The sequence below is a fragment of the Vulpes lagopus genome, chromosome 1, assembly GCF_018345385.1.
Source record: "Vulpes lagopus strain Blue_001 chromosome 1, ASM1834538v1, whole genome shotgun sequence".
NCBI classification, from domain to species: domain Eukaryota; kingdom Metazoa; phylum Chordata; class Mammalia; order Carnivora; family Canidae; genus Vulpes; species Vulpes lagopus.
Genome location: NC_054824.1, coordinates 165921405 through 166038661, shown reverse-complemented (window position 1 = coordinate 166038661; position 117257 = coordinate 165921405). Strand labels below are relative to the sequence as shown.

General features: G+C 46.6%; 1 protein-coding gene across 4 annotated transcripts; it reads right to left on the bottom strand.

The window, feature by feature from the left end:
- Nucleotides 1-37733: 37733 nt before the first annotated feature.
- Nucleotides 37734-115851, bottom strand: FAM163A (family with sequence similarity 163 member A). Of its 4 annotated transcripts, XM_041731596.1 has the most exons (6): nucleotides 115686-115851; nucleotides 45760-45842; nucleotides 43406-43439; nucleotides 42578-42599; nucleotides 41521-41635; nucleotides 37734-40948 (listed from the first exon to the last, which is right to left on the bottom strand). In XM_041731596.1, exons 5-6 carry the CDS (start codon nucleotides 41611-41613, stop codon nucleotides 40550-40552), a joined length of 492 nt encoding a protein of 163 aa, XP_041587530.1. In that variant the 5' UTR covers nucleotides 41614-41635; nucleotides 42578-42599; nucleotides 43406-43439; nucleotides 45760-45842; nucleotides 115686-115851; the 3' UTR covers nucleotides 37734-40549. The 4 variants fall into 4 exon arrangements, with proteins under 4 accessions (XP_041587530.1, XP_041587592.1, XP_041587400.1 ...); XM_041731658.1 differs by lacking the exon at nucleotides 43406-43439 and having other exon boundaries at nucleotides 115679-115851; XM_041731466.1 differs by lacking the exon at nucleotides 43406-43439.
- Nucleotides 115852-117257: the final 1406 nt, after the last annotated feature.

Below are 117257 nucleotides of genomic sequence, written 5' to 3'. Positions count from 1 at the left end.
CTGCTTCACCATCTGCCTATGTCTCTGCCTCCCTCTTTGTGTCTCTTATGAATAAATAAAATCTTTTAAAAATAATAAATAATAAATAAGTTTAGTCTTAGTGAACTTGGTCTGATTATTTACACAGTGCAGCAAGAGTAGCAATTGATCATATAGGTTTTTTAAAAGCTTCTATAACTGGAACTTTTCATAAGGATACTTCAGATTGAACTTGTAACAGCATCTTGAGGCTAAAGAGCCAAATAAATAGTTGCCAGAGTCTCCCTTTAATAACTACATATTTTGGTTGCTTTCTCTCTTCTCAAAGTCTCCAAAATATCCTCCCTTTCTTGTACCTGCCAGGAAATGAACTTCTTTACCTTCCTGGTAAGGCTGCTATAAGCAAAATAACAACTACTTTCTCAGGGACATTTTTGGCTCCATAGAGTCAACTTTAGTTTCCTAAATTTGTCCGGTCATATTTGAGTCCATGTGTGTTTCATTCATATAGTCTAGTCCAAGTCTTGGTAATATAACCAAAATTTCCAGCTGTGTCCTGTTACAAGGACAACAGACTCTTACCATACTTATGCAAATAAATATACCACCATGAAAATATAAGAATACTTACTGAGGATTTCCAAATTCTGGTAGGGAGAAAAAAAATTGATGCTTCAATTTTGCTCACAAAAGGGTATCAAATTGCTCACCAAATTGCTATAAATCAGTTAACTTAAGAAGTTTCCTTCAGTCTAAGAAAAAATAAAAGTCAGCAATCGTTCAAACAAAAAGTCATAAAAATTATAATTATCCTCCTCAGTTCATTCAGTCCCAAGTAATTCATTCTTATTTTGCTTCATCCCGTTTTTCCATTACTTCTGGAAATTTTTACTTCATTTCAGTTTTGTGACCTTCAAGTTATAAGAAACCTGTATTCTTGAGTCTTTTTCATGAATCTCCTTGAAGATGAAACATTTCTGCAGGAACCCTTTTGCAAAATCACCTGAGTAAAAGTCTGTGGATGATGTAAGATTTTTAAATGACCTGGTTAAAAATCTGATTCAAGTTCATTACAATGCAGTTGACAAGGAAATTTGGTTATTTCTGTTCCACAAACTCTTCAAGATAATAAGGAGATTTACAGGTGATAACATAGCAGGACATATCAGACTTTTAAGAATTTCATACAATTTCTAGAGCATTTATTTCAACAACATACATCTACACAAATATAATCAAAGGAGGTTTAGCATGACTTCTTTGACAATGCTTCCTATTTGATTTAACGTATCCAATAAGCCTAATTAGTTTAATATCTCTCTTTTATGAGGAGAAAAAATTCAAATGGGATCCTCTGGAAGACCCCAAAGTGTGTGGTAAAAAGACTTCATTTTATTTATTTCTTTTTTTTAAGCCTTCATTTTAGAATCTGATTTGGGAAAGTGTATCAGAAAATATCAGAAGGTTTGAACTTTTGATTAAATCAGATCACAGATCATTATGAAACAATACTTCATTATCTACTTAGACAAAGTGACAATAAATCATTTGAAAGGCAAGGAGTACAGGAGGTTACATAGCTGTGAGCAATACTTAAGTCTCTTAATATTAAGATGACTGGGGGGCACTGGGTGGCTTAGTTAAGCTTCTGCCTTTGGCTCAGGTCAGGATCTCAGGGTCCTGGGATGGAGCCCCACATGGGGCTCCCCCACATCCTGCTCAGCTCAGCAGGGAGTCTGCTTCTTCCTCTCCCTCTGCCCCTCCTCCCCACTCCTGTGGGTATGCTCTTGCACTCTCTTAAATAAATAAATAAATAAATAAATAAATAAATAAATACATAAATACTAAGTATTTACCCCAAAGATACAAATGTAGTGATCCAAAGAGGGCACCTGCGCCCCAATGTTTATAGCAGCAAAGTCCACAATAGCCAAACTGTGGCAAGAACCAAGATGTCCATTGATGGATGGATTGATAAAGAAATGTGTGTGTGTGTGTAAATATATATATATATAATATCACATTTATATATATATGATATACATATGATATACACACACACACACACACACACACACACACACACATACTATGAGATATTACCTAGCCATCAGAAAGGATGAAATCTTACCATTTACATTGACATGAATGGAACTGGAAGGTTATTATGCTGAGTGAAATAAGCTAATCAGAGGAAGATAATTATCACATGGTTTCACTTATATGAAAAATACAAGAAACAGCACAGAGGATCATAGGGGAAGGGAGGGAAAAAGAGAATGGGAAAAAATCAGAGAGGGAGAAAAACCCTGGGAAACTCTTAACCCTAGGAAAGAAACTGAGGGTTGCTGGAGGGGAGATTAGAAGGGGGATGGGGTAACTGGGTGACAGGCATTAAGGAGGGCACAGGATGTGATGAGCACTGGGTGTTATATGCAACTGATGAATCACTAACCTCTACATCTGAAACTAATGATGTTCTATATGTTGGCTAACTAAATTTAAATAAAAATAAGTAAAATATATTTTTAAAATATTAAGATGAATAGGTTTTTTCAGTAATCAAAGACCTGATGATAAAGAGATCATGAAGCGCAGGAGATTATTTTGATACAAATTCCTTGTTTTCTAGGCAGGTAACATTAAAAGGTAACACGGCTTTTACAATCTGTTATCAAAAGCAGACCAGTAGTTCATGAAAACTTTGTCTTTTTACCAAAGAGAAAACCCAATTTTAATTTTGCAGTATACTTTTGTTAACAAAATTCATCTACTTAATTAACTTTATTCCAGTCTTAGCCAGTCCCGACCAAACATAAAATTCCTTTTCAAAGATTTCATTTCCCATAAGTCTTTTACAACTTTCTTTTTTACATTCAGACTTGCCCTATATTTCCTCTTTTTTCCAGCCTCTCTTTAGGACAAAAGTATTTCCTTTTCCTTAAACAAAAACACACTTCTGTTCTTCATACCTTTTTTAACCAAAAGCATACTTCCTAATTTTCTTGCATACAGGAATGTTTCCCTTCTTGTTTCTACTAGCTTTGTTTAAACACACACACACACACACACACACACACACACACACACACACACACACGAAACATAGGCCCAGAATGGTGTCCCTTAGACAAAGTTTCCAAACCAGGGCTTAATACATAATCTAATTGCAGAAGCAGCCTTCCCCAGAAATGTAGTCTTACCATGGCAGTCAGGAGTCTTTCAGTAAGAATGGGTCCACCACCTGAGTCCTCTCCATCCTCCAGAGAAAAAATGAGGTGATCTCCATAAGATACCTTGCTTCTCCCTTTGGAAAGCAGCCTTACCTGGAACAATCCTTTCCATATATAAATAATTTTCTTGCCCCCACCCTCACTCTATAAAAACCTTCCATTTTGTATAACACCTTGGGGTATCACTCTACCTACTAGATGGGCTGTTACTCAATTCATAAATCATTTAATAAAGCCAGGTATATCTTCAAATTTACTTGATGGAATTATGTTATTGAACGGCTTTAACCACATAATTAGAATTCTTAAGCCACAGAAATTTTAATTTCTAGTGAAATCTAATAAGCAACGGTGGGCCGTCCAGGTGGCTCAGCAGTTTAGCACCGCCTTCTGCCCAAGGCATGATCCTGGAGTTCTGGGATCGAGTCCCACGTCGTGCTCCCTGTATGGAGCCTGCTTCCCCCTCTGCCTGTGTGTCTTTCTCTTCTCTCTCTCTCTCTCTCTCTCTCTCACACACAAATAAAAAATTAAAAAAAAAAAAAAAAGCAATGGTGAGCCACTACCATTGGTCTGTTACACCAGCATTTTTAAAATAAACTTAGGAATACGTTTTGTAATTTCTAAAAACATATGCGTCTTTGTTTTTGTTTTGTTTTTAAAGATCTTATTTATTTATTTATTTATTTATTTATTTATTTATTCATGAGAGACAGAGAGAGGCAGAGACATAGGCAGAGGGAGAAGCAGGCTCCAGGCAGGGAGCCTGATGTGGGACTCAATCCCAGGACCAGGCCCTGAGCAAAAGGCAGATACTCAACCCCTCCCAGGCATTCTAACATATGCCTCTTTGAAACCAAAATGTTCAGTTAACAAATGCTTAACTATCTACCCTAAGAAAATCTGGTTAATTTGATTGATTTGTGAGATTATTTTGTAGAAGTTGACCCATCACCAATAAGCAGGGACTGGAGCAAACGAGCAAGAATTCTCACAATTGCACAGAAGGGATCAAGACTGAACAAAAGTAACCTCCACGACTACACATTCTGAGATCTCCTCTGACCTACTCATCATGCTTACATGGTCATTTAGTGAACATGTGTCCCATGAAGAGCCAAGACTCCCGAATGCGCATGCTTTGAAAGGAGGCCCCCTCCCTTTTTCCCTACATCCCATCAGCCTACTCCATTCAACTGGAGTCTTTTCTGACGTCCTGACCCATTATCTTTATATACACCCAACACCAACGCTTCGAGGAAGCAGATTTGAGAAGTTTTGTCCCATCTCTTTGCTTGGTACCTGCAACAAAACTTTTTTCTCAGTCGCAAAACCACAAAACTGGTGCTGTGATGGCAACAGACCCTTCTCCAGGGACAAAATTGGTCACCAGGAAGAGGCTTTAAGTCCTCTCTGGATGTTTGCCCATTGGCTTGTCACCCCTTCACTGGACCAGAGGAATTCCCAGATGGGTCCAGAGATCCCCTGCACCCCACTCCTTCTGGCAGTGCCAACCTTTGGCACTTCAGTTTCATTTTTGTGATGGAGAAACAGTACTGAACCTGACTAGGAGTAAATATTTTGGTGAGCGCTTTGTGTGCTGTGTCTGTGATGGGTTTTCCCCCTCTTTATTTGTGCCCTTCCCTTGGGGGCCTTGGTTAACTTCAAAAGGAAGTCTTGGTCAGAACCCAAGAATCAGGGAAGACTTAGGGTCTCTGCTCATAGAAATTCTCTTGCTTCTTGGGTTCTTGGTCATATGTATTTACTTCTGCTAATGTTGTATAGAGTAATATCTTGGTTAAGATAAAGGAAGTAAATTAAAGCCTAGGCACAGGGAATACTAATTTGATCCCTTCATGCAGCTCCATGGGATGTACACCTAAAAACTGGGCAATTTTTAGTTGTGACCCCATGAAAGAAAAGAAGATGATATTTTTCTGCAATATTGCTTGACCACAGTACTCTTTAGACTCAGGAGAAAAATGGCGTATGAATGGATCCTTGAGTTATAATGTCATCTTGCAACTACATTTGTTTTGTAGAGAAAACAAGAAGAGAAATGGAATGAAATACTCTTGTTTAGTTTTTTGTGTGTTGCTATACTAAAATAAGGCTGTGCAAAAGAAATACGAAATTTCAGTTCATCAAGAAGCGACATTTTAGTTCAACAATTTAGTTCAACTGTTTTACTGACTCTAGTGAAAAGGAGAATTTATTGTTGATACATGCACACACTCTTACTGCTCCTCCAACTCCATACAGGGGGTCCTGCTGCTCCTCCACTGCCTTAGCCCCAGCCTCCGTCTCAGGATCCAGCTCCTCACATTTTCTAGGGTCAAAAATAAGAATGGTCTCTCCCTCCCACACCCAGCAGTGTACTCAATAAACAAGGAAGTCATCCCATCTCAGATAGGGCAATTTGCTTTAAGGCAGGTCCTTATTGGAGGTGTGGACATTTTGGGGCAATCAACCAGGTTTGATTTGTATCTACTCTCTGTTTCATCCCTGGACTTGTTTAACTGGAAAAATATGAGATGACCCTATAAAAGCGGAGAATTTTTTGGCCTCTATTTTTACTATCCATAATCTCACTTGGGCAAATATTCAAACCCTCCCACCCTCCTCACATCGGAGGAAAGTGGGGTGATCTCAGAAAAGACTCAGGCTGAAGCTGATACTTGAGGAAGCCCCTAATAATCCATTGAGAGCCATTGCCGCCTTGGCCATACCAACAACCGACTCTAGATGGAGCCCTAAAGACGTGGGAGATAGAACATTATAGCCTGCATATTTAAATGACTAAAGGAGGGAATCCCAAAACAAAGAAGCACAAATAAGGTTCAAGAGGTAAAGTAAAAACCTAATGAAGGTCTTCCAAAATTTTTGGAAGTTGTTTTTAAGGCCTATAGGCAATACATGGACATAGACCCAAAGGTCCCCCAAGGATTTAAAAATGATAAATATGATCTTTATTGGTCAAAGTGCTCCAGATATTCAAAAGAAATTGCAAAAAGTAGAGGGAGCCCTGGGCATGTCTGTGTCTCATTTGGTTGAAATTGCCTTAAAAGTTTTCAAGGGCAGGGGATCCCTGGGTGGCTCAGTGGTTTAGCACCTGCCTTCGGCCCAGGGCGTGATCCTGGAGTCCCAGGATTGAGTCCTACATTGGGCTCCCTGCATGGAGCCTGCTTCCCTCTGCCTGTGTCTCTGCCTCTCTCTCTCTCTCTCTTTCTCTCTCTCTCTCTCTCTGTGTGTGTGTGTGTGTGTGTGTGTGTGTGTGTGTGTCTCATGAATAAATAAATAAAATCTAAAAAAAAAAAAAAGTTTTCAAGAGCAGAGATGCCCTTGAAGTTGAAGAAAAGATGCTCTTTTCTTGAACTTGTTCAAGAAAGAAAAGAACAGAAGATGAAACAACAGGCTACTTTGGCTGGCGGCTGCTCCAGCCTCAGGATCACCTCACTCTCAGCCACAAGGAAGAGTTCCATCTAACTCTTGGGGGACACCCCACAGTGGACCTCACCAATGTGCCTATTGCAAGCAGGATGGACACTGGAAAAAAAGAACACCCTCGCCTAAACCAAGCCATAGAAAAAGGAGAGCAGCCAGCAGTTCAACAGATGCCAGAGATCACTGATAGTTATCAGGAGTGAGCCTTGGCGCTCCTTTGGACCTCCTCCCCACATGGAGCCCCATGTGGCCATGTCAGTGGGAATCAAACTTATGGATGTTTTTTTTTCCTTTTTTTAGAGAGAGGTAGAGAGGGGGGTAAAAGGGAATAGAGGGAATCTTAAGCAGGCTCCATGCCCAGAGCAGAGCACAAAGCAGGGTTCAATCTCATAACCCTGAGATCATGACCTGAGCCAAAAATCAAGAGTCAGTTGCTTAACTGACTGAGCCATCCAGGTGCCCCAAACTCCTGGACTTTTTGATTGATTGTGGGTCTAGCTATTTGGTACTAAACATTTGGCTTTCCAAATTGTCTAAACAGTGTTAGTGACTGGAGTTTGGGGGAAAACCTTGGAAAAGTCATTTTTCCAACCCCTAGACTGTCAAATGGGAAAAATACATCTGAAACAGAGCTTTTTTTTATATTTGCCTGAAAGTCCCATTCCACTGCTGGTCTATGCTCATGGAGCCATCTGGAAATAAAGAGAACTATTTATTGACCAGATTAAATACTAGAGTAACTCTTGCACCCAAATGGTAATCTACGTATTACCTGATCAGATTTACCCCCTCCAAGCAGTACTGTTGCAACAGACTATGAAGACTCTGGCTGAGATCCCAGAAGAGATTGGGCAAATGGGAGGCTGAGATGAGCAAAGATGGCAGTACTTATACATATTAAAGTCTGTTCCCAGTCAAATGTCTCAGACTTAAAAGAGTACCCATTGAAGAAGCATCTAGACAAGGTCTTCAACCCTTATTGGCTGTGTTCCTTGAATATTGACCTCTTCTGCCCTTGCTGTTCTCCATATAATACCTCCAGTTTTGCCAATATGAAAGCCAGACACACGAGAATACTGCTTTGTCCAAGACTTAAGGGCAAGTAAGCAGATTGTAGAAGACATCCATCTAGTAGTGCCCAGTCCCTGCTTACCACTCTGTCCAGAGATCTTAGTTGGTTCAGTTTCAGACCTTCAAGATGCATTTCTTTTTGCAATCCTATGAGCCCCGATCCCTAAGATTTGTTCACTTTTGAATGGGAAGATGCCAATACCAGAGTCAAGGAACAGTATTGCTCAAGTGTTCCTCCCCTGGGGCTTCAAGAAGTCTCCTACTATCTTTGGTAAAAGCTTGGCCAAGAATTTGAGAGACCTTCAGTTGGAAGAAGGAGCTTTCCTCCAATATGTAGATGATATTCTGATAGGTACTAAGCCTAAAGAAACTTCAGATCATAACACAATCTTGACTCTAAACCTCCTAGCCAAGCAAGGCTACAGGTCTAAGAAAAAAAAAAAAAAAGCCCAAATTTCCAGCCATCCATCAGATAGCTGGGTTTTGAACTGTCACAGGGACAAAGGAGACTTTCCTCACAAGAGGAAAACACTAGTGAAGGCAGCAGTGTCCACCACTAGAAGACAGTTACATAGATTCTTGGGCATCTGCCATATCCAGATCTCCAGCTCTGGATTAATAGCCGAACCCCTTCATGAGGCTCTCAAAGGAGGAGATGGGGAATCCCTCAACTGGATTGGTAAATGCCATAAGACTTTCCAAGTAATCAAAGAAAAGTTATTCATAGCTCCTGCTCCAGTTCTTCTAGATATTAGAAAACCATTTGATTTGTTTCTTCATGAGAGACAAGGAATTAGTTCTGGGGTTCTAACCCAGAATCTGGGCAACATCAGGAGACCAGCTGCCTACTTTTCAAAACAATTGAATGCAGTGATTAAGGGATGGCTATCTACTTGAGAGCTGTGGCTGTCACCTGTGATCTACTGCAAGAAAAAAGAGAAGTTCACACTGGGGCAGTCTACCACAGTGTGCACACCCCACCATGTGCATCCCTTCTGAGAACAGAAAAGGGGTTATCCGCTCACATCAAGAAGACTGGGCAAGTATCAGGCCATCCTATTAGACAACCCAAATGTTACATGAAAGGCAGTTTCAACTTTAAATCATACCACACTGCTTCCAGCCAGTACAGAGGAACCTATACATGACTGTATACAAATAATTGAACACGTTTATTCCAGTTGCCCTGACCTGATGGATGTGCTATTAGAACAGCCAGACCTCAAGGATGGTCATTGATGAGAGCAGCTTCATGGATCAAGGACAATGTAAGGCTGATTATGCCATAGTGATTCACCAAGAGATACTGGAAGCAGACACCCTTCCACCAGGTATCTCCGCAGAGAAAGCAAAATTTAACAAGTGCTCTTCATCTAAGTAAGAATAAAAATGACTATTTTTACTGACTCCAAATATGCTTTTTCAGTGGTCCATGCTCATGGAGCCATCAGGAAATAAAGAGGACTATTAACCGCAGGGAAAAAGGAGATTAAACATGCCAACGAAATCCTAGATTTGTTAGAAGCTGTTATGGAACCAAAAGTGGCCATTGTCCATTGTCCCAGTCATCATTTTGCCTGACTGCCTGAGGCAACAATCGAATAGATCAAGCCACAGATTGGCAGCTAGAACAAAGTTGCCTAAATTTTCAATGATGGCTTTAATCTCACACATAAACTTGACAAAATGTCACCCAAAATATTTCCCTTGATGATTTAGGAAGAGCTAATGAATGGGAATTTTGTTAGAGTCCCGACTGTTCTCAAGATGTTAATTATAAATATACCCCAAAAGGGTGGATTTATAATAAGCAGGGGAAAGTCCTCATCCCTGAACATCTTATGGAAGATGTCAAAAGTCACATTTATCAGATGGCCTATTACAGGAGAGATGCTAAAACTCCAGTGGATTCAAAAATTCACCATAGGACCAAACACACAGAGAACTACTCAAAAATAATTAAAAATATGTATGTGCTAAAAACAAACCAAAGATGAAGCCACCTTAAATAATACAAGGGGTGATCTAAAGGCACTGGACCGGGAGAAGACTGGCAGATTGGCAGATTGAGTTCACTATGATGCCAAGAGCAACTGGAAACTTCCAGTATTTATTAGTGTTTATAGACACTTTTACTGACTGGGTAGAAACCTTTCCTTGCTGATCTCAAAAAGCTTCTGAGGTTGTTAAAGCCCTCGTAAAGGAAATATTTCCCAGGTTTGGGCTACCCATATCTATTCAAAGTGACAATGGAAGAGGTTTTACAGCAAAAATAACCCAAAAATGGCAGATGCCTTGAATATTCATTGGAAACTACACACTCCTTGGTGACCACAGCCTACTGGCAAGACAGAGAAAAATGAATCATTAAAAATACCTCAGGTAAAATTTGTCAGGAAACTAATTTAACTTGAGATAAGACCTTCCTAATTGCCCTGCTCTGAGTAAGGATGGCCCCTAGAAGGAGGCTCCAATGGAATCCCTATGAAATATTATATAAGAGACCCTTAAAAGAGAGAGAGAGAGACCCTTCCTGTAATTTGAGCATGATATGAGCTCACCCGAAGGAACTCACATTAAACAACTGAACACCATAAGGTATATAATCTTTGAGAGCTCTCAAACTACTATTATATGAGTTTGCTTCTAGCAGGTTATTGTATCCTACAGATGTTTCTCTCTACCACTCATTTCCTGGAAATTGGGTCCTATTAAAATCCTAAAGAAACAAGCACCTGGGAGATTAACTCCATTCCCAGGGGTGGGACCATACAAAGTCTTACTGGTAATGAACTATTCTGTTAAAAGATGTCAAGCCATGGATCTATCACTCTCAAATAAAGGTAGGTCCCTGGGGATCATCAGACCCACCGTACGCCATCTGTTGGTATGCCACAGGGAGTGGAAACAATGCCATAGAAAAACCTACCAATCCAGATGATCCAAATCTTACCTGGTTTCATACCTCAGATACTAATTTCTCCAAGTAGATCACTGAGACTTTGATAGACCTCCAACTACTGTTTAGAAGGCAGGTCCCAAAGGAACAGAAATATAAGTAATGAATAATTTGCATGCTATTCTCATTACTTTGATTTAATTACTTTGGGTGCTCACATTAAAGTACGAACAGGGATCCCTGGGTGGCGCAGTGGTTTGGTGCCTGCCTTTGGCCCAGGGCGCAATCCTGGAGACCCGGGATCGAATCCCACGTCGGGCTTCCGGTGTATGGAGCCTGCTTCTCCCTCTGCCTGTGTCTCTGCCTCTCTTGCTCTGTCTGTGTGGCTATCATAAATAAAAATTTAAAAAAAATAAAATAAAAAAATAAAGTACAAACATACGACTCTTTTCCTTCTTTGTCATATTTCCCTGTTGATTCTAACCCTCCCACCACCAAGGCTGGGAAGATAATTCTATGATTAGGATTGCCCAGATTTTAGCTAATTCAAGAAATCTCTAAAGATGTTGGGCTTGTCACCTAAAACCTTATTTGGTTCATTATCATAGAGACTTCATGTTAATGCCAGTGACCAAATTTTTTAATTTTCCCAACTTCACCTTGATATATGTCTGGAACACCCCCCCCCCCACCAAAAAAAAAAAAAAAACCTATGCTATATGCTGGGGAATAATGTAAAGGCAAAAAGAGTTATAATCTTATTCATTATTAATATATATTATAATATTAATATAATTTATATAATTAATTATAAATATATAATTAATTTATAAAATTAATTTGCAAATGGGCAAAAGAAACTCACTTGTTTACTAAGATTTGGGTTATCTATGCTTTGCATTTCATTAACTGGGGACCTAATAATCAAATGTGCCTTCTGATGTTGCTCCTAAACAATCAAACATAGAATATTTTGGTCATACAGAACATACAGGTTAAGGTAAGTACCAGAAAGTATTTCCAACAAAATGCAAAATTGTTTCATTCCTCAAGCTCCTTTCCAGCAAGAAGTAGCCAGAGCACTTGTCACCCCCATCACTCAAAATTGAGAAATGATCAAATAATAGGGACTGAAACCACCCTGCCGAGTTAACAAATGCTTAGTAGTTTTACTCAGGCTAACCTAGTTGATTTATGAGATCGTTTTGTAGAAGTTGACTGACCACCAAAAGCAGAGACTAGAGCATTCCAGAAAGAATTCTTGTAGTTGCACAGAAGGGATCAAGAATGAAGGAAAGTGATCTCTGAGATCACCCCGAGATCTCCCCCCACCTTAGGGGGGATACACTCCCATTTTATGATCGTGTGTTCCATGAAGAGACAGGACTCCTGAACGCGGAAGCTCAGAAAGGATGCCTTCCCTTTTCCCTACATCTAATCAGTGTATTCCATTCAACCTACATACTTTGTGATATCCCTGACCCTTTATGCTTAAATACACCCAACCCCAACCCTTTGAGGAGGTGGATTTGAGAAATTTCCTGCCATCTCCTTATTTGGTGCTCTTGAATTAAACCTTTTTACTGCTGCAAAACTGGTATCAATGTTTGGCTTTCTGCACATCCAGCAATGGACTCTTAATCTAGTAACATCTTCAGAATACAATCTTTCAATAAGGCACCAGCGTGTTTACCAACAGACACAAATTTTATCCTAAGTTTCTCCGTAATAGAGAAATCAAAAGTGGATAAAGCTATATGTTTAGTAATTAGTATTTCATTATTTTATTTGGAAATTATCTAGATAGTCAATGAATTTAACTTAAGTCATCACCTAGCAAAACTTTAAAGTTTAGGAGATCAAAAAAATTTTGGAGCTTTTAAGTACATATACTATAAAATATAACTGTTGCTCAAAAGGTTATCTACAAACTCTTATTCTACTTATATCTAAAACATTTGCTCCCAACAATTAAGTTTAGATCACCCACCAACACTTCATGAGACATTAAACAAAATTAGTTACTTTCTAAGTCAGTTTTGTTGACAAATTTTGTAACAGGGTTAACCTGAAGTTATTTAATTTTAGGAAAATAGTGTTATACTTAATGCCTATAACTCTAAAGATGTATTTTAAACAAATAACCTTAAATTAGCTAATAGATTATTTTTCCCAGATCCTGTGAACCTGAAATATGTTTGGATTAGGTTTCTTTTTTATTTTGGAGAACTTTTATGAATATGTAATTATATAAGCACTTAATTTTCTTTAAGCCAATGAAATAGAGCTGCTTTTATAAATTAATTATGGCAATACCATTTGGAAGTACAAAAATACCATATCTCTAGTATACATAGATACAAATACATATAAATAATCACAGAGATCTTATAGTTTCTGTTTTAAAACAATATACGGGCAGCCGTGGTGGCTCAGCGGTTTAGCGCCGCCTTCAGCCCGGGGTGTGATCCTGGTGACCTGGGATGGAGTCCCACGTCGGGCTCCCTGCATGGAGCCTGCTTCTCCGTCTGCCTGTGTCTGTCTCTCTCTCTGTGTTTGTCATGAACAAATAAATAAAATCTTTTACAAAAATTAAAAAATAAAACAATATACACTAGTCAATAAATAACAGTTGGAATAAATTAAGTTTACTGGCTCAGATGGCTAAAGTATTTTATTATTTCTAGAGAAGAGTTTTAAGAAATTTTATTTGTCTCTGGAAGTAATCTTAAGGAGGCTGTGCTAGAGTTTGGGCACAAGAGCTCTTTTAGCTATTTTTATTTTAAAAAGCTTCTTTCCCTTTTTGTGTTCTTAAGTCACAGGTGGTTGTGGGCTGTGTTTACATCTCAAAGGTGTGATAAAATTTATAACTTTAAGAGAAAGAGAATGAAAGGGTTGTTTTTAGTTTAGGTGTAATTATTATTTACCTTTTTAAAGTACAGGCAATTTGTTCTAATATCCTGCTGTTTCCTAATATCTACAAATATTTTTATTTTTTTAAAGATTTTTTTTTTTTATTCATGAGATACAGAGAGAGAGAGGGGCCGGTGGGCAGAGGGAGAAGCAGGCTCCATGCAGGGAGCCTGACATGGGACTGGATCCAAGGTCTCCAGGATCACACCCTGGGCTGAAGGTGGCGCTAAACCGCTGAGCCACCCAGGCTGCCCTCCAAAATTTTGAGAGGAATAGGCAAGGTTTGGGGAGTTGGTAAAGATAGATGGGTTTGAACTTGTTTCTAGAGTTACATGTCTGGTTTTATAGAGATCTTTAAGACAGAACTGGTTGTTTCTAATTCCCCATAAAACTGGACTACAGCTTGAATATTAAGGGATTGCCCTGTCTTTTTTTTTTTTTTTTTTTTTAAGATTTGTTTTATTTATGAGAGAGAACTTTTGTTAGATTCACTTCTTGGCTTTCAATATTTACATGAGTAATACATATACTTTGAACCCAGAGACTGGGTCAGAGTGCTCTTTATAAGTCAGGATAGGGAAAGGGAAGTTAAAATAGGCAGACTTTTGAGAAGGGGATTTTGAGAAGGGGGACTTATATTGGATGTGGACAATAATTTTTGTCTGAAGTCTAATTTCTGTTCTTTCATTTTGTCAAGGGAGTCCAAGGCCAGCTGTTACACTAATAAGACATTTGAGAATGCTCATAAAGAGTGAGATTTTTTTCTCTCAAATACAGCCAACCTAAAGGAGCCATCATCATCTGGCCGTGATGAGTAGGATCATAATGATCTCAATAGTGACTCAAGCCAATATGCCTTTCTACGGAATGGCCCAGAGGCAACTTTCCAGGCTTAGCCTTTGGCTACAAGAGACATCCCTCGAGAGGGCCTAGATGAGACAGCCCCCATGGCCCACAAATGTACTCTCCAAAATAGCCTAAGAAAACAAAAGCCTTTGTTGTACAGGTAGTAAAAATGATGTAGTGAAAACCATGTCTCTAGTCTCCCACAAAATGTGAGATGCCTCCAGGCAGTCATGCTAATCCATGACACCAGGCGGGCACTACTGCAGTGAGACTTTTCCAGCACTAATGAGCAATAAAGGTTAAGATGACAAAGGTCCCTAATTGGCAGTGACCTCAATCTCCTCCGAGTGCTGGCAGGGCCAAAGAGAGTACTGCTTGTAACTGTGTGTCTCTGAACCCCCAGTCAATTCAACTGGCCACCAAGTTGTACCAGGAGGCCAGGGAAGCCACCCTCCATATGGCAGAGACCAGAGAGACTATCATCACTGGTCACGAAGTAAAAGTTTTAGGACATTAAACAAGATGAAAGGAAAAACCTCTTCTGGCTTTTACATAGGGGCCCACTGCGAAGTTTGTCTAAACGGACGGACACTGGTGCGATGAGAACTGTGTACGTACCAGTCTGTGAGGTTGGTTCGAGCAACAGGCTGATAAGGCCAATGCCTGTGTTCCTTCTCTACAATAATTCCCTTAATGGCAAATGACACAGAAGACAAAGGCAAACAGTGACCATCTCTTGGAGGAAATGGGTCAAAAAGAAATTTACCAAATTTACCAGAGATGCTAAGCCCAAGCAACTAGTTCCACAAATATTTTCTCCTGCTAATCTACCTTTAGAAAGAGATAAAAAGGACGCCCTTCATTCTCATTCCATTAGACCCTGCGGTTAGAGAGCCAGGTGTGGACTCTCACATTATGTCAGCTCTTCACCATCTGTCCCAGGATCTCAGCCGCAGCAGTGTCCAGCCAGGGAAGTTCATCCTGCTGACTCTGCCAGCTGCTGGGGAGGAAAAATACTCTTCCATCCTTCACGATTCTTCCAGCTGATCTAAGAACTAAATTGACATGAGAGTAATGGGAGAAAAAAAAAAAAAGTTTAACTGTCCATAGAGGCCCAACATCAGAACTGAGACCCAAAAAGAATGACCAAGGCAGCCAGCTTTTATGCTTTTTAGGCAAAGAAACAATAAGCCAGTGGGTAATAGTAAAAAAGAAAACTTATGTTTGGTGGCTTCAGTCAGTAAGGAATCCTAAAAAGAATTTGGTCTGAGGCAATAGAGCATTAAAAGTAACAAAGTTTGTTTGCACAGCCTTGTCGGCTCTGAGTTCCCTATCTCTGGCGATAAGGGTGTCTCTTCATATCCTGGCGCCGGAAAGGTATCCCAACCCTTCATATGGGCAATTTATTTCCTGTTTTCAGGAGATAACATGGGGGTCTGTGTGTTCTCCTTGCACTGGCTGTTTCTTAATTTTTTTTTTTTAAGATTTTATTTATTTATTCATGAGAGACACAGAGAGAGAGAGAGGCAGAGACATAGAGAGATAAGCAGGCTCCATGAAGAGAGCCTGATGTGGGACTCGATCCCAGGTCTCCAGGATCACATCCTAGGCCGAAGGCAGACACCCAACTGCTGAGCCACCCAGGGATCCCATTTTTTTACCTTAGGTAACTTTAATTCAAAATACTGAAAATGCCAAAATGACATATTTGGGGGCAGATTGCCATTGGCCCCCACATGCACTTTTGTGTAGGTTAAGGCTTGGTAAATGCAGATACCGTGAACCCCCAAGAGATCACTATGAGAACTGGATTCTCCAGATATGGCTCAGTTTGGGTTCCTGATTTTCCAGATCTTCAGAGACCCACAAGTGTGCAGTACCTATATGGTCAGCCAGCCTTGGGCTACCTGGGTACTCCAGGACCATGCACCTCATATGCATCCCCAACCAAATGCACAGTCTCCAGCATGGAGGGAGCCCAACCCCCCAAAACCGTTGTGAGGTGGCAGCTTTAAACTGGCCACACTCAGTTCCCATTTGGACTCACTGCCTGATGACGTGTGGGGTTAACCAGTAATCAAGGTTCCCAGGGGTCTGTTAATGAAAGTTATACCAGCCAATCCACCAAAACCAGCCCTGGCAAGGCAGCCCAGATTCTTTCAGCTCTGCTTTCATGGGGAATATGTGCATTTGTGGAGGTTAATGCTTGGAATTAGATGCCAAATATTCCCAAGAGCCCCACATCCTGTGACCCATTGCCCTATTACAGATCCCTGGCTACCCAGACTTACATGGTTTGCATGTGTCAGGTACAGACCCATAAGCCAGCCTTGGGAAGTCCCAGCCCTCCAAGCCTAAGGAACTCGAGTCACCCTCCAACACATGCCTAATCTCTGGCATGGAAGGTCATGGTTGGAACTGGTGTTGGGTCATGGTGGTAGTTCCTCTTGGTTCCAAACTTGGCTGAGGTTCAGGCCTTTATTTGGGGTCCTCTGTTGCTGGCTTCTGTCCTCACTCATTTCTGAGGCGGGAATTCCACCTTTACTCACTTCAAGTGGAAAATTCAAGTTTCAGATTCTTGGCAAGTGCTCAATAATTCTACTAAGGGGACTTCTCATAATTAGCACCCCCACGGGAACTCCTGCAGGATTTGTGCTTATGGAATAATACAGCCCTTCTTACTATAGATATTTGCCCCATTACTCCTATTATTTGTATTACTCACATTTCCTGAGATGATCTAAGACTTCATTGGCCCAAATGGGTCACTTCTGGTATCCCAACATTAATTTACTTACATGCATGTTTGGAAAAGGGTTGTAAAACCAAACAAAATGAGTGGGAAGCTTACTTTGATTGGCATTGGAGGCCTCAAAAAGAAACACTGAAAGTTTATTTCTCTTCAGGAAATTAACTCCAAACTTTTGGATCTAATTTGGATCTTTCTGAGAAGCTCTCAAAATTAGAAAAATCAGCCTATGCCTCTTCTATCTCCATCCTCAGAGTACACAATTTGGGTCCTCTTTGTTCACTCCTTCCTTCTTGGTTTCTTCAGCTCCAATGCATTTATTGGGTCAAGATTTTCTTGAAGCCCATCAGGCACACATCTCTTTTTCCCAAAAGTGGGAAATATTTTAAAATACAGAACCATCAAATACCAACCTTTAAGAGAATCTAGACACCCTAATATCTATCCCTAACTAGAACTCATCTTGCATTCTATTCCCAGTATGATTTGGTCAAAAAATGCCACCCATGCATTTATTCTGTACTGCCCATTAGAATCCAGATTGACAAAAGAAAGCTTCTGCCCAACATCAAAAGATTCCCCTTAAGTTCTGAGGCAATCCAAGGAATTTAACCTAAAATTGAAGATTATTCACACACGAAAAATTAATTGTTCCCTGTACTAGTAACTGTAATACTCTCATCCTCCCAGTCCACAGGTCACATGGAAGGAGATGGAGATTTGTTCTGGATCTCAGGGCAAGTAATACTATTGTATTTTCTAAACAGGGCAAAATATCAGAAAATTTATTACCAAATGTAGGTTTAGCCACTTCTGGTTTCTTATTATAGAGAAACTAAAGATATGTGGGTTTCTTAGTAAGCATGTTTTATGGCACATTGAGAAAACATGTTTCTAGAAATTATGAAATGTATTTATAAATTTGCCAGTCCACAATTATTTACTTCTTAGTTTTCACTGGAAATTAAGGATTCTAAAGACTTAGAATTCTAATTAATATATGTAAACATAAAACTACTAAAAGCAATTAGGATGAGAGAAAACAACTGTATATGAAAAGTATGCAAAGAAATAGGATGTGTGCTTTCTGTTCTGTAGTAAATCTGGTTATTTCAGAAAGGGAAAGAACAAGGAACACACAAAAGTAGATACAGAATGTTGTAGAAAATTTGTAGAAAAGGAATTTTATGTTGCATGGTCAAGGTGGCTAAGATTGAATGTATTTATAGGTTTTTAAACATGAACTCAATAGGGCACCTAGGTGGTTCAACTGATTAAGCATCTGCCTTTGGCTCAGGTCATGATCCCAGAGGTCCTGGGATCAAGCCCCATGTCAGGCTCCCTGCTCAGCCTTCAGCCTTCTCCTTCTCCTTCTCTCTTCTCCCTTTCTCTCTGCCCCTCACTCCTGCTCTTGCTCGCTCTCTCTCTCTCAAAAAAATAAATAAAATGTTTTTTAAAAACTGAGCTCAATAGTGTACTGATTCCCAACTAGAACCTGGTTTTTCTCTCTGTTAAAATTTTCTTAGAAATTGGCCTGTTCTTGATTTTTAAAAGTTGTGAACAGGAGCACCTGAGTGGCTCATTAAGTTAAGTGTCTGACTCTTGATTTGGGCTTAAGTCATGGTCTCAGGCTCAGGATATGGAGCCCTGTGTTGGGCTCTACGCTCATCAGGGAATCTGCTTTAGATTCTTTCCCCTTCCTTCTATCTCTGCCCTCTGCCCCACTCCCCACTTCTTCTCTCTCTCTCTTAAAAAAATAAAAATTGCAAACAAAATTCCATTACCTTTAGTGTAATCTGCCTGGGAAACAATGACTGTGGGTTTTTGTCTTTTTGTCTTTATCATATCTTTTATTACTTAGCAAAACTGCATCTTCTCTATTCAATCTATGTAATCTTCTGTGTTTATACGTGAAATCTTTTTTGTCACTTTAAGTAGACAATTAGGTATTTTCATAATTTTCTGCAATCCTATTTAGCCAAGCGTTTGAAACGTTTGATTTTTTTAACACACTTCCCCAAATCAAATTCTAAATAAAGTCTTTTTGACCTGAAAGAAATCATGGGATTTTTTTTCCCCAGAGGGTCCCTGAAACATTCCAAAGGATCTATAAAACTAATTAGGCTTACTTGATATGATAAATTACATGGGAAGACTTGTTAAATAAGAATACTAAACTTTATGTTGTATTTACATAGGCATAGGTTAATGTAGGTGTTCCAAAAATTGTAGGACATTCCTAAAATTCTGATATAAGTTCAATGAAAATCTGTTCTCCTTGTAGCAGGATGCCCAATGCACCTAGCCGCTGCTTCCTTTGGTCCACTGCTGATAAACGGAGATATACTTCAAGTTTTCAAGAGCCTAATTCAAAACCATAGAGAATAAACATATTGTAGTAGAATAGCCTTTCCACACCATGTTCGTAGGAGACAAAGACATCAACCATTACAGCCTACAACCCAGAGACATGGTTTATTGGAAAAGATAGCTCCTCAAAGATTCCCTTCAGCCTCATGGGAAGGACCATACCAGGTATTGCTAACTAATCTCTACACTGCTAACTTAGAAACCATTGGCTCATGGATTCATTTCTCATTTTAGGAAGACTCCAACATCCAACTGAACTATTAAACCAACCAAAGAACTCAAACTGACTATATCCCAGAAAAAAAGCAGATGAGTCTGCTTTCCCAGGAGTCAGGAGGAGGCCAGTACAATAATTTTTACATAACTGCCAAACGCTTAGTGGAAACTACAAAACTCAGATCTTTGGACTATTGTTCTTTTGTGTAGGAATACTTATGGATTTTTTTGTTGTTTTATACTCAGTAGGATTTCTTCACTGGTGATAGCCAAATCTCAAAGGTTCCTGTACACCTACTATTGTTCCCTGTCTTTACGTTTATCAACACTGAATTTTTTTATCCTAATAGTTTTTCTCCCTGCTCTATCTTCTCCCACACATGGAAGGAAAATGTGATTGTTCAAATGTCTCAGTCCCTAGCTTTATATGGGGATCTATTCAACTGTTGGATCTGCCTTCATAACCCAGTTTTTGTTAAAAAAAAAAATTGCAATAAATAATGACCTAATAGTGGTGCCAGTCTCTAACTTTTCAAACGTTCCTAACTTTACTGTAACTTTGGACACAAAGCTTTGTGCTCTAGCTACTGAGCCCAAGTTTTCAGTCCCAAACTCCCATTCTATGCTTCCCCTTGAAAGAAGTACTATACAACAAACTACCCACTTTTTTTCCCCTAAAAAGACCATTCAACTCCTGGAAGGTGTGTTTTCAGGCTCTTACTTTTATCTGAAATATAAATGCAGAGATCTATCTTTCCTGAAAAGAACTTGCCACTTTGTGACACTTTCTCATCCAACCATCTTCCCTTGGCCAGCCCTCCCCAAGCTCGCCAACTTAATGAAACTTGTGGGGAACTTCCTACCACTGATCCCAAGCTTGAACTCACTCCTCTTCATTGCCTGTCATTGAATCCAGAAATGCTGGCTTGCTCTGTTCATAAAGCCTATATTTTTGTGGATATGATCACTAATCTTGGGCCTATGAATGTTCTAACATCTGGGGAGACCTTGGTGGCACATGTTTTTGGGGACCATTTAACATCCCCTTTTAACTACTCTTAAAATGATTTCCTTAATCTCACTCAAGAAGAAAAAAGGGTCTCATCTCTAATAGATGATTGTCCTGATAAGGGCCCTTCCAAATATGAAGATGACAGGTGTGGCCATAGCCAAGGCTGTGACCTTCCTGCCAGATATTTCAGATCAGATACCTTAGAGTCATAGGTTCGTGGCTTGGAGTAGGAAGAGCAGACTTGGAAGTTATGATGAAAAGTCTTACCAGAATTCTTACCAGAGTCGCTCAAACCACTGTCAGAGCCATCACAGCCCAGAAAAGATTCTTAGATTCCCTAGCTTGGGTAGTCCTTCACAATAGGATGGCTTTGGATTATTTATTTGCAGCCTGAGAAGGAGACTGCACCACACCTAACACCTCTTGCTGTACTTGGGTACAGCACACCTCACACCTCACAATAAGTAGTATTAGAAACCATCAGTTGCTCAAACTAGCCAAACTTTTAAAGGCCTTTGAGCTTCACCCCAGGAGGTTTAAGTTTTCTGATATTTTTAGCTGGATTATTTAAATTTGTGCCCTACAATTTTCATTTTTTTATTTTTTATTTTTTAGTTTTATTTATTTATGATAGTCACAGAGAGAGAGAGAGAGAGAGGCAGAGACACAGGCAGAGGGATAAGCAGGCTCCATGCACTGGGAGCCCGACGTGGATTCGATCCCGGGTCTCCAGGATCGCGCCCTGGGCCAAAGGCAGGCGCCAAACCGCTGCGCCACCCAGGGATCCCAGTGCCCTACAATTTTCAAATTGCTTATCCTGCATATTTCCTATTGCTGCACTGCTACTCAAAGTGTCAATGATAGTGGCTCAAAGACTCAAAACCATTCATCAGATCTATCCTTTGACTAAGAGAAATGAGAACCTAATTGATGTCTAGACCTCATTTCTTCAAAACTCCTCATTACTCAAACGTGGCCATAAGACTCTTACTTAGCACCTTATTGAATATACTAAATATCAGCCACCCATGAAATGTGTCCCCTCCCAAGAGATATGATGGACCAAGAGCAGGCTATCAACCACTTCAGCAATGAACGGGAACTCCACCATCATGAAATGGATCACTGATGCTTTCCTGCCAGAAAGATCTCCATCAAAAGGGGGAAATGTGGAAAAAGAAATCCAACATGAAGTAAGCATTAAGGGAGTCACTAAAAAGGAGAGCCTATGCCCGTCTCCTGTTCAATTCTAAGAACACCATGAACTTTTGACTTTTGTCAATTGCAACTGGACCACTTCCGGGAATGTGCCCTTCTACTTTGGGCTGAGACAGAGATAATGTAACATCTGCTAGCTCAATAGCTAATCCTGTATTAGTCAGTTTAACTCCACCAGCACCAATCATAATTCTTTCAAAACAAGTTATGAAACCTCATGGTTTCTGCCTTTATAAGCCTGCACTCCTGGGCTCACAGTTTATAATCCACATGTTGGTCAACTCTATCTCTCAAGACTGCAAACCGTAAGGCCCCAAATAAACACTTTGGGTTTTACAGCCTTCAGGGTAGAGATAGCCCACACACCCAAAATCTTCCAAGGCTTCTTAAATTGGCCATTTTCAGTTTCCATTTGGGCTGACTGCCTGAGAGAATCCCAAGCTTTTCCAGCAGCCCATGCTCCCAAGGTTTGCTTAAGAGAGGATAGCCCAGCAATCTCACCCAGCAATCTCACCCAGCACTGCCCTGGCAAGGCAGGTCAGATTCCTCTGGCTCTGCCTTCAGGGCGAATATGTGTGTATGTGTAGGTTAAGGCTTAGAATTAAAAAGATGCCAGATACCCCCAGGAGCTCCCTCCTGTGACCAGCCTCAGCTGACATCATCCTTTCTCAAGATCCTGGCTGCCTTGACCTGCCCTTCCCCCACCCCAACCCGTGCATACACAGTCCAAATCCTGTTAGCAGGGTGTGGGCTGCAAGGAGCACTTCGGAACCATTGAAATGTGGAATGTGGCAGGACCCCAATCACCAGAACGGCCTCAGGGTGTTGAGAGCCCACACCATGAAAATATTTCTGCATCTCCACTTGAAACTGGGGATTGCCAATCCCTCATTGGATTGGGTGCCTGGTGGTGTCCCAGGCTTCGCCAGCAATCAAGGCTTCCAAATGTCTCTTATCGGAGGGTCCCTTGACCATCCTGCGTGGCCCACCCTGGCTAGACAGTTCTGGGTTCCCTCCAGGTCTGCCCTGGGGGAGAACATGCACATTTGTGTAGGTTAGTGCTCAGAAATTAGCCAGGTGCCCTGTGCCACCAACAGCCCGCCCCCTGGGGCCCTGGCTTCTCCGGACGTGTGCCCTACTGCAGGTCCCTGACTATGCTGAGCTGCGCAGCTCATGCATGCAGAGTACGTACCATGTCTTCCACTAAGTATAGCTGGGGCCTGGACTGGACCTCCCACACTGGATCTCCTGGGTGGAGGGATCCTACTCCCGAAAATCTTTCTGAGGTGGCAGCTTTAAACAGGTGACAGTCCACATGAGGACTGGCTGCCTGCTGGCCTTTGGCTTCTCTACCCACTGAGGCTCCCAAGTGTCTCTGACTGAAGGACCCCCTGGCCAGTCTGCCAGGCTGCATGGATGCTGGCAACGCCCTGTAGTTTCTTCCTAGTCTTCGGGGTGAAGATGGGCATCTGCAGCACTTGAGACCCCAAAGCACCCACCCTGTGACCGGGCCTCTCTCTACCCTGTCCTGTTCCCGGTCTCATGCACCTCCCTATGCACCTTGCGCGCATGCAGCCCACACCTCGTCAGCCCCCCCATGGTTTGCGGGAGCACTCCAGGCCTGTGGAGCTATGGAAGCCCCCCCCCCCCGGAATGGCCTCAGGGTGAAGGAAGCTCACACCCTGGCAAAATACTTCTGAGGTGGCAAATTTAACTGGTGATAGTCAGTCCCCATGTGGACAGGCTGCCCGAGGGGATCCCGAGGTTCTCCAGCAATCAGGGCTCCCAGGGCCTCTTGCAGGAAGGTACCAAAGCAGTCCGGCACCCTCCAGCTCCACCTTTGGGGGAATATGGACATTTGTGTAGGTAAGGGCTTGGGCTAGGCAGATGCTCTGTACCGCAGAGCCCACTCCCCTGAGCCCGCCTATCCAGACACCTGTCCTGTCCCAGGTCCCCGTGACCCTTACCTGCCGGCTTGGACACGTGCAGTATGCACACTGTCAGCCCACCCAGGGCTGCTGGGGTCCTCCAGGCCTGTGGAGCTGAAGTGGGTTTGGAACCACCTGCATAGCCTTCTGGCTAGAGGGATCCAATTCCCGAAAGTCTTTCTGAGGTGGCAGCTTTAAACTGGCAACAGTCTACATTTGCACTGGTTACATTTTGGGGTGCTCAGCATCTCCAGAAATCAAGACTCCCAGGTGTGTCTTATTGGCTTGGCCCAGCCAGTCCTCCGGGTCACATGTTGGTAAGGGGCCTCTGCAATTACTCCCAGGTCAGCCTTGGGAGAATACGCACATTTGCATGGGATTGGGCTTGAAATGAGGCAGATGCGGGGCCTTCCCATCGCCTGTTCCTACAGCTGCCTTTTCCCAAGTTCCTGGCTCCTTTGACCTGCACTTGTTGGCACATGAGCAGTCTATACTCTGTCAGCCAGCCTTTGGCTGCTGATGCATTTCAGGACTTTGGGGCTCAGGCTGGTCCCCAAAACCTGCAGAGCCTCCAAGGTAGAGATTGCCCACTCCCCCCGAAAATCTTTCTGATTTCAGTCCCCAGTGGGCTCCCTGGTGAGACCCCAAGCTTCTCCAGCAAGCAAGACTCCCAGGTGTCTGTTACGAAGGGTACTTTTGAGACAGGGAAAAAGGGACCCCACGAAAGAAAAAACTTTTTCCCCCCTTTGCTTTTTTTTCCCTGCTTCTCTTCTTACTGGGACCTGCACCCCCACCCTACACAGGCTTCAGTGCATGTCTTCCTTGTATGGAACTAAGAGTTAATCATATCTTTGGAGTCTTCCAGCACAACAGACAATTTCTAAACCACTGGCCCTAGACATCTTGACGCCAGGACCCCTGGCTTCAAGGGATAAGTGACTTACGATAGACACCTGGACTTTGTCCTGGTCCAAACCAGTTCCCGGATGCCTGAGAGGCCATGCACAGCAGACCCCAAAGATGAAATTCATGCTCCTTTCCTTTCTGAGTCTCCTGGACTTTCTGTATTGGCTCTCTTCATATCTTCAGTAAACTCTGCTTTCACCCTCCACTGGCTCACATTTGACTTCCCTCCCATGGGACACCGCCCCCACCCCTTCCTTGCCACTCAGTGTCTTTGGACTCAGCCTGCTGGCATCATTTTGACCATGCCATGTGTCCCACACTGGCAACGTAGCCACGTTTTCTACAGCTCTATCTTCAGGCGAATAGTCTCATTTATATAGGAAAGGCCTGCAACTAGGCAGGTACCAGGTACCCCTGGAGTCCTGGCTTTTGTGAACTGCCCTGTCCCAGGACCCTGGCTAGCCTGAGCTATACAGCCTGCTGATGTGCAATATGCACCAGTAAGCTGGCCTTGGGCAGACCCAGTCCTGCAAACCCACATGACAGGCTGGGCACCCTGTGTAGTCTTTGGCATCTAGGGATCCCACCTTCTGAAAACTGCTCTGAGACAGCAGCTGCAAAGAGTGGCAATCAGCCCCCATGAGAGCAGAACACCTGCTGGACCTCTGCCACAATCAAGGCTCTCAGGTGTGTCCTATGGAAGGCTACCCAGGCCAGCCCTTCCATTGAGCCCTGATGAGGCACTCCAGATTCTTCCTCTCTGCCTTCCACAGGAATATGCACATTTGTGTAGGTGAAGTTTTGGAATTCTCTCCTGGGAGCTCACCTCCCCAGACACTTGCCCTGTTTCGGCCCCCTGGCTCCCCTGAGCTGCATGGCAGTATGTACCCCATCACCTGCCTTTGAGCAGTTGGGGGCCCTCCAGGACTGTGGAGGTAGGGCCTAGCCCCACCACAGGCACTGCCTACAGAATGGGGGTGAGCCCATCCACTGATGATTGCTCTGAGTCATCAGAAATGGACAACAGGGGACACCTAGGTGGCTCAGTGGTTGAGCGGCTGCCTTTGGCTCCACAGGGAGCCTGCTTCTCCCTCTGCCTAGTCTGCAGAACACCTGCATTCTCCGCCTCTCTCTGTATCTCTCATGAATAAATAAATAAAATCTTAAATTAAAAAAAGAAATGGGCAACAGTCAGTCCCCAGTGGACCGGCTACCAGATGGGGTCCTCGGCTTCTGGTCCAACCAAGGCTCCCAGGGGTCTCTTACTGGAGGATACCACAACCAGCTTGCCCAGTTTAGCCCAATCTGTAAACCAACCAGTATCCTCTAATCTTTAATCCATAGAAATATAAGCTCGTCAGTGCCCTTCCTCCCAGTATTACCTGCAGTGTCTATTTTAGCTTGTTTGGGTTTCTTTAAAAATCCATAGATCAGTTCCTGCGCTGGGAAATGATCTCCCACTTTTTCTCATCGTTGCTCAGAAACAAAATTTATCCACAGCTAAGGAACACTTAACTATAAAGCACATTTTGCATTTAAGAAGCAGTGGCTTGAGTCACACCACAACAGGGCAGAGCTACCGAGAAGATGTAAGGCTTGCCGCCATTGGCCCACAGCATTTGCAGCCCTCCTTCTCCCTGCCCCCAAACTGCCCCAACATTATCAACACAAAGCTCCAGGCAGCTGCTCACAGTTGATCAGATTAGAAGCGATTTAAGTTTATTTCCCATCCCCCTGTCATAAAAGAAAGAAGCAACACACTGACTTCCAAACACAAGTGCAGTTTGCTTTTTTTTCTGCTTAAAGTAGAAATGGACTTTGCCAATATTAGTGTCAAATTTCTTGGCATTCCCCCTTCTGCCTTATGCAACCATGATTGCGTTTGCATTTTTTTCTTTCTTTCTTTTTCTTTTTTTAGATTTTCTGGTGGTTTATTTTGCAGCATTATATTTACAGTATAAACTAACGATTTATAATAATAAATGTCTGCTCCACATGAGCTTTGACTATCGTTTAAATATTCTAATGACTTTTGACTATTATTTAAACTGACCTATGAAATAAACGAACACCTGCATTCACATACGCATACATCTACTTTGGCTACTGCACCCAATTACCAGGACCACAGGTGGGCATTATTTAAGAAAACCAGTAAATCACATCTGTTTCTTATGGATGTTGAAGAAGGTGCCTTATTCCGTGGGTTGTCTTGTTTTACCAAAAAGAAATCTTTTTTTTCTCAGTCGACTGATTCTTGATTAGTTCCAAAAAGAGCAAGCTTTCTAGAAGTGGCACATGTCATTAATGGTAGGACAGGAAGGGGCGCCTGGGTGCCTCAGTGGTTGGGTGTCTGCCTTCAGCTCAGGGAGTGATCCCGGCCTGGGTCCTGGGATCAAGTCCCACATCAGGCTCCCCGCATGGATCCCACTTCTCCCTCTGCCCGTGTCTCTGCCCCTCTCTCTGTGTGTCTGTCATGAATAATAAAATCTTGGAAGAAAATGATAGGACAGGAAAATGCCCTCCTTCAGCACTAAGTGCAAGAGTCAAAGAATCCTGTGAGGCTCAGGTGGCCCTTGTGGCCACCAGGGAGGTGCCACAGCACAGCCACATGCCTAGAATTTGCTGGGCTCCTCATCCATCATTCTTCCGGTACTACTCCTCATTCATGGGGCTTTCTTGGGTAGGAGAGACACAGAGGTTATAAATAGGGCCCCAGGGATTGCTCCTGACCTGGGGTGTGCTGGCTGGGAATGTGTTCATCTTAAGTGTGGATACCATTCAGTTGTGTGTCCAGAGGGGGAGAGGCCAGAGTGTGTTAAGAATGTCTGCCTTAAACCAACAAAGGGTAGTGGAAGGGGGGGATGGGGTGACTGGGTGATGGGCACTGAGGAGGGCACTTGATGGGATGAGCACTAGGTGTTATACTATACGTTGGCAAATTGAACTTCAATTTTAAAAAAAGAAGACTGTCTGCCTTAGAATGTTGTCAAACCAGAATTAACGAGCAGAGTAGCCATCTCTGCCCCTCACCCACCCTTCTCCCAGCTTTCTGGCAGCACCATCTCTACCCAACTGAAAACAACAGATCTGTTGACATAATTTGTAGAATAGTCTTCCACCAAATCTGAATTTAATTTCAAAAATCTCAAAGAATATAAAAAATAGTGACAGGGAATAAAGGGGAAAGGAGAAAAAATGAGTGGGAAATATCAGAAAGGGAGACAGAACATGAGAGACTCCTAACTCTGGGAAAGGAACTAGGGGTGGTAGAAAGGGAGGTGGGCGGGGGTGGGGGGGGTGGGGGTGACTGGGTGATGGGCACTGAGGGGGGCACTTGATGGGATGAGCACTGGGTGTTATGCTATATGTTGGCAAACTGAACACCAATAAAAAATAAATTTATTAAAAAATCTTTTTTTAAATCTCAAAGATTCACTCCTGCAGTTTAGAAAAACAGGAACTCTCAGGAGTCGGCATGTCTTAAAACGGGAGCTTTCGTTGAAATGGGCTACGAAGGATGAGATGAACGAGCCCGGAGGCAGAGCACCTGGGACGTGCTGATGGTCATTCCCAACCTCTGCGATAGGTTTGCGGCAACGTGATTTTTATTTATTTATTTTTTTATTTATTTATTTTGTGTGTGTGTGTGTGTGTGAGATTTTTTTTTAATACCTAAACTCACCACTAGAGGATGCCACATAACTTCCCCGAAAACACTGGAACAGAAGGAGGCCTCCATATTGTGAAAACTGAATGAGGAGGAAGAGATGTGATGCACCTAAGGTGGAAATTGTAATTTTAAATAGTATATAATATGGATGATGTCAAGTCTGAAGTTGCAATCAAGGTCATGGAATGGGTGATACAGAAGCTGACAAAGACTTTTTTTTTTTTTTTGGACAAAGACTCTTGACCAAACCTCCAGCATCCCCCAGAGGATGTCCCATCACCTCAGCCTGCCTTCAGCAAAGATCCCAGTGAGTGGGTTCAACCAGAACCCCCTCATCCCCGAGTGTTTTGTATCCACTGCCCTCCACCCTGCACCTTTCTATGGAGTCCTCTCCACCCCATTTGTAGTCAGAGTTGAGGCCTACCTCCCTCCTGCACTGTAAAATCCCACCGCAGTTGGTCCCTATGCCTAGCACGAGGGTCCTGAACAAGGTCTGCTTTAGCATCCTTAATGAGCCTCACTGCACATTTTATCATTTTCCTTTTAAGATTTTATTTATTTATTCATGAGAGACACACAGAGAGGCAGAGACACAGGCAGAAGGAGAGGCAGGCTTCCTGCGGGGATCCCAAAGCAGGACTCGATCCCAAGACCCTGAGGTCACAACCTGAGCCAAAGGCAGGTGCTCAACCACTGAGCCACCCAGGTGCCCCAACATTTTATTCTTTAACAAAGGAGTTTCATCATACTATGCTAAAAAAAGGATATTAGCTACTGAGTGACCCTTAACTCCTTTGTGAAAAGGAAACAGTGGGCAGATCCTGTTTTGTATCGGTGGTGGACACTCCTTACCGAGAAATCCAGCCACTCGTATACGATTTTAGGACCTGCTGAGGCCCCCATACCCACAAACACTAAAAACAAGACACTTGTACAGTGTCTTTTTGGACCGGTAACCCAACACTTCCTAGGATCCCTAGTTTTCTATATCAATGCAAATCTATATTTGAGATGAAGCATTCATGTGGTAATGTCTTTCATTACCATGAGGTGCCATTTTAGGTTCTCACTTTGAGTTCACATCCCTCTAACCCTCTGTCACTCTGAGCATGTAACAAAAACAGACAAAATATTTCAAGGGAACTTTAAAAACACGGAGCCAGGGCCCCTGGATGGTTGAACATCTACCTTTGGCTCAGGTCATGATCCTGGGGTGCTGGGATCCAGTCCTGCGTCGGGCTCCCTGCAGGGAATCTGCTTCCCCCTCTGCCTGCGTCTCTGTGTCTCTCATGAATAAATATATAAATACTTTTCAAAAAAATTATGAACAAGTGAAAACACAGGGCCAGGCTCAAAAAAAAAAAAAAAAGAAGCATCTTTGGGGCACGTGGGTGGCTCAGTTGGTTAGGCATCCCACCCTGGTTTTGCCTCAGGTCATGGTCTCAGGGTCATAACGTGGGGCTCCGTGCTCAACAGGGAGTTTGCTTGAGATTCTCTCCCTCTCCTCCTGCCCCTCCGCACCCCCCTCATGCTCACTCTCTCTCTCAAATAAATAAATAAATCTTTTTTTTTTTTTTAAGAAGCATCTTTGAGGATCAGAAACAGAATAAAAACAAAGCGGTGAGGGGGGCCAAAGCCACATGGATGCTGCATCCAGTCAGGCAGGGGCTGCTGGTGCTTGGAACAAGAGAGCCCCCAGTGAGGCAGGCGAGTTTGGTTACATAAGCAAGACAGCTTGTTGGCAAGCCCTGTCGAAGTGGTATTGCTACCTGCAAAAATATTCAGTAATTATTTTGTTTCCAGCAGCCTTTTTTTAAAAAATCTGGTGTGAAAGCCTCCCGTAAGCATGCTACAAGCCAGTTTCATAATCTCTTATATGTCATGTAGCTTGTCTTTGGATGAACAAGGTGATTGTGAACCTGCGCCACCATCTTTCTGCTTCTAGATAGTAATTTTGTTACATGATGTGGGGCTGTAATGACTCACCAGACACATTACTCAACAGTGTGAACGCACGTCATGTGCTTCTGGTTACTGAATCCCCATGGTGGTTCCATCATCAGGGATAATTGCATGCCACTTTATCACTTTTCCATTCTCTATTTTTCTTCAATCAGATTTTCACCATATTGCTTCCTGACTGAGATCCAGAGATTTCTCAGAAAGCAGGAAAGACAGAAGCATAGATGAGTTCATGAATCTACCACGCCGTGAAAACCATTAATGGTTGTTTTCAAATGTCCCTTTGTACATGATGCTGAATATTATTTGATCATGGAAGTTAGCATTTATATTGCACTTCTTTTCTTCAGACTGTGTTCTTTATTATATCTGATTCATAGATGTGCTTACACATAATTTTGGAATTATTTCCTTCCCATGAAATTTTGACATCCTATTTTTAATGCAGCCTTGCAAGCTGTGAAGAATTTCTAATAGGACTTTTAAAAAATACATGGCCTAAATAGAAATAAATATCTAAAAATTAAATGTGGTTTTAAATAATAGTACCCCAAATAATCATAGGAAGATTAGAATCAGGATATCTAATCTCTTAGCTGCTTTATTTATATTTTTTCAGCTTTATTGAGATAATTAACAAAATTGTATATATTTTAGGTGCATAAGGTGATGATTTGATATATGTATACCGTGAAATGATTACCACACCTAGGTTAATTAACGTATTCATCACCTTCTTTTTATGAGAACGCTTAAGGTCTACTCTCAGCAAATTTCAAGTATGCAATACAGTGTTATTAACTCCAGTCACCATGCTGTACATTAAATCCCCAGAACTTATTCATCTTATAACTGCAAGTGTGTGTCCTTGACCAACATATCTTTATTATTATTTATATTTTAATAAGTGTTGTTTGTCTCAAAAAGAAGATATTATTTTCACAAAAATTTAAGACTCATATCAACTGTCAATTTATTTCCCTATTAAGTTTTTTCGAGTACATAGTAATTTTCTGTACATTAAATTAGCAGCTTTCATAATGACCAGTTATTGTAACATTTTACTCTCGTGATACTAATTATTTACTAAATTAAATGATTGATAGATTTTCAAATCTATAACATAAGGTGATTTTTGTTTTTTTTTTTTTTTTTTTTTTTTTTTTTTTTTTAATTTATGATAGTCACAGAGAGAGAGAGAGAGGCAGAGACACAGGCGGAGGGAGAAGCAGGCTCCATGCACCGGGAGCCCGACGTGGGACTCGATCCCGGGTCTCCAGGATCGCGCCCTGGGCCAAAGGCAGGCGCCAAACCGCTGCGCCACCCAGGGATCCCACATAAGGTGATTTTTATTCCAAGTTACACTATAGAGTTTTGGGGTTTTTTTTATATTTTATTTATTGAGATGCCTAGGTGGCTCAGTGGTGGAGTGTCTGCCTTTGGCCCAGGACATGATCCTGGAGTCCCAAAATCGAGTCCCGAATCGGGCTCCCTGCATGGAGCCTGCTTCTCCCTCTGCCTGTGTCTCTGCCTCTCTCTCTCTCTCTCTCTCTCTCTTTCTCTCTGTGTGTGTCTCATGAATAAATAAATAGAATCTGAAAGAAAGAAAGAAAGAAAAGAAAGAAAGAAAGAGAGAGAGAGAGCAAGAAAGAAAGAAAGAAGAAAGAAAGAAAGAAAGAAAGAAAGAAAGAAAGAAAGAAAGAAAAGAAAGAAGAAAGAAAGAAAAAGCTGGGCATTTTTGTTTCCTTTCAGGCAGTTTCTATGGAGTGCATTGAGGTGGGAATAGATGTGATGGCTTCTGACAGATTTCTAGGCCTAGGACTCCATGAGCCTAATAGCCAGAATCAAGTCTGAGAGCCTCTCTTCTTTCTTTTCTTGTCTCTTTAATTATTATTATCTATGTCTGCTTTCTCAAGGCTCTAGCCTTTCACCTAGCACACCCTCTCATATCTGCTCCCATCTCTGGTTGAATTTCCATCTGTCTTCGCTGCCTACAATTCACCTTTATATTAATGGTTTCTTGCCCCTAGTAACCTAGAACTCATCTGGTATGGACCAAATGCCCAAGTCCCCCCGAAATCCATATGTTGAAATTCAAGCCCCCTATGTGATGGTTTTAGAGCATAGGGCCTTTAGGACATAGGTCATAGGACATAGGTCTCATAGGTCATGAGAGTGGAGTCTTCATAAATGGGATAGTTTCTTTATACAGAGACTCTGGAGAGCCCTCTTGTTCCTTCCCACCATGTGAGGACACAGTGAGGGGATGGCTGTCTACGAATTGGGAAGCAGGCTTCTCGCCAGACACCAAATCTCCTGGTGTATTGACCTTGGACTTCCTGGCCTCTAGAACTGTGAAAAATAAATGTTGTTATTGAAGCCACACGGCCTGTGGTAATTTGTTATAGCTGTCTGAATTGACTTAGACACCCTGCTTGGCCATCTCTTCCTCTCTCTAAGCCAAGGACCGAATCTGGCAGGAAGAAGCCCTGGGGCTAGAATCAACATCCTAATATAATTATGCCATACCTGGCAGGCTGACGAACCCAGTGTCTCTGCTCCTGCTGCTCTGAGGACACCAGACTCTCTCTCCTGCCATGTGTCTTGGTCCAAGGCAAGCAAATACCTGGAAGGATTCTATCTTTAGAAATGTGTGTCCCTTATCTGTCCTAGGGTATAAACCCCTTACGGGCAGTGGTGCACTTTTCATTTATAATCCTCTAACACCTAGAACAAAGTTTAGCACCCGGTGTAGAGTTTCCCAACAAATGTTAGTTGAATAAACAGTTCTGCCTACGTTAGCCCTACCCACATCTTTTTTTTTTTCAAAATCTGTCCGCTTTTGGCCTTCCCACATATTTCAGCTCACAAGCACTTCAGTTCACCCCTGGAGTAGGAGTTGGGTTGCATGGTTGAAGCTCTGGGCTCAGCCACAGAGGGAACCACAGAGGGATGGGTTTGAGCCACTTAACTGGATATATGTAACTTAACACAATATACAGATCCCTGAAATTTGTCAAATTTCTGGCAATCAAATTATTTTGTCTTTACTGAAATGTTCTGACTTCGTTGGGTTGGACTTGGTGTCAGTTCTCAAGCTCTTTGGGAGCTTTCCGAGTGTAATTGGAAACCAGCCCCTGGACTCAGAGGGCAGGGAGAGATGGAAGGAGGAGGCAGTCACTGCAGGCCAGGAGGTGGCAGGTATAATAAGCAGAGAACTTACATACAAGGCTTATCATGGGGTGGGGTGTAGGGTGTATACAGAGCCCTTAACTGAGTCCAGTCACGCATACTATCCAGAGGGTCTCAACACCACATTGCCATCTCAAGGCTCTGTCCTTGGGGCAGCCTCTGAGAGCTGGAAAAGCAGGTGGAACCCACATTCCAAGAACAGAGAAGGGGGTGAGGAGCCTCTGAGTGCCACAGTCAGCTCATGGGTCAACAGGCAGTCATAGTCTCTCAATGACCTCCTCAATGCTTGAATAACCACTAAGTTCTTTATACTTTGGCTTCAAGTTTCTTTGCCTAGAAGCTGCTAAGTAAAGGAATTGCAGAGAAAAGAGGACATGAAATACTAAAATAAAATGAAGCGGTCACATCGTCAAAAACCCTCATTTTACAGATGGGGGATCTAAGGCACTCAGTGACCATCCATCAAAGGCCATGTGGTTGTCACTGCAAAACTGAGGCCAGAACCAAGATCTAGACCACAACCTCCCTAAATCCCTGCCATCGCCATGTGCTTCCATATATATAAAGCCCAGTATTCCATCTTCTCAAATGTTGCAAGGAAGAAAGGGCCATTCTTTCCTCCCTGAGCTCAAATTTTTCTAAGTCCTCATAGATTTATGGTATTGTTCTATTTCATTCTCTCCCCTTCTGAATACAACTGTCTTTTAAAAAAAAATATTAAGAATTGTCTAAGAAAGGGTGAAATGGATCCTCCTTCCATCAGCAGACTTTGGCTGGCCACCAGCCATGCGCCCAGCACCATGCCGGGTGCCGAGGCTCACGCAGTGGTGAATCTAGCCTTCCGCGAACATTCTGCTCCTGAGGAGATAAAGGGCATGCCAAATATCAGTGCTCCAGCCTGGAATGCCACGGAGGGGTAGAGACAGGCCATTTTGGTTATCCAGAAAAAGGGATACATTCCTGCCAGGGTTGGCAGAGATCACTGCAAGGGTTCAAAAACGTTGTGGAAATATTTCTTGGAAAAGGTTTGAAGGGCAGGTGAAATTTGCACTGGTGGAGGTGCATGTGCAGGCAGAGGTTGTCACGGAAAAGTCATTTCAGGTGGGATTGACAGGATCTAAAAATTCCTGGTGTTTTTGTTGTCGTTTTACCTTTCCTTGTGCTGGAGACAGAGAGCACCCGTGCTGGGGGAGGTGTGCACGCAGAGGGAAAGGAAGAGGATCCCAAGCAGGCTCCTCGCTGAGCAGGAGCCCGCCACCAAGCAGCTCCATCTCATGACCCTGAAATCACGACTTAAGCCAAAATCAAGAATTTGATGTTTAACCAACTGAGCCCCCCGGCACCCCCCCATGGGAACCCTTTTCCGATCCTGATGCACAGGCATTTATGTTGAATCCCAGGGAGCTCATAACCCCCATGTGCATTCAAACAGATCAGGCTGGCTGAGTCCCCAGGGGGAGTGTGGCGATGCTAGTGTGCACCGGGTTTGCCCTCCTTCCCTGCCCCCTTCCCTCCCCTCTCTCTGGCTAGCGGTGCCCCTGCTGTGGCAGTGTGAGAAGCACGGAGGGACAGGTGGCTGCTCAGCGGAGCAGGCCCTGCACAGCCAAGTCTGCTGCCCAGAGGGCTACCAGGGCTGCCCTAGTGCACGGCTTCCACCCAGGGAGCTGGGAGTCGTCTGCCCGAGGCCTCTGCCATCCATCCAGTTGGCTGGCACAGCCCAGGCCCTGAGCATGCTGGCAGCCAAGGAAGGAGGCCAGGCCTCCAATCTTCCCACGGCCACCACGGGGCTCCACTCACCTAGCCCTGCACCTTCCGGCCGCTTCATTCTCTCCACTGTCCAAATCCTCTTCCTTTTCATCCTAAAATGTGCTCCCTGCACAGGCCTCCCCAACCATTCCCCCAAGACAGCCCGCAAAGCTACACTCCAACACACTTATCTTTGGAGCTTCCTTGAAGATGAGTCTTGCTTAGAAGAGTCCATCGTGGAAGAAGGGGAGTGAGGATCCCTCATCACCCTGCCCTGCTACTGGTTTGCTCAGCCCCAAACTGTCGGCAGGACAAGCAGGGGCCCCTCCCTGAAAGCTTTGTTTTTGTTCAAAGATAAAACATAGCTGTTAGAAATAATTCAAACATGAGTGGTCACGGAGTTTCTGTTTGAGGAGACAGAAAGCTTTAGAGATAGTGGACCAAGCTTGTGAAGGTGATTAATGCCACTGAATGGTACACCTCAAAATGGTTAAAATTGTAAATGTTATGTCATATATATTTTACCACCACAAAAAAAAATTGCAAAAAAAATTATATGATATGAACCTCTGCAGGCTGCCAATTGCTTGCAGTCTCGACGATGCCTGGAACAGAAGGGGGCCTGGCAAGGGAGGAGGGGCTTCAGAAAGGCTCAGGGGAGAGGAGAGATAAGATAAAGGAGCCCAGAGGAGCCTTCCACCCTGAGGCCTGAGCAACCTCAGCTCAGGGCCCTGCTGCCTCCGGAATTCAGATTTGGGTCCACCTATAGAACCTACTAATGACAATGGTGACCCTGTGTGCTCACTTAGTTTTCATGGCAAGGGAATAAGGTCAGTGTTATGATTTCAGTTTTATAGATGAGGACCAGAAAGTTGCCTAAAGCCACACAGTTAGTGGCCGAGCTGGGGCTCAGCATCAAGTCTGATACCAAACTCCCCCCTCTAACCACCATTATGTGATTGGCGCACCTGCTGGGATGACAGATCACAGGGAGAAAGGAGCTCTTCCTTCCTGATAGCCGCTTACCCAGAATGACACAGCCCTGACTGGGGGTGGTCTGGAGGGTGCTGTGGGTGGGTACCCTGAGACACCTGGGAAGGAAGGCCCAGAAGCCTGAGGTGCAGGAGCATGTATTAGAAGCTAGGGTGCTACTGGTTTCTCCACAGAGGGAGACAGTAGGCCGTGGAGGGAGGGCCAGTGGGGCTGGGGGCCTCAGGTGGAGGTGGCCAAACAGGGAGGAGAGAGGAGCAGCCCGGACCAGGCTGGGGAAGGAGGAGGAGGTGCTGGCTGTCGTTGTCGCTGTTGTCTGGGACATGCCTAGGCCGGTGCCCGAGGTTCAGGGGTACGGGCCATTTCCACTCTGAGTACAGGGCTGGGGGCAGCTACTGGTTATGCTTTTTCTTGCTGCTGTGCCGCCAGCAGACCCCGGCCTTAGATACTTACGGTTTGGTCCTCCTTTCCTGGAAATGATCGGGACCTCTGAGCAGCACTTGTAAACTTGAGTACAGAAACTGGGGAGGACATGGCTTGAAGCTGGGTGAGTGTGCTGATGACAGAGATTCGCCTCAGGGTTTCTGTTCCCAGAGGACATCGAGGGACAGAGCTGTGGCCAGCGGCCACCAGGGCTAAGGGTGCAGTTGGGCCCTATGGTGCTACCAGAGGGCCTCCAGGGGCAGAGCGTCTGAGGTCCGGGGCGAAGGCTGCCCACTGCCCACCCAGTTGTAGTCAGGGCTCACCGTGGCCCTGAGATGGACCGAGGGGGGTCTCCCTCTCTCTCGGACACACCCAGGCCCCCCCCCCCCCCCCCCGCCCAGATCCACCCTCATCCTCATCCTCCCCAGATGCTCCCTTTCACACACATTCCATTCCTCTCCTGGTTCGGCAGTCTCTGCCAGGGTCTGAACCGAGGACCTGGTCCTAAAACTGTCTCCTCTTCTGTCCCCTCCCAGCATGTAAGTGCTGGTGGTGTCACACTCTGCTAGGGTCTCCCCAGGCTTCAGAGGATTAGTGAGTTAACCCAGAACTATAGGTGGGGACCCCACAGGCCTGGAAAGTGGGGGTTGGGAGCAGGGCTGACGCCTGGACTGCTCTCCGATGGGGCTCCCCGTGGTGGGCTGGGCCACTTCCAGCGGAGGCTGCAGCTACTACACTTCACATCCCCCTTCCCAACAAACAACACGTCCTCCCTGGGGGTGAGGCAACAGGTGGGACAGCAGGCAACATGGCAGATGGACCTGTTAGTTGGAAGCAGGAGGGGAGAAGAAGCTGGTAGGTGTTGGTGTTGAAAACAGACATTCTGGGAAATAAAAAAGAGCATTCGCTCCTCAATCCATGCCCCACTGCCCCCACTCTGGGTGAATAACAGAGGATTCAGTGGGATTTCTATTTCAAATTCCTCATTTATTTTGACATTCACTTGGTTGTGATTCCAAGTTATCAAAGATGCAGGACAGGACATCGGTTAGCAGGAGCAGTGAAGTGGAGGTGGAGACGAGATGGCGGAGAGGACAGGGTGTTCCCAGCCTCTCCTCTTCCTCCTGTTAGGGTGCAATTTGAAAAGTGTCCAGAGTGTCCCACAGTACAGACTCCACAGCTAAAAAGTGCAGCGCAGTTGAATGGGTGAGCTCCCTCTTCCGTAGGTAAGGCCCTCACAGCGACAGGGAGGCGGACAGGCAATCTGGAGACTGTGCCCAACACACCATGGGGGTGTGTAGGGGAGAGCCATGGCCCATCATCTCTCCATTGCCCCAAACCCAGATTTCGATGTGTAGATTGACAAGATCTAGGCTAGGAAAGCTACAGGAGGAGAGGGGACTAAGATGCTTTTCGCTAAGGGACCCCAATAGATCAGAGCAAGAAAGAAGCAGGTGATAGTTGACTGGGCCGTCTTGATTTCTGCAAAGGCAGAAGGAACAAGGACATTATGTCTTGGTGAGGAACAACAGCCTTTGGTGCTGTGGTGGATTGGCTGTGGAATTCCCGGGCAGCAAGGCACTGGGGCTGTTCATCAGGAGGCCGCGTGGCTGCCAGACCCAGCAGCTCATGTCTAGGGGGTGCGCTTGGCCCAATAAGGACTGATGATGGGATGGGGGATGCTAAAGTTGCTGTCCTAAACTGGTCTCCCTGGATCAGGAGACAGATCTCATTACCCCCTGCCTGGAGCTGCCTCCTGGTACGAGGAAATGCTACCATTTGAGATCACCCAGGAGGAGAACCAGTGTTTGCTTTTCACTGACAATAAAAATTATTTTGCCTGCTAAACCTGTATTTCACGGTGGTCATTCAGCCCTCAACACACATTCCTGCACGCTGGATCAGGCAATTGGCAAGTGCATCTAGCCCCTGCCAGGATTGGGGCAAGGAAAAGGAGCACGGCTGGCAAATATTTTCAGGAAGTCCTGGCTGTGTGGAGCACTAATGGTCTCCTAGGGTCTGTCTGGGCAGGTGGCAGGTCTCATTTGCCTGGAGAAAATGGGGTCTCAGAGAAGTTAAATGACCAGTCCTAGAGCTAATGAGTGACCTCAGTGTGACCAGACCCCAGGTCCTCTGATTCTTAACCCGGTGTGCCCTGATCACACATGAGATGTGAGGTGACAAGTGCCCAATGAAACGAGGTGTGGTGAATTCTCTCCCTCCTCCCCTCTCTGCCGGCTGCACCTGGCCCTTCTCCAACGCGAAGTCATGATTTCAGCGCAGGGGCTAGCGCTTTCCCTGCCCGCCATCTGCAGAGGCTGTGACCCAGAAGTGGTGGGGGGTGGGCATGCCGTCAGAAAGGGGAGCAGCCACCCCTTACTGTAGAAGCAACTAGAAAATTCATCAGGTGCATTCCCTCAAATGGCATCAGGCCACAGCGGAGTTCTAAGTGGGAAGTGAGGGCTGGGCTCGGGCAATTAACAGGCCCTCGCTGGAGCCTGGGGGTTTGGGGGGTACAGTGGAGGGAGGGCAGCAAGCATGGAATCCAGGAGTGGGGGCTGCTGACCCCGGTGGAATGAAGTTGTCCAGCTCTGTGAGGACATGGCTGGCTGCCCGAGTGGGACGCCGGGCCTCTAAAGGGGCGTACATGGCTTCAGTGCTAGAGCATCGACCCCTGGGAGACTGCAGGCTTTCCCGTACCAGCCGGCTGGTTGCCATGGGACGAGCCACCTTAATCACCTCTCACTCATGCTGTCTGAAGGTTGGGTTTTCCTTTCTAGTTGATACATCAGAGACTCTTCCACTCTGCAGCTCCCAAAGCTGGCAAAGCCCCTGGTGTGTGATGCGTGTGGGTGGTGACAGGTGTGTGCACCCCTGAGAACACACACCCCCTCACAGCACTGTTCCCACACGCGCCGCTCAGGGTGGCAGACCGGGGCCCCAGAGACCATGAGCAAGGAGATCTTGTTTGCTGAGCTGCTCAAACTCAGTAACATAACTTGAACCAGGTTCTCTAGCAGAGGCAGCTGGTCCCAGAAGCAGAGAAAGAGGATTTGGGGGGGAGACAAGGCTGGGCATCACTTTTCAGTGCATTCCCCACAAATAACCTTATGTCACTGCCTCCCAGGTCCACTCACTGTGTCCCACGAGGAAGGGGAATGTAGTGTTTTCTAGAATCAACATCCCCATGGGAGCAGCTACAGGGACTGCTGTCCCCGTGATAACCAAATACCAAGCTGGATCATGAACTGGGATTCGTTCTAGCAAGCAGGTCCCCAAGAGGTCCCCTTGACACCTTCCTCTCCCTTCTCAGGCTCTGCAGTGCCTTGCTTCTCACCTCTCCCCTCGCCCTAGGTCTCTATCCTTCTTCCATCCCCCAAGGAGTCTGGGGGCCTCCAGCACCTTTGCTTAGCTTTCCCTGATGCCCCTCCTCTCACAGGCCGGCGACACTGGGGCGCTGGGGTGGGGGGCAAGGGAACCAAGACGACTTGCAGTGGCAGGGCTGGAGCCTGCGGAGGAACGTCCCAGCCCAGAAACAGGTGCCGCTGCCCGGGCATCCTGCCAGCGCCCCCGCACTCGGGCCACGGGGCCGGGCCCTGCTCTGGTTCTCCACGCACTCGGCAGCTTGAACTCCCCTGTGGGGCAAGAAAAGCCAAAACAAACAAACAAACGCAAAACCCCAAATCCTGGCAGTCCTTGTGGGCTGTTGGACGGTCACCTGCTGCCTGCACTGCTCCTGTCGGGACAGCAGCATTGGTCTGTGGAGGGGCCGGGGGAGGGGGTCACACGTCTGTACTAATAGCCCTTGGATTGGTGAAGGCCTCGCGCCCAGAGCCCGGCCACGTCACCGGGTAACTCTGGGGCGCTGCCAACTTGAAGGGTGGCGGTCCCCCTTCCTTGTAGTAGGTAGGAGCGAAGGGGAGCCTCTCGCCTCCACCCCCGTTGGGTACCATGTCAGCCGTCCGTATGTAAAAGGGGGAGCTGTACGGGGAGCAGGTGGTGCAGTGGGCGGCCGCCACCCCGCACGGCTGGCCGCAGGGCTCGCTGGTGAGAGGCGCCAGGCCAACGCGGCCGTCCGGGGCTTGGGAGCTGCAGGCATTACAGGTGGGGTGTGCGGGCAGGTCGTGCTCCTCCTCCTCCTCGTCTGCATCTTCGGCTCTGCTCTTCTTGCAGCAGTAATACTGAGGGGAGAGTGCGGAGGGATGCCTGAGGGCTGGATGCTGCCCTTTGAGTGTGCAAAGGCACCTGCGCCCCTGCCCCGCTGCAGAGAGCTATTTCGGGTCGGGACTACACCTTCACACCAGACACCCATGTCCCACCACTATTCCACCAGTATTCCCAGCCCTCCCAGACCAATACCTTCCCCTTTCCCTCGCCTCACTTCCTAGTGCATCGTCTCCGGGCTGTGGTTGACAGCAGCAGGGCAGCAGAGAGGAGGGACACACAGTCCTATTGAGGACAGGTGTGGGGCCGCTGGGAGCAGCTTTCCTAGCCTCCCCAGAGGGGGTGCCCTTCCCACCACTCCTGAAATCTTAGATATGTCGGAGACACAACACGATAACCCGATGTCTTCCCAGCACACCCTCTTGGGGTACCCCAAAGTGTGCAGAGTGTGGGAGATGCATGGCTCCCTTCTGGTCACCCCCAACTCCCTCACATTCCAAGGCTTCGAGTGTTGTCCCCCTCGAAGTGGGCCTCCAGTTTCTGCCCCTAGAAGGGGGAGGTGGTTTGCTGGTGGCCTCTGGGGACTGACCTGGAGCCTACAGTAGCACAGGACCGCGATGATGCAGAGGAGGATGACCGTAGCTAGGATTCCGCCAGTGATGACAACTGTTCCCGCTGTCATCCGCCCGATGCCCCATCAAACTCTGCAAAGATGCATGCAGAGAGGTGAGGGGCAGCCACACCGGGCAGGCCTGGGGCAGGGAGGCCTCCTGGAACTTTCTACATGCTCGGAGGCAGGGAGGACCTGAGAGCCGCTGGAAGAGCAGGGCCAGGGGCCCTGAGACACAGGGGCTTCCTGAAGACAGAGGGTAGCTGAGGCCTGGGCCAGCCTACCCCGGAGGGAAAAGAGGAAGCAGAGCCCTAACAGAAGGCGGAACTCTGTTCTCGGCTTCTGTTGGGTTTGGAAGGTTCTTGCTGTCTTTCTCAAACTCTCCTCTCGGCCCCCCCCACCCCGCCCTCACCCCGAGGCTCCAAGACACAAAGACAGCAGCTTCTTTTCCCAGGGGCTTCGTCTGTGGCATAGCTCTAAGCTCTCCCGACTTGTGGGTTACTCCTCAAAACACCTTTTGGGAGAGTCATTAATTATCTCTGTCTCACACATGATGAACTCAGGCTTTGATCGGCTGGGCTGAGATCCTACGAAGCCTGGTTCACCCCAAAGGCCATGCTCTTGGCTGCCCGCCAGGGCACAAACAGCCTTGATCAGGGGGCGGGGACGGGGTCTGAATCTTAAAAGTTCCACCTGGTTCTATCCTGGCTCAAACCCACACTCCTACTGGGGGCATCCCTGCTCTCTTTCCAGCTCTTGTGGAAAACTAGGGCAAGGTGAGGCCGCAGGGAGTGGGTGACAGGCAGCGTCCTGGCTCCTGGAAGGTGGTGGCAAGACTGGAGGATGGGTCCTGCTCACGGGGGTAAGGTTCTGGACGTGCGGTCGTGTGGCCCCAGGCAGGCTCCCTTCCAGGCACTGAATGGGGACTTCCCAGCCCCCCGGGGCACATGGGGACCAAGGCTGGATGGGCCAGGGCAGCAGGGTGGGTGGGGGGACTTGGCTTCTTGAGGAAGGAAGCACGACGATAAGCACTTACGTTCAGGAAAGGGAACGGTGACCTGAAAGACAAAAAAGGGGACAGGGATGTGGGAAGAAGAGTGTTACCCCTGAGAAAGAATTGGATTACTCCCTAAGCCCCACCTTACCACCCCCAGTTTGCCTTCCCCACTGTGAGCTCTGTCGCTGCCGCTGATAAGCCCCACCCCACCCGAGGGTCTCCAGCTGTGCCTTGCGCTGTGCCCGACAGACATTGCACCCGAGTGTCCCTCTGGGGTGTCCCTCTAAGGCATCACTCTCTTTCCAAATGGGCACCCCCCACCTCTCTGTAATTGCTTCCCCCAGAGCCACTGAGGGGTCCAGCAGGCTATTCATTACTCGAAAGGCAAGTGTGACTGGACCACAGCCTCTGTCCACTTTGGAAGTTGTGCACCCTGTGTTCACCCGGTGGAAGGGGCACCTTCAGCCACATACCATCTGCTCCTCACCATCATCGTGCCCCCACCCAGCATGCTTTGCCTTGCCCCACTTGCCTGCATGCTCCCCACCGATTTTTCTTCCCTCCTCATCTGGCACTGCCCCCCACATGAATCCTCTGTCCACCAGGCAGTCCCAGTTCTTTTTTTTTTTTTTTAATTTTATTTATGTATTTGACAGAGAGAGAGCACAAGCAAGGGCAGTGGCTTAAGGAGAGGGAGAGGCAGATTCCCCACTGAGCGGGGAGCCCAATGGAGGGCTCGATCCCCAGACCCCGAGATCATGACCTGAGCCAAAGGCAGACACTTAATTGACTGAGCCACCCAGGCACCCCGGCAGGCCCAGTTCTTAAGAAGCTTAGAGTCTAGTGATGAAAAGACACTTAACATACCTTATGATATGGCGTAAGACACACAGACCAGGGGCTGTGGGGACACAGAGGAAGAAGTAACTAACTAGTTGGGGAAGGTTCCCTGGAAGATGTTATGCTTGAGCTGGGTCCTAGAAGCTGAGTGGGGGTGTGCCCTGTAGGCAAGTAGGCAAGTGGAGAGGCCAGGTGTGTGAAAGACCATGAGGCATCCAGGAACTGTAAGGAATCTGGAAAGGCCGGGTAGGGTAGGCACCAAGTGGGGAGGCTGTAAGCCAGGTCAGGACTGGCATTTAACTCTCTTGGAGGCCACAGGGGTTCCTGAGGGGCTGCTGCTAGCAGAGTGCATGAGCCCGCTCTCTCCACCTGTTTAGATCCTGCTCACCCTCCAGTGCTCAGAGAGACCTCCCTGACTCCCCCCGTCACGGAGCACTCTCTCTCTGGATTCCCACTGCAAGGCCTTTCCGTAGGCCACTTTCCAGACCTCATCTTTGCAGGATGCTTGTCAACTTTGACGTGGGAACACCTTGACTCCTCCAGTACATGAGAAGTCCTCTGGGATCAGGCGTTGGGTCCTACAGGACTTCCTACCCCTGCGGCGTCATACAGAGCGCTAGCTGCAAGGGGTGCTGGAGGACAGGGGAGTGATCCCGCGGGTCCTTCGCAGGCCTCACAGTTAGGACTCGGACCTACCACCAGGGGGCAGCAGGCTGTATCACTCAGCTCCCATCCCATTGGTCGACCATCCTGGCTCAAGTCCAATTTGACCGACTTTGCCCAGATGTAGGGTGGGCCTTGCTTGATTCCCTGGGGATTTGTGAGGGGTCTGGCTGGGGAGGAGGGTGGAGCTGAACCTCAGCCTTGGGAGAATTTATGTGCCCTCATGACAACCTGACTCCACTCTCCCCTGCTTGCCTGGCCTGCTCACCACAGAGGGTTGTTTGAGAGACAGAGAGGCCTGTGGAGTGACCTCAAGTTGAAGGCAGCAGTGACTCACTACCTGCAAGTCTTGGCCTCGCCCCCTGAGATGTTAGCCTGTTTTAGGATACAGGGAATTATGAAGCTATATAAGAACAGAACCCTCCCTCCTCCTGACCTCTCTGCCTGGCCTCCCCTCTTTGAGTACTATGAAACCGTGCAGCAGAGATGGCCTGGAAATGGGGGAGCAGGGCAGTGCAGGCAGAGGCACAGATCTGAAGGCCCAGCTGAGGCCCAACTGTGCCATTTAGCAGCCACCCCATCTTGGAAACTGACCTCCTTTTGCACTTGGAAAAGATTAACAAAAAACTCAGCTTATAAGTACACTTGTGAGGAAAAAGTGAGGCTCATATATGCAAGGGCCCCTTAGAAACTCCTAAAAGATCCTTTAAACACAGTCATTCGAGGGGAAAAGGAAGGCCCAGACATTCTGTTTGTGGGCTTCAATCTGACCTTATAATCATAAACCGAGAAGGCACGTGTAAAGGGCCTGCAAGAGGCCAGCCAGGTCCTAGCTGCTTGCCCTAAAAGAGACCCCATTCTAATGGTACAATTTAGCATTTAAACTATATCCAGCGGCTCTGATTATTGCAGGTGGGTTCATTTTCTCTTTGCAACCAGATGCAAACGATCACAATGACTGCCTGAATCTAAACAGCACTCTACCTTCTACAACGTGCTTCCATTTACATCCCCTCCTGTGATGGGCAGGCTCAAAGATGGCCCCACATGAGCCCTGCCTTGCGTGCTCCCCTTCCCTCGAGGGTGGATGCCATCCGTGACTTACTTCTAATCAACAGAACACAGCAAAGATGATGGGATGTCACTTCTGTGAATAGATTAGATAACATTCTGACTACTTGCTGGCTAGCCAACTCCTTCCCTTGCTGGTTTGGATGCGGCAAGTTGCCATGTTGGAAAATCCATGTGGCAAGGAACAGGGGGGTGGCCCCTGGCCCCCAGTCCAATGATCTAAATAGAACTGGACAATCACAGAAGTGAGAGTGGAAGTGAGTCCTTCCCCATTTGAGCTTCGAGATGAAGAAGCCCCAAGGCGCCTTGAATGCAGCCTGATGACAGACTCTTATAGCTAGTGTCTGAGTCAGGACCCAAGGGCCAGTGCCATGGAGTTTCCATCATGCCCAACTGCCTTCTGATGAGCTTCCTACGGACAGGAGAAAGAGGTTCCCTCCCAGGGCCTAGCAGATGGGTTCAGTGGCAGCCAAGTCAGGGATCAAGGGCAGCCAAAGAAGTCAAACCTATTGCCAACTAAAGACTCCCAGGCCTGCCCTCTGTGACCAGAACTTTTTGGACCTCACTCCCCACCAACAGCCCCTCCCCGCCCAGGGACCAGACACCTTCTCCTGCGGGGAGAGGGTCAGCCTACACCTCACACTTACGTGAGATAGCGAAGGCTCGGTCACGCAGGCTGTGCCTGAGCAGACAGAGGTTGGGGGTGCGTCATGGCCAAGGGCATCAATTCCTGCCAGAGAAGAGAGGGGAAGGTTAGTGAGAGCTTGAAGGGGAGGCCAAGAGGCCAGACAGACCCCAAGACTATGAGGGGAAATCCCCCACAGGGCCTGTTTGTTGACAGGAACCTGAGGACAGCCCTGTAAGGCCACATCCTATCCTGTCTTTGTTTCCTTCCCTTGGTGCCAGTGGCCAGAACCCGCTGCCCAACATGGTAGCAGGACAGTGGGCAAGAGCCTCTGCCAATTCTGGGAAGTGAGGCTCAGTGTGGACCCAGGAGCCCAGCTCCCTCTCTCCCACTCCTCTGGAGAGTTCTGGCCAGTTCCCTGGCAAACGTGTTCCTGTTGCCTGCCTGGTTGATCCTTTTTTCTATGGCATCACACACCTCCTCCCCATTCCCTTCCCCATTCTTCCCTGGGCCTGTCCATATTCCCAGTACCCAGAGCCCACATTCCTTTCCCTTATGCCAAAATCCCAACTTCCCTCAGGACAGTGTGCCCACAGGACAGTGGTGTGAGTGAGTTCACACCCATGTGGTGAGGGAAGAGGGGGGAGGCAGGATCTTCCCAGGATATTTAAGAATCCAGTGTACGCTAATTACTGAGGGCGAAAATGAAATTCATTAAATATCCACTCAGCATTATTCCCAGGAGAGTCTGGACTCTAAACTGGGAAGAAGAGAATGGGGAGAGGAAGGATGCTCTCTGGTGATGCTTAGTTCTGCTCATAGTCCTGAGGGGGGGAAGGCCCCACTGGGTGTCTTTGTATGGGGGAGGGAACACAACCAATAACTGGATGCAAGGAGCCAGCTTCCCCACGGAGGCGCTGAGGCCTCTGGGCTGTCTGCACAGCCAGAAGCTAGAGGTCAAAGGGCAGACATTAGTGTACCTCAAGACCTGATTTTCATCTGAGTTCAGCAGGTCTCAGGAGCAGACCTCTGAGACAAGTTGAGAAGGCAGATGTTCACCTACAGAGTCAGCACAGCCCCGCCTTCACCTCCCCTCCAGATCTAGGCCTTCATGCCCGGGGTGTTCTGGGCACTTGGGCCTCCTTCTCTCAAAGATGCTCTCACTCTCGTTAAAATGGAAGTCATACAGAACATGAGAGACACCTAACTCTGGGAAACGAACAAGGGGTGGTAGAAAGGGGGGGCGGGCAGGGGGTTGGGGTGACGGGGTGATGGGTACTGAGGGGGGCACTTGACAGGATGAGCACTGGGTATTATGCTATATGTTGGCACATTGAACTCCAATAAAAAAAATATACAAAAAAAAAATGGAAGTCATTAGTGGCTAGGAGTCAGTGTGGGACTCTGCTTAAGTCTTGACTGTGATGCCAACTGATAGAAACCAGAGGAGCGAAGGGAGTTTGGGACAGATCCCTCTTCCCCAGCCCTGTGCAGGGGAATATAGAGGGGGACGTCAAAAAGTCTGTTTCAGGATCTAGGGAATTTTCCTCCACTTTGAAAAATACAGATGGGTCATAAATTTGGTGAAGGTTTGGTATGGAGGGTTTCCTTGGCAAGAATCGTTGCTGAGCCACGAACCCCTTACTCCCACCCCCAGGAGGAGGGACTGGCAGGGGCTGGCTGTCCTGTGTCCTGTCCAGTAGGCCTAACTGGAGGCATGAGAAGAGCCTTGTCCCCTAGGCTGGAGCTGGAAATTCAGACACCCAAGGGCTGAGCAAGGAGTCACAAGAGCTGCCTGGGACAGAGCCAGTATGTTTTCCTGGGGTACAGGAGCTGGTGGAGAGAGGGGGCCAGCAGGGAACCTCAAAAGAGCCCACAAAATAACATCCACAAAAGCAAAAGCCCCTTTGAAGCTTCCCCTGCTCCCTAACCAGTAAGAATTCCCCAGTTCAATCTGGCAGCTAGTGAAACAGCAGCTCTTGGGGGTGGTGGGAGGAAGGTGAGAGTTGGGGAAGTACAGACAGCAAAGGGACTTGGCCCACTGCCAAAGGTGCTTCCAGGCTGAAGCAGATCCCAAACAGCGCAATAACACGGTCGATTATTCAATTATTCCAATTTCCAAATTGAGACTGCAGCTATAGGTGAGAGGTACCACAGACTATCACCTGAGAGTGGGTGACAGGAAATGGGACTGGCCCAAGTCTTTGTCTAGGGGCAGGGGAGATTCCTTCCACTGAATACACTTTAAAGGGATGCTCAAAAGAAAAAAAAAGAAAAAGAAACTTGTCTGTTGAGCACAAATCATGCAATATGCTTATTTGACCTACTGGTTACTTATTAAAAAAAATGGTCCGTGGAAATGGAAGGACTCTAAGAGATCTGGCCCAGTATTTATTTTCTAGATAAAGAAACCAAGTTCAGAGAGGACAAGTGACTGGCTTAACCACACACACAGCAAGATAGAGACAGAGCAGCAGAGGCACCGGGTGTGGAGCCTGCTGGCCTCGGGCCAGGCCCCTGCCATCAGGCTGCTGTCTCTCCTGCACTTACTTCAGTAGGAGCCAAGGTGTCTCCTGAAGTAGAGCCTTTCAAATTATCTTGACAGTAACAATCACCTGAGTCCCGTGTTTTTGTTTTTGTTTTTTTTTAAAAAAAACAGACCCCAGGGGCACCTGGGTGGCTCAGTCGGTTAAGTGTCTACCTTCAGCTCAGATCAAGATCCAGGGGTCCTGGGATCGAGCCCTAAGCAGGTAGCCTGTTTCTTCCTCTTCTCCCCATTTATACTCTCTTGCTATCTCTCTCTCTCTCTCTCAGATAATTACAGAAAATAAAAAATAATAATAAAAAAGAGACTCCAGACCCTCCAAGGCAGCATCTCCAGAGGAGGGGCCCAGGAATCTGCGTTTCTAACAGGTTTGAGTCTTCCCATCTGGCCCCTTTTAGGAGATGATGTAGGAATGAAAGTCTTTGGGAGGATTTCAGGCTGCAGGCAGCAGGGGAGGTAGGTGACCTTGCAGAGCCGGTGGCATCATCCGCAGCCCATAAGACAGGCTCTGGATTCGGTGTCCTTGGGGCAAGTGTGCCAGAAGGCAGGGGGGAGAGGGGAGTGCAGGGGACTACAGGTTCGTGGCAACCCCCGGTGCGGTGGAGCCAACAAAGGGTCAGTGAGGGGGGATCTCAAAGGCCATTGGGCCCGTGGAGGCTGGTGAGGGAATGAAAGGCCACCCTGATAGGATGTCTTGGGAAGTGAGGGTCCCGGCTCCGCACAAGGCCAGGGGTCTGTGCCGTCCCCGAAGGGCCCCTGACCTCAGTGACTTCAGCTCCCGGAGACGGGGTCCCCTCCTGGCTGCCTGAGCCCCGGCGGCCACAGCAAGGCAGCCACAGCTGGCAGCAGTACATGTAATCAACGCCCGGCTGCCCCCTGCTCCCCGCTCAGCCCCTTAGGAGCACAAGTTAATTGAGTGGGGCCTAAGCACCGCTGATCTCAATTTCTTCCGAGGCAATTAAGCCTTCTCCAATCAGGGGATCCCTGGGTGGCTCAGCTGTTTAGCTCCTGCCTTCAGCCCAGGGCATGATCCTGGAGTCCCTGGATCGAGTCCCACATCAGGCTCCCTGCATGGAGCCTGTTTCTGCCTCTCTCTCTCTAATGAATAAATAAATAAAATATTTTTTAAAAAAGCCTTCTCCAATCATTTATTAACTCATGAAATTGACACAGCAGGTTGGTGGCCCCGGAGAAAGGGAACAGGTTCTCTTCCCTGTTGCGGGTCTTCCTAGACTGAGTCCTAGGCTTCCATTGTGCTGGTGGCCGTCACCAGGCCCAGACCCCCAGGGGGAGGGTGGGAGGAAGGTGGCCAGATCGGTGCCTCTGTCCCCAGCGGGCAAACACAGCAGCAGAGACGGGTGTGCTGCTTGAGAAGAGGTCTCCTCGGGGTACGAGGAATCCTTGCAAATCGTCAAGGGAAAAAAGGGAAACTTGATGTCCTACCAGGAGAGTGAAGCGATCACCCAAAGTCGCGATTTAACTGAGGAATACGAACCGTCCCCGTGGCAAGCTCTTATTTCACCCTGGTGGCACCGGCAAGAATCGGAAAGCTGGCTCGTGCCCAGGGTCGGAGCAGCCACCAAGGGAGAGACCTAGGGCCACCACGTCATATCAAGTCCGCACACAGCCCACAAGGTCTGCTCCTGAGTCTACGTCCCCCAAACTTCTCAACGCGTCCATAAGGGGTCATGCGTGAAAGATGTTCATTGCTGTGTTGTTCACAGTGGCGGGGAACTGGAAGCGAGCCCAGTGATCATCACTGGGGACGGGAGAGGTCAAGTCAGCTAGATGCCACCTCACAGGGTAATGCAACTGTTGAAAGCACGGGACCGGAGAGACCAGAGAAACAGCGGGAAATCTTAGCACAGCGCTAAGTGAAAAACAAACAGAAAGGCAAAAACAGAGCGAGCTGTATAAAACTGCCTACATAGATTTAAAATGCAAGCATACAGATCACCAGTTCACATTTTCAAGAATACATACCAGAAAAATGGGTCACATTATAGGTTAGAATGGCTGCCCTATGGGAGGAGGAGAACGGGATGGGGAGCAGCGCAGAGAAAAGCGTAGAAAGCCAGAGAGAGGCCTAGCACAGACCCACGGTAAGCAATAATGTGCTACGATCTGCGGAGTATGATTAACTTCCCCTTCTGCACCCGAGGTCCAATTTGAACAAAGAGAAAATAAAGCAAGGGGCTTTCACCACCTCCAGGAAGCCTTCCATGATGCACCTGATGTTGCACATTTTTGTTTAGCCTTCCTTTCTGTCCCCAGGTAACTACTGTTCATACACTGCTGTCCCGTGGATGTCCTCTGCCTCCTTCATTAGATTACAGACCATCCGAGGGCACAGACTGGGACTCCTGTGTCTTCATAAAGCTCCACTCCAGCTGCCAGGTGTTCCGCGCGTTCTAGACACAGGAATGACCAGCTCTCACGGGGAAGTTGCTTTGTGCGCAGAGTGCAATCCCACCACACAGCCTTGCACTCTGGGCTCATCTGCTGAGAAAGAGGGAGGAGCACTAGGCTAGGAGTACCAAGATTTGGGCTTACGTTCTATCTTCTATGCTCCCTTGGGTGACTTTGGACAATTAATAATCTTCTTGAGGTTCATCTGCAAAATGAAGGTAAATGACACACCTTTCTTTACATGGTAAGGATTATGGGAAGGGGGATGTAATTTTCAATTATGCTGCCTTTTGGGGAGAATGGGTGTTGTTCCAAGGACTCAGGGTCCCCACATCCTTCTGTGCCACAAGCTAAAGAGATGGCCCTTTCTTCTCACTTGTCCCTTGATGATATGGTCATGCCAAGATTTGGGACTAGACCTGGTAAGAGCTGGACCACTCGACACAACAGTATGAGAAGAATTTAATGGGGTGTATGGTAGCAGGTGGACCAGAGAGGGTGGGATGAGAAAGAAAGGGGATCTAGAAAAATTGGCTGAGGCTGGGGGGTCTTGGCCAGTTAAAAATCCCAGAAGTTAGCAAAAAGAGCTTTTAAGACCTGGGAGGTCTCTAAGTTTTTTGTGTGGTCCTCTCAAACTGTTGGTAATTCACAAATGTGATATTTTTCTCATTTGTGGCAAGCGGATGAAGAGGCTAAACTCATGCCTGGGTGTATACTGGTGGAACGCAAATGACACAAGAACTAATTCTGCAGACGGGGGTTTGAGCAGGTCCTACCTAGATCCCTAAAACACAACACCCCAGCTCAGATAGGAGTTACGCATCAGGTAACTCACGTGAAAATACTTTGTCATTCCTCTTCCATTCTGCCCCTGACCTGCCTCTCAGATAAAATGTGTCCTAAGGTTCCTGATCATGACCTCGACTAGCATTCTGGCTGGGACCTTTGTGTCTCAACATGATACTCATGGAAAAACCTATGTCATTCCCCTCATTTATTCTTCAGCCGATAGTTGTTGAGCACAGTGGCTGGCATTGAGCTCCACTTTGGGAATACAAAAGTGAGGCAGAGCACCTCATGAAGCTCACGGGGGGGCGGGGGGACGCCTGGGTGGTTCAGTGGTTGAGCATCTGCCTTCAGCTCAGGGGGTGATTCCAAGGTCCTGGGATTGAGTCTTGCATTGGGTTCCCCTCTTCCTATGTCTCTGCCTGTGTCTCTCATGAATAAATAAACAAAATCTGAAGAGGAAGAGGAAAAGGAAGAAGAAGAAGAAGAAGAAGAAGAAGAAGAAGAAGAAGAAGAAGAAGAAGAAGAAGAAGAAGAAGAAGAAGCTGCTCAGGGAGTTGGGGAGAAGCAGGTCCCAGGACCCTCAGAGGGGCTCACTCTGCAGTCCCTGTCAGACTACTACAGGCTTGAGCCTGCAAATCCCCCGGAGCAGGGAGCCCTGCTTGTTCAGGGTTTGGGGTTATCAGTAAATGTTTGCTGCAGATTAATAGCAAAGTTGGTGGGGGTGGGGGGGGCGCTGCTCTGCAGGGAGATGCAGATTGGCCCATCCCTGTGCCACCCCAGCTCTTCTGGGATCCCCACATTCCACGCTCTTTCCCAGCCTGACCATTTGCAGGAGGGAAGGCAGCACCATGGCCTGTGTCGTGGGAAGGGACTGGCTTTTCCTTTCCATGAGGTGCGTCATTCTGCACCACGGGCTCAGATTTCTCTCCATCTGTATTTGATGTCTACTGTTGTTTGGAAGGTGTTCGGAGATCCCCAGGCAGCAGGCTTCCAGCCCGATGACTGCAAAGCAGGCTTGTTAGGGAAGGCAGAGGTGTCCATGGGGCTTATTTCTCCTCTCTAGCAAGATGTCAGTGGGCTGGAAGAGAGCCACATGAGAACCCAGGCCATGCAATGGAGGGAGAGCTGGATTTTTGAGGCCAGATGGCAACAAGGAGGGCCCGGCCTTGGAGCTGAAAAGGCAGCCAGAGGGAGCTAGCCTGCGAAGGACTGGTCAGGGACCCAGGTGTCAAAGCCGGGGAAGAGGGCGGGAGGCTGGCTCGAGCTTTCCCAGGGTGCCAGGCGTTGAAGGAGGGATAAAATTATACCGAGGGAAATTTAGACCAAATCCAAGATAAATCGCACAGGACATAAGCAAGTGTAACAGTGAAACTGTTGACTCGCATGGCTCGGGGAGGCCTGGGAGCATTCCAGGGCTGCACCAGTGGGGTCTGACTGGGCCGGACTGAGGGCAGGAGGAGGCTGGGACATCCCGGGGGGGTGGGGGGGTGGACAACGAGGCAGCCTGTGGGCTTGGAGACCTTAAGACATGCAGCAGAATTTATTCAGTATCTTTAATCATTTCTGAGAAAACATTCTAAAACAGGCAAGAGAGGCAGGAGGAGGACTGTCAGAGGCATCCAGGAGCAGCTGATCAGGTGCGGGAGGCGGCAGGCCTTTGTTGGGGTGCTGGGGGTACAGTGCCCCATGGAGGCCCTGGGAGCCGAAAACCGAGGGCTTCGGCAGGGGCAGGCCCAGCACAGACACGGCAGGGTCTGAGAGGGCGGCGGAACCTGCAAGGAAGGCCTGCGACTAGCTGGGAACAGAACCGTCCCCACCCTGACTCGGTGAGCAGGAATAAGCCGCTCTCATCCAGACGTGTCTCATCCTCAAGGCCACAGCACACCATGGCTCTATGTTCTGGGTCTAGCATTTCTCAACTAATTTGGGGGTGTCTTTGTGAAGGACCAAGTTAAGCTCTTCTAAAAACTGACCTGCTTAACTATGGGAGTCCACGTAAAAGGAGGAAAACGAAGGAAACAGCATCTGTATCTGGATGAATCATATTTCCATCTGATTGACATACTCTGATTTTTCTTGTGATGGTTCTTTCAGCTAAATCTTTATCCCTTTGCACCTTGTAGATGGGATTGGGGAGGCTTTTACAGATGCTCTACTGCAGCTTCTAACTCTTTCCCCAGAGGCAGAGATTAAGGACATTTCATCCACTGGCACCCAAGGGCTGAGGCAGGGGTGGGGTGGGGACTGTATGTGGTCAGCTTACCCATCGGGGAAGCCTCTAGAACAGGCTGATCCAGAGAAGCCAGGAAACAGGTTAAGAAAATTAGGAAGAGCAACTTTACACTTCTGTGTAATAGGAAAATATGTTAACGTAGGATGTTTTTGGGCTCTCTCCTGCTCTGCTTGCTGCTAACCTGTCTACCAGCTCATCTCCTGGAGTGCGCAGATTTGGGGTAAAAGAGAGGCTGGAAGGTCCCATGCTGTTGGCATTTATGTGAGCTAGAAAGCTCAGAATACTGACTGAATACACTTGGACAATGAGAGGAGAGGAGGAGAAATCCAAGAGCCAGGATGAAAAGCATTTGAAAGGCATTCTGGAAGGATGGAGAGAAGAGGAGGCTCAAGGTGGCTGCCATGTGCTTGAGATACTGGGAGAGATGGAGATGAGGAAAGAAGATATTTTAAGGTTTTTTATATATTATGAATACAATTTCTCCCACTGGGATCTTCCCAAAATGTGCAATCAAGATTTAAATTGCTTTCCAAATATGCTTTTTTTTTTCCATTCTGGATTTGAATTTCCTGGAATGAGACTCCTTGAAGAGACTGATACAATGGGGTAACTTTTTCTTTTGTGGGTTATCATCATAAAGGAATATAACTTGTCTAAACAAAAATAATCAGTAGCAATTTAGTTAAATGAGTGCCACTTTAGGTAAAGTCAGAAAGCATGTATAAACCCAAAATTATGGGGATCCCTGGGTGGCTCAGCAGTTTAGCACCTGCCTTCGTCCCAGGGCGTGATCCTGGAGACCCGGGATTGACTCCTGCATCAGGCTCCCTGCATGGAGCCTGCTTCTCCCTCCCTCTGCCTGTGTATCTGCCTCTCTCTGTCTGTGTGTCTCTCATGAATAAATAAATAAAATCTTTTAAAAAAAAAAAGTGTAAGCTTGCACATGCATGTGTGTGTGTGCAAGTGCACATGCTTGTTTCTGTAGAGGCAGAATGTAGCCTTCCTCAGATATCAGAGAGCTCTGTGACTTCAGAGAGGTTAAGGACCACTGAGTGAGATGATGTATAGAAAGGATGTAAAAGAGGAACGGCATGGCTAAGGAGATGGCAGTTCTAAAAATAAAAACAAAAATAGAAAGGAAAGAAGGAAGGAAAGAAGGAAGAGGAGAGAGGGAGGGAAAGAGGGAGGTTGGGAGGGAAAGAGGGAGGAAGGGAGGGAGACTCGTGTCTGGGGACCTGCAGGTAGAGGAAGAAGAATCATTAAATTTAAATCAGCTATGTGCGGTCAAGACAGAAGTCCTTTCCACAAGCAAATATAAGCCAAATGGAGGAGAAAATAAAAAGACACAAAGAAGTCAGGAATTTGGTAGGAAACATGGATGACAAACAACTCCTCAACATGTTCCCAGCAGGTAACCCCTCTGGGACAAGCCCACTGACCCGTGGCCAAGGCAGCAGCACACATCTGGCTCTCTGATTCTCTTTAACCCCCAAAGGGGACATTTTCAAAAGACCTCCTCCTATGTGAATGACCACTTCTTAATTTCATACATTTTTCTACTTATTATTTTGTGCTTTTTAAAATCAATTTCTTTGAAAATTACCAATTAGGCAAGTTAATACTGACAGTGTCATAAATACTATAAAGGTTTTTCTACTATGGACTCCATCTCCATGCAAAAGTTTAAAATTTTTAGGGAGCTAAATCTTTTATCACTTTTTCTTTCCTACTTTGCTTAGAAAGTTTTCTTGCACACAAGTTTATGTAAGGGGTTTCTCATGTTTTAAATCTAATTCTTCATCCAGCATGGATCTGGTTTTATACTCTAACGGTTTCAGCTTCAGTATTTTTTTTTTTTTTAGATAGAGAATCAATTTGCTATTGAGCCTAATTTTCTTAGAATTAAATTATCATCTTTCCACGCATATTACATACATATTAATTTCAGATTTATTTATATATAGATCTATCTGTGAATCTGCTTTTCAGTTCTACTTACCTATTTACCTACAATTATTAATAAACCCTACTGTCTTTATTAAGTTGTCTCATAATAAATTTTAATAGCTGGTAAGACTATATTTCAACTTTTTACTGAAATGCAATATACACAGGATGCCTGGGTGGCTCAGCAGTTGGGCATCTGCCTTTGGCTCAGGGTGTGATCCCGGGATCTGGGATCGAGTCCCACATCGGGCTTCCTGTGGGGAGCCTGCTTCTCCTTCTGCCTATGTCTCTGCCTCTCTCTTGTGTGTCTCTCATGAATAAGTAAATAAATATTTTAAAAAATAATCTTAAAAAAAAGAAATGCAATATACAGAAAGTATACTAATAATAAACAAGCATCTTGATGAATCTTCCCACACTGAACACACCCATTGTACCCTGCATCCTAGAAGGCTCCCCTGGAGCTTTGGCTTATGGATCTGCTTAAACCCCAGCAGAGCTCTGCTGGATGACATGTGAGTACAGACTTTTCCATGGCCACTAGCTCCTCTTCTGTTAGCTCTTAGGCTACAGCTTCTTACTTGATGACTCAAGGCCTCATAATAGGAAGCCAAGGTAGGGAAAATTGTTGTGGTGGGACTATGATGAGAAAAGAAATGTGGGCTCTAGATCTAGGGCTTTTCCACCAGGAGGGCACTAAACCATGTCATCTGTAAGTGAGCAAAAGGGAAAAGCTCCTGGAACCTGTACCCTCACTGTGTCTTATCAACAGCAGGAAGAGCTAGCCCATTCCCCTTTCAGACTCTGCTATCCAGGCTAGTGCAATGGGGAGGATCTGGACACAGTCCCCTTGAGAGGGCTATGGGCCCCCTTCGCCCTTACAGAGAGCTGCCAGGGGAAGACAGCCAGCCCCAAAGCAGAGCTGCTCTGGGTAACAATGTAAAATGAGTTCTCTCTTGTGGACATGGGAATCTTTATGGGTGATGCCATGTTTAGAAAAACATTTTTCCTTCTTAATTTGGAGTTTAGACTGAACCGTCTCTGAGAACGATTTGACGTCGGAAGGTATTTGGTATGAGTGTGTGTGTGCATCCCAGGTCGAATCAACACTAACCCTCCGGAGAACTGCAGTAGGCATCTCTACCACCGCACCGCCTGAGGAGAGACAGACAGAGAGCGGACAGACAGGGAGGGCCAAAGCCCAACTCTGACTGCCCCGCCCCAAGTGCCCAGTGGAATTACACTGACTAGCTCAGACTCTGTGAAGCAAACTGCTGGAATACTGTGTCCTTGCATTGCCACGGAGGGACAGGGGTACAGACCCTAAGATCACACCCTGTGAGTCACGGACTGAAGAATGGTCCCCTCTCAGAAAGAGAGACAGAGGAGGAAAAAGTGGGAAAGAATGTACTTTCTGTCCATTTAGATAACAGTATCAGACTGGCCAGACTCAGTAGCCATTTCAATTTCCTCCTCCTTGCAGAAGCCTCACTGCTAATTATTCCCAACTTGCCAATCAAATCTGTTACACACTCAAGCCTTGGGGAGGTTCAGAGGGATGAGCCACTAATGGTGAGGGTGCCTTCTTCTCCACCGCAGTTTCACGGAAGCTAATGTAGCAGAGGCAGCACAGTGTGAGAAGGCCAGCGACCCCAGAGTCCTGGGGGAAGAGCCACCGAAGTGGAACAGCTGAGAATGGCAGCGAGAGGAAGAGAAGGAGCATACCATGAGGAGATGCTGATGCTAGTGGCTGCCTTGTGGCTGGATGTGGCCAACTTTCTTATTTTCTTAAATATTCTGGAGGAGGTGTGGGGGTGGGGGGAGAAGGGAGAGGGAGAAAGACAACATTTGGCTAACAGATAAAAGAAGATGAGCTGAAAGTTGCCTGTCTGTAACTGTCACCCGTTCAAGCTGGTTGGCCCCCAATGGCCATTTATGATAGATTTGTCTCTCTTCAAAAGACAGCTTTCTCAACATCTCAAGACGCAATGGCATGCAAGGCCCTTCATGCTCAGTTAGCTGCTGGGACAGAGAAATCTCCAAATCTGGGACCTGGCCTTCCACATGGTAACATAGGGACCTGGGGTCCTCCCATTTAGTGACTCTGCCTGTAGCCATCCAGACAGAGGAAGAGTGGGGGATCACTGCAGGAAGGGTTTGGTGGGCCAGACGGGGAAGTGGTGCACATCACTCCTACTCACATCCCATCATCAGGCCATGCCAAACCACATGGCAGGCTGGGAGGCATAAAGGGGCTATGTGCCCAGGAGGAAGGAGGAGCACAGTCCCTAACTTCCAGTCCATCCTTATTTCCTGGCATTATCTCTGTACTTTTGCTCCAATAATGCTACGTGTCATTTCCTAGGTAAGACATTCTTTCTCATATCTCTCCATCCTTATTATGAACATCCTTACTGTTCCACCTTGTTAGGCCACCTTCTCCACTCTGCTCTATATGGCAAATTTCTATTACCCCTTTAGGGATCAGCTCAAGAAGCCCCTCCCACCCCTCTTAGGCATTCCTTGACTCCTCTAGGCAGATGTAAGTACTTCCTCTTCTCTACATTATAGAAAGCTCCTTTGTAGCACTGGCATGATTTATAATTCATAATTTATCATTGTTTTTAATTATCAAAAAACCTGCCTCCTTTGCTAAACTGTCATCCCAGTGCAAGCTGGAATAATGTTTCTATCTCTGTACCTGCTTAGCAGAGTGCCTAGAACAAAGAGGACTCAGTAAACACCCAGTGATTGAATGAATGAATGAATTGAAGAATCTCTCTTCCTGCTTTTCTTTTTCTTCAGGCTAAATGTTCTCATTTCCTTCTACTTTTCCCCAAGCAGCATGGCTTCCAGTTTTTCATCATCCTTGTCTCCATCTTTAGAATGAGCTCCAATTTGTCTACATCCATCAGAAGATGCGGAGCCACAGATCTGAGCAGGGCACTCTGGGTTTGAATTTATTGGGGCTGATTCACTGAGCTGACTTTGCCCCTTTGCTTGATAGTAAAATCTATAGCAGATTGGGGGGTAGGGCCCCAGCTATGGTCATAGACCCTTCTTTCCTCTTGGAATACTTCCCTGCAGCCACACACATCTACTATTCACCCAGGAACCATCCATTCTAACAGAACATTTTCAAGACCTTAGAGGAGGGATGTGAAGTTTGGATGTGTAAGGTATTGCTGGGTTATATGGGACTCTGAAAATTATGCCAGATGCTTCTATGTCCACAGATAGGGACAATCACTTTACAGCAGATTTTCTTTCTTAGTAGGGGAATCACTCGAGTAGACTCTTTTTGTCACATAAATACAAATGACTGGTGTGATGGATGGAGCACAACATCTATTCCATCCTCCTTCTTGCTTGTCTCATTGAAAGCCCAAGGCTGGAATGCTAAAAGTGACACTTTCCAGACTCCCTTGTATCTAGGGTTCTGGACATGATTTAAGTGTGGCCAGTCAGATGCACTGGCATGAGATTTGGGAAGTGGAAGTAAAGCAGAAGCTGCTTTTCTGCTGCCCTGCTGGCAAATGGGGTTCTTGACATGGAGTTTTCTGGAGCAGGGTTGTCAGAGGTCTCAGTGTCTCTCGACAGGCAGCACTAGTGGCATCCATTTTTTGTAATGCTGAATCTGTGTGGCTCTGGAGCCAACAGCTGTGGTGGCAGCTTCTGGATCTCTGGATTACAGCTAAGGCTGTGTGCAGCTATAGCCAGCAACTACTGTCTCAGCTTCATGATCCCTCAGCTTCCTGACATGGTGCTATTGTTTCAAGAGTCACCTGTAGGGGCTCAGCCTAGATCCTGCACCTGAGATCTTCCAATGATTTATAAGCATTTAATACCCTGAATTAAATACACCTGTCTTGAAATAGCTGAAATTAAATAAACAAAAATAAAGACAACTAGAAGAAGAAAAATAATTTAAAAAAACAGGTAGAAAAAAACAAAAACAAAGACAAAAAAAAAAGAAAAAGAAAAAAACAGGTAGAGTGACTTCTGTTTTTTGCAACCCAAACAACGAGCAGACATCCACTGACCACCAGGAGAGGTAACCCAAACCATTTGTGGCTTGATGAAAACTGTACCTCTCTTCTTGAGATCAGAGCTGAAAACTTAGGGAATGAGTTTGTATAAGGGTCCCAAGATTCTTCTGAAAGAGCAAAAGCCAAGACTTTAACTCCTTCTCCCCAAGATTTAAAGTTAGGGAATCCTGTAGAATGGCCCTGATCAAGATCTGCTGGAAATAAAGAACTGCAGGGGTGGGGGTGGGGGATGGGGTGGCAGTAGGCATCTGTGGAGGATTCAGGCTTAACAGTTGGGGGGGATTGCTGGTTCTAACATGTCACCTGGCTCAGGCCAGAAGCCTTTCCTTATCCAGCTGCCTTAGCATAATATGGGGCCTTGAGGAACCATGGCTGGATGGGACCCAAGAAATACTTAACTTGGGACCATGGCCTGTTCAGGGACCACCAAGAAGTGGACACATATGTCCACTGGACAATCCAGAACTAGCATTAAATAGTACATTATGTAGCATCAATCAATGAAGTAGACTCACCAGGATTTCTAGTTTCTTTCTTGCTCTTGTGCCTACAAACAGGAGTAGCCTTCCTCTGGGTTGAGTAAGACCCTTAAGGTTTGGAGGAAGAAGGTAAGAGAGTACTCAAGAGGCAGATATGGAACTTTCAGCCAATAAGAACATTTAAGGGTTGAGCAATTAATTAGAGAAATGGGTGGATCATTCACATTATGGGCACAGAAGAAAAACCTAACTACATTCCAAATTCAAACTTATGTATGAAAGAACTCAGAATAATATTAATGAAAGGTAAATAAGTTGGAAAAGTAACTATGGTAATGTGAAAGCATACTTTGATGATAAAGGAATATATTAAGATCAAATGGGTAAATGACCAAAGCACAGAAATGGGCAGTTTACAAAGGATGAAGTGAATTAATAGCCATATGTAGTAAAAGGATAAAGTGAATTAGTCCAATCTCACTAATAGTCAAAGAAGTGCAAATTGTGACTTATTTCTTCCTTCTACTAAATTGGGGGAAATTTTAATACCTAGTGCTGATTAGATTGGAGTTTAATACTCTATATTGCTGGATGAAAATTTATAAAACTCCATGAGAAAATATGTGGCAGTATTTATTTTAGAAATGTACATAACAAAGGCTTCTAGCTCTAAACAGCTGAGCAAAATCTATATTTATCTTTCCTACCTCCCAACATCTCATTGAAATAATAGAAGGCATATGAAAAAATAACCTTGGGACACCTGGGTAGCTCAGCGTTTGGGCAGCTGCCTTTGGCTCAGGTAGTGATCCCAGGATCCAGGATCTAGTCCCGCAGCGGGCTCCTGCGAAGAGCCTGCTTCTCCCTCTGCCTATGTCTCTGCCTCTCTCTGTGTCTCTCATGAATAAATAAATATTTTTTTAAAAATAAAATAACCTTAACAGCAGCACTGGGAAACCAGGATGGTGTGCCTCCAATTGGGAATTTCTGGATGAGATAAAGCTGATGGGAGCAGATTGATAGTGAACCCCAATAACCCATGACCCCCTATCAGATGGCAAAAAGGACATCCAAACCAAGTGGTTTTCCTACCAAAGCTCTGGACATAATCCCAATATCAGAGGCATTGGACCTTGGGAAAGAAAATGGCCTTAGACCTCAAAGTTGAGTCTTCAGACAAACTAGCTGAGCCGACCTCTCCCCCTACTGCCTGAACTGATGAACTCGGGCATTCACCTGTGGGATAAAGCTCAAGTTTAAGGCTTTCTGAAGGAGTTATTTCACCACAAGAAACTCCTAGAATGGACACTAAAGTTAAACAAAGCAGTACCCCAGTGATCAGGAGAGATGGACAGCTCCCAAACCCAAAAGTCAATGAACTTATTGTTCATCTTCCTAGTAATCAGGGAATGTAAGTTGAAACAATAATGAGGTAGCACTATTTGCCCATCTGATTGGCTAAAATGTGAAAGGCCCCATGTTGTTGAAGGGGTTGGAGGGTATTGGCCCTTACATGCTCTTGTTGGTGGGATATAAACTAGCAGAGCCAATTTGAGGGCAATTTGGGAATATGTGCCAAAATTTGAAAGCTACATACACTGTGTCCCAACCAATTCTACTTCTAAGGAGCCCATCCCATAAAAATGCATATGTGTACAAATACAGGTACAAGTACATTCCCTGTAGTATACTTTGTAACTGCAAAAATTTGATAAATAGCTATCAGTAGAGGAAAAGTGAAATGGATTAAAGTTTTCCCAGGGAGTTGTTAAAGAGAATTAGGTAGAGTAAGATTCTATTTGCATTAAAAGTTGGGTGTATGAGGGCATCTGGGTGGCTCAGTCGGTTAAGCATCTGCCTTTGGCTCAGGTCCTGATCCCAGGGTCCTGGGATGGAGCCCCATGTTGGGCTCCCTGCTCAGTGGGGAGTCTGCTTCTCCCTCTGTCCTTCCTCCAGCTCGTGCTCTCTCTCCTGCTCACTCTCTTTCAAATAAAAAAACAAAATCCTTTTTAAAAAAAAGTTGGTGTTTAAGATTAACACCTAAAAATGTTCATATTGTTTGACACAACATTCCAATTTCTGGAAATATATCCAGAAGGAAATGATCCAAAATAAAGAAAAAGCTAGAATCAGAGAAAAAGTTAACTGTAGTGTAATTTATAATTGAGGAAAAAATTGGAAATATGCTAAATAGTGACAAGGAAGTTACTTACTTATACATAACACTCAAGGAAATCTTGTGTAGTTAATTGAGTTATAATTATGAACACTTTATCCTAACATGGAAAAGCATTTAAGAGGACAAACTTGGGCATAAATTCATGTAAAATATGATCACAACCAGGCAAAACATAGAACATAAATGAAGAAAAGAATGGACTATACAGTATTGGGCTGGGGGCAGAAGTGATGTGTAGGTATTGTAGATTATTTTTTCTGTTTATTTTTCATTACTTTCTGTAATGCCATTTTATAATAAAGCCTTATGAATTCTTTTTTTTGTTCTATAAATCCTCTTTAGATTAATTCTTATTGTTTCTCAGTAATTCTAGTCATTCTGATGACCCTCTTCCTTACCCCCTTCCTACCTCTTCTCACGTGCATGCTTCTCTTGGAAATTGCAGGATGATGTCTGTGGTTACACATTTCCATACTGGGTATGGGAGGAAGAAGCCCAGGCCTTGGAGTTAGAGGGCTCAGGTTAGGTTCCTGGTCAGTGGAACTTTAGATAAATTACTGAAGTTCTTGAATTCCCATTTTCCATTTCCTTAGGTAAAGCTTTTCCTACTTACATGGTTACACCATTTTGTAAATATCCCTCTTTAGCATTTCTTTGTTACCCTGAGTTCACCTTCATGTAATATCTGTCTGAATTCCTTTCCAGATATAAACTCCTTTGATGCAGGGACCTGTCTTATTTATCTTGTTTCTCCCACAGCATCTCGCAAAGGGCTCTGTGCATCATGGGCACTCATAAATCAAAGTCTCACATATGAAAGAACCATATAAGCCCTTCACAAAAGCAAGGGATTACTGTTCTTTAATTAAAATTTTTGCAGAATATGCTTTTTATTACAAATTATTCAATTTAGGGATACCTGGGTGGCTCAGCGGTTTAGTGCCTGCATTTGGCCCAGGCCATGATCCTGGAGTCCCGGGATCGAGTCCCACATCAGGTCCCTGCATGGAGCCTGCTTCCCCCTCTGCTTATGTCTCTGCCTCTCTCTCTTTCTGTATCTCTCATGAATAAATAAAATCTTTCAAAAAAATTATTCAATTTATTTAAATTAAAAAAAAATTTTTACCCATTTCTCCCTCTCCTCATCACTCATCTCTGGCAACTATAATCTGTTTTCCATTATCTAAATGCTTGTTTTAGAGAGTTTGCTCGTTAAGGTTTCACATATGAGATAGTATTTGTCTTTCTCTGTCTTGTTTCACTTAGCATCATACCCTCAAGGTCCATGTTGTTGCAAATGACAAGATTTTATTCTTTTTATGGCTAAATAATGTTTCCTTAAATATATACACGATTTCTTCACGCATTCATCCATAAATGGACACTTAGGTGGTTTCCATATCTTGGCTATTGTAAATAGGTGGAGTGTACATGGGGGTGCTGATATCTTTTCAAGTTAGTTGAAAATTAACTAACTTGAAATTTCATCAGATTAACACCTAGAAGTGGAATTGCTGGATCACATGGTAGTTCTATTTTTAACCTTTTGAGGATCCACTGCACTCTCTTCATAGTGGCTGCACCAGTTTACATTCCCACCAACAGTGCACAAGGGTTCCCTTTTCTCCACATCTTCACCAACACTTGCTATTTTTTGTCTTATTTGTAACAGCCATTCTAATAAGTGTGAGACGATATCTCATTGTGTTTTTGATCTGCATCACCCTGATGATTAATGGTATTGCGCATCTTTCATATACCTATTGGCCATATGTATGTATTTTTCTTTAGAAAAATGTCCATTTGGATGCTCTGCCCATTGGATCATCTTTTTGCTATTGAGTTGTATGAGTTCTTTACATATTTTGGAAATTAGCCCCTGATCAGATATAGGATTTTAAATGTTTTCTCCCATTCAGTAGGTTGCCTTCTCATTTTGTTGATGGTTTCCTCTGCTGTCAATAAGCTTTTTAATTTGATATAGTCCCGTGTGTTTACTTTTGCTTTTGTTATTTGTGCTTTTGGTGTCATATTAAAAAAAATCATTGCCAAGACCTACATCAAAGATCTTACTGTCTATGCTTTCTTCTAGGAGTTTGATGGTTTCAGGTCTTAAGTTCAAGTCTTTAATCCACTCTGAGTTAATTTTTGTGTATGGTATAAGACAGTGGTCCAGTTTCATACTTTTGTGTATGGCTACCCAGTTCTCCCAAAACCATTTATTGAAGAGATTCTTCTGTCCCTATTGTGTATTCTTGGCTGCTTTGTCATATATTAATTGGCCATATGAATGGGTTTATTTATGTGATCTCTATTCTGTTCCATTAATCAATGTGTCTGGTTTTATGCCAATGGCATACTGTTTTAATTACTATAGTTTTATAATCTAATTTGAAATCAGGGAGTATAATGCCTCCAGCTTTGTTTTCTTTCTCAAGATTGCTTTAATTGTTTAAGGCCTTTGTTTCATACAAGTTCTAGGATCATTTGTTCTATTTCTATGAAAAATGCCATTGATATTTTGATAGAGATTGCATTGAATCTCTATTGTTTTGGGTAGTATGAATATTTTAAGAATACTAATTCCTCCAATTCATGAGCATGGACTATCTTTCCATTTGTTTCTGTCTTCAATTTCTTTCATTAATGTCTGGTGGTTTTAAATGTACAGGTCTTTCATCTCCTTGGTTAAACTTGTTCCTAGGTATTCTTTTTAATGCTACTGCAAGTGGGATTGTTTTCTTAAGTTCTCTTTCTAACAGTTCACTATTAGCATATTGATTTTTATGTATTGATTTTATATCAAATTCTGCAAATATAAATGTATGTATTGATTTTATATAAATTCTGCAAATTTGCTGAATTTATTAGTTGTAACAGTTTTTTGATGAATTCTTTAGGGTTTTATATATATATATATATATATATATATATATATATATATATATATATAATACCATGTTATCTGCAAACGGGGACAGTTTTACTCCTTCCTTTCCAATTTGTAGGATTTTTATTTCTTTTTCTTGCCTAAATGCTCTGGCTAGGACTTCCAATACAATGTTTAACCAAAGTGGAAAGAGTGAACACCCGTGTCTTGTTCCTAATCTTTGAGAAACAGCCTTCAGCTTTTCACCATTGAGTATAAAGTTAGCTGTGTGCTTTTCATATATGGTCATTATTATGTTGAGGTATATTCCCTCTATTCCTGCATTGTAGATGGTTTTTTATCACAAATAAATGTTGAATTTTGTCAAATGCTTTTTTGGCATTTATTGAGATGATCCTATGATTTTTATCCTTTATTTTGCTAATGGTTGTAAAAAATTGACTGATATGCAGAAATTGTTGAACAATCCTTGCATCCCTAGAATAAATCCCACTCGATCATTGTATATAATCCTTTTAATGTTTTATTGAATTTGGTTGCTAATATTTTGTTAGGAATTTTTACAACTATGTTCATCAGGGATACCAGCCTGTAATTTTCTTCTCATGGCATCTTTGTCTGGTTTTGTTATCAGGGTAATCTGTCCCATAAAATGAGTTGGGAAGAGCTCCCTCCTCTCCTATTTTTTGGAAGGTTGAAAGGAATTGGTCTTAAGTCTTCGTTGAATGTTTTCATTCAAATAATGAATTTACCAGTGAATTCACTGGTAAATTTATTCTACAATTGGTAGAATTTATCAATGAAGTTGTCTGGCCCTATACTTTTTTTTGGGGGGGGGGACTTTTGATAACTGGTTCAATCTCCTTACTAGTTATCAGTCTGTCCAGATTTTCAATTCTATCATGATTTGGTCTTGGCAGATAATAGGTTTCCAGGAATTTACTGATTTCTTGTTGGTTGTCCAATTTATTGGTATAGAATTGCTCATAGTAGTCTCTTATCATCCTTTGTATTTCTGTGGTATCAGTTGTAATCTCTCTTTCATTTCTGATTTTTAAATTTGAGTCTCCTTTTTTCTTGGTGCATCTAGCTAAAAGTTTGTCAGTTTCACTTATTTTCTCAAAGAATTAGTTCTTAGTTTCATTGATCTTTTCTATTTCTTTTTAGTCTCTGTCTCATTTATTTCTCCTGTAATCTTTGTTCCTTCTACTAACTTTGAGCTTCATTTGTTCTTTTTCTAGATCCTTGTGGTATAAAGTTAGGTTGTTTATTTGAGACTTTTCTTGTTTCTTGAGGTAGGCATTTATCACTATGAATTTTTCCCTTACAACTGCTTTTGCTGCATACCAAAGATTTTGATACATGTTTCAATTTTCATTTGTATCAAGGTATTTTTTATTTCTCTTTGATTTCTATTTTGACGTGTTGGTCATTCAATAGCATGTTGTTTAATCTCTAAATATTTGTGAATTTTCCAGTTTTATTTGTGCAATTAACTTCTAGTTTTATACCCTTATGATTGGAAAAGATGCTTGCTATGATTTCAATCCTCCTAAATTTATTAAGACTTGTTTTTTACCTAAAATATGACCTTAGAAAATGTTTCATTTGCACTAGAGAAAAATGTATATTCTATTGCTTTCAGATGGAATGTTCTGTATTTATGTACTAAGTCCATCTACTTTAATGTATCATTTAAGGCCAATGTTTCCTTATTGATTTTCTGTCCAGATAATCTATCCATTGATATAAGTGGGATATTAAAGTCCCCTACTATTATTGTATCGCTGCCTATTTCCCTTTTTTTTTTTTTAAAGATTTATTTATTTGAGAGAGTGAGGGCACAAGACAGGGGAGGGGCAGTGGGAGAAGAGAAGAAGACTCCCTACTGAGCAGGGAGCCTGATGCAGGGCTCGATCCCAGGACCTGGATCCCCAGACACTTAAGTCACCTAGGCACTCTTCTCTCTTTAGATCTGTTAATATTTCTTAATACATTTAGGTGCTTCTATGTTGGATCCATATTTATTTACAAATGTTACATTCTCTTATTGGTTGACATTTTATCATTATGTCATGCCCTTCTCTGTCTCTTATTACAATCTTTATTTTAAAGTATAGTTTATTTGATATAAGTATAGCTATTCCTGCTTTCTTTTGGTTTCCAGTTACATGGAATATCTTTTTCCATCCTTTCAGTTTCATTGTGTGTGCCCTTATTTTAATCTAAACTAGGTCTTTTATATACAGCATTTATATGGGTCTTGTTTTTAAAATATATTCAGCCTCTCTATGTCTTTTGATTGGAGAATTTAGTCCATTTACATGTAAAGTAATTATTGATACGTATTTATTGGCATGCTTTTAATTGCCTTCTGTTTTTGTAGTTCCTCTTTATTTTTTAAAATTAGAATTATCATTAACGATTTTTGGTCTACTAGGTTTTACCTCACCATTAGAACTTCTTAAAGCATGCCTATCCACCATCTGCAACAGAAATGCCTGGTATGCCAGTTTAAAATCCAGATCCCTACGAACCCCTAAAGCTAATAAACCAGACTCTGTGACTAGGGCCTGGTAATATGAATTTTAAGTAGGATAGTTATACAATTTATTGCCCAAGTTGTGACATTTTTTTAGTACATTGTTAATAATTATGTTGTAATAGTTGTCATAAACCAGGACAGTCACCCTCATTTCAAGTACTTTATTTTGCCATGAAGTGTGAGAACCACTGACCAAGGTTCTAATCCTTTCATGGTGGGAACTAGGTGTCTTTTTTAAAAAGATTTTATTTATTCATGAGAGACATAATGAGAGAGAGAGAGAGAGAGAGAGAGAGAGGCAGAGACACACACAGAGGGAGAAGCAGGCTCCATGCAGGGATCCCAATGTGGGACTAGATCCCAGGACTCCAGGATCATACCCTGGGCTGAAGGCAGGCACTTAACCGTTGAACCACCCAGGCATCCCATGGGAACTAGGTGTCTTCCCTCCTTCAATTCTCTCATAGGCCACAACAAGGAAAAGGTCCTGAGCTGATGGATGGATCAGCAGCTAAGGTGCTGCCATTAGGCTGAGCAGAAGCAGAAGGTGGCCATGAGTGTGAGAGCAAGGACAGCTGATGTCCTAGGTACATCCTAGTCCACAATGGCCTCCTGCGACCTTGAAGAATGCTGACTATGGTCACCACAAATGAAGCTGACAGGACTAGTCCTGGTCCCCTCTTAAAGCACCAGGCTCTTTTCACAAAGATAGGGCTTTAAGATGACTGCAGTCACACAAATTATGCCCCACATAAAACAGTGAGAAGAACACCTGTGTTAAGTCAGACAGCCCAGGGCCAATACTAGCCACCTAGTGTGATGGGACTCTGCTATTTGCCAGATGTCCAGTGTGGCATCTGGCCTCCAGCTCCTGTGGCTAGGCTGTTATTTCTCTCCTGAGGAAATTTCCTTATGCTCATTTTGCCTTTCCTTTTAATTTACAATCATAGGAAAACACCCAGTTCCATCAAAGCCAGTTCTGAGGACCTTGAGCCAAAGAGAGCTATGAAATTGCACCTGAGATACTAGTCTCTGACCTAGCTCACCAGAATCCCTTGAGATTTAATAAGACATCATCCAGAGCTGATGTTTTCATTGTCTTCTAATAAAACTAAGCTAGGACCCCACAGAATCTCTGCATGAGGATGTACGTGTACTTCTTCTCTTTTCTATGCCCCACACTTTCTTCACACACATACTTCTGTGTCCATGAGACAAGCCCATACATTACTATGTGAGTGCATGATGAGCCTTCCAATTTGTAGTGTAGTTTATAGACTCTTGGAATTTTGCAAAGAAAGCATAAACAGCTTTAAAATAAAGCTTTTAATTATGCTACCACTAACAAAGTGGTTATGGTAATGTACATGACATATGTAGACCTTTGAATATCTCCTATCATTGGGGCATATAGAGAATGGATCATGCCCAGAGAGAGGCTGGTGAGACTCACAGCCAATCAGGTGAGCAATGGTTGGAGAACTCAATCTTGTTGAGTTCTGCCCAGAGAAGATGTTAGATAAAGACTGAAGAGAGGCTATGATAGCTTCTGTCTGATATCTGAAGACCTGTCACTTGAAAGGATTTGTTTTATCCTATATTTCTGTTTCATAAAACTCTGTGACTCCATCTTTCTTTTTCATGATATTCCCTTCCCCACTGCCTCCACCTCTCTCAAATTCTACTTCCTCTATAAAACCTTCCTGAGGCAGAGCCACTTGTCCCCTCCTTCAGGCTGCCAGCACCTATCACATTGTATTCTTTTTTAAAAATAGTATTATTTGTTTCATCCACTAGAGTTTGAGGCCCTTGAGGGCAGGAGGTGGAATATATATATTTTTTTAAATTTCAGAACCTAATACAGAGTAGATCTTTCATGCATGTTTACATGAATAAATTATAGGAATAAATGATTTTTGGGGAGAAGTTTTTTCACATAAGAGCTCTGTGAGGTGGTGAGGATCATCATCACCTCCATTATAATGAGGAGGTAACTGAGGCTCCAAGAGAATAGGTGACTCATCTAAGGTCATACAACTTGAAAGTGGTGTCGCAGACTGGTTCCCAAGTCTTCCTGTGTGAAATGCTAACCTCTTTCTGCCATGAGAAAAAAGTGCGAAAGCACCCAAGAAACAACAGGCAAGCAATTTATTGGCACTAATTGCATCCCTCCTTACTGGGACTGGGCCTTCTATTTATGACATCAGTTATGAGCAACCTCTTCTCAGAGATACGAAGATTGGTGGTTGCCAGCAGAGTGACAGGGAGTGGACAAAATGGGTAAAGGGGTCAAAAGGTTCAAACGTATATATTATTTATATAATAAATAAGTCACAAGGGTATAATGTACAGCATGGTGACTATAGTTAATAATGTTATATTGCAGGTTTGAAAATTGCTAAGAGAGTAGATTTTAAAAGTCCTCATCACAAGAAAAAATTTTCCTGCAGGAATGTTTTCAGCAGAATCATGGCCAGGCCTTGAAGGAATTCTATTTTAAAAACCCCACCTACGGGTGCTTAGGTGGTTAACTGTCCAACTCTTAATTTTGGCTCAGGTCATGATCTCAGGGTTGTGAAATCAAGCCCCACATTGGGCTCTGTGCTAGGCATGGACCCTGCTTAAGATTCTCTCTCTCCTTCTCCCTTTGCACCCCCTCCCCCACAATGCTCTCACTCTCCCTAAAAAAATAAATAAAAAATTTAAAAACTTTAAACTCTAAACAATAACATTAAAGTCACTGTTATTTTTTTAAATTTTCTAACCATGTGTAGTGATAGGTGTTAACTAGGTTTGTTATGGTGACTGTATATATCATTTCATGATATTTACAAATATCAGATTATTATGTTGTATACCTGAAACTAATATAATGTTAGATGTTAATTATACCTCAGTTAAAAAGAGAGTGAATATTGTCTGCTGTAACTACTTTTTTATTTTTTAAAGATTTTATTTCTTCATTCATGAGAGAAACAGAGAGAGAGAGAGAGAGAGAGAGAGAGAGGCAGAGACACAGGCAGAGGGAGCAGGCTCATGCGGGAAGCCAACGTGGGACTCGATCCCGGGTCTCCAGGATCATGCCCTGGGCTGAAGGCGGCACTAAACCGCTGAGCCACCCGGGCTGCCCATAACTCTTTATTACTCACAACAATGGTTTGAAGTGGAACTTATTATTTCCATTTTACAGGTGAAGAAACTGAAGGTCAGAGAGATTAAGAAACTTGGCCAAAGTCACACATCTAGTAAGTGGGAGAGTCAGGACTTGGATCTTGGTCTCCAGAAGGCCAAAGTGCATTAACCTCTCCATTCTATTGTTCAATTCAATATTCAATTATTACTTCTAAATATTGTTTTGGGAACAGGAAGACCAACTTTGACTTAAAATAAAAGAGGACGTATTAACAGTGAGAAACTGCAGAGAAAAAGGGGAGGATTAAGGAGGAGGCAGTGAGGCCAGTGCCAATCACAAATGGAGGTGTTTAAGCATTTGGTGGGATGGATGGAGATGACTTCCATAAATCCAAAGTCTTGTTCCTAATGTTTGTGGGTCCCAGGGCAAGATGACAAATGAAGGCTGAAGACCATATGTCTAAATATTTAAAAGTTAAAAATCAAGCTAGCATCTGTGAAATTTAAAAAATGTTCTACCTTCCTACCTTGATAAATATACTTTTACAACACCTAGATGGACAGCCAGGTTCCATTTTAGAATTTCAAGACCCTTTGGAGCTCCATGTTGAAATGTGGCAGCATGGTGATGGCTGGCCCAGTTGCCAGTCTGCTGCCAACCCTCCTCCTCTTTCCACCACAGACTTGGTCCTGTACCCATGAAGGGCCTCAAGTGCATGGAGTGTGGACACTCTGGTCTGAATGTCCAGGTTCCATCCACTATCCCCAGATTTCTGCCTGTTGGCCATACCACACAGAAATATGCATACTCACAGAAGAATAAATCAGGAAGAGGCCTACACAGGACCTGGGAGCAGCTCAGGGCTGTATAGTCTAGAAAGGTGGGCTCAGGTGCATCCTCTTGACCCCACAGACCTATCCTCACATATGGCTGCCATGGCCTGAGAAGAGCAGAGCAGGGGCCTCTCTTGCCTGGGTCTAAGAGCTACTTCCAACATGGAAGTTCTATGATGGTAAGTTCCTTGGGTTTTTCCTTCTTTTGAATGTTTCCATTATCTGAGTTTAAGAACAAAATCCTCCATGTGGGACAAAGATATCTAGGCTAGATGATTCTGAGCTGAGCTCCGGGCAGTTTTGCCAGGCTCTTAGACTTTGGGTGCAGTGACCTAAAAAAGAATATTGCTGCAGAAACCTAGACAAGATAACTGATGGAGACTCTAACCCATTTCCTTGTGTTTTCTGCTCATCTTCCTGGCCAGCTGCCTATACAATGCCGTTTATTTAAGAATGTTCTGGGAATTGGGGATATTTTTTTTTTGTCCTTTATCCCACAACTTTCTTCCCCTCTTCTCTCTCCTCATTCTCTGATGTTCCAAAGGCCACCATCCACTGTCCCCAGATTTCTGCCTGTTGGCCACCTCACACAGAAATATGTATACTCACGGAAGAATAAATCAGGAAGAGGCCTACACAGGACCTGGGAGCAGCTCGGGGCTGTATAGTCTAGAAAGGTGGGAGTTGCTTTCTCCCATCCCTGCAATGGGCCTTCTCTGTAGCATATGTCTTAAACCAGAAATCCCAGTCTCAGTGAGGACTGACTGCTACCTGCCCAGATCACTGGAAGGATGAATTTGGTCTCTTACAGGTTACAAGAGCTACAGAGGCCAGGTCTGCCTTGCTCACCAAAGTAACTCTTCCTTTATCCCAGCTTACATCTGCAATTGGGTTGGAAGGGTTCTCAGTGCTGCGGTAAGAGTCTGAGCACCAGACCTCGGTTGAAATACTGGCTCCATTGCTTGTAACTTTTGTAATCATGAATAAATCATGTAAATCACTTTGGGCCTCAGTTTTCCATTTCTAAAATCTCCAAAAAGAAGATAATAATAGTAACTATGTTATAGGGCCATTAAGGAGAACTTAGTGAGAAAATTCACAAAATGCTCTTAATTTTGCAGTAGCCAGCACGTAACAGCTGCTCAAAAAAAAAAAAAAATGTCAGCTGTTATAATTCACACTTCCTACTTCTGTTGGCAGTATTCCTTCCACCCAAAGGGTTGGAAACTTGGTATTCTTTCCTTGTCTCCTGCATTTTCTTAATCATTTGTCTCTTCCCTTCTATGCCTACTGCTACCAGTGAGTTAAGGGTCATATTTCAAATGGTTTGTTTCCTTCCTGCCAGTCTCTTCTCCTTTCCATCTTTTCTGTCTGCTGCTGTATTTACCTTCCTAAATCATTCTTTGGACATGTTCCTTTTCTCTAAAATACCCTGGGATTCACTATCACTCACTGCATAAAACATAGTCTGGTCAGCTCAGCCCTCCAGAATGGAGTCCCAGTCCTATTGTCCTACCATTATTCCCCACCATCCAAACTATGAGTCTTCATTTCGAGCCAGATTGGTCTACGTGTGGATCCTAGCAGTCAGATGTGCTGGGTCCAGATCCAGTATGTGTCACTTATTAGTGTGTGATCCTGGACCCTTCACCACTTCTGAGCCTGTGTTTACACCTTGCAAAATGGGCATTAGGATACGACTTTACTACTGAGGGACTTTACCTCTCTCCTAGGGTGGTTGTGTGGACCAACTAAAATAATGTGACGGCACTTTGTAACCTTAAGTCACTCTGCCAACATTACATTTTCTGTGCTGAAGGCCTCATCCAGGATGCCGTTTGTCATTCTCTTTTAAGGGACACATCAAGGCAAACTTACTCCTGGTTGGATGATCAGATTCAGGACTTACCAATGTGCTAAAATGAGATAAAGGAAAAGAAAGACAAAAGAGGGCTACAGAAGAGGGAAAAACCTGATCTCCTCTCCTGTGGACGCATTTGAAGATTTTGGGATGAAGTACTCAGAAATTTTTAATTATTTCAAATGGATTTGATGACCAACCAGAGCCAACTTTGGGCTTGTAGAATGGGGCTGGGACAGTTATGTCCTCCAGGAGACCATGCCCTCTGTGTCAGCAGGCGGCTAGCAGATGGAGGCTGATGTGTGCTAAGTGAGGAGGCTATTTTAGGGAACAGGGGAAGATAGGAAGGGCTGTGCCCTGATTACTATGCCGAGAGAGGGGCGGTTCCTTGGGCCAGGTGTGTACAGGTGATGAGTGAAGGGAGCTAGAGGCTCAAACCTTATTTGGAGAACAATCACAGAGCCAGAAGGTGCTTGTTTGCAGACTTCTTGAGCCTTTTCACTTTGGGTGACATGTTCCTCCCAAAAGCTGCAACTCTGCAATTCAGTATTCTTGCACAGTGTCATACCCAATGCATAGTATGCAGCAGTTCCTTCCAATCTCACAAGATCAACAGAATGTTGGTCTTATTTTTCCCTTTCTAGAGATGGTGAAACTGAGGCTCAGAAGTTTAACTTACTTGCCCAAACCCATACAACCAGTAGCAGGCAGGGCCAGCATCTCCACCCAAGTGTGTGTGCACCAAAGCCCCACACACCACATTAAATTTCTCTGGACTCAGCCCATTAGAGTTCTGTACTGATCATCACAGGCTTTGGCATATCCAAGAAGGCAGTAGGGTCAGTGGAAGAGCGGGTCTGGGCAAGAATAGGCTTTCTTCATGAGCCTCGTATCAAAGAAGCCCCCCACCCCACCCCCAGAGAAGGCAAATGGGCTCTGAATGATTAACAAGTGCAGTCTGGCAATAACAGTCTTATTGAAAACCAGAGGAATATCATTTGCATTTACCAAGAACAGAAACAGGTGAGTGGGAAAGGAGGAGGATTATTCACTTTCAAAATGGTTTCCTTTTTGTTTCTCTTGACTGGAGAAGAATCCTTTTTTGCCTTGACTGGTTGGCTGCTGGAGGACCAAGGAAACAGACACAGAAGTGTCAGAGCCTGAAGGTCAAAGCTGCTGCTGATTACACGCTGAGAGAAGTAGTCAGGTGGTGTTTGGCAAAATTACCTTTGCAGAGAAAATCCTGAGGAACATATCACTCATATTTGTGTAGCGTTTTACAGCTTACAAAGCCTATGTATTAACTCACTGTCTCCCAGACTCTCTGGAGGACACACCAACGGCAGTTCCCAAGCTGGCAGCAGCCCCTCTGCAGAGTTTCGGGGAGTTTCGCTACCATGCGGGGGCCCCAGATTCCACCCAGACCTTCAAGTCAGAATCCCTGCAGGTGGGAAGCTGTCTGCTTAGATGCCCCCACGGGGCTTCCCATGGGGAGCTGGATTTGGGGACCACTGCTCTCAGCCTGGCCACCTGCCACCGCCTCCCATGGCCTGTCAACTCGGCCCTGTCATGGCCTTGTTGGATCCCTTCCCTCTCAGTCCCTTCTCCACTCTGCCACCAGACTGAGTTCCCTGAAACACACCTGATCAGGTCGCTCCCTAACTCCCTCGGGCTGCCGCCTGGCACTTTGGGGCTAACTGTTGAGTAGCATGTCTAGGTCTTGCCCTCATCCCCCACCCAACTCCTCATGCAAAACTCCTGTATGTGGGGATCCCTGGGTGGCTCGGCGGTTTGGCGCCTGCTTTGGCCCAGGGCGCTATCCTGGAGTCCCAGGATCGAGTCCCACGTCGGGCTCCCAGCATGGAGCCTGCTTCTCCCTCCTCCTGTGTCTCTGCCTCTCTCTCTCTCTCTCTCTATGTCTATCATAAATGAATGAATGAATCTTTAAAAAAAAAAAAACCTCCTCTGTGGAGGAGCCTTTCCTGATTTCGCCCCAGGCCTGTGGCAGGTGCCAAGTATCTTCTATTAGCATCACTCCCGGGGTTATGTGGTTTTTGGTTACAGACCCATTTAACCACACAAGAATGTGAGGGAGGAAACTTCAGGGCAGGGTCTGTGTCTTGTCCATTCCTGTACCCTGCCTGCCTGGTCAGGGACCAGCACAAGGTACGGGCTATACACACAGCAACTGAACGAGTGAGTGAGTGAATGCGCGCACACAGGCAGGTACCTCGGGCTGTCCATTGTGCACTTTACATCAAGCAAGTTTCAAGAATAGATGTGTTTAGGGTGAGCTCTCCTTGCTCAAAGGGCTAATAGCGCAGCCAAATAGCTGACTGTATTTACTATAAATGAAGAGGAGCCTTGGCCTAAAGAGATTGTTTAGGAACTGGAAGGCAGCTTTGGGCTTGACATCACTTGCTCCATGACCACTTAATGTTTTTTAAATAATCTCATTTCAAACATTATTAATAATACTGCTTTGTAAGTCAAAGGATGTCACGGTTCGCCTAATGGACTTTATCTAATTCGTGCTCCTGCATCCCCAAGGGTTGGGGAGGTCTTGCCCCCTTTGCCTGGCAGCATGCCTGGCATGGCCGGGATGTGGGCAGAGCTGGCGGCTGGGCTGGTGTAGAGCCCAGGCGCCCTGTGGCCCCAGCCAGCCAGCCCATTCCACCCCGGGACCCTTGAGAAAGCACCCTGAACCTGAGTCCTGAAACTCACACAGATGCATAAGGACACGAACAAGGACAGAGATGCCAGGCTCAGAAATGCCAGAGGCCAGATAGGTCATAGGTCACACTTGGAAATGCTCAGTATTTGGGGTCTGAAGTCTGAACGTAAATCCTGGTTCTCCTTGTGGCTTTGAGAAAGCTGCTCAGTCTCTGAACCTGGATATTTTCCTTTGTAAATAGGGGTAATACTTGTATCTCTCTTACTGGATTGTCTTGAGGATTAAGTGACCCAATTATGTCAAAGGGCTTAATCAGCAGTGAGGTGCTACATGCATGTGGCTGGTGAGACTGGGCTCCCTCATTCAGCCAAAGACTTCGGTGGGGAGCACAAGAACCCAGCTCTGCACCCGAGCCCACATTCTAGCTCAGGCTCCTGTTCAGATGTGCACTGCTCTCTGCCCATGATTTCTCGGGCCTGTGGCTGAGCATAGTGGTGAGCCCTGGAGGCTCCCTCCTCTTTCAGGCTAATCAGGACAGGGACCCTTCAACCACCTTGTGCCTGGCTCTGGACCCCCCCCCCCCAAGGGAAACTGGGACCCCAGTGCTGTCACTGCCACCCTCCTGAGGGTAAGGAGATCAGAGGGGCCTATCCAAAGTGGGGGCAGGGGTGAGCCTACTTCAGGGTAAGCTCCTGGTGGTTCCGGGAGCCTTCTGTGACACAGGAGGTGGCATGAAGTGGCCGTGTACGCTAAAACAACACGACGTCTTTTTTTTTTAATCCAACAAACCAGTCAATATTGAAACACATGTATTGATGAGTCCATTTCTGCCAAGTGTGTAGGAGAATGTCCACAGTATATACTAGGGATGTGTAAGTAGGTTTTAACTTTTTCAGAAGACAATTTGGCAACACGTACCACTCTTAAAAATCAAAGTCCAGCAATTCCACTTCACATATTAGTCCCCAAATAATAATAATAATAATAATAATAAGTCCCCAAAGAAGTGGCTACGGCTATATGGAAACTTCAAGTCAATAATGTTCATTGCAACATCCTATAGGAGTCTAGAAGTCTCCTAGACAATGTGGAATCAGCATGGAGCCTGCTTCTCCCTCTGCCTATGTCTCTGCCTCTCTCTCTGTGACTATCATAAATAAATAAAAATTAAAAAAAAATAAAAAAAAAAAGACAATGTGGAATCAACCGAAACGCTCAACAGCAGGGGAAAGTTACATACATCATGGTACATACAGAATACCATTAAAAAAATTACATAAATACTACTGAGCTAGCAGGCTACACACCAGGATTGCTGAAGGACACCTCTTAAATATGGTTTTATAAAGACAAACAAATATGTATCCATACAGCCTGGGTGGGAAACGCCTGAAATAATCTATACGAAAATGATAGATTTTTTTTTTTTAAAGAATGGGATTTGAGGTTATTACTTCCCCCATGTGCTTTTCAGTGTCTTCTAAGGTTTATACCCTGAACTCATACACCTTTTAGACATCTGGAAGAAATCATTGTCATGAGGAAAACCAAAACCAAACCTGGAGTCTGCCTTGGGGGCCGTAGGCATACAGTCCCACCCAAAGCTTAGAATTCCCTAGTACATTCCATATGGCAGGCTGCAGGATGAAAACCCAGGGCATGCCTTTTGGAGCCCTGGCTGGATGTCCTCTCATTTTCTCACAGGAAAACCTCTGCTGGAAGACGTGGGTGTGGCGGAGAGAATGTGCCTCAGACGTCCACTCACAGTTTAGAAACGCCTGTATTTATAGCCTGTGCAGTGACCTTTCTAGCCGACCGCAATTTATGGTTCCTTAATTGGTTTTCTTGAAACAAGCAGCGGTAAGTTATATCCCTGGCAAGGGAGGAACAAATCCCATCAGAGGCCAGGGTGAGGGGAGCTGTGGAGGGGGGTGGGGGGATGGGGAAGATGGGGGGGATGGGTGGGGAGAGGAGGAGGAGGAAGAGGAGGAGGGGATGTGGATGAGGGGCAGTGGGAGAGGCTGGACCTGTTGTTTTCCACAGCCTGCCTGACACACTGAATTATGGTGCCTTTAATTGATCTGGTGCATCACAGCGAGGAGATGTTGGAGAAGCTGGACTCTAAGTGAATAATCTCTTGATGTTCTATATTTATTTGTCCTCCCGCAGTGACGTCTGTGGCCAATTTCTAAGGATGGGCAGATTTTTTTTTTTTTTTCCACATTTGGGACCACCTGCCTGGTAGCCAGGCAACAGAAGAGTCCAGCTTACCTCACAGAACTGAAGGGACAGGAATGGGGAGGATTCAAATCACTCATCAAGTCAGTAAATGAAATAATCACAAGGAAGGGCCTGGAAGGAAGGCCCTGAAGCCCCAGCATCTAGCTTGTATGCACTGCGATGGGTCTCAATTCTGGGCTATCTTCTGCGTGCAAGAAATGAGATGCAGGATCTTTTTTCTTTCTCTGGCACAGAACAGGAATTCAGCAAATGTTAGTCTATTTTTTCTAATTTTGTGTTTCATATACGCAGGGTTTTTTTGCCTTTACAAGATGATAAGCCTCTCAAAGGATGACCCCAGGTCATGTTTTCTTTGGGTCTGAGGATACAGGGATTTCAGGCAATCCCAGACACAGAGCAGGAAGGGAACTGCCAATGGTTACACCAGAGGGACATCTTCGATGTGTCAGGCACTGGGTGAACTGCAAGTTTAGCTCATCCTCACAACAAATTCTATAATGTAGAATTGTCTTTATTCTCAGGGGAGACAAGAGTTTCTGAGAGATTACAGTTAAGTCACCCCACTAGGAAGCAACAGACAGCTGAGACATGAGTAAGGAGGATGGCTTTCCTGGCCCAAGGCAAGGACAGGGACAAGTGTAGCTATGTGTGGCCAGGACATTCTTGGAGAGCACCGGAGGCTCTAGAAGGCCCGGGGTTCTGGTGGGTATAGGACAGGCCTGTCTGCAAACAGCACCAACACTGAACTGACCTTCCAGCAACCCTCCAGCCAGGTCAGTGCAGAGCAGAGCCAGCCTCTAGCTCCTACGCAGCGGGCCAGAGGAGGCAGGAAGCTCACTTGCACATTTATCTTTAGGGACTTCTATTCCAACCAAATACGTCTCCAAGAGTGAAAACAGCCAGTGTTTGAGCAAACTCCAGAGCCAGGAGGTATAATCAGGAAAACGTTCCTTACAGCCACCCAGACTTGCCCATCAGAAAGTACAATTAGGTTTTTGCTGTGCTCAACTGTAGGGAAAAAAATAAATGGAAAGTACAAAAAACTGCAAAGCTCGTGACCATCCCACATACTGGTTGAGACTGAGGATCAGATTCTAGATTTGCTACTTAACATCCACGGGACCTTCCACAAATTTTGAAACCTTTCCATGCCCTGCTTTCCTCATATATAAAATTGGATTATCTTTTCCTACATCTTCTATTATTTCAGTGGAATGTTTGGGGATGGGAAAGATAGAGAGGGAGGCGTGGATCACAACCCTGTCACTGCCTCTACACAGCCTGGTGGTTTCAAACAAGTTTCTCAACTTCTCTAGAGAACCGTTTGCTCCTCTGCAAAAGGAAGGTGTGGGTTCGGGACCCTTCAGGATGGTTCCGTGAGAGTGTTCTTCACTCTCCAACCAGGGGCTGCCTCAAGGGCTAGGCCTAGAACTGCCAGTTCTAGAAAGGGGAGGAGACAGGTCTCACTGTGTCCCTGCTGACCCAGGACGCCGCCTCCTGGACCCCTTTGCCCCCTTCTCGTCTCTGTCCCCCCAGCCCCCCGCGAGAGGGCCCTCCTTCTCCCCTGCATGGTTGCTAATTCAATGAGTCCGGGTCTGTCGAATTAAGCCCACTGCTGCCCTTGCCAGATCTTCTAACAACCCTAATTGGAAAAACAGCCCCGGCCTCTGCGCATCAAAGCTGATTACATCTGGGAGCAGAGGGGCCTGGTCGCTGTCCGGGCTGCGCGCCCCACCCCGGCCCGTGAGCTCATCCCGCGGGTCCCTGGGGCTGTCTGGCAGGAGTCAGCCCGGGAGAGGCGCCTCCTCCACTGCCAGGAGAGCAGCTGGCCTCCCAGCCCTGCTCTGCCGGCATAAACGGCATAAACAAATGTGTGTCATCACAGTGAACTGGAAACGACTCGCTCTCCAAGCAAAAAGTCATTTTTCTCTACCCCGCATTCACTTTTCCCCTCCCCCATCCCAGAGGAACCTCGGGCTCAGATGGGAGGTGAGGATTTACTCCAGGGAAAGGGTACACTTGCCTCAGGGAGCCATCCCGAGGGCCCACAGCCCAGCCTCCTGGATTCCCAGGGGCCCTGCTCCAGGGAACCCCCTCCTCAGGGGTCAGAACTGAGAGCATTTGGAGCATCTGTTAGGTGCCCATGCTGTGCTGCAGCTCCACGTGGGAGGAGGGAAAATGAAGAGAGGTGTAACTGCGTCTCCCCATTAAATCACCGGCCTTGAAAAATGCTTTTTGAGATAAAATTCACATCACATAAGATTCAAATTTTAACCATTTTCAAGTGCGCGGTTCGTCGGTGTTTTAGAATACCCACGGTGTTGTGCAACCATCACTACTGACTCCAGAACACTTTCATCATCCCCAAAAGAAACCCTATACCCATCAGGCAGTCACTGCCCACCCTCCCTCTCCCCAAGGCCCTGGACAACCACTAATCTACTTTCTATCCCAATTAACTCACTGGGTCTAAGACTCATCATGCATACCTGCTTTCCCCGCTTCCCATCTCTGCATTTTGTCGTGGCTAGGTACCAAGGGGCCTTGGCATGGAGCACATAGGGGGCTTTTACTTCTGAGATCTCACAGGACTTAAATGCTACAGGTTCCTGGGTTCTTGCCATGCGCTGTGACTGTCGAGTGCCCTCTGTCCCTGTACCATCCAGATGCTGAGAACACTCCTGGTTCTTTGGGTTAAGTCTGGATTACAGCTTTGGTTTAACCTATATAATCAGGTAGTGTTAAATGTTTACATTTAACTAGTGTTGATGTTGATAGCTTACATTGGCATGAAGAATAAAGCATTTTAAGCAAACACCAGAAACCAAACAAAGCCAATGAATGCCAGCCGTGTGGGGCACAGGTGCCTCTGTAGGAGTCACACAACCTTTAGCTTGCATCAGAATCCCATGGAGGGTTTCTTAAAATGTATTGCTGGCCCCTGCCCCAGAGTTTCTGATTCAGCAGGTCTGGGTGGGGATTGAGAATGTGCATTTCTAACAAGTTCCCAGATGATGCTGAAGCTGCTGGTCCAAGACCACACCTGAAGAACCACTGACAGAGTACATGCGTGGTTACCACCCCTGTGTTGACTAATGGCCACAGCAAGGAAGACTGATCACCAATACCACACATTTGGCTTTGTTTATACATCACTTCTTCAAGCTGATTAAATTGAAGTCTTGTCTTGATCACAGTCATTGGTAAATAACACTGCTTGTACTTTCTTAAGTATGTTTTATGTTCAAAACTTTCCATTTCACACTAGGGAGCCCAGATCAGAAGTCTTTAAAGTCCTTAATGTGCTTGCAAAGGGCATTATCAAATAGTAAATAATTTACCCATAGCATCAACACATATTCACATAGTCCTGGGCCTTTTGGTCTATCATCTATAGGGTTCTCCTTTGAACATGTGTGTCATGGCCTGTATCACAATATTGACACAAACCTGCTTGGTGCTAGCTCACCATGTGCTTTGTTCCAGGGATGGGGCCAAGACCAGACTTTGAGTTATGCCCAGGCATCCTTCAGGGCATGTAGTCTTTGCAAAAACAACCATACCTCTTCCATAATAGTAATGCTCATCAGAATAAGCACACACACACACACACACACACACACACACACACACACGGCTCTACACAGTTTATATAGCATTTTTACATCACCTAATATAAAGCTCAAAGAGATCCTATGACATAAGATGGGATGGCATTATTATTCTATTTAACTCATAAATAAACTGAGACTCAGTGTACCGAGGTGATTTTCTCAAGATCTCCCAGCCACTGGTAAAGCCAGGCCTCTAACCAAGGCCATGGCCACATATCAGCACTTTATCATTCACATGGATTCTCAGAGTTAAAACCCCATCTGTCAATAGGGAGGTCTTGGGACCTCCACTCAAAAACAACATAAATCTATTTATAATAGAATAGTAAAAACTAATGGGTGCAAATAAGTAGAAAATGTGAATGAATATTAGTATTCAGTTTTTAGTCTCAAATGCAACGAATGCAAGACCGTGTTCCCTGGAACATCTCAGTCTATTCATTTAGCTGAAATATCATCTCGTCACCGCCTGGGTTCCGTCTCTGAGACCCACTAACCAAGTCCCATTGGGGCTTTTAAGGCCTTTGGGAGGAAGCAACCTCTGTCTTAGCTAAGAGCCACTTACAGTCCCCAATCTCATTAGTTCTCATTAAAGTACCAGAGGCTCAGGAACACTGATGGACCAGAGAGGCACTTGGGCTCTTCAGGGGCTGCTTTGCTACAAAGTAAAGGTGTGACCCTGACCCTGACCACTCAAGCCCATCCATCCATCCACCCACCTACTCACTCAGCCAGTCAGCCAGCCATCCAGCCTATCCATCCATCCACCCATCCTCTCTCTCTCTTTCTCCCTTCCTCATTCCCTCTTGCTCTCTCTCTTTCTCTCTCCCTCTGCCCCTAGGCCAACTCTCTCTTCAAAATGTCCAAATCCAAGCCCTTCTTTCTATTCCTGCTACCAATACCCTGGTTCAGAACTCTTGTAACCCCTTAAAGACTACTGCCAGTGTAAAATATTTTAAATGCCGGGCAGTCCAGGCAGCTCAGCAGTTTAGCACCAACTTCAGCCCAGGGTGTGATCCTGGAGACCCAGGATCGAGTCCCACGTCAGGTTCCCTGCATGGAGCCTGCTTCTCCCTCTGCCTGTGTCTCTGCCTCTCTCTCTCTCTCTCTCTCTCTCTCTCTCTCATGAATAAATAAATAAAATCTTTAAAAAGTATTTTAATTGCTTATTTGGATATAACCTTTATTGACTCCTTTCCTAATATAAACATTAGTAAAGATTAAAAAATACAAGGAAAATAAAAATCACCTGGATTCCTAATACCTAGGATAATCACTGTTAATTTTTTATATAATTTTTCAATATGTGAGTGTATATTGACAGCATTCAGTTTTGAAAGCTACTTTTTAAAATATGACTATGTTGCTCTTCTGCCTAAACCTTGTAAAGGCTCTTTCCACCTCTGGTAAACATTTGCTGCCCTCCTGGGTCAGGCTTATATCTCCTTTTGAGCCTCTTTCCCAAGCCCTGGGACTCTAGCTCTGAGCCTGAGACGCACAGCCATCAAGCATGTGCGTGGCTGGCTGGTCTGTTATGCCCCACAGCATTTGAAAGGACAGTGTTACTAGGTAGGGCTGGTGGTACCTGGCCCCACCACAAACTGCTTGACACCGAGAATCTAACACATACACATACACACGTATACAGCCTTATATACATATGTTAACCGCATACGCCTGCAAACCTTTGAGTTTACAGCTTGTGGGTACACTAATCTATGTACCTTCCCCTACATTGGCCTATAAGCCTTTGCCCAAGAGGTTTCCTGTGCCTGGAATGGTATTATCCTTCCTACCACCTTGTCTGAAAACCCAGATCATATCTTCATTTTTTTCAGATCCCATGGTCAGAAAAATCTCTTCCTCCCATTTGCTCCTAAGGCATGTGATATTCCACTCCTCTTATAGTCCCAACCACCATTTTTTATGTGCATGCTGTCTTCCTCACCCTCTGGAATTCCAAGTGGCCTAAGATCTTCCTTAGGTTGTCTTTTATTCTGAAAATGCTGTTCACAGTAGGTGTGGAGGGTGGGTTGAATCAAAACTGAAAATGAATGTATAAGGCCTTGGGACCACTCACCTTCACCTGATCTGTCCTGGGCAGTGTCTCCTTTCTGAAACCAGGGCCATCAGTGTGTGAGGAGGCTGCTCTGGCCAACTTGTGGTCTTATGTGGGCCAACTGGGATTCTGTACTCAAAGTTAACGGTGGGAGGGCATGTATATTCAAGACTGCCAAGATGAGAAAATGATGGTTTATATTTTACCTCCACCCAAAGAGAATTTTAGGTGCTTCAGAAATACGTATCATTCAGTAGAATAAAAATTAAGTAGATAAAGACAGCAAGGGGGATCACATAGCAACATGTGGCCAGCCATAGGTGGTATTCAGAATTGCTGGATGTGGGCTGCAACTTTAACTCTGAGCTTCTTAGCAACCAAAGCAAAAAGGGAAATAGGATCAGTTAAAACGAATCCCAGTGTAAGAGGAGCTCAGTTTTTTGCTTCACTAAGTCTTGAGAGGAATATCCTTAAAGGGGGAGGCCAAGATCTACAGGAGAAAGTTGTTACACCATCACATATATTTTAAAAAACAGCTTCTCATTGCTCTCCCGGGGCCGTCTGAGGACCTAAGACCCAAGAAAAATCTCTGAAAGAAAGTATACCCAAAAGTGGCAGCATTCAAATCTTCAGCCTGACAGGTGAGCCTGGCCTGGAACTTAGGGCACGTGGAGCAGGGGTTCTGATAGCTGCTGCTCCAAGCCCGGGGGGTCTGGGGAGCCGCCTCAGATCTTTGGAGTGGGGGGCATGGATGGGGTGGGGGTGGAGGCTGATCTCATGGCATTTCTGGCCTCCTCATCTGCCTCACCCAGAGCACTTCTGCTTCTCTGTGTTCTATCTTAGAGTTTGGGGTCAGCTGTTTGACAAAAGGGCTTTGCATCAAAAAACTGACATTTAAAAACCTGTCATGAGTAATATTTCTCCTCACTGAGCTTCTGATGAGCATTTGCCAGCAGAATCTAAATTCACAGTTAAATTTTGGGGCAAAAGTTAAAAGGGTTTCCGTTACTAGGTATACACTCAGCAGAATGAAAAGTAGGTACACAAATACATGTGCACGCATGTCCTCCGAATCACTGTTCACAGTAGCCAAAAGGTGAAGGCAGCCCAAATGTTCATTAATGGACGAACGGATAAAAAAAATTATGGTGTGTATAAGTGTAGTGGAATACCATTCTGCCATAAAAAGGAATTACACACATGCTACAACACAGATAAACCTCAAAACCATTATGACAAGTGAAAAATAGCCAGACACAAAAGTTCACAAACCGCATGATTCCACCTATATGAAATTTCCAGAACAGGCAAATCCAGAGATACAGGATGCCGACTGGGGGGCAACCTGCATAACGTGTATAGAGTTATGAAAACTAAACAGGAGTGATGGCACAGCACTGTAAATTTACAAAATCCCATTGAATCTCACACTTCAAAGTGGTTATTTTATGTTATGTGAATTTCATTTCAATAAATAAAACAGAAACCCTTGGAGAAGTGAGCTCACCAATGTTGTCCATGAAGGGTCATCTTGCCATCCGGCAGTGGAGGGAGCAGAGGGTGGAGCTGACATTGTCATGGCAGTAGAAGAGCTTCGTGGGGGCCACACACATATACTCCCTCCCAGAGCAGAGCTGAGGGGCCCAGGGCCATAAGCGAACGATGGGGTCATTACAGGTCGTTTCTTTTCCCCGTGATTCCTGCCTCAGGTTTACACTGCCTTGACCTCTTCAGCCCACAGTGAGTGTCTCTAAAATGTGGACTGGTTGACTAGACCACAAGTAAGTGTCGGCCTCTGGACTTTGAATCCATGACTCACATAACCTCATACGTGACTATTTCCCTAATGTCCCTGCCCCCCAACCCCATCAAGTCATTCAGCCTCATCCACTTCTGAATTTATAGCAAAGAATTATAAGAATAAATCTTTCCTCTCCAGGACCCCATGGGGTGTATATATATATACTGGTAGAATTAGGATTAACCTCCAGAGGGTTACTTCACAAAGTCAGGCTATTCTTTCCCGCTGGATTTATAGGTCAGCTTCAGCTATTTTTCTCAGGGCCCTCAAACTATTCCCTGGGTGTCATGTCCTCACCCAGAAGACAACACATTCTTTTATATTTTTATCCATCCATCCACTGAAATAGTATTGATTGAATAGTGAGCGTCTGTCACATGCCCGGCACTCGGCCAGGGAAGCAGTGGGGCCACCGTGAGGACGGACAGGCAGGGCTCCGCTGACAGGGACACCAGCCACAATTACAGGGTGCTGGGGCTCTGACGGGGAAATGCGGGGTGTTACGGGAACAGACAGGTCTAGGGGTTCAGGGAAGGTATCCCCAAACTTGAGGGTAGGAGTCAGTGAGCAGAAGGGCTCCTCCAGGACCTGGGAGTGGAAACAGGCTGCCCTAGCCGCCCTGACCATGACTTCGGCCCATCTAACCCCACAGAGTTCCTGAGGGGGCGGGAAATCAGTGATGCCTCTACGGGCTCAGCCTACAAGTCACAGCTAAGTGCTTTCTCACAGGCTTTTCCACTCTGGCAACTTCTCTGCTCCACCTGGTCCTTGCCTACACCTCCCTATCACTCTTCCAAACCTCCCTTTCTTTATGTCATTGGGTACCATTCTCAGCTTTTAGGGGTTTATGGATCCCTTTGAGACTCTGACGTAAGCCATGGACACTCTTCCTGAAGAGAAAAGCACATACAGAATCGTACCTATAAGTTCAGAGAACTCATGGAGCCCCCAAGGCCACGGCTGAACCCCTCTGTGAGTTCATGGGTTCGACAGGCCCAGGAGGCCTGGCAGCCCCGGGCCCCACAACGTGCTTATCCCTGGGGCTGACCCCTGTGCCAGGGGGCCAGGCGGGCTTCCCTGCCCAACTTCCAGGCTGGCTCTGTGAGGCTGCCCCTACCTGACTCTCCGCCCGGCCCTCCAGGTCTGTGTGTACATCTTTCTGCCACTAAGCACCCCTCCTTGGTAGGGGGGTGGCCCTTGGGGCCCCAGGGCCTCCTTCACCCGCCCCCCTCAGTGCCTCCCTGAGCCCCTGGTAGGACAGCTCAGAAAGCTGCTAGGAGACGCCTCTGGGCAGGATTCTGGTTGAGCAGAAGCTCTTGACAGGCAGCTGAATTCCTTCCCACGGGGCCACGGTCAAGTTCAGCAGAGCTGCCCGGGGTAAGGAAGCAGCTGGTGCTGGGCGATGCCTTAAGGAAGGAGCACTGGAACACGGAGGAAGATGACAGGACAAAAATCTTTAAAGTTATTTTAAAATGTGCTTCAGTGCATCTTCCCCTCACCGCAGTCACCGCAGCAACATATGGACAGAAACAGCCCCTGTCTGCTCAAGGTGCCTTTCCTTTGAGAAAGGGCCATTCTCATTCTCTTCTATCACATTCATTGCGTTTTCATGGGGCGCCACACCCAGGAATCTTGGTGCTTTCTCAGCATGGAAACTTCTGGAGGGTAGAAAAATCTGTTTGATTGGCTCTATTCAGGACCCTGTAGGTGAAGAGGTAAATGCTCCATAAACACTGTTTACACCTTCGGGGCCTGCCCTCTGGAGGCTACTGTTTTAACAACAAACACTGACCTGCTGAAGGCGTTCAGGGTAAGCCAGCCCAAAATAGGCCACTCTGGTATATTGATTATTTTGAGCCAAAGGCACTTGGAAATCAGCAAGTGCACGGAGGGGCTTTCTCTGAACTCCTCTTAACTGCCTCAAGACAGATCATTCCACAGGACCTCAACGATCTAAGTCCTCTTCCAGAGAGTTTCCTCAACCAGAAAGGATGGACTTATCACAGGAGAGGAAATTAGAAGTCCATACCACATGCAGATGAACTCTGTCACAAACTCTCCTTTCTTCCATCTATTCTTCTAAGGGTCCATTCATCTTTCCTAAAAATCATTTCCTCTCCCTTAGGTTCCCCATTCTCCTTCTGCCTCACTATTAAGACCGTATAATTTCACTGCCTTCTGGGGTATTCACTTTTTCCCTTTGTGATGCCCCCATACACAGAATATTAAAAATTAATAAATTTGTATGACTTTTCTCTTATAATTCTGCCCCTTGTCAATTTATTTCATAAACCCAGTTACTGAACCAAGGACTACAGAAGGAGAGTCTTTCCAATGCTCAACATCACTCACCATCAGGGAAACACAAATCAAAACCATGATGAGATACCACCTGTCAGAATTGCTAAAATTAACAAGTCAGGAAACAACAGATGTTGGCAAGGATGCGGAGAAAGGGGAACCCTCTTACACTACTGGTGGGAATGCAAACTCGTGCAGCCACTCTGGAAAACAGTATGGAGGTATGGAGGTTCCTCAAAAAGTTAAAAATAGAGCTACCCTATGACCCAGCAATTGCACTACTAGGTATTTATCCAAAGGATACAAAAACACTGATTGGAAGGCGTATATACACCCTGATGTTTATAGCAGCATGATCAACAATAGCCAAACTACAGAAATAGCCTGAGTGCCCATTGACTGATGAATGGATGAAGATGTGGTATATATACAATGGAATATTACTCAGCCACCAAAAAGAATGAAATCTTGCCATTTGCAATGACATGGATGGAGCTAGACTGTATTATGCTAAATGAAACAAATCAGAGAAAAACAAATACCTTATGATTTCACTCATGTGGAATTTAGGAAACAAGACAGAGGAGCATATGAGGGGAAAAAAGAAAAATAAAAGAGAGGGAAGCAAACCACAAGAGACTCTAATGATACAGAACAAACTGAGGGTTGATGAAGGGAGGTGGGTGGGGAATGGGCTAAACAGATAGGTATTAAGGAGGGTACTTGCTGGGGCACCTGGGTGGCTCAGTCCAGTTAAGAGTCTGCCTTTGGCTCAGATCATGATCCCAGGGTCCTGAGATTGAATCTTGCATCAGGCTCCCTGCTCAGCAGGGAGTCTGCTTTTCTCTGTGTCCCCTCATCCCCACCACACTCATGCTTTCTTTCTCTCAAATAACTAAATAAAATCTTTTTTAAAAAAGTAGGGCACTTGTTATGATGACCTCTGGGTATTATATATAAGTGATGAATCACTAAATTCTACTCCTGAAACCAGTATTACACTATATGTCAACTAACTAGAATTTAAATAAGCACTTGGAGAGGGACGCCTGAGTGGCTCAGTGGTTAAACATCTGCCTTTGGCTGAGGACGTGATGCCGGGGTCCTGGGATCAAGTACCGCATCAGGCTCCCCGCAGGGAGCCTGCTTCTCCCTCTGCCTGTGTCTCTGCCTCTCTCTCTGTGTCTCTCACGAATAAATAAATAAAATTAAAGGAAAAAAAAAAAAGACTTGGAGAAATAAGTAAAAGACCTAACAAAAAAATGAACAACAACAAAAAAAAGACTGAAAAAAAAAGTCTTTCCTCCCCTTCACTGGCAAGGTGTGGGCTGCTCAGGAGGTACCTTACTGCAGGATCTTAAAGTCTCAATTTTGCTAATAAACTGGTACTGTTTACAGTAGGACACTGGATTAGGTTTATGGTGGAGACCACTAGCTGTTTATAACATCCCCCCTTCCTTATTAGTAGCAGAACCTCAATTTTGTCTTTGTTCCTTCAACTTTTTTTTTTTTTAATGTAGATTTTCATGCAGTTAGTTTGCAAGGAAATAATAGAGATCACATATACGCTTTACCCAGTTCTCCCTAATGGTAACATCTGGCAAAACTACAGCGCACCATCACACCAGGAAACAGACATTGACACAATCTGGTGACATGCAGAGCTCACCAGTTTTATCTGAATACATGTGTGTTTGCCTCCATGTGGTTAGTTCTCTGCAACGTTAGCACATGCACAGATACGCGTGACCACCACCACAGTCAGGATACAGAACAGTTCCATGACCAGTGTCCCTGGAGCTACCCTTTGGGGTTTTTTATTGTTGTTGTTGTTGTTTTTTAAGATTTTATTTATTTACTCATGAGAGACAGAGAGAGAGAAAGAGAGAGAGAGAGAGAGGCACAGACACAGGCAGAGGGAGAAGCAGGCTCCATGCAGGGAGCCCGACTTGGGACTCGATCCCAGGTCTCCAGGATCAGGCCCTGGGCGGAAGGCAGGCGCTAAACCGCTGAGCCACCAGGGATCTCCTGGAGCTACCCTTTGGCACTCTCATCACCTCCTGGTCTCCCCATGCTCCAACTCCTGGTGACTGTGCATCTGCTACTCATTTCTGCAAGCCTGCCACCTCGAGGGTATCATAGAAACGGAGTCATACGGGATGTAACCTTTTGAGGGAACGTCAACGTGCAGCTGGGCATTCTGGCACCCAGAACCAAACCTGCACTTCCCAGCTTCCCTCCAGTCTCGTGTGGCTCTGTGACCACAGTCTGATCAGCCAGACTTCAGTGCAAGTGTTACTTGGGTCTCTTGGGAAGGTTGCCTTAAAGCTTGGAAGCCACTCGACTGGAAGAGTCCTCCTTTCAGGCTCCTCTGCTGTTCCTCCTGGTCTGTGTTAGGATGTGTGATATTGTGATTTATGACAAGAAATGTAAATTTGGTCTTCATCCAGTTCCTGGCACTGAGCTCCTAAACCCTTAGGATTTCCTAATTCCTGAAAGCAGTAAAGGTGACTTTTGTTATGTTAATAGGGCAACTTCTGGAAAGCCTCTAGGTAGCCAAAGGATGGAGGCTGACTGACAGGAGAACTAACCCTGGGATTAGAGGAATTGAACTTTCTGTCCAACTTCCTGGGAGAGGGGTTCCAGACTGACGAACATGTAGGGGTTGGGGAGAGTGGTGGGTTCAGAGAAGCCCTGGAAGCTCTGTACCCTTCCCCCCACCCCCCACACCTTGCCCTATATATCTCTTCATCTGGCTGGCGATTCATATTCTTTAATATCCTTTGTAATAAATCAGTAAGCTGGTGAGTAAAACATTTTTCTGAATTCTGTGAGCTGCTCTAAAAAATTGATTGAACCCAAGAAGGGGGTTGACACAACCTCCAATCTACAAAAGCATAGGTGATAACGTGGACTTGCAACTGGCATCTGAAGTTGCAGGGAAGAGTCTTGTAGGATTAAGCCCTTAACCTGCAGGATCTGATACTATCTGCAGGAAAATGTGATGGCTGGAGCACTAGCAACCATCTTGATTCATGAGGAAACCTGATGCTGAGAGGGTCATGTCAGAGGAGTTGAAACAGACAGCAAGGACCCTAGGTGCCTGAGGACACCACGGAGCTGCTATAGCAGCCCTGCACTGCCCATGGACAAACTTCTTTTAGGTGAGAAATAGATTTCTATCTTGTTAAGCCACTTTCTCAGTTGTTATACCCAGCCAAAACCAATCCCAAGTAAACTAAGTGTTTTAGGCTTTTAAGCAGAGGAGAAACTTGTTAAGTGGTGTGTTTTAGGGCAGCAGTCTTTCAGTTTTAGTATACAACAGAATCTCCCCACACAGATCGACCCAGCACGTCTGGAATGAGGCACATTCCAGGTGATGCTGAAGCTGCTGGTCCGGGGACCACACCATGAGAACCTGGAGGGTGAACAGTGGGCTGGAAGCATAAAGACTGGAAATAGGATCAAGGGCAGGAGAGAGTGGAACAAATGGCTTCTCCTAAGCCAAGGATGGAGAAAAGGAGCCCAGAGGAGAGGGATGGGGGGACCTCAGGGACAGCGGAAGTGACGGGAGGGACAGGCTGACAGCTGTGAGCCAAGGAAGGTGCCACCGGTGGGAGGGACCGGAGAACGGCGGTATTGCTATCAGAAAGAGAAGCTCTGGAGGGTCGCCATCCAGAGGGGAGAGGAGGGGTTCGGCATTATTTGGCAGAGCTGAAATACTGCATAAGAGTAGGAGAGGGGTTGGCCTGGAGACTGTGACCCGGGAGCCAAGAGGGGTCTTCTGGAGCAGCTGCAGAGATGGTGGAGAACAGAGTCTCAGCACAACTTACTTTCCAAGGCTGGGAAGGCAGGGACGTGCCAGGACATGAGTCAGAAAGTCCTGAGGACCAGGACGGAAGGCAGGCTGGCGCGGAGCCAGGGAGCCTGAAGAGAGCATCCAGGAGAGAGGATGTGATCGGCATCCAGGCGGCACGGAGGCCAAGGACGCTCCCGAGGATCTAGGACTCAGTGGCATGCACGGGGGCAGGGGGGGGGGCAGTGGGAGACTGTGGGGGGCGGGGGTGGAGAGCTGATGATAGGGGCAAGGAAAGGCAGGGAGAGCCAGGACGTGAGCTGAGAGGGTCACAGGGCCGGGCGGCTTTACAAGACGTGACATCCAAGCACCGGAGGGAAGAGGGGGCTGAGCAAAGATCCTAGAACGATGGGGGCAGTGACGGCACAGGGTCCCCAGGGAGGTAGGAGAGGATGAGGTGGCCTCGCCGGCCAGAGGGACACTTCAGAGACGAGACAAGAGGACGAGGGAAGACCGGAAGCTCTGATGACAGGGACAGCGCCCTCGCAGAAGTACCACCGCCAGGCCCAGACAGCAGGAATGAAGGCCGCTGGATTTTGAGCAGCTTAAGGGGCAGGCAGCGACCCCGTGTCGGGCGAGGCTGGGGGGGGGGTGGACAGAGGTGACGGGGCTGCAATCAGGGGACGCGCCCCTGGGCAGGAACCTCTACGGGGACTGGAGCCCCCGCAGGGCGGGGGGAGGTGGGTGACCAGCCCCCTGGAAGGGCAGGGCGGGAGCCGGCCGAGGGGATGCGGCGGGAGTGCAGAGGGGGCTGAGATCACACGGAGAGCCAGCAGCCCCGGAATCGGCGGCTGGTCATCAGCCCGGGTGTTGGTGGGATGCCCGCCAGAGCACCTGGGGGCCCGGCCTGCTTGGTGCAGGCTACACTGCTTTGTTTCTCCTAGTTTTCAAATCAAATGTATTCTGTAAATTCAAAAAAAAATATTTGCAGAGCAGCTATGGTCCGTGGGGGTAAGTGCATGAAGGGGGGGTGGAGTTAGGGGATGAGCTGAGACGTGCCCTTGGTGAGTTCCCCGGAGGAGGCTGCAGGCAGGAGGAAGAGCACCGGGGCATCCGGAACAGCATGTGCAAAGGCCTGGAGACAGCGTGGTGTCGTAAGGACCTGAAAGAACTGCAGGGTGGCAGGGCACCGAGAGACAGGGCTGCGGGGGGACAGGCCAGAAGGGCAGCTAGAGTCAGGTCCCCAATGTCTCAGGGAGGCACCACTGATATTAGGACTACCTCTGAGCCCAGAGGGAGGGCTTTTGGGTTTTTCTGGAGCAGGGCTCGGTGATACCATCTAGGAGAAGCAATTGGGGATGGGCAAATGGATGAAAATGAACGGACATTTGACTTCCCACTATGGCCAAACATATGCAACTTATGATGCTGGGGACTGGGAACAGGACGGGCTGATGGAGAAGCTCCCTAGGTCCAAGCAGGAAGGCCTCACAGCCTTACCAGAGGGCTGCACACGGATGCCACCCCCACAGCCTGCAGGGCTTTTCGTGTGCTCATTTTTACGTTACAGTGGGTGGGATTTTATTCTCTATAACATACAATTTGATCATGGCCCAAACTGTGCCTATTTCAGCAATAATCTGCTAAGTTCCTGGGAAGTGGACAAGTGTGGCCCTCTCCACATGTAAGATTTTCTTTTAATGTTTATGATTAAAGACTTTTTATTGTAGAAAACTGAAAACAGGGGATCCCTGGGTGGCTCAGCGGTTTAGCACCTGCCTTTGGCCCAGGATGTCATCTTGGAGATCGAGTCCCGCTTCGGGCTCCCTACATGGAGCCTGCTTCTCCCTCTGTGTCTTTGCCTCTCTCTCTCTCTCTCTCTCTCTCCCTCTGTGTGTGTGTCTCTCATGAATAAATAAAATCTTTAAAAGATAGAAAACTGAAAACATATACAAAAAGTAGAGAGAATGGTATAATGAGCCCCAGGCTTGTTTCACCCAAACCTTCTACTGGTTATTTTGAAGTATATCCTAGATACCATACGTTTAACTTCATAAACACTGTAGTACACATTTTTAAAAGTAGTTCTTTTTTAAACAATATCATTAGCATACCTAGACAAATTAATACAGTCATGTAATTTGATTTCTAAAAAATCCAGTGTCCATACACATAGAGCATTTGACCACACCAAAGCCAACACTGGACGTTCTCCTAGGCACGCAGGCATGAGGACCTGGATGGATGTCATCGTGTGCCTCTGCAGCCAGTAGAACTCGGGGAGGGCCTTCCCTGGTACATGCAGGTTGGAACAGAGCCCCCCACGTGCTGATGCAAGAATCCAGAAGACAACACAAAATCCTGAGCAAACACCCATCTGATTGGCTGTGTGGTCTTGGGCAAGTCACTTTCTGTGAGTGACTAGCTGCAAAGAAAGGGATTTAAAAAACTGAGGAAGCAGCCCAAATGTCCATGGACAGGTGAGTGAATAAAGAAAATGTACACACACACTGGAATCTCATGCAGCCTTATGAAGGGAAATCCTTCACCTGCCACAACGTGGATGAACCTCAGGGGCATGATGCAAAGCAAAATCCACCAGCTGCAAAAGGGTGGATGCTGCATGACTCATTCACGTGAAGTATCTAAAGAAGTCCAAAATCACAGAAAGTAGAAAGGTGGTTGCCAAGGGCTGGGGGAAGGGAGGAGGTGAATTAGTGTTTGGTGGGTATAGAATTCAAGTGCTGCTGGGTGAGAAAGGTCTAGAGGTGTGTTGCACACTGGTGTAAAGATATTGAGCCCCACTGAACTGTTACATCCAACAATGGTTAGGAGAATAAAGTTCACCTTATGCTTTTCACCACAATAAAAAAAAACACAAAAAAAATCTGTAGGAACTGGGGGGACATCATAAATTATGAGACCCCACTCTGATCTGTGTTGGAGGTGCCTCAGAACACCTGTATGCTTCCTCAGAGAGGGGGGTGGGAGAGAAGCCATGTCTGGAACCTCCTCTACTTTTGCCTAATCCCCTCCCCCCCAAACAGAAGGCTGCTCCCCAGCAGCTGCAGCGAGGGGCACGGGGGGCTTGGCAGGCTCTGTAAGGCACTTGTTGGGGGACAAGGGGTGGGGTTTCTCCAAGTTGGAGAAACAAAGGAAAACGGAAGCCTTTACCCAGGGCTGGGCCGTCCCCGGGGAACATTCTGGGAAGAAAGGAGAAAGCCCAGTTGGCCGGGAGCAGCCATGCGGGGGGATCCGAAGTGACAGGTACAAATGTGTAGTACACTGGGCAGACATGGGGAGATTCAAAGTGCGTGGAGGCTGACAGCAGGCGTGGGGGGGCGGGGAGCTGGCACTACCGAGTCCCGACTCTTCCCAGGGCACCGGGGTCTGCAGAGTGCTTTTAGTGCACATTATCATAAAGCTATTTTTCAGATTAGCACAAGCCGGGCCTAAGGGAATCCAGGCAGCAGGCAGCGGGCTGAACCGGCGTCCAGCTCCGTCTCTCCTCCCTCACTGGGAAGGCTCCTCTGGACCAGGCCAGAGAGCAGAGGACAGATTCACCCCACCCGATGCTAATACCGTCTTGGTGCCTGACATGGTGTCTGCAGCAAGAGAGCTGGGAGAGAGAGGGCTGGCAGCAAGGGCTGCCGTGCAAGGCCTTGAAAAAGGAATAAAGGTGTCTCAAATGTGAAGGGTCGCTGGTTATGCTCACTGGGGTCCTCAGATTATTTGGGAGAGTTGGGTCCCTCCATCACTACTGGAGGTGTAAGTGCCAGGTGGCTCGTAGAGGTCAGGCTCTGGGTGGCTGAGGAAGTACTGGATCCCTCCCTCTCAGGCACTGTCACTCTGGGGTAGTGTTGGTGGGGGCTGGAGGCCCAGCCTCCCTGGGCAGGTGCGGGGGGCTTGGGTCTCTTCAGGCAGCTGTTCTGAACCTTTCTACAGTCACACTCAGGGCCCGTCACCCTCTCCACGTGTGACTGGGCACTGGTGGGGCATTACACCCCTTCGTCTACCAGTCAAGAGAGCAGATCCATGGACACAAGTGAGAAAGATAATGATTGAAGCTGGAAATATTGAAGCAGCTCTGATATTTAAAATAAGCAAAAAAAGATTCCCAATGCTCATTTCCTTAATCATTGTTATTAACTACCTGCAACCATTGCTCACTACAGCTGTCCACACCCGCTTAGGGTTTTGATGCCCTGTTGGCTTCCCCACTCACTGAGCTGCTCTCCTCAAACGCTTTGAGCATATCTAGGCAACCATCTCTCCCTACGCCCACCCCGGACTAATGCTCTCATCTTAGGAACTTCACATGGCCATGAACTTCACAGGCTTTTGCTCACACTCACACAGGCTGACACACAGTGTGACCATGCTCTCCCGGCGTGGTCCCCGGAGCCAACAGCTTCACCGGGGAGCTTATAAAGTTGTAAATGCAGGATCTTGGGCCTGATGAATCAGAATCCACCCTGAAGGAGACTAAACAAGACCCCCAGGTGATTCGCGTGCATGTTCAACTCTGAGAGGTACTGCACTTAGATATCACAGCCCATACCCCTTGGCAGCAGGTAGAGAAGCTGGAGTAGCCGATCAAAACAACCTCCACCAGCTGCACCCATCCTCGTTGTGGGGTGGGGGTTGGGGGAGAGGGGAAGTGGAGTGAGGAGGAGTTGCTACATTTAAATTGGGGACAGTGAGATGAACTCTAGCAAGGCACCCCATCAATTCTGAGGTCCTGTGATCTCTGGTTTGTTAACAGGCAGACCCTGACACAGCGATGACAACAGCTAACATTTACTGAGCCCTTATTAGGAGACAGGCACTGCTTTAAAAATCAAGGCGTTCTCCATGTGCTGATTTCTATAATTTCACACAGCAACCTCTTGAGGCATATACTATGATTACACCCATTTCCCAGGTAAGGCCACTGAGGCACCGACTGATTTGCTTCACACCTGGAATAGACACGGACGATTGCCATGTGAGACCACCTCCAGAATGGAGCTTGAGGAAACACTCTCCCCAGCCCTAGGAGCTTCCTTTGATGCAGTGACATGCTTTCAGGGTAATTCCCTGTCTTGGTTCACCCAGGACTGAGAGGGTTTCTTGGACATGAGACCTTCAGCACTAAAACTAGGACAGTCTTGGGTGAGTTGGTTATCTTCAAGTCCCCAAGGCCAATACCTCACCTCCCAGAGAGGAACGACAGAAGGGAGAGAAAAGGAAAGGAAAGGAAATGTAATAGGAAATCCTCGAGATTGGAGAATTCAAGCGCTGGAGCTGTGACTCCAAGTCTGGGCAGGCTGTTTCTATGTGGGGAACCCCACAGCCTGTCCACAGGACTCTAAACAAGGCACGATCTGCATCTATGGCTTGGTCTCCCTACTCCTCCAGTGGGTATACTCCTATCTGCCTCGCTCACTCCCCCATCCCTGCGGCCCAGGTGTCAGGAGATGAAACAGCAGCCTGTTGCGGGTGCGTGGGACAGCATCAATGTCCTGGGAAAAGAAAGGCAGATAAAAATACTGCCTTGTGTTTCCCTTGTCAAGGTCACCCCACACCCGCGTGGGTGTCTCTCCATCAGCTCTATTTTCTGCAGTACTGCCAGCCAGTTCTGTGAATCTTGTTTCTTTTGAGCCCCTGGGAAAGTTGTTTGATTGGTTCAGGTTTCATTTAGCCTGAGAGCCATTTATGATTTCCATTATAGAATACAAAGAGCTCGCTCAGTATGTGTGGGTGTGTGTGTGTGTGTGAGAGAGAGAGAGAGATCTTTTAGAAATAATTTTTCAAAGTGGTTCCCCAATCCAAACTGGATGGGGCTGGTGAGGAAGCACCAGGGGCAAAGTCTGAGGGAGGCTCGAGAGAGGAAGGCGGACTCCTCCGCACACCTGCCTGAGGCCTCTGGGAAAGCATCTCTTCTCAGACAAGGACGGCAGCTGTCTTGAGGCCTTTGCAGAAGTCCACACATTGGGATTTCCCTGCCTTTTGAGGAGGGGGTGGTGAGGAGGGATTGGTCTGGCTCTCAGTTTCCACATCTGTAAAATGGGACCGGCCACAGCCTCCCACCAGAGATCACGAGCTTCCTCTGGGGCTGAGATGCAGGTCTCCCAAGTGCTCTGCCCTTTCTAAGACGTCTTCTCCTACAGATCTTTGCTGATTAACCTTGTTAGTCTTGGACTGGAGAATCACATGTTCATAGAGCAGGAGGAGGAGAGGAAAAAGCAGAATCCATCCCAATTGCCTCATTTCTCAGAAGAAGAAACTAGCCAGTCCTGTGTTCTGGAGCCCCTTGGCTCCCAGGACTTTCCTAACTCAGTGGCATTGCTCTGTAATCCCATAGGCGCTGTGCATTCTCTTTCCAAGGAAACAGAACTCCTGGAAGCCCAGGAGCCCAACGTATTGCCTGAAGCATTTCTCTTCTCGGCCCCCACAGTAGCCTGGACACAGTGGCCTTCATTCCCGCTGCCAGATGCCTAATGCAGAGATGGAGCGAGGAATCTGTGAGGTTTTTCTCTGCACAGCAAGGAAGATGAATAAGGAGATAAGAGAGGTGACCCAAAGCTTTCCTCCTCAGTCTCTACTTGCTGAGCCAATAACCAATCCCTGAGCAGCACACGTGGAGGAAAACAGCTCTTCATTTGACCACCTTGAAAAAATAAATAAATAAAGCACCTCTCTCACAAGTGGCCCGGGAAGGCTCGCTGTCTGGCCTCCTTGCTCCTCTGTCCACGAGAATAGAGCGAGTGCAGGCAAACTGCTAGGACACAGTAGGGCCTTGGTAACCAATGTGCAAATGAGCAGGGCAGACATCTGGCTCTGTGCATGGAACTCCACCAGGCTAGCACCTCTCCTCCCCTGTGACAGCACTGCCTGACCCACATACCCAGCATGATCCCAGTTCTCTCCAGCACTCCAAAAGTGACTCTCCTGAGGTTTACTCCCATTACAGCCATTGCTCATAACTCTTGGGTAAGCAACAGAAAGTACTAGTAAATACTGGCCACATTCATTTGTAGCAACTGTCTATGTGATGGGTTTCTAATGTGATTATCTCTCTTTGCTTGTATGTGATTATATGGCCTTTCAGAAATCATTCTCTCTCTTGTTCATCCATCCATCCATCCATCCATCCATCCATCCAACAAGAGCCTTTGGCATTTACTCCATGCTGAGGAACTTCTAAGCCAAAACCAATGGGACATTTTCAGAGCTTTAAAATTCCCTGCCTTTAAGCAGTATCTGTCAAGCAGGGAGGTGCAGGCAGGGGTGGTATTCAGTGAAAAAACAGCTATGTTAACACCTAAGCTGTTGTTAACTAGTGATTTATCCCCTCTGGGCCTGTTTCGACAGTTCCAAACAGGGGACTGTTGGAAGAACTGTTCTGAAGTTTAAAGGGGAGAAGCATATACAGTAACAGACTCCATGCTTGGCATGGAAAAAGTATTTGACAATCGCTAGGTTAAAGAAAGTGACCCAAGACCCGAGCGTGCTCCTCCACACTCTATTCTCTGAACACCTCACCGACCCCAGTCAATATTCTTTCATGTTTATTTTGCTTCCTGGGACAGTGTGGTTTGGGCTTTAATCCTCTGGTGAGCCAGTCCTGTCTTTATTCTGACGGATGGGCCGCACCACTTTGAGAACATGATCTGTATCAAAGTCAGCTGGGAAGCTCCTGGAGCCCGCTGAGGACGGATACAGAAAGTCCTGTTAATAAATAAACACACAGACATCAAGGCTGTCGGCTGGCTGTCGTAGTAACAAGACTTTATGCCTTCCTGGCTCCTGTCATCTTCGGAACTGAACGCACTTAATGAATTTGTCCTGCTTGCAGTCCTCCTGGAGAAAGATCCTGCTGCATCTACGAAGAGCAGTCAGGGGAACCAGCCAGAGGTCGGTGACTCTTGGGAACACGGCCGACCAGACCTTGGGAGCAGCTTTGTACAGTTTGCTTCTTATCTTAAAAGTCATGATTGCGTATTAGGAAATTTTAAGAATAGGTACGTCAAACACTAGCAATTAAAATCCCCTGTGACTCTGCCTACTTGGAGGTAAGTGTGCTAACACTCCGTCGTCCTCCCCTACGCACGGCCGCACACACCTGTGCTCCCTGGATCTCGTGCGCATGCCGTTGTATAATTTAAAAACAGATGATGAATATTTTCTCATGTACGATGTTTCTCCATCGTTTGATGCGGCTGCTGGTTTGCTGGAGAAATTCCTTCTTCTTTTATACGGTTCGGTTGATATCCATTACTTTAACTGTTTCCTCTCTTTCGGATTTTCTTTCAAGACTTAGGGAGCAGCGTGAGCAAGGCAGGTAGAGCGTGGTCGTCTGTAAAAGTACCCGCCGCTTGGTGCACCAGAGGTGGAGTGGGAGGAGAACACCTGGGAGCTGCTGTGGGAAACTGGGGGCGGGGGGTGGGGGGGTGACACGAGACAAAGGGAACACGCAGAGGCCTTCAGTGCTTCTCGACTTTGCAAGGACCCTCTGGTAGCCCGTGGAGTGGGGGCTGCCCTGCAGGAGAGGAGACCAGAGAGCCCACACCTCCATTCGCTCCTGTGGTCACCATATGGTCAGTTGCCCCCGGAGACCTAAAGGTTGCTCTTGCTGTCACGGTCTGGCCCCTGTGAGCCCCTCCAGCCTCTTCTCCCACCGGTCTCTGCCCTGGGTCTTCTGCTTCTGCCCTGTCGTGCTGTTCACACTCTTTGGGCCTCTGCTGGGTGGTGGTAGTCCTGGCATGTTCCTTCTCCTCCACTTCACTTGATTACTTGATTTTTTTTATCAATCAGTTTAGGGTGCCTGGGTGGCACAGTGATTGAGCATCTGCCTTTGGCTCAGGTCCATGATCCTGGGATCAAGTTCCACATCAGGCTCCCTCCAGGGAGCCTGCTTCTCCCTCTACCTATGTCTCTGCCTCTACCTCTGTGTCTCTCATGAATAAATAAAGAAAATCTTTTTTTTTTTTTTTTAATTGCTTTAGGTGTCACCTCGTCCAGGTCTCCCTACCCTTCGCCCTCTCCCAGGCCGGATTAGCTCCCCCTCCACAGCTGCCACAGCTCCTCAGGCCTAGAGGGTCATGCACCTCTGCACTCTGATTGCACTGTGTCTGCTGTCCCTACTTGACTTGGAGCTGCCCAGGTCAGTGTCTTACATGGTGGGCGGGAGGCAGGCAATCAATAAATGCTATTGAAGAAAGTCAAGGTGGTCTGGGTACTAGTACTGCCAACCTGTGGATATGACCAAAATCTGTGAGACATCTCGAGCCAGGGGGGCAAATCTCGAAATGATCTAGGGCCCTCTGTCCCTACTAATGAGCTCCAGGCTACCCTCCGTCTCCTGCTTGGCTGCCACTCAGCAGATGGGTGATCTGCTTCAAACATCAATCTGTGCCTTTCTCTTTCCTACTTACAACACGGCACAGATATCTTGGATACTCTGAAACCAGCACTGTTGACGAGGCCCTACATAACCTAGCCCCTCCCTACCTGTCCAGGTTCCCCTTGCACCGCTCTTCCCTTTGATCTGTAGGCCTCGGCCAATGAGCCTTCCTTCTGTTCTTCAAATGGCCAAAGCCCTTTCTGGTGTTGGGATCTTCTCTTGTCAGGCCTGTTCAGTCTGTCACACCTCACATGACAGGCTCCTCTTTATCCCAAAGGCTTTGGCTTCAGGCCTACTTCACTCAGGAGGCCTGGCTTCATAAATGAACCTAAAATAAGTCTCCTTTCATTCTCTATGATGGTACTTGCTCATTTTTTTTTCCAGAGCATCTTTATACTTAGTGATCCATTGTTTGAGAATACTTTTTATCCTCTCAGTGGGGGAGGGGGCATTTTGTCCCCCAAAGGGACATTCAGCAATGACTAGATATATTTTTCCTGCGGTCGCAACAGGGGAGGGTGCTGCTGGCATCTAGTGTGTAGAAGCCAGGGAAGCTTCTCAGGGCCCCACAACACACAGGACAGCCCCCCACAGCAAAGAACTGTCGACAGTGATTAGACTGAGAAATACTGCTCAAGACTGTGGGTCCCACAAAGCCAGGGACCTCACCTGCTTTGTTCACCATTTAATCTCCAGCACCCAGCTCAGTGTCTGACACACAGTGAGCCTCCAGATAGAGCTGGGTGGAAAAAAACAGAGGTGATGAGGAGTGTCATGAAAACTGTTTAACAACCAGTGGAGCACATCGCGACCCATCAGAACTGATGCCCACCCTAGCAGTGGAGCTGGCAGGAAGGGGTCCCTGCTGTGCCAGGCATCCTCCCCTTTAGTCGGTAGACTGTGGGGGAGTCTGGATGTCTTAAGGGAGGGGCTGGAGCAGCCCCAGAGGTGGGGAACTCAAGGAACTCCAAAAAGTGGCTATTCGCCATCTGAGAAGAAAGCACATAACTGAGGCCACCTCCATGGGCCTACCAACTCATACCTCTTTAAAATTGGTTCCAGACAGATGGATGGATGTACATACGGCCAGGAACTCCGATGAAGTGGCGAATGAGGTGAGGAGAGGAAAGGGAGAAGGAAATATTTGCGGTGTCTCTGGAGACAGAGAATCTCTGTGCCCCTCACATGTGCTCAGACTTGCTGGGTAAGGGGAGGTGAGAGGTAGGGTGGAAGCCTGAGCACCCACGCAGACGGCGTGGAGGGAAAGGCTGACGGGGTGGGAGTGGAGCGTTAGCTTGCTTCTTCCTTCTGTTGGTCTTCTCCTAACCCACTAAAAGCCTGTTTCCAAGAAACTGCAGCTTGTTCTCCCCAAACATTGTAGTAAAATACCTTCACCTAGATTCTAAAGGATCCAGGAGATGGAGTTAGCATGTGCCTGCCAGTAGGGAAACATTGGGAGAGACCATCTGATTGAGGAAAGCTCTGAAATCCAAATAAGAATTCTGCCCGGGGCAGATCAGCATGTTCTCTGAGCTCTGCTTTGTTAATAGAGACATGGGGTGGGGGGGGGGGCAGGCGGGGGGAGCTACAAGAAGAGTCCTCACCCGGCCTACCTTTCCCCATGCCCTTCCAGTTACCAAGGTATCAAGAAACCAGTAACAGTAGCAACACCTAGGAGCCCATATCGGCCGGGGTTCAGAGATGCCTACAGCATGTTCCAGCACTTCTCGTTGGTTCTACCACTTGGTCTGAGGAGAGATGCTGCCCAGCAGCTGGGTGAAACAGCTCTGTTCGCAGAGTCTGGAGGCTCGAGAGGACGCTGGCTTTAGCACCCACATACCCCTGAGATACTCTCATCACCCGTAGGACTTGGTATGGATTTCATGCCACTGTCTCAAATTTAACATGCTCAGAAACACCCTGAGGGTGCTCCTCCAAATTCTCCCCCAAACCACTGTCCACACAATCACCACTGTTCAGTTGTCTTGGCTCAAAAACATTAAGCCTTTAATATACAACATTTCCGGTCCCCTTAGAGACTGTTCCATACCTTCGCCCTTCTTCTCATGCTCCCCATCGGACCCCCATCTTCTTCATACAACCTTGTCGACATCATGGAGGGTACTGACATCCACCAAGGGTGAACCTTGGTCTTCTTGGCCCCATCCCTAGCCCAACCCAAAGTCTTATCCAGGATTACACCAATGCTCATCCTCTTTCCTCTGTATCTAAATGCTGAAAACTTCTTCCCTCCTGGTCAGTCCATCCTCCTACCTGTGGTCCATATCCTACCTCCTCCCTCTCTTTCCAGTCTAGGCTCCATTGAATATTCTCCCTGAGTGTACTTTCCCCACTTCGCCTTTTGGCTCTATCCCCTCAGCCCATGAACATGGTCGAGTTTCTTCCACTCCAAAAAACAACCCATTGCTTTTCCTCACATCCCCCTCCACCTGCTGTCCCAACTGTCTCTTTTCTCTTTCCCAACAAAGCTAGGAATATAAATCTACACTTGATGTCTCCACATCCTCACAATAATCACCCAGATATTGCTGCATTTCTCTGCCCTTCACAGCAAAACTCCTCAAATGTCTGTGTATACTTGCGTCTCTATTTTCTCATAACTCATTCATTGTGAATTGACTGAAACTCCCACCCACTACTCTGAAATCACTTCTGACAAAGGTCTTCAATGACCTCCGTGTTGCCCCTCCTGAAGAATCTACCAAGGGCTACCGACACCTACTTGAAACTCTTTATCCCTTAACTTTTCATCTTAACCACTTGTAATAGTACCTCATCTGGTTCAACTCACCCGGACTATTCCCTCAGAGACTGTCCCCTAGAGACCACTCCCCTCATAAACATGAGCCTTTGCCGAGATTCCATCGTTGTCTCCCCACCCCATGCCTGCCTTAGGCCCTCACCGGTCCGTGGACAATGCCCACAGCTATGTCACTAGACTGAAATCTAGGTTTCAGACTTGTATCACTAAGTGGCTCCTAGACATCGTATACTTGGCTATCCCACAGGAATCCTTAATTCGAATGGTCTCAAACAGACTTCATCATTTTACCTGCTCTTTCCCCAGCACTGTGGTGGGGAAAAGTGCTTTTCCTCCTCCTAATCAGTGGTACCATCATCCACCCAGTCCCTAAGCCCAGAACTTGTGAGTCATTCCAGTCTCCTCCCTCCATCTCTCCCCTCAAATCCATTCAACCACCAAATCTTATCCACCTCATCCCTTAAATGTTTCTAGGGTATATCCCTTCTCCATGTTTCTATTACCATTGACTTCATTTGCCTCATCAACTGTTTGTTAAACATTGACACTTTGTACACTCAAATCAACAAAGGCAACTGAGTTCCACATCCGCCTCCACCTAAATAAGCCTGCAAACTCTCCATTTTCAAGTCAGAGCTCTTTACTGCCCCTCTGAGCCTCTCCTTCATTGTACTTCCTGTCTCTCAGAATGGCGCCACCACTCCCCAGGCCTACCCCCCGCCTCCAAACTCTGAAGGTCATTTTAGATTCCTTACTCTCTCTTCCATCCCTCCCAACTCTTGACTAGACAGTTGCATTCCCCTGTGTGTGCCCAACCACCTACCCCTTGAGCCAGACATAGTATTTATTGCCTCTTACTGTTCCCAGTGTATCAGTCTGGCGTTTCTATTTAGACTATGAGATCTTTGAAGGCATGAACCATGTGTGGTATATTTCTGATTCCTCCAATGTGCCCAGCACAGCACCAGATAGAGTATGGCCAGCAGAGAAAAGTCAAAAGTGAAACCCATCGGCCAAGAGAAGCCTGGTGCTAAACTGTCAGCCCCCTGAGGTGAATGGTGTTATGTGTGTCTAACTCCTTTGCCACACAGTGAAAGACATTATTGGTATCAGCAAGACCTCAGGAAAGAAGTTGGAAATGATTCTCTGGGAGGCCTGGGAAAGATATTCCACCAAAGACACCACCACCACGGATTGTGGAGTCATCATGAGGACTCAGCCAATTTCTGAGGTCTTAAACCTGTGGGGGCACCCATCTGTAATGTTGTATGGTGTCCTCAAGTGGTACTCAGTGGCCCAAAGGCTTGGAAATACATTCCACCTGTTTTGTGGTGGCCATCTCACCTTGGAAATAAGCAACAGTTCAATCTTTTCATGAGTTTATTCCATCTTCTAGAATTAGAGTCTAGAGTGTTTCATTTCTGTTATTTTGCAAGAATCATTATTCCTTTGAGGTCCATGATATTTGATTATTCTTCTGGTCTATCCTTAACCCCATCACTGTCTCTCCTTCACTCACTGAGGACTTTAGGAACTGTCTCCCTTTCATCTGAGGTTCTTCTATCATCCTAAAAGTCTCCATATGCAAAAGGATGGCCTCTCTAACACCCTCGCCTCTTATTTCCATGACTTCCATAATGTCAGCAGCTTTTAGTTTCATTTCACCCACCCACTAGCAAGACCCTACCTTGGAATCATATCACTGATATTGTCCTCAGGTCAGTTTCATCTAGACCATCACCACTGTCTCCTGACCAATCCCTCTGCCACTGTCCAAAAATCTACAGTGGCTCTATGTCTCCTACAGGTTCAAGTCCAGATCCCACAGCCAGCCTGCTGCCCAGTGTCTCACCTTGTCACCATCACCTGGCATTTTCTGTTCTGACATTACTGGGACCAAATGCAGTTTCTTTTTTTTTTTTTTTTTTTTAATTTTTTAATTAATTTTTATTGGTGTTCAATTTACCAACATACAGAAAAACACCCAGTGCTCATCCCGTCAAGTGTCCACCTCAGTGCCCGTCACCCCTTCCCCTCCAACACCCGCCCTCCTCCCCTTCCACCAGTTCGTTTCCCCGAGTTAGGAGTCTTTATGTTCTGTCTCCCTTCCTGATATTTCCCAACATTTCTTCTCCCTTCCTTTATATTCCCTTTCACCATTATTCATATTCCCCAAATGAATGAGAACATACACTGTTTGTCCCTCTCCGATTGACTTATTTCACTCAGCATAATACCCTCCAGTTCCATCCACGTTGAAGCAAATGGTGGGTATTTGTCGTTTCTAATTGCTGAGTAATATTCCATTGTATACATAAACCACATCTTCTTTATCCATTCATCTTTCGATGGACACCAAGGCTCCTTCCACAGTTTGGCTATTGTGGCCATTGCTGATAGAAACATCGGGGTGCAGGTGTCCCGACGTTTCATTGCATCTGAATCTTTGGGGTAAATCCCCAACAGTGCAATTGCTGGGTCGTAGGGCAGGTCCTAAATGCAGTTTCCATTCTACTACCCGCCCCCTGCCTGCCCCAAACCATTTCCTGAGCTTCTTGGGCCTAACTGTGCCTTGAAGGCCCAGAAGATTTCCCTTCTTGTCTGCAAAGATGTTCCTTATCTATTTCCATTCTGGTCTACAAAGATGTTAATCTTGACATTCCAGCTCAAACACTACCTCACCAGGAAGCCTTCCCTGCCTAGTCTGGGCACTGCTAGGGGCTCTTTCTCCTGTGCTCCCCAGCATGTGATATAGTCATTACAACATTTATCAGATCAAATTAATATCACAAGGACAGGAACGATTCTTATTCATCTCTGTATCTCAGCCCCAGGTGCAGGTCTGGCTCAAAGTTGGCTTTACTGGATGTTATGAAAGAAATGAAAGAGTGAGGTCCACAGAAGTCCTGTCCTCTGTATATCAATGAGGTCAGAGGAGACTGGGCTCCTGAATTAATTGAACCTCTTCTCTTTTCACCCTGGCCCAGTGCCCTGTCCATATGCTTAACTCCCCTAATAGAATCTGCCCTGGCTCAGCACCACATACAAATAAATCCCTCAGCATTAAGAAGCAAAAGAGCTTCCAACTGCCTAGAGACTAAAGAAACTGGTGCTTCACAGATGGGAAGAGAGACAAGTGGTATATAGAGAGATGTCCACCTAATTTTTATGTACCAAATACCTGGGAGCATTGATGACTATTCCATACCAAAACCAGTTATGTGTTCAGCACTGTGCTAGCCACTGATGGTGAGAATAAAAGTTAAAAACAGCAGCATACATTTGTTGACGACTTTCTATGTGCCAGGCACAACTCCATGGAGTCAGCATCATGGTGATTATTTCCGTTTTACAGATAAGAAAATGAGTTCAATGTCCTACAGCTAATAAATGCTCCAATAGTATCATCTCTCACTAGTTTCTTCACCCTATCTCTTCACTGTGCTCAGTACCCCCATGCTGAAATAAACTTCTTCCTCCACCCTGCCTCTCCTCTAGCTGCCCTCCATCAGACAGCAACATCCTCATCTTCCACCACCTACCCTCATCCTACCTTCATCTGCCCTCATCCTACCATTCTTCTGTCCAGTTATCCCAAAGAATGGCCCCTCTCCTTCCCTCCACCTGCATGTTTGAGGCTGTCCACCCATTCTCCTAGGAACTTCCCATTATGAATTACCCTTCCTTGAACCTATTACTTCTCCATTCAAATGGAACCTTCCCATTGATGTTTAAAGGTGCTCAACCATCTCCCATTAAAACAGAACGAAATCACCCCATCTCTCCAACTATCACAGCCAAACCTCCGGAAAGACTTACTTATACATTCAGTGTCCACTTCCTCCTCCATCAACTAGTCTGACTCTTACCCATCACATCCCTGAAGCTCTTGTTTAAATCACCCGTGATCTCTATGTTTCTGAAGCCAATGGACTTTTACTGGTCCTCACTGTAATGGACTTCTCAGCAGCCCCTATGCTTCCTCTTCTCTTATGCAGGAAACACTCTGCCCTTGGGTTTCATGACATTTCTCCCTCCTGGCTCTTCTACTGTCTCTCTAGATCACCTTCTCTGCTTCCTTTCTAGGCTCATCCTAACTCAAAGCTATCCCCAGGCCTTTCTCTTCCATGCCTATCCTTCCTCCCTAGGCAGCCCCATCTACACCATGGTTTCATTTACCCCTGGAAGTTGATAACTTATGAGGTTATCTGAAGGTACATCTCCTGCCCAGACTTCTCCTCCAAACTCCTGCCTATATTTCCCCCTGGCTTCTTGACCTCTCCACTTAGATGGTTCAAAGGCTCCTCAAGTACAACGTGCTGAGATTGAACTCATGTTTCCTGTCTCAGGGAATGGTGCCTCCATCCACTCTGACAAAGCTGGCAGCCTAGGGCTCATCCCCAATATTTCCCTCTCACCTCTCACATCCAAACCATCACTTCCTGTCCATTCTACCTTCTAAAGTTCTCAAATCTATCTACTTCTATCTATCCCCACAACAAATGTCCCAGTACAAACAAATATCTCCTGATTGGTCTCCCTAGATCTTCCCTTGGCTGCCTCAAATATACCGTCCATACTCTACAGTCATGGAGATCCTTCTGAAATGGGAAATCTGGCCATGTCACTATCCTGCTTAAGGACTTCAGTGATTACCTGTTGCTTTAGAATCAACACCAGAGTCCCTACTGTGGCTGATAAGACTCCCTCTTGCCTCTCTCTCTCTCTCTCTCTTTTTTTTTTTTTTTTTTTTTTTGCTACCTCCTGTCTCTCTTGCTCGCCTCATATATTTCTCCCTCTCTTTCTCTGCATCCCAGTCCACTGGCCTTGGACACCTCAAAATGCCATGCCTGCTGTAGCCATGCCCCTCCCCCATCCCTGGAATACCCTTTCTCAGCTCCCAAACTCCCCTCACCTCCTGTGCTCCTACTCATTCTTCAGGTTCCAGCTGAACCATCGTTTTCCCCCAGGATGACTTCCCAGGTCCTTCCTGAGCAGCCCGGACCTCCTATTAAGCACCCTTATTATGCCATGGACCTCTACTTTATTGCTTTTATAAGTGTCACTTTACATTTACTTTGTGACAGATTTGTTTCCCCAAATGACTTCAAGCTCCAAGAGCTGGGGCTTTGACTGTTCTGGGTTTTTCCCCCTCCACACTGTATCCCCTGTGATATTCAGTAAATACTCGGCTGACATCATGAAAATGCAACCTAATCCTATCTAGCTCCTGCCCTCATTACTCTTCTGAAATTGCCCTTGCTAGAGTCATCAACAGCCTTCACACTGCCAAAACCGTGTGCCCGTGGATCCCTGGTGTCTACCAGCTGGACTGAGGGGTTCCTGGACTAGGAGAATCTTGGCAGTCGTTCCTTGATTCATAGAGAAAAAAAGTTCGCTGACAGGATATCCTCAACTTAAAGCTTGTTTTTTGTAAAGTTTTCTTTCTCAAAACTCGGTGTCTGCTACTCTCTTAGTTCAAACTACATATTCAGCCATTTTAAAATTGTGTGGTATTCTCCAGAAAGCACTGTGGTTGCCATGGGCTTCACATGAACAAGCGTTTGAGACCCACTGGCCAAAGCCAAAGAAATATTTTTAGCCGTCTAATTTGTTCTCTTGGTGGTATCTGGTAGTGGTTATCAAGTTGTTTATTCGTTTTGGCAACCAGCATTTATTGAGCACATATTATGTCTTCCCACAGCCCTTCATTGCTATTTTTACGATGGCATTTGTCACCTTCTCCTGTGATCTCTCCCAGGTACTGCAAGCTCCTAGGGACTACAGGGACCGTGGCTTTCTCTTTTCTCTCTCTCTCTCTCCTCTCTCTCTCTCTCTCTCTCCCTCTCTCTCCCTACCCAGCCCAGCACTTGGCCCAGGCACGTGGATCATCTTTGTTGCATGTAGGAATAAATGAATGAGTGAATACATGAGTGAATAAACAAAAGAACAAAATGCTGGGGCACAACTTGAATCCCCTTCCTAGTGCTCTGCTGCCTCTCCGCTGGGAAGCTCATGGTCCTGCAGTGCTTTGATGCAACAGCAATGCCAACTGCATATACGGAAGCTACCATCCATTATTATTTTAGCAAGTGAAATGAACCTGATATAAACACAATATAGCTTTATATTCTTGCACTTGTGGGAATCACTTCTAATATCTATCCATCATCAGGCCCTGTTGATTTTACCACCAAAAAAAAAAAAAAAATAGTGATTGCCTATTTTATGGGGATATAAACAGTTCTACTCTGTAAGCACAATGCCATGTATTGTGTCTGCAGCAGACCCTGAGTAAATAATATGATATTAATGTATCTTTAAACACCCCATATCCTACCAAAACCCATTCTCTTGGCCTCTTCTGCCCTTTCTCCGGAGCTTGTCCATCAAAATTGTACTTAACCTTCAAAGCCCAGCTCAAAACTCACTTCCCCCTCAAAAGTCCTTAACAGTCTCCTGGAATTACAGGGGCCAGCCCAGGGTTCACTTTAGCCCCCCTGCACGTGACCGCATGTCATCTGTAGCTCTACTTAGCACTTACTTCTTTGGCCTGCAGGGTCCTGCCGCTGAAGTGAGTGGTCCTCTCCCACACTGCCTTGTGCACAACTCAAGGCCGATGACCATGCCTTGCTCATCTTCCTGTCTTCCCAGGACCTTCAACAATACTCACTTCCACTAATATTTTGCTATGCTACGTAAACACCACATTTTTGTGTCATAAGGTGACTTTTTTTTTTTTTGACTTTTTTTTTTAATAGTTGGGGAGGGCACCTGGCTTTCCCCCTCATGGCTAGGTTCTAGCAGCCTTAGCAGAAAGCCCGGTCCAGCTTCTTGCTCTCACCCCCATGGGCAAGAGCTGAACAGAGAAGCAGCAGCTGCCCTTGCTCGAGAATTCATTTGGGGAAAAATTCAAGCTGTTACTTTTTGAAGTGGAATGGGAGTCAGACGTGAGCCCGAGCCAGTGAGCTGTGTGGGAGGAGAAAGGTTTACAGTGAGCTTGGCCCCCAGGCCCTTGGCTCTCAGACTGCTTTTGGCCAAACAGCAGAGAGACTCCCTGCACAGACCTGGGGCTTAGGGAGCCACCCTGCCCACCTTCTTCCCTGGGTACAGACACAGTGCCTCCCAAGCGTCTCCTTGCCACTAGTATCTGGGCCAAAGCAGAGACAACCCCTCCCTTTCCCCCTGCTCTGTCCCCGTGGAAGATCACAGTCCATGGAGCCCAGCCCTAACGTGCATGCAGAGACAGAAGCAGGAAAGATGGAAATCAAACAAAGAATGCTGACTGCTTTGTCCCTGAACTGTGCCTTCTACAAACCCATCCAGACTGCAAATATTCCAGCTCATCCATCAAAGTGTATAACCCTCAACCACATGCTGTTATAACCCAAACTGAGTCTCTGAGCACCTGGGATGCTCCTGTGCCCCCGCTGCAGGGCCGCTATGCCCAGAAGGAGAATCACTGGAGGATGAGCAGAAAGGTGCTGCTTGATGGCAAAGAGCCTGGGCTCTCACACATACCTGATCAGGAGATTAAGTGAGATGATGTAGGCAGAGTGCTTAGCAGAGTACCTCGTGCTCCTATGAAGGCTTCCCACCTAACAGTGCTGGGAGACCCCTTGCCATGGGGCTGGCACGAAGTCTTTCTTCTCCTGCTTCTGCCATTCAACAGCCTGTCTTACCTGGAGGAGGGAAGGCAGGACCTGACACTTGCCCCCACGCCCTTCATGCACCCGGCAGCTTCCAGGGTGGGTGATCATCTGATCAGGGGCAGAAGGGATTTCTGGTGGGGCTGGGGCGGGGAGGTTGCTGAGCCAGGCCATCTGTGCTGACGGGAGGCACCTAAAGGGACGTTCTGGGACACGTTGTTTGATGCCACCACAGCCGCATCAATAACCTTCCTTCCTCCTCTGGGACAATACAGCCCTAGACCCCAGCACAATTTTCAAAACTTTTCTTTCAAGTGTATCTCTCTTCCTCTCCTTTCTGAAGTCCAAATGTAACACCAGAAATAGACCTACTGCCCTCACTGATGTGCAGCCACACCTCTCCTCCCGCTCCCTTTCTTAAGGCTGTCCAGGCACTGACAGTGTCTCCTGTGTAGGGGAATATCAGGGCAATAAAAAGGATAGTTTCTATTTCTTCATATTGTTTTCAAGCCTCAAGGGTCATATCTTGCCTTCCCAGCTGTCTAAAGGCACCTCTCCCTCCAGCTTTCCAAGCACGATCTGGGTAAGGAAATTGTGGATGGCCCAGAGCCTATGGGCCCTGTGTGTTCTCAGGGCCCTTTGGCTTTTACACCTCCTAATGGAACCTCTCAAGCAACCTGAGGGCAAGAAAAAAGGATTTTTTAAAATAGTTAATGTTTTCACACATTTCAAAACCAAAAGGGTACAGAAGGGTTTATAGGTCTACTCTCTCTGAAGGCAACAGATCTCACTAGATTTTTTTGTATCTAGTTATGTACATAGGAGCAAATATCTTGGAATTCTCTGCCTCCTCCTTCATAACATAAACAGTAGTATAATATAAACCCTCTGTGAACATTTTCCACTTAGCCATGTATCTTAGAAACCATTCCCTATTAGTTATAGAAAAATTTCCTAAGTCTTTTTTTTTTTTTTTAATGAATGAATAGGACAGTATTCAACAACCTGGAGGTACCACAAGATATTTAACAAGTCCCTCTTGGATGAGCACATAAACTGTTCTTTCGTAGCTCAAATGATGCTATACTGTACATCTGCCTTTGTGCCCATGGGTGAGTATAAGGGCAAGCTCGATTCCTAAAGATGAAACCCACTGGGCCGGATGCTATGGGCACTTCTAATTTGGGTAGATGTTTCTAAAACACCCTGCAAAGAAGTTGTACCCTTTTACTCTTCCAACAGCAACATATGAAAGGGGCTGTTTCTCCAGGACTTCATCAGCAGCTTACCAATTTTTTTGATGTTTGCTAACTGAAAGGTAAACAAGAATGCCATTGCAGTTTGTACTTTACATATTAAAGAATCCATCCTTTGTGATTAAACCCGAGTCCTCAAGGGAACAGGAATGGAGCTCGAGTCCTCAAGGGAACAGGAATGGAGCGCATGCAGCTTTACCAGGCCAGCACTTTCCCTAAGGCCTAACAGGGCCACATCATCTCTTGGACCTACAAATAACATGTTTATTCACAATGGCTCTGGATTTTCAGCTACCACATGTGTGTCTGTTCTTAACAGGAGGAGAGTGGCACTGTGGAAGGAGCAGGGACTTTGGAACTGGGCATCCTGGCTTCACAGAACAGCTCTGTCACTCACTAGCTTTATGCTCTTAGCAAATTATTTAGCCTCTCCCAAACTCAAGTCTCCTCACATGAAATATGGGGATAATAATATTGATTTTGCAAGGCCTTGTGTCTGGCACAGAGAAGGGACTTAATAAGTGGTAGCAGTTTTCATTAGTGTTAATGATCATCAGGTCAGATTCTAAACCTCAGGGCACTTTTCACAATTGATGAGACCTGGAATGGCCCAGCCAGGGCCAGTCTGTTAAGAGGCCAGCTAGGTGATTCCCAGGTTCTGCTCTGATCCACCCCAGCCTCCTTCCAAAGTTATCAGGAGACATCACTAAAATCCCAGCCTGGGCCTCTGGGTGAGGGTGGGCTCCTCTGTTGCCAGATGATGTTTGCACTCAGCCTGAAGCCTCTCTGGACTAAGTAGAGCTCATTTCCAATTACAGATGGGCCCACTGGAGACAAAACAGAGATCCTCAAGCAAAGTATGAGAGACTTGCTCTCACCAGTACTGGAGCCCATTCTGCTTTTCCAGAGCAATTTTCGATAAGGTCAGTCAATGCAAATTTCAAGTTCTGGCAAGAATGCCCGTGATGCCCACAACTACAGATGCACACATCTATGCATGTGACACAGACGCCCTGCCCCCACCCCCAAAGGATTTCAGATGCTTTTCTCATTCACACATGGTCCTCTCTCATTTCATCCCCCAGGTGGCAAAAATTATGGCCATGCTCCTCTGTAGGGGGCGGGGGGGGGGTTACTCTGAGAAGGGTGCAGCTGATTTGCCCAACATCACACCTGATCCACCCTGGGTGCCCACACGCCCCCGATCTATATGCTGGTTTAGATCCTCGCAGGCACTGGAGCTGGGACCTCTGGAGAGGTCTGAGAACTTATTGCTCTCAGAGAATACACCTTTGCTCTTTCTTCCCCTTGATCCACCTCTGTCAGCTTAACGGAAAGGGGCAGGAGCTGAATGTAATTCCAAGTACTTCGTCAGAACCGAAAGGAAGCTGCTGCCCACCCACCCCCACCCCGCCCCCCGGGAAGACTCCAAATCCCAGCGCAGGTCAGGCAGGGTGCACCTGTGAGACCTGAAGCCCCCGCCCCCATCACGACTTGTCCCTCACACTGTATAAAACGTGGGCCTCGCTCAGCCACTGGAGGACAGGACAGGGCACAGATCCGACTGCGTAGACGCCAACTCCTGCCAGTGACACTGGACAGCCCCCCCCCCCCCCAGCCCTGCGGGTGAGAATCCCCAGCGCCAACCCGGGACCACCCAGGCGGCCGGGCTGGGGGAGGGTCCGGGGCTCGGCAGACTGCGAAGGACGCGAGGGCGAGGAGGGGCGGGGGCCGCCGCGGTTGGATGCCCCCCCCCCCCCGCCGGGCCCAACTTGCTAGAAAGAGCAAACTTCCAGGGCCCCACAACTGACCCAGAGAAAAGGAATGCCCGGGTGTGATGGAAACGCGCGGTGGCGACTGTAGCCCAAGGGCAGCGGCGGCGAAGCCAGACCTGCACCCCCGCCCCGCTCTCCCCCCTCGGCCCAGCTCACGGCGCGCGGCCCCGGCTGCCGGGGACCCGGACGCCCCGGCGGGGACGGCGACCCCAGGCCGCGAGCGCAGCGCGCCCCCTCCCGCGGTCCAACTTCAGCCCAACCGCGGCAAGGCAGGCGCGGGGGCGCCGTCGGTCGGAGCGTCCCGGTTCCCCGCGCCCCCGCCCCCGCCCCCGCCCCCGCCGCGGAGCTCAGCCCGGCCCCGCTCACTCACGCGCGCCGGGCGGTCCCGCCGAGGGGGCAGCGTCGCGGGCCGGGGCCGCCGCATGCTCCGGGCGGTCGCGGGCGCCGGGGCGCAGCAGCCGTGTGCGCTCCGGCCAGGGGAAGGCGCTCGCCCAGCAGCCGCGGGCGGAGACACGGACCGGCAAGTCCGGCCCCGAGGCGGGGACAGCCCCCCCCCTCGGGCGAGCCACGCGCAGCCCCGCACGGCCCCCGGGCCAAGGCGCCCTCGAAGTGCGCCCCGGGCCGGCACTCGCCCGCGCGGAGCCCGGCGCTCCGCGGCCTCGCCCCCCCCCCGTGTCTTCTCCCCGGAACCGGGGCTCGGGGGGCGCCCTGACCCGTTACCGCGGCCGAGCAGCTCCGCGCCGGCGGCTACTCCCGCGTCCTTCCGAGCGCCCCGGCCCGGGGCTGCCCGCGCGAGGCTCCTCGGCGTCCCCCGGCGCTCCGAGCACTGGCCCTGCACCGAGCCGACAGCCTCATCGCCCCGCCAGGTGGCCCGGGCGGGGGCAGGTTCCGAGCCACCTGATTGGCGCTGCCCCGGTCCGGAGAATCCCCGCCGACAGGCTGCTCGCACCAGGGCGAAGCGAACGGACCCAGCGCGCCGGTGCCTTGCGCAGACCTGGGCTCCGCGGCCTTTCCGCCTTACGAGTGGAAGCGCAGGGCAGCCCGGGGGGCGCGGCGGTTTAGCGCCGCCTGGGGGCCCGGGATCGAGTCCCACGTCGGGCTCCCCGCATGGAGCCTGCTCCTCCCTCTGCCTGTGTCTCTGCCTCTCTCTCTCTCTGTATCTCTCATTAACAAATAAATAAATCTAAAAAGAAATGTAAGCCCGGGAGTCGGCGTCCTGGGAATGCCTCACACAGGGAACTTCGAGACCACAAGGCCAGCACGGAAACCCTGCGAGGACGACTCGGCCTGGAGAGCCTCGCGCGAGGCCCCGGGCTCCCTGTTTCCGGCCAGTCCCGGTCCCTGGCAGTCCCCGCACACCTGATGGCCCCGCCGTCGAGGGCTACCGTCGAGGGCTACGTCCGTGCAGCGGGGCAGGGAGGGAGTAAATGAGGAATTAGAATTGTGAGGCGAGATCTAGCAGGAAAGGAGGCGCAGTGTCTCCTCCCTCCCCCCACGCGGGGAGAACACGCAGACCGTGCTACTTCTTCTCTGAAATGACCGCCCTTTAATGTTTTCAGACGACAAGCTGCTTCTGTGCTGTACTCCCAGACGCTGCTAAGTCCTGACATGAATCTGCTTAGAGAACAAGGTAGGGCGAGATGGAAGGAAACTCACTTTTTGGCATCTCCAAAGCATCTCTGTATGGAACTTTTGCCTGTTCCAGGTCTGTTCATTTCTTTCCCGACCCTGCCCTCCAGGCTTGGGCTGAAGACAGGGGACGTGGGGTGGGGGGGATAATAGGGTCACCCAAATGAATGCTCACGGGGAGGTGGGGACCTTGTTCTCCACATCAGATATGTTTTCCTCCTCATACTCTGGACAGTCTGGAGGACTCAAAGCAAATGTGAACACTGTATCAGTGTTTCAAGATGAGAGGAAGCAAAACATTGGCCCCTCAGCCCAGGTCCCACTTGTAAAGGAGAGGAGTAAGAGACTTAGCACCTGGATGGAGCAACCTTTCTTAATCCTAAAGCACTATTTAAAAAATAGGAACGTATCCAAAGGCAAGCTACCCACCTGATCCGTCCAGCAGGTTTACTGTTGCTTCCCATACTTCACGTTTTCCCTCTGTGGATTTTAAATTTTGACCTCAGATCTTCATGTGCTGCCTTTTCTCACCCAAACCTCACACCTACATTCCTTCCTCCTCTTACTTCTTCTCAAAGGCAAAACTGAAATAGGGAGAGATGTGTTATTTTGTTATACACAATTACACAGAGAAGTGAAGGCAGGTACAGCCTGACCGATCAT

Bases quoted from the DNA above. Each gene is read 5' to 3' on its own strand.
- FAM163A (XM_041731658.1), bottom strand. From the start codon at position 41,613: ATGACAGCGGGAACAGTTGTCATCACTGGCGGAATCCTAGCTACGGTC. The intron at 40,949-41,520 runs GTCAGTCCCCAG...CTCTCCCCTCAG, and splicing joins TGTGCTACTGTAGGCTCCAG to TATTACTGCTGCAAGAAGAG.